Source organism: Lynx rufus, unplaced genomic scaffold (assembly GCF_022079265.1).
Source record: "Lynx rufus isolate CCGP_SWC_20201006 ecotype Redwood Valley unplaced genomic scaffold, mLynRuf1.p SCAF_5, whole genome shotgun sequence".
Classification (NCBI taxonomy): Eukaryota; Metazoa; Chordata; class Mammalia; order Carnivora; family Felidae; genus Lynx; species Lynx rufus.
Window position 1 is genome coordinate 146,648,701 of NW_025814867.1, and position 144,179 is coordinate 146,792,879.

The 144,179-nt window shown below is 43.8% G+C and overlaps 2 protein-coding genes, 1 long non-coding RNA gene and 1 other non-coding gene across 8 annotated transcripts; 1 reads left to right on the forward strand and 3 right to left on the reverse strand.

Moving 5' to 3' along the window:
- Nucleotides 1–512: 512 nt before the first annotated feature.
- PAXBP1 (PAX3 and PAX7 binding protein 1) lies at nucleotides 513–34,892 on the reverse strand. The gene is made up of 18 exons (XM_047098648.1): nucleotides 34,426–34,892; nucleotides 32,837–32,965; nucleotides 28,425–28,601; nucleotides 26,787–27,008; nucleotides 26,138–26,241; nucleotides 24,941–25,158; nucleotides 24,239–24,428; nucleotides 20,187–20,310; nucleotides 16,817–16,916; nucleotides 16,614–16,729; nucleotides 14,349–14,548; nucleotides 13,131–13,275; nucleotides 12,314–12,435; nucleotides 11,444–11,520; nucleotides 10,891–10,957; nucleotides 6,397–6,543; nucleotides 4,269–4,423; nucleotides 513–1,692 (listed from the first exon to the last, which is right to left on the reverse strand). Exons 1-18 carry the CDS (start codon nucleotides 34,769–34,771, stop codon nucleotides 1,575–1,577), a joined length of 2,757 nt encoding a protein of 918 aa, XP_046954604.1. The 5' UTR covers nucleotides 34,772–34,892; the 3' UTR covers nucleotides 513–1,574.
- Nucleotides 34,893–34,973: 81 nt separating this feature from the next.
- Nucleotides 34,974–65,897, forward strand: LOC124525980 (uncharacterized). Of its 3 annotated transcripts, none has more exons than XR_006965593.1 (5): nucleotides 34,979–35,076; nucleotides 54,953–54,994; nucleotides 57,755–58,050; nucleotides 60,418–61,750; nucleotides 65,811–65,897. It is a non-coding gene; the product is annotated as an uncharacterized LOC124525980 (long non-coding RNA). The 3 variants fall into 3 exon arrangements; XR_006965595.1 differs by having other exon boundaries at nucleotides 34,982–35,076; nucleotides 61,435–61,750; XR_006965594.1 differs by lacking the exon at nucleotides 54,953–54,994 and having other exon boundaries at nucleotides 34,974–35,076.
- Nucleotides 49,908–69,137, reverse strand: CUNH21orf62 (chromosome unknown C21orf62 homolog). 3 transcript variants are annotated; one of them, XM_047098650.1, is made up of 3 exons: nucleotides 62,247–62,263; nucleotides 59,415–59,469; nucleotides 49,908–52,270 (listed from the first exon to the last, which is right to left on the reverse strand). In XM_047098650.1, the coding sequence occupies exon 3, from the start codon at nucleotides 52,203–52,205 to the stop codon at nucleotides 51,546–51,548; it is 660 nt and encodes a 219-aa protein (XP_046954606.1). In that variant the 5' UTR covers nucleotides 52,206–52,270; nucleotides 59,415–59,469; nucleotides 62,247–62,263; the 3' UTR covers nucleotides 49,908–51,545. The 3 variants fall into 3 exon arrangements, with proteins under 3 accessions (XP_046954606.1, XP_046954605.1, XP_046954607.1); XM_047098649.1 differs by lacking the exon at nucleotides 62,247–62,263 and adding an exon at nucleotides 60,536–60,622; XM_047098651.1 differs by lacking the exons at nucleotides 59,415–59,469; nucleotides 62,247–62,263 and adding an exon at nucleotides 68,983–69,137.
- A 44,090-nt stretch (nucleotides 69,138–113,227) lies between these two features.
- Nucleotides 113,228–113,336, reverse strand: LOC124527368 (U6 spliceosomal RNA). The gene has a single exon (XR_006965832.1). It is a non-coding gene; the product is annotated as a U6 spliceosomal RNA (small nuclear RNA).
- Between the last annotated feature and the right edge of the window lie 30,843 nt (nucleotides 113,337–144,179).

Below are 144,179 nucleotides of genomic sequence, written 5' to 3' on the forward strand. Positions count from 1 at the left end.
TGTACATGTTTGTATGTTTGATTCCATTGAAGTTCTCATTTCAATTCTACTTAGAATTAATGTTTTCTCATTTCAATTGTTTAGAAGGCCACTATTGTGGAACAGAATGAGTATGCAGGGATAAGTAATGTTCCTACAATAAAGATAAAACTGACAGGGGCGCCTGGGTGGCTCAGTCTGTTGGGCATCTGACTTTGGCTCAGGTCATGATCTCCCAGCTCGTGAGTTTGAGTGCCGCATTGGGCTCTGGGCTGACAGCTCAGAGCCTGGAGCCTGCTTCCGATTCTGTGTCTCCCTCTTTCTCTGCCCCTCTCCCACTCACGCTTTCTCTCAAAACTAAATAAGCTCTAAAAAAGTTAAAAAAAAAAAAAAAAAAAGATAAAACTGAAGTGCATGTTTTCTATTCTAATTATTTGACCTGACCAAGAGCACACATGCTAAGAGTCTCACCGTATCAGAGTCCTATGAAATGTTCTAACTAAAATTAGTCACCAGCAAAATACAACAAAGGATCTATTTAAAAATTAATTTAATGCTTGGCTAAAGCTTAATTACATATATAGTTATCAAACAATAGTCCTTAATTTCCAAAAAGTTCCTCTTGAAAATCACAGAATCAGAAAGCATAAACTTTAAAACAAGTTCTCTGAATATTTACAATGTGGTATAAACATTATAGAAGACCAAGGATCTTAAATTGCCTGGGTGTAGCTCGTCAGCAAGGCGTATTCTTTATTGCATATATAACTCACATATGTGGGATTTTAAATAAAATGACAGACTACGAAAATTCAAATGCATGTATTTTTGTAAGCTGGTCAGGGGGGTAGACTCATGAATGAGACAGGACACTCAGCCCAAAACCATGCAGTTAGGTTTGTGGGGCTGTTATTTCCCAAAGTTAAACTTCTGTGTGTTCTTTTCAAAAACCTATGTTGCATATATTATTCAGAGTTCATATTAAACCCTCATTAGACTGTAATGCTGATTCAAGGAAGAAAGTTTCCATTCACCCAATGACTAAGTCCACACTCCACTCTCAATTTTAAGGCAGCAAAGCTACAGTGATAGCAACTGCTAACCAAAAGGTGACGAACACTTAGTCACTTGCCAGCCCTTTTGTTGCAACAGGGTAGTAATTCCCTAAGACAACTTGCTACTGAGTAATAATCTGCTGTTAAAAGGCTTACTCTGTAGAAAAACACCACAAATTTCCAGTGTGAAAGTAACTCCACGATGGTATAAATATATATATGCATAATTACACAATTTACACTGCACACATCGTTTACAGAGAACAATTAACTGAGAGGTTAATTTGAATAACCATATAAAATATTTCTGTAAACAAAGTATGACAGGCAGTAAGGAAACATTAACAGGCTTCCTAGAAATAATGTGAATTCCTTCCATTCCAAAGAAATTGCATTTAAGGACATAGTCTTGAATATTAATAATGTTCTTTGTATTAAAACAAGAATCAATATTTTACAGTTTAAGAAACTTTACATATATACAACATTTATACACTGGGAATGGTATTAAAGCAAACAGGCTTTTTTAGTCTCACAGATCTATTTTCCTTCAATCAAAGACTTAAATTCTTTCACATTGTGGTCACTTGCAACAGACATAGCATGATCCAGAGCGCGAACACTTGCAAGGAGTTTTACTATCTGTTTTATGTTTTCCCTAAAAAAGAAAAAAAAAAAAATGCAGCAACATTTCATTAATTAGTACAAAAGCCTTCGAAGGAGAATTTGTTTTTGACTTTATGACCATTTTTGAGGTTTGCAATCCATTTTTTCAAGCACACATTTAAAAAAATTTTTTTTCAACGTTTTTTATTTATTTTTGGGACAGAGAGAGACAGAGCATGAACGGGGGAGGGGCAGAGAGAGGGGGAGACACAGAATCGGAAACAGGCTCCAGGCTCCGAGCCATCAGCCCAGAGCCCGACGCGGGGCTCGAACTCACGGACCGCGAGATCATGACCTGGCTGAAGTCGGACGCTTAACCGACTGCACCACCCAGGCGCCCCAAGCACACATTTTTAAAGAAGACAGAAATAAGCAAACTACGGCATATAAAAAAAATTGTCCATATAAAAGCAAAGCTTGTATAGTTTAAAGGACTAGCCCAGAGATCAAGGATCCACTTTCTAAAACAAAAACACCCCCAAATTTCACTCAGATCAATTCTATCATTCACAGCTAGAAAGGAAAGAAAGCGATCTGCTGCCAAACTACTTTCAGAGCCCTGCCGCCCTTTCCCGCCCAAACCAGGGTCCGAGCTCTTTCAGATCATATCTGCAACACAAATCATATTTGTGTCTTCATCCCCAATCCATCCACCAACCCAGCATAATCTCCACTCTATCAAAATTCACTAAGAGGGGCGCCTGGGTGGCGCAGTCGGTTAAGCGTCCGACTTCAGCCAGGTCACGATCTCGCGGTCCGTGAGTTCGAGCCCCGCGTCGGGCTCTGGGCTGATGGCTCAGAGCCTGGAGCCTGTTTCCGATTCTGTGTCTCCCCCTCTCTCTGCCCCTCCCCCGTTCATGCTCTGTCTCTCTCTGTCCCAAAAATAAATAAACGTTAAAAAAAAAAAAAAATTCACTAAGAAAGCAGTAAACTGGCTTCCTCTATCACCCCGGCCAGCAGTCATTCTGTGTAGCCCTCAAATTTTAGCATACATCTAAGTTACCTAGAGGGTTGCCGAAACCCAGATCCCCAGGCCCCCTACCCAGAATTCTGATTCAGTAGGTCTGGGGTGGGGCCTGAGAATTCGCATGTCTAACAAAGCTCCCAGGTGAGGCTGATGCTGCGATTCAGGAGCCACTTTCAGAATGACCACTTATTTGAACCAAGTGTGAGAAACAGCACACAATGTGACATTCGCTGTCTCTTTTCCTCTGCAAATTGTAGCAAGCACTCTTTAGGGAAGGATTATAATTTGTAAAACTTTGTAACCCACGTGGAACTTATTTTACGGTGTGTGGCACACAGCAAGTGCTTACAATAGCTGTTGAAGTTCTTTTCTGTAGAAAAATAAACACCGTTTGTTGACATTTAACTTCCTAACAAAAAAGACTATTTTTTAAAAATGTTTTTCTTTATTTTGAGAGAGAGAGGGAGAGAAAATGCACGTGTGCTCAGGGGAGGGGCAGAGAGAGAGAGAGGGAGAGCCCATGCAGGGCTCAATCTCAGGAACCCTGAGATCACGACCTGAGCCAAGATCAACAGTCAGACGCTTAACTGACTGAGCCAACCACCCAGGCGCCCCAAAACACTGTTAAGTATACACACATCAAAGTTTAAAAAGTGAATAGGACTTATCTAGCAAAAAAACACTGGGAAGAAATATTAGTGCCAAGAAATAACAACACCAAAGATGAAATTAAAATATAAATCAAAATCACCTGCTGAAAGAAGTTTACCACTAAAACCTTTACTGCCTACTTGGTTTTTTAATCTTATTGTAAGAGATAGCAAATTTTCTTTTAAGAAAATAAGGTTCTTTTCCATGGAAGGGAAATGAAGGAAGAGAAAAAACGTTTTGTTACAGGGGTATGACTAATGATATGTATTCTGAAAATGAAAACTGTGACATTTGGAAGAATTTATGAAACTTTAAAAAAAATTCTTTCAAATTTACTTGTTATTCTTACTTTTTATGCTAGAGATTTGTCCTAAAATTACACGAACATCCAAGACAAGGTCCCCAGAAAGGTATACAATGGTTCCTTTATTCACTCCTTCTTTGCAACCCCTGGCAAAAAATACGTACAAGCTGCTCCCCCAAAATCATGAGGGATGACCTTCAGTCTATGATATGGATACCAAAAAACTCAACACAGAACACAAATGTCCCCAAATTGGCATATCATCTTTAGTACACTTTAAGTTTCAGTGACTGGCTTTTTGAGGGTTTACGTCTATATAACGAACCCCCAGAGATTAAGATCCAGGACATTCCAACAGCCTGAAATCTCCCCAATTCTTCAAGGGAAGAGGCAGAGAAAATCTCCTTAGGGATGCTAGCTACTTAATGAAGTCTTTCTTAACACCTTCATAAATAACATACTGAAAAAAGCTTAGGTGAAACACAAAAATGAAAAATGATGTGTTTTTGGTAGGTTTGCCAATACAACATCAGTGTACACAATTTAAAGTAAAATACAAACGTGACTCTAAGACATTTTAATAATAAATGTGACAAAAACTAAAGACTCTAGGTCACCGTTTCATTCAACAATCGCAGAAAATTACCTTGCATTTCTTTTTTCCACATCAGAACATCCGATACTGTTTCTGTAGATTGTGTCTGCTAAGTGCACAAGGTATCGACAGAAGTTTTCTAACTGAGAGATAGTTCTTTCTCCTTTCAGATTCATGAACCACTGCTTGGGGAAACAATTGATTACCTATGAAGAAGAAAGATGTAAAATGAAACAGAACAAAATAAAGTGTCTAAAAGCTGATCCCAGACAACGGGTATAATGTACGTAAGTAGCAGGCAGGCTGTTGTACTACACACAGCTAATCACTTGACAGGGGATATCCTCTTAAACCCGACTTCCCACATTAGCTATCCAAATACACCTGAATGTATCTGTATTTTTAGCTTCAACAGATTGGTACTCAAAAAAGATAAATAACCTCCAGTATTTAATTAGGGACATAATACTGACAACACAATTGCTTGACCTTCCTGTCTTCCAGGAATCCCTAAATGAACTGAACTGTCCTTTTATCAGCAGCTTTTGATATAACAACACGTGTGGCATAAACATCATATTGTAAGCCTCCCCATCCGGAACGACTCGGTGAGCAGGCGTCCATGCTGGCCCAGAGGGGGGTCCAGACTGCATCATACCAGAGGCTGGGGGACTGGGGCAGCTTAGGGCAAGAGCCTAAGCAAGGTGAACAGGGCAGTGTCAGTACTAAACTCAAGCAAGGTGAGGCTGATCCCCATAGGGGAGAGGGTAGTGTACTAGCAGAATTCAGTCCAAGTGGGTAGAGAAGGCTCCCCACTAAGGAACCCAGGGATGCTTGGAAAAATGAGTGATTCCAGAGCTGGCACTAAGCAAGGAGAAGATGAGCCTGGAACAGCAAGTGCCAGAAAGCAAGAAAATGCTCCCTGAAAATGAGACGACATGCTATAAGGTCACAGAAGTCAACAAGGGGCTCTAATGAAGTCTGGGAAAGCTTCTGCCAAAAATGCAGAATTTGAATCCAATCATCAGAGAATATCAAACAAAGCCAAACTGAGGGTCACTCTGCAAAATAACTGGCACATCATCTTTAAAAGTGTCGAGGTTTTATAAAGGCCAAGGAAAAACAAGAACTCTTCCAGATTAAAGGAGACTAAGGAAGACATGATAATTAAATGCCAAGGATGATCTGGGAATTTCTTTTGCCGGTGATGTGATACTTTGGACATAACTGACAAAACCTGAAGGGTCTCAAAGATTAGGTGACAGTAACAGATAAAAGATGTTGACAGTGACACTGTAATTATGTATAAGAACATCCCTGTCTATAGGAAATGGACATAAAATTATTTGGGACAGGGGGCTATCATGTCACAAACTGACTGTGACATAGTTGAGGGAAAAAACTTTGTATTGTACTTTCAATTTTAACTTTTGAATTGTTTCAAAAAATATTTTTTAAAAAGATCCCATTGGAGGTACCCGGCTGGCTCAGTCAATAGAGCATGCAACTCTTGATCTTGGGGTGGTTAAGTCTGAGCCCCACATTCGCTGGGTGTAGAGATTACTTAAAAAAAATAAAATCTTTAGGGGCATGTGGGTGGCTCAGTCAGTTGAGCGTCCGACTTCGGCTCAGGTGTTGACCTCAGGGTTTGTAAGTTGGAGCCCCGCGTCAGGCTCACTGCTGTCAGTGTGAAGGGAGCTCCCTTTGGATCCTCTGTCCCCCTCCCCCACTGGTGCTCTCTCCCTCAAAAATAAAAACATTAAAAAAAATCTTGAAAAAATAAATAAATGAAATTGTGTAACCCCCACATATAAAGTAGAAAAAAATATTAAAATGATTTCTTAAACCAGAGAGCCCGTTTCTTTAATAACATTCAAAACAACATTCACCCAACCGTTAAAAATTAATTATCCTGAAATTACAACTTTCATTAACACCTACAAAAATGACATAATAGACGGAAAGAGGAATAAATACAAACATAACTATAGACATTTTTGTGTAAAAAATGTTAAGGGGGTTCAGAACTACTGGGAGGCAAACTGATTGTCAACATTACACCAAGTTCGATAATCAAAGGGGTTTTCTTAAAATTCTAAAATCTCTCTTCAAACAAAGGAAACTTAATTCATTCTCACTTATATGCTTTAAAAACTACAATGTGTGTCATTTAACTCACATTTTGGGCTTTTTTGATGCTGTCATCTCCATATTCTGAATTCTGAAAAGCCATGAGAATGTATCTATTTAATAAACCATCTATTGATAACTCCTGAAGAGTTTTATTCGAGAAAATGCCGTACCACTGAAGAAAATTCCCTAATAGCTAGAGAGAGAGAAAAAAAAAATTATTTTCCTCCAGATCGAAATATAACTGACACGTAACATTGCATAAGGTGTACAACATAACGATTTCACAGAAGTATATACTGTATTGTAAAATGATTACCACAGTAGTATCTTTCACCTAATTGTAAATTTTTTCCCATGTGATGAGAACTTAAAAAAAATTTTTTTTTAAAATGTGTATCTTTATTTTTGAGACAGAGCCTGAGCAGGGGAGAGGCAGAGAGAGGGGTAGACACAGAATCAGAAACAGACTCCAGGCTCCGAGCTGTCAGCACAGAGCCCGACACGGGGCTCGAACTCATCAACTGCGAGATCATGACCTGAGCTGAAGTCAGATGCTCAACTGACTGAGCCACCCAGGCACCCCACCCATGTGATGAGAACTTTTAAGATTTACTCCCTTAGCAACTTTCAAATATACAACACATTATTAACTGTAGTCACCATGTTGTACATTACATACACAGAATTATTTTATCTTACAATTGGAAGTCTGTACTTTTTGACCCCTTTCACCTAATCCCCCCAACCTGGACTCCTCACTTCGGCAATCACAAATCAGATCTCTGTTTCTGTAAGTCTGGATCTTTTTTTTTTTTTTACAAGAAGAGAAACTATTGAGAGGAGTTAAGCAACTACATTAAGTCAAAGAAACTAGAGTAAAACACATCTTATGAAATACAGTGGACCGTGTCTTGCCAAAGTACTAATAAACAGTTTTAAAGGGTCCAAATATTGCCCCGAATGACTGAAGATCTGAATTTTAAGCTTTAATTAAAATTAACGAATTCTAATGTAAATAGCCACATGGAGCTAGTGGCTACTGTACAGGACGGTGCAAAAACAGAACATCTTCCATCATAATAGAAAGTACTACTGGGCAAGTACCGACTCTTAAATGTCCTCCATTCAAAATCATGCTTAAGTGAGTCCTACAACCATCCTCAAAAAGGACAGAATGCATTATTATAAAATGGGAGTCCCCAGCCCATCCCACCATAAAAATTTCCAAGTTTCTCAATACTTCTCATCTCTGTAAATGTTAACGTTATCCAACCACCTGATCAGGCCAGGAGCTTGGATGTCATTATTCCCCTCTCCCTCAAGCTGTCTGACCTCACTTCCATCCGTTCTGCCCATTTCTCTCAATTCCTGTTGCTACCCCCCAATCTAAGCTGCCATAGTCTCTTTCTGGACCCTGCAGTTACTCAAGTGATTATGAGCATATGCTCTGGAGTAGTCTTTCTCAAGCAGGGTTCTGTGAGAGAACTAAAACCTACAGAAAATGATTTGAGTGACCCCTTACTTAATTTTCCCAAGGATGGTACATACCATTCTAGAATCATGGAAAAGAGAATTCATTATGCACAATGGAGGGCTCAGGGCTTTAGTGATTGTTTCATAGAACCCGGTTGAGAAGAGCTGCTCATCAGTCAGACTGGCCTGAGTTAGACCCCATTTCTACAGTGAACAAAGGAATGATCCTGGGCAGGTTATTCTGGGCCTAACTGTCCCATCAGTGGAGTGGAAACAATAGCTCACAGGCTGTTGTGAGGAATCGACAAGATAAACGATACAGGACGTAGCACAGTGCTCCGTACGTGGTACATTCACGATAAACTTTCATTAGTACTATTCTTCCCAGCTTTGACCATTAGCCACACAACAGCCAAAGCAACTTAAAAATGGCAATCTGTCCATGTCACTTCCCTGCTAAAAACCCTTCCACGACCCACACTAATTTCCAACAAAGGTACACAAGCAATTCAATGAGGAATGGACAACCTTAGCATTATTTATAATAGCCGAATCATGGAAGCAGCCCAAGTGTCCACCGATGGATGAGCGGATAAAGAAGATGTGTGTATACACGAGGGAGCATTATCCAGCCATAAAAAAGGATGAAATCTTGCCATTTGCAACAACACGGATGGAGCTAGAGAATATGATGCTAAGCAAAAGAAATCAGTCTGAGAAAGACAAATACCTATGATTTCACTCATAAATGGAATTGAAGAAACAAGCAAAGGGAAAACCAAAACAAAACAAAACAACTGAGAGACACAGACAAACCAAGAAACAGACTCAACTACAGAGAACAGAGTGATGGTTACCGGAGGGGAGGTGGAAGGGAGGGGATTAAGGAGTGCATGTATCATGGTGAGCACCGAGGAACATACAGAATTGCTGAACCACTATATTGCACACCTGAAACCAATATAATGCTGTATTTAATTATACTGGAATTAAAATAATTTTTTTTAATTTAAAAAAGAAAAAGCCTTTGAAAAGCCTTTTCAAACCAACAGTTCTAGAACAAACAAACTTCAATCCAGGCCCCACATCCTATATAAAAATTAACTCAAAATGGATCGGAGGCTTAAATGTAAACCCCGAAACTAAGAACGATCTAGATGAAAAGAATAGGAGAAAAACTTTGTAGTCCTGTGTTAGGTGAACATTTCTTAGATGTGACACCCAAAGCACAACCCACTCAGGAAACGGTCATAACCCGGACTTAATCAAAACAGAATTTCTGTACTTTGAAAAACTGCTAAGAGGGGCGCCTGGGTGGCGCAGTCGGTTAAGCGTCCGACTTCAGCCAGGTCACGATCTCGCGGTCCGTGAGTTCGAGCCCCGCGTCGGGCTCTGGGCTGATGGCTCAGAGCCTGGAGCCTGCTTCCGATTCTGTGTCTCCCTCTCTCTCTGCCCCTCCCCCGTTCATGCTCTGTCTCTCTCTGTCCCAAAAATAAATAAAAAAACATGGAAAAAAAAAATTTTTAAATAAAAAAAATAAATAAAAAAAAAATGAGCAAAAGATTTGAACAGAGGCTTCACCAGAGAACATACACAAATGGCAAATAAACACATGAAAATCTGCTCAACACCATCGGGCATTAGAGAAATACAAATTAAAACTATTAAAAGGACACCACTATACATCTTGTAGAATGACTTCAAAGAAAAACCACCCAAAACTGACATGGTCTGTGGCGGGAGTGAGGGGTAACTGGGTAACGTTAACGTATCGCTGATCTGAAAAAACTGCTTTGCCTAGGTATTTACCCAAGTGAAACATAAACTTACGTATCCAGAAAAAACCTGTATGCAAATGCTTACAGCTTTATTCATCATCACTCCAAACCAGAAATAATCCAGTATTCCTCAACTGGGGAATGGATTTAAAAAAATACAGTGGGGCTCCTGAGTGATTCAGTCAGTTAAGCATCCAATTCTTGGGTTTTGGTTCAGGTCACGATTGCACAGTTTGTGGGTTCGAGCCCTACATCGGGTTCTGCGCTGACAGTGCAGAGCCTGCTTAGGCCTCTCTCTCTCTCCCTCTCTGCCCCTCCCACACACACTCTCTCTCAAAACAGATTAATAAACTTAAAAAAAAAAAAAATACAGCAACTTGTGGCATATTCACCTTACAAAGGAGTACTACTTGGCAAAAAAAAAAGAAAGAATCTGCCAATAACACATGACAACACTGAGAAATTTCAAATGCACTGTTAAGTGAATGAAGCCAGACTCAAAAGTATTCCATAAAGATTCTATTCATAAGACACCCTTACAAAGACAACCAGAGGACAAGAAAAAGGAAGGGGTCGCCATGGTGCAGGGATGGTGTTAACTACAAAGGGGCATGGGAGATTTGGGGCGATGGTAGGAGTGTTACGCATCTTGATCTGGGTGGTGAATACATGTCCATATGTAAATGACAGTGCCTGTATCATCCGGACAGCTCATCTCCTCCCTAAGTCCAGCCCTCTTGGACTTTTCTCAGTTTTCCCAGTGTGTGCTGTCTCTCATCTCAGTGCCAACTCCTATAACCTAAATACCACTTCCTCAGAGTGGTGGTGGAGGATCTTCTGTGACTCACTAGTCAAGGTGCCTCTGGTCATATGCTCCCTTACTTCCTTGAATTTCTCCTTTCACGATTCATCACACCTGAGATAATGCTTATTTACCACCAACTGTGCTAGATAACAAAAGCTCCACGAGCCTCCACTTCTAGCACATTCAGTGCTATTTTTCCCAACTCAGAAAGTAACTGGTGTTCTCCTTGCTGAATAAATTAACTGTGGTTTAGCAAGGCAGTTTGCTGGCTGGCTTGGACCTTGCTTTCGAACTCAGAATGCATCTTCTCGTGTGGAAACATCAAACCCGAATAAACTTTTGGAACAAAACTAATTTAAAATGGAGTTTGGATATAGACATCGATCTAAGTCCATAGAATTACTTAATCAAATACCAAATTACTTTTCAAAGTATAGGAGTCAAACAAAATCTGAAGTCTTCTGGAGAGCCTAGAGGCACATACCTTAACTGAAGACCAAAACTGTCGTTGAAAAAACAAATAAGGCCCAGAATTTTTATTTTCCAAGACACTATGAAAAAAGAAACATGAGCAAACACATCGTAAGCGCTGATTCCTAGAAAAGATTTCTACAAGTAAAACAGGTGAAGAAAAGAATTAACTTTTCAAATTTCCAACTAACTATTCCAGAAGATAGGTTTAAAAGAAAATGGAAATATATTTTGAGGCAGAAAGGGAGAACAAAAAGCATTACTTGCTTTATTCTGCTTAAGGGAACAATTTCTCCACTGAGCTAGTGTCTTTGGGCTACAGGCTTACACCAAATAGGTAAAGTTTATATTTCAAGCTACCTTTAGTTTTTCTAGAATTTAAGAAACCTTCTCTGAAGATAATGGAGAAGATCATCTTTTTAAAACTTTTTTGTTTTTAAAGTAGGCTCCCTGCCCAACGTGGGGCTTAAACTGAGGACCCTGAGATTAAGAGTCACACACTCTAGTCACTAGCCAGCCAGGCACCCCCAATATTATCATCACCCTTAATGTTAAGAGTTACTTACTTTTTGGGATATAAGGGCATGAATACATCATCATCTAAAGTTCTCCTCATTCTTAGTAAAAGTGCTTTTAGGTACACCTAAAGAATTAAAGGCAGATCACACATTTTAAGAAGGGTTATGATAAAAGTTAAATTTTAGGAAATAAAAACAAGCCGTATTCTAAATCATATGATCAAGTATTCAATTTCGAGTAAACCGTCTTCTCCAATTTTCTCCCTTCTCACTGCAAGCGTTAAGGTCTTTAATACTCCCTACTCCTCATTTATCCCTCAACTACCAAGCAACGACGCCACTCAGAAATCTACAAACCCTTCAAGTCTACCATATTACTAAGATTTAAGATCAGACACGTAATCTGGTTCTTCTCAAAATGAAGTCAGTGAAAACAAGATAAAGAGCACCTTTTCCGTGTCTAAACAGCACCTAAGAATGTCCAGAGGGATGGCAGCAATCTGAAGTTCGGAAACTAGTTATATAAACTACTATAAAACCTTGTGGTTTTATACGCTGCTCTATGTTTTAGCATTTTAATCATCAACTGTTACCCATCCTAATAGTTTTACATTTTTCTTTCTCCATAAAAATGCAGTTTTTTTGATTAGTGGGGGGTGGGGCAGTGAGGAGCAGCAGAGAAGAGCACAGGTGGGAAGCTACCTGGACTAATGACATCACCTTGCCAGAGGGATTTAAAAGCTACAAACTGTCATCTCAAATTTTGTACACTTCAGGCCATAAAGGACCAGATGGCCTGAGGGAATCAGATTTTCTGGCAAGGCTTAGAACATAACCACTCACTCCCTCAGCTCTTGCTCATTTTGGAAAGGAGAGGGGAGAAAAAAACCTTCCACTGATAATAAAGAATTAAATTACCTGTGTATTTTTGTTTTCTGCATTCACTACCGAAGGATATCCGTTTATTAATTTTAATGTAATCCCAACCATTCTTGAAGTCTGTGTTGTAGAAAAAGGGTCCCACATATTTTCAGCTATTACTATTAAGAGAAAAGTAAGGTGTTGAGATACAGAAGTAGATTGCAGCCGACTTAAATCTGCTGTCAAGCAGTCTTCAACTTATAAACGCCAACCCTGATTTATTTTTTCTCTCTCTAGAGTATAATAAGCCCCAGTCTTCTTTGTCCTCTTAACTGTGGGAACCCTGAAGATTAAATGGCACATGTGGGGAGGGCATAGATTCATTCTATTTTCTGCTGCTCGGTAATAATAAAGGGGAGGACTTCTAAATCCTAGATGTCCCGGCATCAAGAATTCCTAACCAAACTTGAATCTTATTTTTAGTATTTCAAATAGGTTCCCATACCAATGATTCCTAATCTTTTTTTGAGAAACTGATAGAAGTAATGAAGTTGCTCCCAGGAAAATGCATACCCATTCCCTGCCCTCAAACTGTGTATTCAGGTTTGCTTCATTTTGCTTCTCTAAAATTCATCTATGAATCCATTACTGCCTCCAATGCCAGGCCTACCCCAAAGGGGTCTTCAACTACTCGGTTAAGAGACATCCACCCTTTAGCCTTCTCTGGGCCAGGTGGGTGTAATTATTTGTAATTGTTTATCATTTGTAATTATTTGTAATTATTACTTCTATGAGGAAACACACTCTGGTTAAAATTCTTCAAAACAGATTTGAAAACCCAATGTGTTTAAATGTTCAATTGAGATATCCCTACCTGTTAGTTTAGGAAGAATCACCTTTTCCACAATTGTAGGCAACAGTGCAACATCTACATCATCTTTCTCTTGCTCTCGTTCTTCACAACCATAAAACAGCAAAGATTCAAACCACAGCATGTTTTCAAAGTCACGACATTTTGCCTAGAAAAAAACAATATTAAAAAGCTAAACCCTTAAAATAGTTGCTCTTTCTGCTTCTAGCCATGGTAAGAACAAGAGGAACAGGATTTAAGCTTCAGTCATCAACAACTAAAAACTGAACAAAATCTATGAAACATCTATTTTCAGACACTGGACCACAGGCAGTACAGGACCATGACCCCTGAAAACAGAATCAAATGAGTGAGCCCCTGGTGGGGGGTGCAGAGCAGTCTTGCTCAGTTGCGGAGGCAAGAACGACAGTTCAGGGAGGCGGAGGTGGCCAGAAGCTATGGGGTGGAGGAGGGAGCTACCCAGAAAAGAACACCAGAGCGCACACAAGTCCCCTTGAGCCTTTGCTGTATACCAAGGCACACGTGCACAGGGTGAAACTCCACAAGGTCCGGCGAAGAGCGACCGGGAGCTGGCAGCTGAATGGTTGGTTCCCAGAGCTCACAGTTTTTTCAGTTTCCAGGGTGTCAACCTCAGCCCTCTTTTCCCTACAGTTGACACATTCAACCCAGTCAATCTCATTCATGCCATGCCTCCGTCCCCATGCTGGGAACTTCCAAAACTCTTTCTTAAACAGGACCACTGAACACATATAGGCACTTCTCGTCTCCTCCCTTATGTACATCCCAGGCCAACAGGTCCTACTGATTCCACCTCCTAAATGTATCGGTTTGTCTTATCCTCCCAATTTTCCATTACCACCCAACTTAGTTCAGGTCATTTCACACCCTCCTCACTAATCTTTCCCATGAGGTTCTAAGTTTTTCTAGGATCAAAGGACCAAATTCTTAGTGTTCATTCACGTTCACATCCCAGTATCACTACATGCAACTTTAGTTGACCAAGAAAAGCACTGTATATAACTTGAAAGTAATAAACAGCTCTCTTGAGAAGGAATGGAGATAAAAAACCATGACTCTACACCCAGCTGAATTTGTATTATAGCCCTGTGCCCTATCTCCCCTGAAAAGTATTTTGCTCCAACTTACATCTCTATCTTTTGAGATTAAAATTACCCAGGCATGGTGTTATATTGTTTTCTAACAGTGACACAAGCCACTCACCTCAAGAGGAGTCCAAGTGAGAAGCTGCAGCCGTATGAGGGGGTTGAACAGCTTTGGCAAACAAAGGCCGATATAAGCATCCTTATAGGACAGATAGTATTTTGAACGCCATGCTTCAAATTGGGATTTAATGCAGTCGATTGAATAGAAACTTTCAAGTACGTCTTCAAAAACCTTGCTGGACTCTTTCGAAATGCGATCTAAAGACAACAATAACAACAAACATAAACACCAGAGAGAGCCATAACTTACAATGTGGTAGGAAACTCAGAGTTCAGTATTTTCCACATTTTCTTTGTAGCCTGAGTATCTGTCAGGCTCATTAACAGAGGAATCATTATTAATTGCAATTTAACAGAAGGGAGGAACGCAAGTTTAGGTTTTCAAATGTCTGTTCTGCAAACCAGAGTGCAGGCAGTCTTAGCTTCGCAGTTCCCAGATGTACCATTTCCTGTTCCTAGAGTTTAGTTAAATACCACCAGTCCCCCAACAAGTCAGTCCCCATTTCAGTTACTACAGTAGATTAACCGTGAGTAACTGCGTGAAGTGCAAACTTTGCTCCAAGCTCTTCAGTCCACAATCACCGTATAAATATCAGAAGTGCATCACAATCAGTGAACGATCATTTTCACTTCTTTCAAGGTCTGTGGGTGACTGTGAGAACGGACATGGACAAGTATCAAAATGGATGCTAGATCTTTAGGTGGAAAGTGATTTGATGCTGCTGAAGACTTGGGAAAGGGGAATCTTTTAATGGTGAGACCGAACTGTGACAACCTAATTCTCAAGATGGATCTTAACATCACTAATAGCCGGACAATCTAACATCTGTCATCTCATATTCTGCAATACGCAGCAGCATCCTGTATGAAGTATTCTTGCCAAAACAAAAGCTTAACCTGAATCTAATCAAGTCTTCAGACCTAAGTGCCAGTTTACATAGAAATTCGGTGAATCGAAAAACAAATTAATCCATGAGGAAACAAAATGTCGGAAATTCTGCAAGGTAAGTGACCTGGTCTCTTCAAAAACTTAATGTCTTAGGGGCGCCTGGGTGGCGCAGTCGGTTAAGCGTCCGACTTCAGCCAGGTCACGATCTCGCGGTCCGTGAGTTCGAGCCCCGCGTCGGGCTCTGGGCCGATGGCTCGGAGCCTGGAGCCTGTTTCCGATTCTGTGTCTCCCTCTCTCTCTGCCCCTCCCCCGTTCATGCTCTGTCTCTCTCTGTCCCAAAAATAAATAAACGTTGAAAAAAAAAAAAATTTAAAAAAAAAAAAACTTAATGTCTTAAACAAACAAATAACAGGGGAGTGTATATGTGTAAGGTACTCATGGACATTCATTAATCCTAGGGAAAAAAATGGAACAACCAAATGCAGGGCATGAAATCTCGCGTGGATCCCAGTTTGGAAAAGACACAACCACCCACAAAAACAGTCCCAACAGTTTTATTTCGGGGGAGCTGTTGCTAAATAAACACAATATTAAGAATTTTCAGTTAAACATGCTAAAGTGTTGAAAGGAAAGTATCATGATGTGTAGGCTATTTTCAAATGGTTCAGCAATACACACACACACACACACACACACACACACACACACACACACACACAAAGAATTAAGGCCAACTTGGTTTGGTAAGAATTGTTGAATCCGGGTGATACGCACACGGGATCACTGTGCTATTCTTTCCAGTTTCTCTATGTTTAAACATATTCACTATAAAAAGGTGGGAGAAAAAGAAGCTTCTCTAACTAAATTCCAAATGGCCTGCAGCCAACATAATTCCAAATAACCACAACCAATGGCAGGAAAGGAAGATTCTTCTAGAAATGCCTGGCACATAACAGTACTAACCACTCCCTTTCGGTTGAAATTATTTGGGACTCCCCAAATCAGGAGTTTCTTTCAGGGCTGAGTGTCCTACTGCCCAGCTCTGCCTCTCCAGGACAGGCTGCATTAGGGCTATCCTAGGATCTGACTTTTTTTTTTTTTTTTTTTGGTCACTTAAAATTCTACAATTCTGGAGAGTAATATCGTTTTATTATGCAAGTACTAAATAAACTCCAAGACAAGGTGTCACCACTAATTTTGAGAATTCATCACGATATTCAGTTAATAAAAACGGGTGCCTATTTTTACAATTAAGAAAAAAGCGGCTGATTCTAACGCAGAGGCCACAAAACTTCAAATCATCTCGTGGTAAAAACCACACCTAAGTAGAAACCAAACTGGCAATAAAACGTCATTTCCAAATAAATGTCTAACCTTTTTCCAGATTGAAGTTTGTAATATCTGTGGAAGTTTCTTCATCATCACTGGAAAGGCCTTCGAGGTGATCTGCCATCTTACCGGTCTGCTCTCTGGCTTGTCTACGACGAGTCCTAAATAACAAACAGCAAGTTCCCAAACCACACACAAGAGACTCCTCCCTTTGCAAATGAACCAACAGCAAGCATTCTGAGAGTTACCTCCTGGCCTCCCGTTCTGCAATCCTACGTTTTGCATGCTCTTGATACAGTGCCCGATCTCGCCCGAAGGAATCGAGATTTGGTGCCATCAGAGCTTTATCTGTAAAACAACAACAGTGAAAATTAAAAGCCTTCCTTCAGCAATCTTGAGGAAAGAGTTTGCACAGAATAAGCCATAATGATAGACTGTTTGCTAATCTCAACAGCAGGCTTCCGCAGTAACTGGTAAACCAGACAGTTTTCTAGTTTAGAGCAAATCTCAGTATTATTCTGTGTTCCCATGAAAAGGAGTAGAAAAAATAAACAGAGAGTTCAACAACCCTATGTAAATACGACTGGGTTTAATCACTATTTTTGTATCTAAGTAACAGAACTAGTTGACGCTATCATGATGACCAAATAAATTAAAAACCAAAATTACCTGTGCAAAGAGAAAATTATAGATTACTTTTCTAAGGAAGGAATTAAGCATCACATGTCTAATGATATGACAGAAAAGAAATCCTGGGTAGGAAGGATGAGAAAACAGCTTTGTTTCAGGAGTTTGAGAATTTATTCTATTTATTCTAATTCTGCTGTGTACACATTCTCTACTACAATTTTTAGAACAAGGGCAGGATCAACATGGTAGACTGAAAACCGCATCTGAACAAGACTAACATACTTTCTCGAACACTCTTTCAAAGCAGAATTATTCCTTTTTTTGCCTATTTTCTGTCTCTTTTTTTAACTTTCTAGGGCAATATTCTAGTTTAGCTTCCACCCTTCCAGTTTAAATTTATTGATTTCAGTTACCATATTTTTAATTCCTAAGAGATGGTTCTTACAATATTCCCATCTCTAGGGCACTTCCTACTATCTCTCGAAGGATATCCATTATATTTTAAATTTTCTTCTGATACCTGCATTGTTTTTGTTTCCTTGGTCCCTTTGGTTCTATTGCTTGTGTTACTCTCTCTGTTGATCCTTAACTACCTGATGTGAAAGGAGACTGGAAGTTCTGTGGACAAAGGTGGGAGGTACCTCACAGAGGCATCTCCATCTGAACACCGGGGAGAAAGTCAACTTTCTTGTTGGAGGCTCCCAGATGTTAAGTGTCTCTTTCTCTGGACCCATTCTCTTACTCCAGTGAACAGTCCTCTAATCTTCTGCCTGGGGTAGAAGGAGGAGTGGGGGAAACATCTATCTGCAATAGTTCCCTCAATTCTACGTTTGTTTTACGAAGATACTCTGTAAAACACGGATGGTAACAGAAGCAGACAAGCTAAGGGATAAGATGCGGGGAAAGTCATACATCAAATAAAAGACATCAATTTAAGGCTTTTGAATTTGTTTTCCCCTGATATCAGAGATGTGCCGCCAACAGCAGCAAAAGAAAACACAAACCCCCAAGTTAGCCCTCTGCTTCAGTGTATCCTATCTTAGACCCTACTCTTTTTAAAAGTTGACTTTCTGGGTTACTCATTCATATTTCAAAATAGCTCTGATATTAGGAAGTATGTTCCAGAGTTCAGCAATTGTTAAGAAAGATGAACACGATAAACAAGAAAAGATGCCCCTGTTCTACCTCAATCGTGAATTCACACACCAAAGGGGAATAGCTAAAGTCCCAAACTACAGAAATGATTCCTGTCTCTCTTCAAGAGGTCTCCTTCATTAAAGAAATACCGTCAAGAATATTCACCACTATAACAAATATTTAAAATGTCTCTACATTTGTAGATCGTATAGGACACTAAAGGAGATATGAGAGTAGATGACTCAAGTGATAGCCTCCTTCACTTTTCTAAGAACTATATGCCGTGACTGTGGTTAAGTGTCCACAAATCTCAACAGATGAATTGCAGGGATTTTTGTTTTAGCGTCCTATGTAATTTTCCTCAAACCTTTGACAATTAATGAATACTTGCCTCTAAGGTAGTATTTTTCGCTTTCTCATTACTTTTCAATTTCTTCCCGACTCTCAATCTAATCAACATACATCATTTAATCTTTACTTCTCGTTCTATGTAAGTAAATAGCTCCAAGTTACAAAGAACAGATTATAGGGAGGAAAAGGTATCTGATAAAATGCACAGCTCATACAAACCATTTAACTTAAAAAGGGAATTACTTCCCTTCATAGGTCTAATGGTTACCTGTAATCTGCCCCAGAAATCTGGTTCTGTCTGGATCAAAAGTGATCTGGAAGGGCTGCATTAGTCATCTAGGTGCCCGATATGGCAATAATCCAATTTAAGTTTGTGTGGCAAAAATAGAAAGGTCAAAGCTCTGAGGGCCGTAACACCACCTCTCTCCAGTGCTCTAAAACCCATTCCGCACACAAGATGTTTTCTCAGGGATCCAACATCTAATTTAGAGGACCCCCTGTATGACGAGGTATTGTTTTCAGAAAGAACGACACTAGGGCCCTTCGCACTTGCATCACCTGGAGTGGTTGTTCAACATGAGGATACGGTCACCATCCAAGACCTAGCAAAAACTTCTGGGGATAGGACCAAGAAACCTGCATTCTAAATTAATACCCCGGGTAATTCTGATTCACACTTCCGTTCAGAACTGCTGGCGTAGGGAACAAAGAGATGATAAAAAGAAGCTACAAGAAATCCATGCTAGGACAATTCCTCTTAGAGTACCCAAGAATATGGAGCACAATGGAAATATGGAATTAAAAGCTTTAACACATCTGGTTAAAGAACCTCAGCTAAGCTATTTAATAAGAGCTTTCTGATTAATTTTGGTTTTTCATAACACATATTATAATGAAAGGAATATAAATTGAATTTCTAAACTTTTACATTAAAATTTCAAAAACTGTAGCCATCAAATGACTTACTAAAAAACCCACTATAAGAGGCAAGCTAGAGAATAAAAAATTTTGCTTTTCTCTGAGGCATGAAGTACAAAAATCCCCTAATCTTGGAGTGGTATTATCTGTTATGTAATTAGAACCCCTTCTCTCCTCTTCAGAATCTCCCAGTCCCTGAACCCAGAATCTTTCCAACAGCATTTGTATCAGTGTTGTGACCAGGATGAAATGGGGGAAAGATCAATTAGAGCCAAATGATAGTTGTTTTAAGATAAAATACTGATGTCTTCTCTATACTCTAAAGAATGAAAAAATAGGTTCAAAGAAGAGTAAGATTGATAGAATATCAGTGCATGTTTTTGAGCTCCTTTGTGAAGCTGTATTTTCTTAAACACAATCCAAGTACATGCTGTTAAGTTTTAGAACTACCTGACCAAGAGTAAGGAAATGTGTTTTAAAAAAAAAAAAAAAAAAGCTAATAAGCTCTCTAATTTTCAATTAGGCTGCACTAGGTAAACAAGGTTGTTTAATGAATAATAAAAACCTTCAAGATGGACTGACTTGAATGGCTTGAAAACTCCGAAGATTCATCTTTAATATCATCTTGTCGTCTTTGGACAAGGCGGGAAGCTCGCTGTTTGTACAGCTGATGTATTGCTGATTCAAGTTCATTAATCAGTGGCACCTGTAAAAATACAACACACTCCGTAACACCAAACTCTTCAGTTGCTTACTTATCTGAGGGTTCCATTCTATTTCCGGATTTCTGAAAAAGTACCCTCTATGGACAGAATAATCATGAACTCCCAATGGGACACAAATAGCAATTCAGTATTACGAAGTTTAGGAACCGTCTCTTCTTTTAATCCATACATAGGGCTACAATGTCCGGTGCCTAGTTATTGGAGTAAAAGTTTGGTTAGGAAACTTAACGCTGCAGTATTAGTAAAGAGAGCAAGTAAAGAAATGTCAAAATCGTAGTGCTTTTCTTTCAGAATAAAGTGCTTGCAAGTCTTTTAAAGTCCATTTTTGATTTTCAGCAGCATCATCTACCTCAGAAGTTTTGTAGCTTAAAATAAACCATTATCGCTATGCAATACTGAAAAAACGCCAGGGCTCCACGAGCAGGTAAGAGCGGGGGTCTGCGCACTGCCCAATTCTGGACGCTTAAACTGCTCCGCCACTCATGTGCGCCAAGTACCTTACGGTAATGTCACAACACATCGCAGCCTGACGACACACGTTCTTAAATGCGAACTGCATCCATTTACGTTAGTAAGGCAAATAAAACTTCTAGCCTTCACTAACCTAAAGTCAGTATCTCAAAGTCAGAAAGCTCTTCCTATTAAATGTATTTTCCCATACTTTGTCATAAAATAATAAAATTCCTCACATGAATTATCAGTTTACAAAGTCCATGAATTTTTCCAGGTTCATATCCACAGCTAAGCATTCACTTGGTTCACACATAGTACAAAAAACTTACGGGATGAAACCTAACTTAAAAAAAACAAACAAAACTTTCTCTTTATCAATATCTTACATTATAACCAAACGCTATGAAACTTTCACAAAACACTAATGACCACTACACATACCTGAGGAAACCAGAAATTCTAGTTTCCTGACGGTTAGTGCAAATGGAAAACACATTATTTAGAGTTTGGGAACACTGGCACCAAGTGTGACAGCAGCTTCCTGAACTGAACAGACTGCAAATGGAAAATAAAAAAAAAAGGCAGGTGGAATTCAAAGATGTCTGTAATAAAAGCACTTTTATACACTGGCATGATTCCATTGCAAAAGCAGCAAATGCTCCCATAAAGATCAAACCGATGGAGTTATTTTAATCTCAAATAGGCCACACCACGGACAACAAGGTCCCCAGATCTGCACCGATTATCTTAGACAACTGAGCCCGCGGACTCGATCTTTAAAATTTACGAGGAGTAATTTTTTTAAGGCAGTCAGTGCTGCATTCCTGTGACTTACACTTCCCACCCCCTTACGTCTTCACCCCACACAGGACAGAAGACACAGGTGCCTGTGCACCTAAGGTGTGCGCTTTGTGTCCCGGAGACTGTCGCCACTCCCGTAGCGTGACAGCGACACACCCCAGGTGGCATCCGACAGCATTTAATTATTCAATTTATAGTTAAAATTCCGATAATGCAATTTTTCTGTTTAGGTCATGAAAGTGCTTTTCAACAAAGCCGAGAAAATTCTGAGAATAAAAACTTCAAGACGCGTTTTCAGCTCTTTCAGGTTTCTTAACGACATCGATTTGTCTCAAGAGTATGCACCATGACAATTTCTTTACCCTCTCCAAACTCAAAACTGTTCTTGACTATTATGATTTCAAGACCAAATTTAAGGCGAAGAACACAAGGAAGGGGACTACAGGGAAACAAAACGATGGAAAGTTAAAATGATTTTCAAATAATTAAAAAAACCTAAGTTCAAACTACTTAAACTTTTAGAACGAAACAGAAAAAAACCAAACCGATGTTTATCTTTCTATGGCCTTACCCTGAAACAAACTTTTATAGTATAACTAAAATGAAATTCAAATGTGTCTACTTATTCCTAAACATTTCCAAGGTGACAATTTATGACATTAACTCAGCAGCAACCTCTTAATAAAACTCCACGCATATGAAAATGTCAAAATGAAATAAAATACTCATCCTGCAAAGAAAGGATCATCTGCCTCTGTTTTAATGAAAATGTAGTCACTACAGGGGCACCTGGGTGTCTCAGTCGGTAAAGTGTCCGACTTCGGCTCAGGTCATGATCTCACAGTTCATGGGTTCGAGCCCTGCAGCAGGCTCTGGGCTGACAGCTCAGAGCCTGGAGCCTGCTTTGGATTCCGTGTCTCCCTCTCTTTCTGTCCCTCCCCCGCTCATACAAGACTTAAGTAACATACAAGACTTAAGATCTTCTCCAAAAACATTGATCTAAGTGACTCTGTGACACCATACAAGCACACTCTGAAGTCGACTTCTCTAGGAACATAGTGATTGAAATCAATCAATAAAGTCTCCTGCTAACCATTTTTAAAATAGTAAGCGATTGAAAACTGTATGAACTAGACGTCCTAGTAGTCTCTTTAATGCAAAAATGGGATCATCTAGTTTACCATATTACCGTCAACTTTTCGGAGTTAAGTCTACAGTTACAAGTATGTAAGTTTACTTAAGTAAATTAAATTCTACGGCAAAGGTTCCAATACTTCAAGAACAAACTCCACAGGGACAAGCGTCACTTACAAAGTATGGTGCGTAAGCGTCACTTACAAAGACAATGACCCTTCTTCTAGTCACAGAGGGTTATGACAGCAGCTTCCATTATGCCCGCTGGGCTCAAAAGGCCTTTATCAGTGGGAAGGACACAACCGCCAGCTGACACCTGAGTCCACTTCCTGCCTTGACTCTAGCCCCCTGCAGCGTCAAACCTGTTTCTTTCCCACCCTCGTACTTGTCGCCCTAAGCCAGTGATCTGCCACAAGGGATATCATAGCTCAGACTATAGCTGCTTCTTCAGAAATCAGGTGGTAAGACAAGAACATGACAAATCCTACAGACAAGGCTTGGTGAAGGCTCTTGGGCTGCATCTGACCACAGACTGGCTACAACCCTTAAGATCCATTAGGAAGACAGTCTAGAGCCGTTCTCTGGTGACCTTTGGCTTTCATAGATTGAGGTCATCAACAGAGACAATAAAAACTTAAGATACTCCTTTAAACGTACTATGCTTACGGATTCTATGCTAAACCACACAGCTAAGAAAAAGGGAAAAGTGTGCCCTCTAATCCTGCATCACTTGAAAGCTGAGACACAGGATATTCAAAGACTGTATTTTATTTTTTCAAAGATAAAGTCACAAAGTCTACAAATACTTATAAACCAATGCATCACGTATATTTATCTTAAAAAAAGAAAAGTCAACTAAGAGTTCGTTTGAGAAGGGGATCCTGTGTGCAGTGAATTTTAAAAATGCAAATAAATGGTATACTAAAATGCAAAAAACTATGCCAAGTGACTGGCATACTAAAAAAAAAAAAAAAAAAAAAAGAACTTGGAAGAAATGAGATCTTCAAAGAAATTATGACCAATGAATGGTTTCTGAAATCGATGAAGCACAGGCTTATTTAGATGAAAAGTATCAGCAGCCATGGTGACCAACTTTTAGAGTTAAAAAAAAAAAACTAATAAAATTTTGTAACTTTATACACATTTGGAATTACTTGTGGAAACAGTTTAAAGGTAAGTTTAGACCGGAACCATACCAAAGAAAATTCCATCAGATGAGTCCCTTATATTCTAATAATTCAGGGCAGGCCAATAATATACCACTGTGTTAAAGAGGACTTGCCAAAGTCTTATTTAAATATGCTTTATCTTTTTTGTTGTTGTTTTCAACAAAGCCATTATGCCGCCCCCAAGACAGAATGCCGCTAATGAAGTGAGGAAAATGAAGCATGGCTTTTCATCACTTCTAGAGTTGAACTCAGTGGATACTTTCTGAGAAATACAAGAAATGATCTACACAAGGCCGTCTAGACCTCCCTAATTTTGCCTTAGTCAAAGAGATTAATATTTTTGCATTCTTACCTTTTCACTGAAACACTCAAGCAAGTCTTGGACATACCCTCGCATTTCTTGCAAAAACTTATACCGTTCACCAACACCCCCAGAAGACCCTTCTAATCTCTCAATAGCCCTGGTGGCGTCCACTCGGCTTTGCAGGTGTTTCTCATGCTGCTGTCGATTCGTTTTGTGCAGTTCTTTCACGGAGTCCAACCTTAAGAACACAAAAGGATAAATATAACACATTTACATCCAAAAGTCTACGCCGTCAGGACTCTTGCAATATTATAATAATGCATTTAGTTCCACTATTAAGATACAAAAATGCTTGGAGTGGCATCTTTTCATCTGCACGGCTTTTTTCTCAAAAAAGCAAAAACAAAAAGGCAGTTTACAGACTTCACATCAAGTTATTTGGTGGGCTAACCAAAATCTGTTTCGCTTTTCCCCCCATATCTTGACTACACTTTTTCAGAGTCCAAGAGGTACAAACTCAGAACTGTCTTCAACAAGATCATGGAGTGGCATTTTTATAACTTTTCGAGGCTTCCACAGAAGTAATCCAAGAAGGGAGCAGAACAAAGTATGAAGTCATCTTCTGTTTAGCTTTTGAAGATGGGCCAGTGAATCTTCTTTGCCGACATTCTGCATCTGCTACCCCAGACTACATGTTGCCTGAGGGAACTGAAAGCTAGGACAGGTCTTTAAGAAGTTGATCTGCCCTACCTGTCTTTAAGCTGTTTCTTTACCAAATCAATAGTAACGGGAGTCATCTCATTACTGGGAGTTTTGAAAGGGACTGTATTATCTGTTTTTTGAGATTTGGCATCAGATGATCCATAGGCAGTGTAACTATAAGGAATGCCATAGGATGAACCATAAGGTATCGTCTGGTAAGTGTTCTGGTAGTACATATTCACTTCAGTGGGCTGGCTTGCTTGAACCTAGAAAAGAAATGGGACATATATGAAAACCAGCAGTTAATCATGACTTTGAGATTAAAAAGCACAAACTGCAAAAATATACACCATTTTCCAAACAGTATGTTAATTGAAATAAATAACTGCAAAGTTCTTCAAAATCAAGTAAAAGTAGGGCAGGATGAACATTCTAACTCGTATGGGACTACTGAATTCATTTCTAATAATTTTGGGGAAAAGAGAATATCATAGAAGTTTGGGTAGGAAGGGACATAAAAAAATAATCCAAAGCCATCACGTTATCAGTGGAAGAGAATAAATGACTTGCTACAGTGAGAAAATAAAGACAAGCAGAGACTAGAAACTGCCATCTAAGTACCCTATTTTCTTAACATAACCCAAACGCATGCAAAACACTGGCAACAAAAACAGTTTACATTTATGGATCACTTCCACTGTACTACTTAATAAAACTTGTTTTAACTACTGACGAAGAGATTTTTCATCAAAGTTTTTGAATTAAGTTTTCACATTACGAGAAGAGAAATCCATCTTCCACAAAATAATTTTTAAAGTCAGAAGCAATAAGCTACACAGGAAAGAAAGATTTTATCTCAACAGTGGTTCTCAAAGTCAGCGTGCGCCAGGATGGCCCGAGCGTGGTGGCTGGGCCCCCAACCCAGTTTCTCATTCACTAGGTCTCAAGAGGGTGAACATTTGCCATTTCTAACAAGCCCCCAGCTGATGCTGATGCTGCTGGTTGAAGGATCACTCGGAGAAACACTAGTCTAAGAAACCATCACTCTGTTAAGTTGCAAAGGATAACAACAGTTTCTTTCTTCTAAAAGCTTATCGAATATATGTACCTGCACGTAATTTTCTTCATTGTGTTAGTTGGATGAACGACAAAGATTCAATTCAGTATCTTTGTGATTTCACAAAACAGGCACAAAAGGTTTCTTGTGTACTTTCTATTTTTCAAGTTTAACCTTTTAGTTCTTACCTGAGGGATATTGATTCCTTTTCTTATCTGCTCCTGCTCCCATCGGCTGAGTTCTTCATCTTGTTCTCCAGTTACTAGAGCATCATCATCACTCCCCTCAATGCCTGCAGCCACAGCAGTGGGGAAAATTAAAGACCAGAAAAGCAGGGAGGGAAGAGATGCTATCCTGATACTTCACAAAAATTAAGCAAGACAATCGGTATTAACTCAGTTTTACTAAAATGTTGATTACGATCTCTTCTCCTTTGATACCCCTTGCTTGTCTTAGACACAGCATTCCTTGAAGCAGAAGGCATTACGCAGTAGTTACACCCAAGGAAGGTTTCCTAATCTCTGTGAGCTTGACGTCAAATCAACAAAGGGAAGAGCAGAACGTAAAGGCCTCTAAAGAATGCGAGGCTGATTATATAAATGTATGCATGTAAAGTGCTTAACACGATACTGGCCACACAGGACGTGCTCAATAAACATGAGCCATCATAGTCATGCTACAGTTTTCAAAAAATTCCAATAAGACACTGGTACCCAAGCAGAAAGGGTCCTCAAACACTAGATATTGCTGAGGAAATGTGGGTACTTTTAATCTGAATACAGTATCGAATATTTAATACAATGCAACAGGCTTACTATACTATTTAAATCAAGTTACCTATTTCCTCGGCAATTTTTTGTCTCTGTGACTTTTCTTTCACAGAAAAAACTATGCGACGTTTCTCATCATCATCTTCATCATCACTGGCATCATTCTCATCTTCTCTAACAAGGCGGCCTTTCCCAGGCTCGCTGTCATGAGGAGTGAAATCTCCTAATTCTCGGGCCATTTGACGCTTTTTCCTTGCAGCATGTATAAAAGCTGCATCTGGAATTTCTCCTGGAAACAAGTGGTAAGAATTGTAAAATATGCCGGTATTAGGGTATGAAGTTTCTATTTTTGTGAAAATATAAAGGGTATGGGGCGCCTGGATGGCTCTGTCAGTTAAGCGCTGACTTCAGCTCAGGTCATGATCTCACAGTTTGTGAGTTCAAGCCCCGCATAGGGCTCTGTGCTGACAGCTCGGAACCTGGAGCTAGCTTCTGATTCTGTGTCTCCCTCTCTCTTTCTCTCTCTCCCCCTCCACCACTCATGCTCTGTCTCTCTCAAAAATAAATAAGCATTAAAAAAAAAAAATTAAAAAAATAAAAAGAAAATATGCAGGGTAAAATAACCTCACCAAGAGAGCCATGTCATAGTGATGTTCTAACGTTAGTTGCTGGTATCCCTTTCCCCAACTGTGCCTGTAACCCAACTGCTTTCTTTTTAATTTAGCTTAAACGGAAACCTAAAGTCACTAAATATACATATATATATATATATATAAATCATATACTGGCAATATGCATGGGGGGGAAGATCCACCACCACAGCTTTGTTTTAACTGTAATTTTTTTCATTTTTAAGAAATAGGAAAAGTAATCAAACCCTATTACTAAAATAGAAAGCAGGTAAGTTTAAAAAGTTGCCCACAAGCTCACCTTAAAAAACTATTAGATTTATAGTATATTTCTCTTGCATATAGTTTCCAGGTCACCTGTAAGCATACTGAATATATAATTCTGTACTTAAGTTTTTTTTCATATTAAAACACACTAAGTTTTTTTCCATGTTGTTGTTTGGCAAAGCATAATTTTTAACAGCTTAACAATATTCACTAAACAGATAAAGCATAATCTACTACCTAACTAACCTTTCACCTCCAGTAAAAATTAACGCCTTGCCACATGTCTAATGTTATTTTAATAGCTATGTAACATCCCATCATGTAAATGTACCTTAACTTACTAAGCTGTTCCTCTCCTGCCAGACATTTTTTCTAAGCACTTTTTTACTCAAAAGCCTATTACCCAGGAAACAGATTTGCCAACTATTTCCTACAAAAAAGTAAAAAGGAAGAAAGTGTGGGCATAAAACTAACTGCAATGAGTTTTGCTTTTAGCAGCACTTCTAAAAAAGTTAAAGTCTTAATCTGAAATACTTTAAAAAAAACAAAACAAAACAAACCTTTAGTACCATTTATCCATTTACTTGAAGTCCCACACTGGCTTTGGATAACAAAAGTGCCTGACAATGAGCTTGGAAAAACTGGCAAGTTTCTACTTCTCTCACTTTATTTGCAAAAGGAAACACCTTGGCTGCAAACAGGGATGTCACAAGAAACACCACGTAGCTAACTCCTTCCTTAACCATCTTTACACATGGCCCATTCTTGAGGGCCTCCTTCATTTCTGAGAAGTAGCTGCAAACACACACCTGGGCGGAGAACATTCAAAGAAGATAAAGCATTTGAAAAAGCTCCACCAGCTTTTGGCTTTTCTTCCTCCTTCTCACTTTCCATGTCCATTTCATCTTCACCATGTTCACTGATGATAACTCCGTCTTCTTGACTGGTGTCCTTAATGTGTCCTGTTTTGTCCAAGGGTGGTTCACCTACATTTTTGAGAAAAGTAATTAAAATTTTAAATAAAATGCATAAATTGAGAAGGCACTTTTTATTTGTTTATAGGCTCACTTTGAACTGTTTTAATTGTTTATTAAAAAAACCCACTGATTGTATGAAAATGAAATATCCAACAACAGGCATTAACTGTGAAATAAAAATATAGGGGTCACAAGGATGCATCGAAGGCCCTACTCAATTCTATCTTGAGTTAAATCTCATCAAAATTTTACTAACTTATCAAAATTAACTGTTTCTTCCTCTAACCTCCCATTGGTCACTGCTCAGACCTCTTTAAAACATCATTTCATTAAACCCTAAGCCCATCTGAGGCAGCTTTCTATGAAGAACAAATGCTTAGGGACCAAGTAAACCTCTCTGTAAGGAATACTTTAGGATCATCTTCTTAGTTCATAACCATTTGTCACCCATCACCTGACGGGGTGAGACCCAAAAGTCCTATTTACACAATGTAACTGTGATCCCATTGCCATGACTGAATGTTCAAGATTGGATCTGTGACCGAGGCAGAGACAACCTTATTGTCTTTCTGGGAATCTGGAACTGAGACAGAGAGACAAGTCAGAGACTGGGTAGCACTAAAAACAACCTAAACCAGTAAGGGAGCGGCAGAGTGGCCATATTCTGCCGTATGGACAGAGGAGAGAACTCTAATTCGGTGCTAATGCTCAGGCCATTCGTAAGACCACTTGCAAGACTGCTTCCTGCGACCGCGTTCCAGGAGGCACCACTCACCACGCTTATCTTTACAGAGGTTTACTTTGCTTTTAACTCAATAGTCCCACTGTACCATCAGTCCCAGGCAAAAATCACAGAAATCAGAGTGTTAATCTTTACCTTAAAACACTGAACCTGGCACACAAGAGGCACAATGACTATAATGAAATAGTAAAAGTTTATCCTAAATATTTATTCTAAATATTCTAAATGTTTGTATTGTTTCCCTAGCATGGTCCCCTCCTAAAAACTGTTTCAAAAATTCTATTCTTCTCAAGCCATATCCTACTCCCCTAAATAAGAATCTCAGGAATACCACTCCTTCATACACACACTTTTGACTAAAATTTAGGTCATTGTTTAAGGCTCTTTAGTTGTTTCATTTACCATCCTGCCTCATTAGCCACAGCCTTCCTTCTGAAGTGCATTCTGATGCTCGAGATGAAAAGTCCACTCTATCAGATGGATATGGTTACACGGGAGTCAAACACTACCCAAATTTCGTTCTACTCTAAACCCACACTAAATCAGTGGCTTTTAATAGAACCAAAAGGTCTACTAGATCAGATACATTCAGAATGATTTCTGCAGATTCTAAAAGACAGAGCAAACACAAATTATGACTGAACACATACAAGCGCAAAACATGGTGACAGTGGGATTGTTGTTAGTGGTCGCACATTATCCTTCCAGATGTCTTTGTAAAAAGAGATACCAAATAACCTTCTAGGCTCCTCTTGTACTCTCAATTTCTTCTACTACCATCAGGAAACTTGCTCTCACAAACATCCTCTTTACCTTGAACTTGACGAGGCTCCCTCTCTCCTTTCTTCTACCTAGACACAGGTTTCTTGCTATCAAAAGAACTTTTCCTTGATCACAACGGTCTCTCCAGCTACTGTCCTCTACTTCTTTCTCTGCCAAGCTTTCCCAAAGCAGTGTGGACCTGCTGCCTCCTACTTCGTCACCAACTTGGGTGCATCAGCCTAGGCGAACGGCCTTTACCTTCTCTCGTTCCCAGCTCCCGTACCAGCTATCCAACGGCTGCAGCTACAGCTAATTCATACAATATTGTTGAGCAAGTTAGCAAAAGATGTCTCTTCAGCCGAACAGACACAAAGCTTGGCTAATGGACTTGCCCCTTCTGCCAGGTACCCTCCTCCAGAAAACAACAGCAACCCTGTCAATGGCCACTCCTTGGTCCTTTCTTTTCCTGACCTTTCTGGCACTATTTCATACAACTGAACATCTTCATCTGGAAATTTTCCTGTCCCTTCTCCTTTGACCTTTATGATTCTCTTTGGTAAATCCTCTTGTCTGTGTGTACACTTATTACAGATAGAAGTCTTCGGTCCCCAGAAATGTTTCCTTTTTGCTGCTCCCTCATCAGTTCCATTTACTTTTGGTTTTAATAAACACCTCAAGAAGCACCAGGCCTAAACCTATTATGTCCCACTGTTCACTGGCTATTTTCGCTCAAAGTCAAGTTTAAAGGCAAACTCACTATTCTAGGAATACCCATTTTTGTGGTAGGTATTTTGTTGATAGGACCTTGATTTGGAGATTAACGTACCTCTCTGGCTGTCTAAGGAGAGTTGCACTAGGAAGAGTTCAGGATTGTGAGCTGATTCTTGAAAGAGCTCCATAACACCATTAGTTCAAGGGTAATGTTGACCACCTATAACACACAGGCTCTACCTTAAGGGAGGACATTAATGAAGTTATCTGGCAAGTGTATCAGTTATGCAAAAGTGGGAGACAGGTCACAGGAGATGGCCTCATAAATCTCAGACTTGCTTCAATTACTAAATCCAACGGTAAATGGTCCTTTCTTTCTTCTCCTGACCTTACTTGCACTATTTCACTGCACACGGTTGGTTCTCAAGAGATTTGGGGAAAAAAGAGTTTCCTAGACTCCAAAATAATTGGTTCCCCTAAAAATATCCTCCTCCCACCTGCCTTCCCTTTTCCCTTATAGAATATGGAACTGTTCTCTCAGCCACCACGGCATAAAAGCTCGAATTTAACTATTTCTTTTAAATCCGATATCTAAAGCAAAAATCAAGGCTACCAAGTCTTCCCTTGGAACATTTCTGAAATAATCCTTTCTTTCCATTTCTTCTCCCACACCCATAGCAAACATTTTTAACTCATCCACATTTTTCCACTGAGTCAGGAAAAGCCTCAGTCTCGCTCAACTGAGACCTTTTTAAACCCACTATTAATGGATCAAAGCTGGCCCTTGAGTTTAAACTGCTTCAGGCCTCCAATCTCTCCTTGTGCTGATCCATTCTGCATGCTAATACCAGGCTGAGGTTTCAAAAAACATTTATCATGTCACCATCTTGGCAAGGCACCAAACCCAGCAACTCTAAACCCCTTACTGGACACTAAACATCCTTCACAATCTGTCAACAATGCACCTTTCCCCCTAAACCTCTACTTCCTCTACAAAATCACCTCCTGACAGTTGTACTTGCCCTTGCCTTAACTCACTTTAACCTTTGATAACAGACCCACATTTTCTCTCTCCTGTCTTTTGGAATTTAAATTATTTAAAAAAAAAAAAAAAACAGCTTCATATTCCACTGTACCCATGAAGCATTCCTTCCCCTGCCTCTAAAAAGAAAGTGCAGTTACCCTTTAAACCATTCATTGAACATTCTGCTAAACGTTGGGTCCAACTATACATTTAAGTGATGCTGTCTCCAAAATCAGACCGTACATTTTACATATAATGACGTACTTCTTCACATTAAGCCTGAGGCTGAAAACCCGTGAACTAATAATTCTATCTTTAATTTCACAGAATAAAAAGATTTCCCTAAGGCTTTGCATCAGAATAACTCAGACTGCAGCAAATGGTAACGGATCTACTTTCCTCAAGACAAATTAACTGCTTAAAAATTTCAAGCTTCTGTTGTAAAAGGATGTGAGAGGTGCCTATACGGTGTAGGCAGGGGCCTCGCAGTGAGAAGTCTTCATCCATGTATCTGATAAAGTTGCTACATGAGATTAAAGTATTACCAACATTGCAATGAAGGCATTCCTAAGAGTTCTCCAAGAATTAAACCAACAGTGGAAACGTCACCAAAGAAAATGAGCACCTGTTTCTATAAAATGAGAATACAGGAATGTGCGCAGTAATACCTCAAACGGGAATAAACCTGTGCCTCGGGTTTATAGGGGAAATTTCCTTTCTCTGGTCAACCACAGTCTGAACACCAGCAGAAAAATTGGGGGAGAATTTAGACACTGTAGCTGAAACATTCCAGTGGCAATGATTGGGTCTTTTTAAAAAATGCATTGACAGTGCAACTGTTGTTAGAATTAAATAACAGAACTGTATCGATATCCACTTTGGACCCTTGACAACAGAGTCAACTGAACAAGTTCACGATGTATACAGCAAGTCCACTCAATCCCCGCGAGAAAGTTTTCGCTTTGTTGTTTCAAAAGAATCCAGTACTATCAGTTTGGTACTTACTGTCGGCTGAGGAGTTGAGTTCTGTTTTAATCTTTGATTTTTCAAGATCTTCTTTGTATTCTTTCTTAAGTAATTTTACTATCTTTTTGCTGTAACTTGATTTCTTCACTTTGAAAACTTCTTCGTTTTCTTAAAAAAGAAATTAAATAAAGTCTGTAGCGATCATTTTCAGACAGTATCTTCCAACTTCCACATGATCTTATGTACTTTTCTCATTCATCCAGACAGATACTCATACACCCCAAATCATTACATAATGTGAAGTTATTCCAAATCTGTCCCTGGTTCTCAAGAATTGAAGTCAGCTTCATAAATGAACCTCATATAATGCAAACATGAGACTTCTAAAAACGTGTAACACACGCAGCTGCACGAAATTTTCGTATATCCTGTTGCCTTTTTTAAGTCCTCTATCCCAAGAGGAAAATAAAATCATTGAAAAAGCACTTAGTTACTGCATTACTTAGGTATCTGAAACAAAACATCCAAAATCAAAAGGTTCTGGGTAACAGAGCTGTCAAATCTGAGTAAATCTAGATTCACCACAAAATGACATTATTCCAAGACTAAACTGAGAGCAAAGCACTTTTCAAAAATAAGTTTTGGTAGGTAACCACGTCTTTGATTTGAAGAGTTTAAAGTCAAATGCAAACACTTTGCCAAACAGTTTCTGCATTTAAAAAAAAAAAATTCTGGCTGTAGTCCCCTCAAACAAAATAAGAATTAACAGGCCAAAGACCAACTGCCTACCTTACTGGAAAGATGAAAGCATCTTGCATGGAGATGAAGATATCTACAAGCCAAGTCTTTTTTTATAACCTGCCCTTAAAACTGACTTTCATAAACACATACTCAACTGGCTGGGAAGTTAGATTTTAGACTCATTTATAAACAGAAATCTAAATCCACTGCAGCTTGGTTTCTCACTCCCCAATGGATACATGGCCTTAAATTACTATTACACCGTCTCTCTTCGTTGTCCAAAACTCAATGCGAGGAGAAAAAACCGGACATCTGTACCCCTACTTAGTTTCACGGGGAAACTGAGGCTCGGCGATTGCAAGGAACTGGCCCAAGGTCACTCAGAACCAGAGCTTCAACTCCGGGATTCTGTTCCCAGACGTAGGACTCCATACTAACCCAGCCTTCCTAGTCAACGGTATCAGATCCCCCAAGAGACGTGGGCATAGTGACCTGCAGAAGACTCAGACCGTGCGCAGAGTAGACAGGGGACCAAATCCAAGTTCTCCCTGAAACACACCCGCCAGGAAAGAAGCAGGACAGGGGACACTGAATTTCCACTTGAAAACCTCAGAATGACTGAACTGCGCTCCCGCCCCGCAGAGGAGGAAATGCACAAGAGGACGGTGAGGAGGAGGCGGTTGTTAAGAAAAGGCTGGTGGCGGCGCGGGAACACGTCCTCCGCCGGGAGCAGAAGGCCGGAGGCGGAGAAGGATGTGCAGCAGGTCGGGCGCGAAGGGGCTCCGTTCCGGGCTGCGGGGGCTGGACGTCCGGGGAATGCGGGGACTAAAGGCGGGGGCCTAGGACAGGGATGCTAGTCTGGGGCGCGAAGCGCGGCGGTTACTTACCTTCCTCCTCGTCCTGGAAGCTGAGCAGGCTGGCCCGAGGCACCTCTTTGTTCTCTCGCGGCCTCTTGCGCGGCTTCAGCCCGTTGCCGGGCTCCGCGCCGCCCGGGAAGCAGCCCCCAGCCTCAGCCCCGGAGCCCGGGGTCAGCGCGGAAGGCGGCGGCAGCCCCGGGCCCTGCAGCGACTCCCCCCCAGGGGCCCTGTCGCCGCCGCCGCCAGAGCCCGGTTCTTCGCCGGTGCCCGGCGGCTGCAACAGCGGTGGCGGCTCCTGCTCCTCATCGCGCTCTCGCTCCTCCTCCTCCGAGTCATTCCGCTTGCGCACGTTCACTCGCCGGGCCTTTCGGAACATTCCCGCGGCTCGCAAGGCAGTCTCACACCCGCTCCCACACGGTGCCCCGGCAGCTCCAAGCTCGCGACGGCGCACGCGCGCTTCCCGGAGCTCCAGCCGGGTCCTGTCTTCCCTCGTTCTACCGCGCACCACCGAGCGCGCATGCGCTCGCGCTCTCGCTACGTGGAGAGATCTCCGCGTCTATCGCGAGAACGTCAGCTTTTTGCACCGTCCTCTGTCGGCGTGGAGGACTGCTGGCACGGAACTCTGGGGCTGGGGCCCTACCCGATGGGTCACAAAGAGGATCATAGAGACGAGAAGACAGAGTAAGCGCTGGCGACGGTGCTGCAGTGCGTCTTCCGCACTTACGCAGAGTAGTCACGAGAGGAAACCTCCCGCCAAGCGGTGGGAGGGGCAAATGGAGGAGACGAGGCTAGGTGGGGGAGGGGCGGGGGCGGGGGAAGGGGCGGGGGGGGAGGGGGGAGGAGCCAGAAAGAGAAACCAGGTTTAGGGAGGGAAAGTAGGGTGGGATTGTCTTCCGCAACCCAGGAATTGAGCTGTGATATGGTAATTATTACTTACTCTATTGAGTCACACTTGGTATTTCTACAGCTTTGTAGCTACAGAGCCCTTCCAAAAGCATTGAATTTCGTTGATGATAAATTGTTTCCCGGCCTGGTATTTTAGCCCCTTTCCACCGAAGGCAAACGTGTTTTAGTGCTTTCGAGAGAAAGCCAAGTGTACGAGGCGTTCTGAAACGTAGCTGATTTCAGAAACGGAAGGCAAGTCGATTTGCCGGAGTGGGGATGGTTGTGACACATTTCAGGCTTGCGTCACAAAGGTAACCGTCTCTACTGGCAAGGCCCAAGCAGGGTCCTGACTGTGAGGCCGAACTCACGGGCTTTCCCGTCGAGTCAGCCGACTTTGAGGCCTTTTCCTTCACGGGGGCGCATATATGCGAATTCCTTTTCATGTCTCACAATTCGAAAGGCAACAAAGGGCATTCGCACGGTGCAAAAAAACCCACCCATCGCTGGAAGCTTTCCGGTTTGGCAGCGGTTAAAAGTTTCTCATGATCCTGAGATTTCTGTGAACAGAGAAGTAAATTATGGATTTTTTTTGCGAATTATCCTTTTTACACAGTGTGTAAACTGTGTTTAGTTTAACATAAATTGGAGATTGGTTGTGTCTGTACGTAAGGTGTTGGCTTTCCTTTTACCCAGCTGCATGCCGATCTACTGTTGGAATGTACCATGATGTATTAAACCAGGACCATAATAATTGATATTAAGGTTATTTCCAGTCTTGCTGTAGTAATCAAAGCCACAATGTAAAGCGTGAAAAAAATGGTCTCATCTGGAGAATGAACTAGATTTGGAATCGCTAGATCCAAAGGTGTGCATTTGTAATTTTGCTAATTCTAAATTGCTCCTTATAGAGTCTGTGCCAGATTGTACTCTTACCAGCAAATATGAGAGGGCCGATTTTGCCTGCCACATCCTGCCAAAATTTCACTGGAGATTTAAGTTCCAAGTTGAAGCAGAAGATCCCAAGCCCACCGAGAATTTCTATGTCAGGCACATCTGCCTCTTTTCTCTGGTTTTCTTTGATTGGATTTGAGATCTGCCCAGTGGGACCCACTTTTGGAAACTGGAAAGATGATTTAGGCTAAAAGCATCCTCTGTAACGTTTTCTTCCAGTTAATAGGAAAAGTTAGTAATGGCTGGCTCCCTTTCTGCTTGCATTTCTCTAAGTTCTTATATTCTGGCTGTTCAGCATTGATTTATGTTCTGATTCCAACAGAGTGTTTCATTGGTGAAATTGAACCCCAGTTCCCATCACAGAAGATTCAAATTGTGCCTGATCAGCCTCCAGACACCTGAGCCAAGAGACAGATTTGCAGTAATATGATTAGGGTCGAGGTAGCGAACATGGAGTTCAGAGCAGAATATGTTAATACCTTGGCTTAAAACTTCAAAAAGATCTTCCACTGTAAAAGTGGTGGTTGAATATGGAGAACCATAGGCAAGAACATGTGTGATTTTAACATGAGCCAAGATAGTAGACAAAGAATGTATTTATAACTTTGACAGTCTACCTATTCAGATAATTAAAGGGCAAAGTTAAACACTTACAAGTTATTTTCCCGCACAAGCAAGCCAAAGATCCTTCTATAGAGGTTGTAGACCTTGTGGGAATTAAATTCCTGACACTGAGTACCTGCTCTGGTTGCCTGTCAACCAGTATATTATCCAAAATTAATGATTTTATAAACTGCTTCTGTGTTTTAAGTATAATAAACTGATTTGTGTATTGAACATACTATGTCATCACCATTCAACATTGGAATGTCTTTAAGTATTCTGGGGAAACAAAGGCAGTTTACCTAGAATTGTTGCATCCGTCATTTCGTTTGAATCAGTAAGTTAGTTCAGTTCTTTTTTAAAAAGTCATCTTTCTAAGCAACAATTCTGTTTGGGTTCTCTCCCCCCCCCCCCCACTGAATTATGACTTTGCATGGATTAATTGAACCATAAATTCAGATAAAATAGGCAGACCAGTTTTGTGTTGTTTGCTGACTCAGTATTAGACTCCGTATTCTAGAACAATGGTTACGAAATGCAGGTCTGTGAACCTGTGAAAAGTTTTCCTGAGTCAGCTGCCAAATGAGAAGAGGAAAAACAGTCTGTCTGTGTAGAGGAGCCAGATGTCCTTTCTTGGGAGAAAAAAATGGTCCTTTATTCTGAGACTGTCTTACTTTTTCCATGTTAAGATTCTAAAATCTCTGGGCACCTGGGTGGCTCAGTTGGTTAAGCGTCAGACTTCGGCTCAGGTCATGATCTCCCAGTTCGTGGGTTCGAGCCCTATGTCAGGTTCTGTACTGACAGCTCAGAGCTTGGAGCCTGCTTTGGATTCTGTGTCTCCCTCTCTCCCTGCCCCTCCCCTGCTCCTGCTCTGTCTCTAAAAATGAATAAACATTAAAAATGTTTTTTTAAACAGTAAATCTCTTCTATGAAACTATGATGGTATATAATAGTGTATGTTTGTTTTTGCATTTTTTATTTGGCAAACTAAAAAGTAGTGAAAGCTATGAATCCTCCTAAATTTTTTGTTTTATCTAAAAATCTTATTTCGCAGGTGAAATCTTATAGTCTAGGAATGCTTGATCTAGGAATTTTTCTTTTCTTTCTAAAACTATAACTCAATAATTCTATTCTGGAAAAAAATCACTTAATAATTTAAATATCCTTAGAGCTTGCATTGCTGAGGGCAGTTCTTCATTAACTAAAGTAAAATGTAAGCTTTGCAAGAGAAGAGAGTTTCTGTTTTGTTCACTACTATCTTCACAGGACCTATAGTAGCACTGGCACACGATAGGCATTAAATATTTGTTGACTGAATGGTACTAAACATTATCTGTTTATTTAATTAGTGATAAATGTTTTATCCTATGTTGATACAAATTAAAATTTTCTAGGGGCGCCTGGGTGGCGCAGTCGGTTAAGCGTCCGACTTCAGCCAGGTCACGATCTCGCGGTCTGTGAGTTCGAGCCCCGCGTCGGGCTCTGGGCTGATGGCTCAGAGCCTGGAGCCTGTTTCCGATTCTGTGTCTCCCTCTCTCTCTGCCCCTCGCCCGTTCATGCTCTGTCTCTCTCTGTCCCAAAAATAAATAAACGTTGAAAAAAAAATTTTTTTTCTATAGCTTATATACCTTTATTCTCAAAACAAGATCACAATACGTTTGTTACAAATTAATGAGTAGATGAGTTCTTAAAGCGGTAAGTTCCCATCAGCCTTTGAGAACTGCCTCCTGTAGGGAGAAAGGCACTCCCCACCCAGCAAAGGCTGGAAGCCTGGGCACCGATGGGCACCTGATCCAAGGTGGGCCAATCAGATTCTCCCAAGATTTTGCCCTTGAAACCCAGACAATGAGTCCCCGCCTGTGGCTGGAATTGCAATGAACTTAAGAGCCCAAGAAAGCCATAAATTACCATGTCAATTCAAAAGCTGAGAAAACTAGTGTGTGTAGTGGGAGAGAAGAATGAAGCAGATGTGCTAGAAAGTAGAAGACAAAACAGCAAGTGGGATTCTCACGTCTTCCCTAGTTCTTGTTCTCAATGCTTCTTGAAGCAGGACAGCACTCCTGGCTGTCACAGCTGGCTCCCTGAGATGCCCCCAGAATCCTTAGAGTAAATTTCTTTTTGGTTTTGTTGCTGTTGAGTATGTTTTATTGTGTGTGTGTGTGTGTGTGCGTGTGCTTAAAATAATTCATGTTTGTTTCCATTGGTTAGAATCAAAGAACATTTAGGACCAAAGAATTCTAATAAAGTAACTAACAGTTTAATTTTGTAGCAGTGTTAATTTTAGCTGGCAATTTATACAAGTGTGTTTTTTTAATGTTTACCGGCTTAATAATTCTTTAGCTTTACTGTAGTTTTTTAGAGAGTTTTATTTCTTTTTTTTCCTTTTGTCAAGATATCCATAGAGATATGTTCATTAGCATTTAAGTCACAAGCAAATGTGAAGAAAGCTCTTTATCTTGCAAGTATATAGTTACTACAAGTACAGAGAAATAGTACTCCATCCAGAGCATGTGAATGATCCTATTAAAAATGTTAGATAATTTCTCAATTCTTTGTCTCAAACTTCTGTTGAAATGTAGTCATTATATCTACTTCCTTAAGATTATCTTTCCTTTCAAACCATTATTATTGATGGATTCAGATTAAAAGATTCAGCAATTTTTTTTTTTTGGCCACATTAGAATTTTCCGTGGAGAGACACTCAACTTTTTAGAATGTTTTGACAATTCAACTATAATGGTTTATTCCTTCGTTTTCTGAAATGACAGTTTCTTCAACAAAAAGAAAGTGAAATTTCTTTTCATCCATATTTAGAGTGTCATAATAAAAGTAAACAATGTTTTATTTCCTTGCATGGAAATATTGCGCTTATTCAGTATTTTAAAAATACATCTGCTATTTAGACCAAATAATTCTATTATTATCCATTTATTCAGCACAACTTATTGAACATATGCTTTGTTCTAGGCATTGTGTGAGGCAGTAGAAACACAACAGTGAACAAGACAGATATGTTCCTTTTTCCTTCCAGACCTGTATTCAGGTGCTGGAGACAAACAAGTAAATAAAATGTAATTACTAACTGCAGTTAATATTATGAATAAATCAATAGGATACTACATCTTAAGAAGCACAAATATAAAATGATAGAAACTTTAATTTGATTCATTTCTACTATGTGTCAAAGGCCATTTAAATATCTTCATCATCAGTAAATATTTAAGAATTTCTAGAATTGAAGCAAAACATTTTTGTTCAAGATTGCAATTACTAGCCCCAGGATATCTCCTTGAGTAAACTTTTCTTAGAATATTTCATGTAAAATGAGGAGCAGTTAAAATAATTTTCAGCAGTTCAGTATTTTGCATTTCTTTTTTCTTCTTTCTTTTTCCTTTCTTTCTTTCTTTCCTCCTTTTTTTTTTTTTTTTTGAGTAACCTCTACACCCAGCATGGGGCTTGACTTCACAACCCTGAGATCAAGAGTCACATGCTCTACTGACTGAGCCAGCCAGATGCCCCAGTATTTTACATTTCTAGTGTTACTCTGAAAAAGTGTAATTTTGTAGTTATAGGTACAGATATGATATTTATATTACATTCATAGTGGACACTTTATAAATGCATCTAAGAGCTATATTACCAATGCAAAAGCAAAAATAGTAATGCAGCCTCTCTGAAAGAACTCACTCATTTCTGTGAGCTCTATATCATTCATGGATTGCTGTCTGGCCTTCTCCAGGAACAAGTGAAAAGAAGATACATTATTAAAAACAGAAGCGTTATAAGTATCTTCTCTAGGTATAAAACACAATGTTTCTTCTGTGTTATTGAGTGTAACTAGAGGGCAACAAGGTGTATAATAAACAGGTTACCTTGCCGTATAATTACATAGGGAAGAATCAACTCAAGATTCCAAGTCCTTAAAAATTAAGTAGACTTTTAAAAATAACCTTTCTCTAATTAAAAAGTACTCCTCCCATTTAGAAATTCAGGAAATGCAGAACAAAAGAAAGAAAACAATCACTTATAATCTTAACACTTAATTTTTAATGCATTTCCTGCCAGAATTGTTTTATGAACATTCATTCATTTGTTCCTAGTGGCTTCATCATTCCCATACATCATCTACTCAGAGTTAGTTCTCTAACACCCTCAGCTCTAATAATCGTATCCGCCACTCTACTTTGGCTTGCTACCATAATGATTGCACCTTGGACCTTCTCCAAGTCACTGGGAAGTTACTCGGTGTCTTCCAGAACCGTATCACTTCCGTCCTTCCAGTCTGCTTACTCTACCTCCGGTTCAGTGGACCTATCACTGTTCACTGCCCATTCTCTTCCTCCTGCCTTTGTTTCCCTCCTTATTGAGGTTGGATTTCATGGGACAAGATTATCTTCACTCCCTTGCCACAACTTCAACTCTCCTCCCCTCTCCCCTTTGTTACACTCAACCAGCAAAACTCTAGCCATAGTTGAGGCAGAACTTTCTGTATCTGTTCCTGATTAGCAACATTCCTGATTTTAAGTGGACTATAGACTTCAAATGGACAGTGAATACATTATTTTTTCTTTATGATACATTGTTGTAATATGCCTTTCTGTCTGAATCAGACATGTGAAGTAGCCAAATCATATGTAAGATTATATAAGATTTTAATAATGTAATCCGTGAGCTCAAATGTATGGATAAGCTGATGGATTTACATACTCTACAGATACTATTTAGTCATCTGTTTCATCTGTGAAACATTTATAAATAGCAATCATTAACCTGGCTAGATTTTTTTTTTTTTGAAGGCAACCTGAACGAATTCTTCAGAATAGAGATTTTACATGGCACATTCTCCAACCAGAGAAAAATTTACATGACAAACCAATTTCAAAAGGGCAAGCAGTTCTTACTAATTTAAAATTTTTTTTTCTTCCTAATTTAAATTTTTATAAAAGCCTTGACTACTTGGGAATTAATGAGCAGCCACCTAAATCTCTGAATCAAAGAGGAAACACAATATAAGTTGACTGAAAACTCTAAAAATTAAAATGCTGATAGTTCCATATAAAAATATATGGTACACAGCTAAAGGTGTACTCAGAGAATAGTGTATAACTTTAAACTGTTTGTAACCAGCAAAAATTTGATCGGAATAAATGATCCAAACTCAGAAATGACAAAGCAAAGCCAAATCCTCACAAAACAATTTGAGGAATATGGAGAGTGGACGTATTGAAAGAGAAAACTGTAATTAACAAATTAGAAATAAAAACCAAAATGTAGTTATTATAAAGGAAATCCAGCCCAATTCTAAAAAGCAATACGAAACACACACACACACCACCCACAACTTTAGATACAGCCAGAGATAAGGAAGAGCCAAATTAATGATGTGAAAATGTTATGTGGAACCCAGCGATAATACATATGAAATTCTACAGGAAATGTATTTTCTAGCAAAATATATGTTTCACAAAACCGACTTGAGAAGAGCCTAATGACTCTTAAACCAATAAGCAAAAAGAAGCAGGAAAAATATTAAAGGAAGAGGTAGAGTCTGGGTTAAAGATGTGGGAATAACCATAGAGTTGTTACCCATCACCATCAGTCTTTTCTCCCATCACCCCAATGAAACCATGACAAAGACCTTAAAAGATATAAATGCATGGCGTTGAGATCATGAAAGAGCCTTCTGCACTTGAGAGATTTCAGTAAATTTATCCAGTATTTTTAATATGTGTCCTTGGTCAAGTTTACTCTCCCAGAGCATGAGATTAGTAGAACACCTCTTCTCAAAGCCCTTCTTATGTCCCCAACTAGTAACTACATAACCCTTTACTGAAAAGATAGGACCATCAGAGGGAACCACATCTACAAACCTGCTTGTGTCTCTACTCCTCTCCCTTGCCTTCATTCATGTCGATCAAAAAAGAATCCTTCCTATCTAAAATTAATCTATCAAGGTATGTACTGTATTCTCTTTCTTTAAGGACTTCACTCTATTGGCCATCCCGTCTGTCTGCGCTTCCCATCAGCACACGCACCTACTTTAGTGTGTTCCATCCCAGAACTGCCTTGGGTGTCTCACCCCAGCTCCCTTTCTCTGGTCCCCTTCACAGCTGAACTTCACCCATTGGTCTCTACTCACTGCCTGCACTTCCTCCTCTCCCAGTCCGACTTCTGTCTCCACAACTTTGCTAGCACTCCTCTTTCAGGGTCACCAATGACTTGCCTCTTGCAAATCCAGAGGTTACTTCTATGTCCATCTTATTTGGCCTATCAACAGGCTTCAACCCCAACTGACCCCACTCTCCTGCTTGAAACACTGTCCTCTCAATAGCGTGCAGGAGCTGGCTCATGTGGGCTTACAAGAGCTGATTATACAATCTCTTCTCAACTTCATGTTCAGTGATGTCACGTTGTGGCTTCAAATTGGCCATGATGGGAGGATTTCTACCATGGAAATCAGCATATGCCTCAAACCAGATCTCTTTTTCCTGGAGAGCTGGTTATTAAACATTTACCAGAACACCACTGCTTCAAAAACACCCCAGGCTCATGTTATTTCCCTTTTCACTAACCTTGCCAGCCCTTTAGGGGCTCTCCTTCAAATAATCACCAATATATTCAAGTGTTTTGTTGTTTGATCCTGGGGTCCCCTGCCCCTTTTTTACCTCTCTTGTTAGGTGATTGAATTAAATCATATGGCTTTAATTATTAACATAAAAGGGATGACCTTAGGCCTGTGACCAATACGGACCAGGCAGTTGGATTGAATTAAGTGGTAAAGTTGAATTCAGTTAAGTAGCAGCTAAGTAGTCTCCTTTGAGGAATTCCTCCTGGCTTGCCCTAAGCCCAAATGGACACTGAATGCCTGACCGTGGGATACCGAGGAAGCATGTGATCTGGCTGCCCCGATGAACTAAAGTTATCTGATCTACTAAAATATAAAGTTGGGCATGCAAAACAGCCCTCTGAAAATGAGTGGAACTGATGCATATGTGATTGGATGCCAGCAGATCTTGAAGACACAGGTAAATTGGAGAGCACTTGCTCCCCAGGCTTTGTCTCTTGTACTGTCGATGCACTGCTACCCGTCCTTCGAAGCTACCTATAGCCTCTTGAGGTATTTCCAATGACCGATTGATTAGGGAAGAAAATGTTCAAGTCTAGTTCACATATGGTTCCACGTGATATGCTGGTTCCACCTGAAGTGTGCTTTGTAGCATCATATAGCCCCAGTCAGGGGTCGACCTGAAGGAAGCCGCGAAGGGAAATCCTCCCCGCTCCTCTGGTTGCCTGCTTTGCCTGGGAAGAGCATGGCTAGAACAGATCAATTCTGAACTCAATTAACAGTCACTAATGGTTTGGTTGGATTACCAATTCTCAAGAGAATTAGTGTCAATGCCCTGAGGCATCCATTTTATGAAGTAAATTAGCTTATCTTTTATGCATCTAGAATTAACTTAGCTTGTATGCATCTAGGTATGTTCCATCTTGGGCGAATTAGGAAAATAGTCACTCAGATCATTTTCTATATGGTTAATTCTCTTGCAGAAGCCAGACTAAGAAAGACTGGGGTGAATGGTCAGGGACTTGGAAGAAATGTGGGGATGAGTGTGATATGGATAGGTTCAGAATAAGCACATGTAGGGAGGTATTTGTGTCTGTGTGAATACTCTCGAACCCCCCCTACCAAAAGGGATGCTCTCAGTGATTGGGTGGGTAAGGTGACTCGTTCTGTGGATACCAGTTTACCTCTTTCTCTAGCCACTTCAGTGTTTACACAGTGAGCTACTGAACAAAGTAGTCATGGTGTCAGGGATGAAAGTTTTGCATGGACTCAACAACATGGACTTCCTCCCACCGAAACCGATCTTTTTGGTGCTCAGCCTGTCAACAGCAGAGACCAGTGTTGATCCCCTAATAGGAAACATTCCCTGGAGGACCAGCCACTTTCATTCTAGCAGACCCTTCCCATCATTTTGGGGAAGCAATTTGTCCTCACTGGATAAACTGGGTGCTTATACTATGGATTCCTTTCCCTGTCTGTGATGGTTAATTTTATGCATCGACCTGACTAGGGTAAGGGAGGCCCAGAGAGCTGGTAAAACGTTATTTCTGGGTGCATCTTTGAGGGTATCTCCCCTAGAGATAAGATCACCCTCACCAATGTGGGTGGGCACCATCCAACCTGTGGAGAGCCTGAATAGAACAAAAAGGAGGGGAAAGGATGGATGCACTCTCTCAGCTTGAGCTGGGACATCCGTTTTCTCCAAACTTTTAGAACTGTTGTTTTTCCCCAGTCTGGGATTCAGTAAAGATTTTATATTACATTTAGTTGTCATAGCTATTTAGTCTCCTTCATTCTAGAACAGCCCATCTCTCTCTCTCTCTCTCTCTCTCTCTCTCTCAAAAATAAGCAACCATTTAAAAAAATGACGAGTTTATGATACATTAAGGTCCAAGCCCAAGGTGCTGCTTCACCTCCCCTTGGCTCCTATTTCCTACAGTTAGAACTCGGGGCCCCCAAAACCTTCAATATATTTCCTCTTTTACACAATCCTATAATACACACCAGATAGTTTTAAAATTATGCCAATACTACTACCAACAAGCCTAAGTCAAGTTCATAATTTCTCTGCAGTTTTTAAAACTAATGTTTTATATCTTTTGTGTAAAAAAATTTTAGGGGCGCCTGGGTGGCTCAGTCGGTTAAGTGTCCGACTTCGGCTCACGTCATGGTCTCGCGGTTTGTGAGTTTGAGCCCCGCGTCCGGCTCTGTGCTGACAGCTTGGAGCCTGGAACCTGCTTCAGATTCTGTGTCCCCCTCTCTCGCTGCCCCTCCCCTACTCACTCTCTCTCAATAATAAATAAATGTTAAAAAAATTTTTTTAATTTTAAATAAATGTGACAAAATGTTTATATTTGTCAATTCTGGATGACAATTACATGACTGTTAGTTATATTATTCATTTTTTCTTTTTAAAGCTCTTTATTGAAGTAGAGTGTGATCAAGAAAAGTAAATTTTTTCTAGGTGAACGACTAGATGAATTTCTACTAGTTGACATATGTGTATTTGTGGGGGAAGGTGTTTCTCTATGGCAGACATAAAAAAGTAGAATTGGCTTCTAGCTCGTATGTATTTTAAGACGCATTCCTAAATTGTACGTTAAAGTGGCTGTACCACTTTATTCTCCCACCAACATTATATGAGAATATCTATTTGCCTACAAGTAAGACCAAACTTGATATTAAGTAAGGTCTTTTTTTTTGCCAATCAAATAGGTGAAATATCAGTGTCCCATTGCGTTTCCCTTAGTAGAGGTAGTTTTTTATTCCGTCATTGGCTGTTTGTCATCTCATGTGAATTGCATGTTTATTTATTTCCCTGGTTTTTAATACATTGTTGATCTTTTTTTCTTTTTCTTTCCCATACTTTAAAGTTGTTTTGTAGTTTCATTTTAATATTATCCAACTTAACATCACGATGTTGGTTATGAGATCAGGCTGTAAATTTAAACAGTAAGCACTTACTCCAGCACTCGTTTATCTAAAAAATACTCTTTAAAAAAAGTTTATCTACTTTGAGAGAGAGAGCAAGCAGGGGAGGGACCGAGAGAGGAAGAAAGAGAATCCCAAGCAGGCTCCCTGCTGTCAGCACAGAGCCCACCCCATGCAGGGATCAATCTCATGAACTGTGAAATTGTGACCTGAGCCAAAATCAGACAGTTAACTGACTGAGTCACCCAGGCACCCCGTATAAAAATACTCTTACTGAGTTTTTCCCATTGCAAAAGTGATATATGTTTATGCAAAGAAATTTAGGAAATCAAGATACCCAGGAAGGAGAAAATGATAACCCCTTTAATATCATCACCCAGATACAATAATGTTAATATTTTAGTGTGTATACTTCTAATCTGGTTTTTTTTTTTTTTTTTTAATTTTTTTTTCAACGTTTATTTATTTTTGGGACAGAGAGAGACAGAGCATGAACGGGGGAGGGGCAGACAGAGAGGGAGACACAGAATCGGAAACAGGCTCCAGGCTCTGAGCCATCAGCCCAGAGCCCGACGCGGGGCTCGAACTCACGGACCGCGAGATCGTGACCTGGCTGAAGTCGGACGCTTAACCTACTGCGCCACCCAGGCGCCCCTAATCTGGTTTTTTTTTGCCCTGCACACCATTTATTAAATTTCTTCCCCTTTTCCCATGGATTTGTGATTTTATTCTTAATATGTACTGAGTTTTCAAAATGTGGGATCTGTTTTGAGCTGTCCTTAGCACTTTATTTATTTGTGTGGATTGTACCTTTACTACTTAAATAGGTGAGGCTTGATGATGCACTGTGCTCTCTGCACAGCTCTCCGTCGTTGCTTTCCTGGAGGCTATCTACGTCAGGTAGCCTGATGACACTTGTGTGTCATTCAGAGTTCTGTCTCTGGACTCTGCTGAAATTAAAATGCATTAAAAACTTGGGGGTGCCTGGGTGGCTCAGTCAGTTGAGCATCTGACTCTTGATTCGGCTTAGGTCATGATCCCAGTGTGTGGGATTGAGCCCCACGTCGGGTTCTGTGCTGAGTGCGGAGCCTGCTTGAGATTCTCTCTCTCTCTCTCTCTCTCTCTCTCTCTCTCTCTCTCTCCCCCCCCCTTCCTCTCTCCCTCTGCCCCTCTCCCCTGCTCTCTCTCTCTCTCTCTCTCTCTAAAATAAAAAAAAAGATTTTAATAGCAAAAAGGCTCAGCATAAAACAAGGCCTCTTTGCATCATTTTTTGATTTAACAAATCAAATCAGATTTATAAACATCCTCCTGTAGATTCTGGAGAAAGAGATCCAGTAGTTATTAGAGATCATCTCTGGGAAACTGATTGCCCAGCTCCCTTTTTTTTTTTTAATTAAAAAAAATTTTTTTTAAATATTTATTTTAGACAGAGAGACAGAGCATGAGCAGGGGAGGGGCAGAGAGAGAGAGGAAGACACAGAATCAGAAGCAGGCTCCAGGCTCTGAGCTGTCAGCACAGAGCCTGATGCGGGGCTCGAACTCACAGTCCATGAGATCATGACCTGAACTGAAGTCGGACGCTCAACCGACTGAGCCACCCAGGTGCCCCACTTAGCTCCCATTTTTAATTTAATGTGTGTAAAATGCTGTTAATAACTTTTCTTGATGCTTTTGTTCCTTTCTTCCTTTCAGGCGCCCTTCATGAGTTCACTCAAGAGTTTTAACCCCTAACTCTTTTCTCTCATAAGGCCTTAGATTCCTCACCCCTTTCCCCCCCACCTCCCACCTAAGGGCTTTTAGGATCATGATTCTAGATGTTGAAGAGTGGGCTACTACATAGAAGAGGAGTGCAAGTGTCCTAAATTTCTCCCCTGTAGCTCTGAAAAATGAGGAATTTAGACCCACCAATACTGCAAGTGACCTTCTGCAACCCTGAAGTCACTGTCTTCACCCCATTTCTTCTATATATCTTTCTACCAGTCACTGGGGCACTGGGGCACTCTCGCACTGGCTCACCGGAGCTGACTTGTTAACTTTTCAGGAATTTTGCAAGCTGGTTGTTTAATACAGTCATTACTAAAAATTAAATTATATGAACTTATTGTTAATTAACTTATAAAAAAAAACCCAAAGATTATCCTCAAAACTCATCACCTCTTCGTTATTCTACCACATTTTACTATTATATTTCCTCTTGAGATTCTTAGTGCCTACTGCACTGTGGGCAGGAATGCTATATAATCACATCCTACTGTGCCTCTTTGCTCACCTCTGTGTCCCATGATGTGCCTCGGAGCTTGAAATTGGTTATGAGGTCAGTAGTTGCACCACTGAAATTGGAAAACACTACATAGCGGGGTTTGATTTGTTCTGTTGAGCGTGCTGGAGCAAATGTTAACAATGCAGACTAAACTTAAACGTGTAGCATGTCAGTAGCCTTAACATTCTGAATAGTCCTCCAAATTAAGGAAATACTCCTCCAGTAGTTGAAAAATATTATTCAATTCAGCAAAGAAGTTGCTTACATCATTGGCTGACAAATGACATTCCCACAAAAATCTGTGTTAACTTTCCTCTTACTCCTCGTGTAAAGAAAACTTATCAACCAACATTCATGCCAGAACTATACGCACTCATCAGTCACAACCCTCGGTTGGCTTCGGATACAAGAGTTTGGCAAAAATCACCTACAACATTCTTTGGGGATTGATTATGTACATAGAATTTACAATAAAGAATACTATATATTTTATTGTCATTTATAAATTGTGTGCTACACATCCTTTGTATCAGCAAAATTTATAGTAAACGTGTGCGTACATATCTATGTACTTTTGTTTTGTTTTGTGTTTCAGAGAGCTAGCTGTTCAGCTCTTACTGGCACACCACTGATCAGAGGTGACAAATGGCTAGCCCCAAGCTGAAGGGGACCACCGACATTGTTGGTTTGACCACACAGTGTTACCTAAAGTAACCAGCAAACAAAAAGGTGACATGGTGTGCCAACATTTACAAATTGTGAGATTTCACATAAAAACCTGGAGTTCTTAATTTTCCCGAAGGACGGAAACTGGCCCCTTTGTATTCTCCCACGGCGACAGTCGGCTGGAGCTGAGCTGCTGTGGACCATTCAGGTGGGGTGTGGACTCTTAGTCTGCCACGATCCCCACCGCTCCCTGCTGTCCTTCCAACCCGCACCCTCCACTGAGCACTGAGTGCCATCTCTCCCTATGTACGCACCGTGCGTTCTCTCAGTTTCTGACTTATCCTCTCTCGCTGAGACCTGAACCCCATTTTCAGGCCAGAAATCTGGCAACTTCAAGCTTGATTGATTACTGTATTAATTTTCCTCATCTGTTGATCGAAGTCCCATTGATCTACAATGATTTCTTACAAGAATCACTTACAACATCTGTGAAAGGGCTTTGAAGTGATTCAAAGCCACCAAATAGAAGCAATGCATATCAAGATGCTCATAATTTCTAACACTTAATTTTACCCTTTGTTGATAAAAACTGATTAAAATTCAGGCATTTTTACATTTTTGGTTACCCATGTCAGTAAATATATTTATTACTCATCCTTTCACTTGTATCCTTCTTGCCTTCCTTTTTTCTCCTGTTTTCTCCTTGTCTTTTTCTGTCACTTTAATCTTACGTCTCAAATACAATGTCAGTAATGAGGTCATTGCATTATCCTATTAAGATTCATACTTTGGTCGTCGTTTTGGCCTAATTTAAATACTGACATTATGGACTCGTGCTAATTAGCCCAAATGGCCAAATCCCCCACCAATTAAGCAAATGTAGACATTTCAGGTTATTTTGGTCACCCTATGTTTAAAGTTAAGAGAAAAATGTGGTGAATGTGATCTGAAATCTTCAACCTCAAGATATCCTGTTATTTGATAATAAAACTCTTTCTTACCATTATCACATTATGAATGCGATTATGTCTCTGCTTCCTCCTGCATTTGACTTGGACATTTGTAGCATCATCGTCATGGATTCTTTACATTCTGTCTCAATGGTAAATTGAGTATATGAGGAAAAGTTTTCTTTGTACCTTGAGGTCAGTTCACTTTTTAAAAATTTTTAAATATGTTGCTTCAGTTCTTGTCACCACACCTAAGACCCTTTTATGTCAACCATGTCAGAGAAAGTTCTTAACTTCCCAGAATTAAACATCCAGATGGACTAAACATTCTTTTGTTGCTTATATTTTAGTAGTATGAGCATTTGTGCCCATAAGAACCACATTCTAAATGATTATTAGGTTCCCAGACTAGCCCCTAGTGATGTTAAATGTAGTTCTTATTTCTGGAGTGGAGGGAGGAGGGGGAGGGGGAGAAAAAGCCAAAGTGTTACACCGGGGACCAAGACGGAGGAAGGCAAAGACAGAAAGAATGAAAGCAAAAGGTCCACAAGAGAAACTCCCTGGGTTTAGGTCTTGCTGTAAGCAAAATGTTGAGATCTATGCCATCGGTTTTTGTGTCCCCTGACTTTTCGTTTCTGTATCACACTCCTCAAATCCCAGTGCTCTCCTTTGGTCCTAAGGTCCCACCCTCACCGGGCCTGTTCCACTCTCAAAACTCCCCTTTCTCAGTGCAGACGTGTCTAGCAAGGTCTTTGGAAAACATCAGTCTAAAGAGAACCGAATCATTTTGTGGAACGCATAGTCCTGAAGCATCTGAAATCTAGCGTTCTCTTCTTAGGGGAATTCCAGTCCAGTGTAACAAAACGAAGCAAGAGAAAAGAAACTAAGGCAGTGTTTTGAAGGAAGATATCTTCCTTGGGGCGTCATCCCCTGTGCGGAGTCCCGCTAAGCAGTCCTTGACGTGACCTGCTTTCTCCATTCCCCATCTGATGTTTCTGCCCAGACCCCCGGGAGCCCGGGCCTGGCCTCTAGCTGGCTCACAAGATGTTCTGGACTGAAGTAGGTTTTTTTTTTTTTTGTTTTGTTTTTTGCTTTGTGTTTTGGGGTTTGTTTTTTGTTTGTTTCTTTCTATTTATTTTGTTTTTCTGAACAGCTCCCATGGTTGGGCTCGGAGCAGAGCAGAGAGGGCTGGCTGTGTATATGGGCTGTGTATATGTGAATGGGGGCTGGGCGGACAGGTGAAGTTGAAGGTAAGGATACCCATGGCCTGGTTCCCAGATTCCTTTTCAAGTTCTCCACAGTTTGCCAAAGTTCCTGGCAGTTGGAACCTTTGACGACGTTAGTAAATGAACGTGACAACATAGCTTTGGTTGCTCAAAATTGGGAAGGTTTCAAAGTAAGAAAAGTGGGGGAAATGATTGGTGGTGTTGGCAACGTTTTCTATACTGTATGCTTTTAAGGATGAATTCCCGTTGAAAAGCGCCACATCTAAGAATGAGATACACATACACGTGTGCCGGCCTCCGGGTAACCGCGCGGGCTTCTCTCCGGGTTCACTTTCCCTGCCGTCGTGGATGAGTAAGCTCTGCTCTGGCAACGGCCGCCTGGCCTCGGTGTTGACCCGAAGCCTCTCCAGACCGCAGATAGCCAGGTATTCGGCGGGGAGAGTGTTGGGGCTGCACAGAGAGAGCTTCAGGTCCCGGACCAACGTGAAGTTCAGCAGAAGGCCCAGTGCAGATGCATCTGTGAACCAGACGGTCAGTCGGTCGTCGTAGCTGGTTTGCTCTATTGCGGAAGGCAGGACGGTGTGGCAGCTGCACATCAAGTTGGCCAAAGTGTAGTCACAGTCCCGGACGTCCGCGGAGCAAGTGCAGTTCCGAATGGTGTTTTCCTTGGTGAAGATCAGAGTGCTGTTCCTCTGACCTCCTGTGAAGCAACCCAGGACAAGGATGCCCAGGGCGCTGGTCAGCAGGAGGCTGTGCCCAGAAGGTGGGGCCATTCTTGTCTCAGCGTGGGCCCGCAAGGTTGTGTCTCCCCTTCGTGAGCCAGTTCATTGCAACTCAACTGAAAGACAAATACGCAGCTGTGTTATCGCAGGCTCTCATTAGAAATATGCGGGTCATGGGGCGCCCGGCTGGCTCGGTTGGTAGAGCATGTGACTCTTAATCTCAGGGTCGTGAGTCTGAGCCCCATGTTGGGTGTAGAGGTTGCTTAAAAAAGTAGGAAGGTTAGGGGAATGGAGCGCCCTAAATAATCCATCGCAAACGTTTCTCTCTTGTGGTTCTATCAAAGGCAGGCAACGCAAATGCCTGAGTGGAGCCCAAGTGCAGAAATGATCTTTTCTCAGAGCCTTGTGAGAGGCAGTGGCCAGCCTACCCGTGTGAGGCATAAAACTCCCTGTGATGTCTGCTGGGAGACTGACACACCAGCGGCAACAAGATGGGGTGCCAGAGATGAGACCCAGTGCGCCTGTCTGGGTGCACCAGGGATCTGTGGTGCTTTGAGCGTGCACACTCTCCAAACATCGTGTTACTTGTATTGAGTACTCGACAACCCCTTAAACGTGCACATTCCCTCCTCCCCTCAATATCTGACTTCCTGGAATTCAGGAGACCAGCAGCTCTGTGATGGACTCAGCCATCCAAGTGCTACCTGTGAAACAACATAGCATGCATACCAGCGAAACATTTAGTTAATGGTAACCTTTAATTTCTAACTAGACAAACATTCCCCCCCCATCATATTAATCTGTTTATAGATCCGTTGATACTTTCCTGGTCTCCTAGAAATATGAGTATTAGAGTAGATTTTACCGTGTTAATAGACCATGAAAACACTAATCACATGCCAGTTAATTGCAATGAACTTTTCATCGCCTCCTTTCCCAGAACACCTGTTATAAATTGATTTTATCAAGTAACTTAGTGTAAGGCTCCAAAACTAAGCAATATATCAGCACTGTTAAATGATCTAAATAAGATAAGTGCATGCATAGTTTAAGGAGCAACATCAATGTCCAATTTGGAGGAAAATGGCCTAAGTACTTGATGTATAATAGATGCGTGGTATTCTTTTCTGGTGAGGTTGGAATGAGACACACGTTATGAAATAGGGTTCCAGGTTCCAGTCTTGCAAGAATAATTACATTTCCTGGGGCTCCTGGGTGGCTCAGTTGGTTGGTTAAGCATCTGACTCTTGATCTCAACTCAGGTCATGATCTTGCAGTTTGTGGGATAGAGCCCCATGTAGGACTCTGTTCTGACAAGCAGAGCCTGCTTGAGATTCTCTCTCTCCCTCTCTCTCTGCCCCCCACTCCCACTCGCCCGTTCTCTCCCAAAATAAATAAACACTAAAAAAAAAAATAATTAAAATAAGAATAATTACACTTCCCCTGAGTTAGCTGATGGCTGACCAAAAGATACAAGACCAAAGATACAATTCAATTAATCCGAATTGACCAAAGATACGATTCAGTCCGTCTGCATGTACAAATCACCATGCATCTGGAAAAATACTTGGAATGAGACCTCTGGCTCAGAGAGTCCAGGGCTGGTGACGGGGCCCCCATAGGAAGGCTGCGGAGGGACAGACGAGTCAGTCCGAGGAGCTGAACGTGTGTCCAAAGAGGGTGGTGGTGACAGCAGGATAGAGGTGAGGCAGACGTGCAACACTTAGGGTGCAAGATGAGGCCCCGAGGTGGCAAAGCAAGGCAAAGAGAAATCCAAGGGAGGCAACGCTAAAAATGCCGGGGTCAGGTGGGCAGGGAGGAAGCACACGTTCGTCAGCAGGTGGCCGGAGACTCAAAATAAGCTCAGCTAAGTAAACTTGAACAGAAAGTAAGACACTGGTTCACAGGAATCATAATATCATTCATTCATTCATTCGCTCATTCATTCATTCATTCATTCACTCAGCAAATGTTTACTGAGAGTTCACTAGCTGGCAGGCACTTTGCTGGCTCTGGGGACACAGCCCAGAAGACAGCGAGGTTATGGAAGTTGGGTTCTAAGCGACTTGATTCTGCTTCCAGAGCCCAAGGCGGGCCAGGTCTGCGTGTGAGGACCAAGGGCCTGCAGCAGCGGGGAGGAGAGGGAGGCAAAGGCAGGAGTAGGGTGGGGCTCAGCACGGGCCATGTGCCCAGGCCGAGCAGAAGACACAAAGAGGAACAAAACCTGTACCCTGCCCTCCAAGGGCTCATAAGCGGAAGAGGAAGACAAATAGGGCAGGACTGAGAAAGGCCCTATTGAATGTACGTGTGGTTATAGGAACGCAGCAGAGAGATAGGTTAAAGTCCATTTGGGGGACTGAATAAGGTGCTTTATATAGTGCTTTGTGTTGACTTTGAAGTTGTTACAGGGTTTTCTTAAAGGATGTATTCGTTAGTGCATTTTGTCATAAAAGAAAGGGCTTTGAGAAATGCTCCCATAGAGCCAGCATTCTTCCTGAACACGAGGTTTAAGGGTTTTAAATAGTTTTAGGATGTGGTGGTGACTACCCCACTTAGTAAGGAGCAGTGACTAACTTATTAATTACAAGATAATTTTAGAGGATCGGTTGTCCTCGATTCCGCTGGAGGTTTGTTTCTAGGACTTCATGCCCCAGTAACGCTTTCATATCAGAACTGAGAAAGCTGTCATCGACACCACTGGCTTGCTCTGATCTCAGCCTGGAGGGGAAAGGGAGGTGAAAAAGGGTCTATCCACAAGCCTGGAACCTGGTGAGAAAAGTGTCTGCTTCATTTTCCAGGTGCTGATACCATTCAGAGGCATGCATGGAAGAAGGAAAGAGGTAGGAAGGGAAACAGACATTGGTTTCCTGAAACAAGGGGAGACTAGAGATCATAAAAGATTCGTGAGCAGCACCTCTTCCCTGCCCTGCAGTCAAGTCCCTGGCTAGGTCTCAGGGTGGCCCCTGCCTTCTGGGTATCAGGGAGTTCAAAGGCTGGAACATGGAGGCCGGATGCATGAGGCCTGGTGTTGGCTTACAAAGTAGGACAAATATTCCTGGTAACAAGCCTATGGGGTTTCCAAAAAGATGCTAGTTGGACATTTTTCTCCTTCGGTTTTACCCTGGACTTCTCTCTTTAGATTTGTTGAATGTGGATTGTGATCACCCTGGTTTTACTGTGTATTTATTCATTTGTGGGCAGATTCTGGCATGGCATCAGCAGAATGGGCACAGATACATCACACTGTCCCTGCTCCTTCCTGTGCCCCTGACCATAATGGGCGTGGTGCCGTGGGGAAAGGAACTGTTGTTTTTCTCTGTGGGTTGCTCAGCTTGTTAGAAGGGAAATCTTGATCTACTGGTGACTGTCTTGTCTCCAGAAGTGGGGAGATTGCCCTACAATGGAGCCAACACAGAAGAGAACAGACAAGAAACGCAGAGACATTTCTAACAACTTTTTCGAGCACCGGGATCAAGCCATGCCTGACATCCTTCTTTGATTTCTGAAATAAGTGAGCCAAAAAATTTTTCCCCTTACTCAAATCAGTCTGAATTGGATTTCTGTAACAAGCAGTGAGAAGAGTATGCTGACATTGGGCAAACTATCTTTTGTCCCCCCTTCTTTTAATATACCTTTGTTGCGTCCTTGCTGTGTGCTGGGCATGGTGTGTGATAATCACTATAATAGCATTTTGTATGGGGTGTTGAGTCTACACCTAACTTCGCCTGGAAATGGAAGATGTCATAACAAGCTTCACAGAAGAGGTAGTATCTGAGGAGGGGAATAGTTCCTGAGTAAGAAAAAGAAAAGAAAAAGTTATCTATGTAGTTAGCACAGGGCGATCAGAATTTGAAACATCCAAAAGTAGGACAGAGGGGGGCGCCTGGGTGGCTCAGTCAGTTGAGCATCCGACTTCGGCTCAGGTCATGATTTCGTGGCCTGTGGGTTCGAGCCCTGCAAGGCTCAGTGCCTGGAGCCTGCTTCCGGTTCTGTGTCTCCCTCTCTTTCTGCCCCTCCCTCCCCCCCCCAACGCTCTGTTTCTCTCTGTCTCTCAAAAATGAATAAACATTAAAAAAAATTAATAAAAAAGAAACCAAACAAAAGTAGGACAGAGAGACTGATGGGCTATGGGGATGCTGGTGGGAGAGGTGAGTGGACGAGTCCTGTTGGGGGAGCCTTCTGACTTGCTCTGCCTCATCGTTTTCTTAGTACCCCAGCTTGTTGTGTACCCATCATCAGGACTTGCCTCCTGTGTCCTAAGAGGAGTCCCCTCCCCGATCCCGTCCCCCACCACTGTGGGCGGGGGCTTAGTAAGGGGCAGGGGCAATGTGACGTATCTGTGCCATTTTGTTTATGTTATGGTGGATTCTGCCCACAGATGAATAAATACGTAGTGAAACTAGAGCAAAAGTTGATTCCTCCCTATGTTATAGTCTGAGGCCACTGAGGAGGTGGGGGGGTGGGGAGGGTGTGCTTTGCTCCACGTGGTCATGTAGGGGCTCAAGCTTTCATCCACGGCTCTATCATCTCCCAGGCCTTTGGATCCTCTGTGGGCTTTTCGTTCACATTTCACTGACCAGAACTCAGCCACACGGCACCCCCTCTCTGCAAGCAGCTTGGAAACAAGGTCCGGCACTGTGCCAAGGGAGGAGAGGACGACGTGGGTATCGGTGGGCACTAGGAATTTCTGGCAAGCATAATACGTGGCTTTATGCAACCATCACAAACACCGAGGTGGTCTCAATCCACCTACATTTTTTCAGGCAAGATGTGAAACACCATGTACGATCATTAAATCTTGGAGCCTTTAAATCACCGAACATGTCGAAAAACTGGAGCTGCTATTCAGATCGGTTCAAATATTAGTTTTATGTCACAGCTGAAGAAATCTCGGTAGTAATTAATGCCAGCAATTAGCTGCACGAAAGCAAAGACTTCTGAAGTGAACAGATACAGACATCAGTTACTTCAAAACAAATTCCACACAGATTCCTTCTCTGTCTAGGATTACACCCAACATTTAGATAATGTTTATACTTGGCTCCAAGAGGAATGTTTCAAACTGGACTAGTTCTGTTTATAAGAAGATATTACTAGTAAGAAGATCGTGTGTCGGTGGGAGGAGAGCCTTTGGACCGTTTGCCCAAAACAGATTTGAAATGTCTTGAATAATGATGGTTTGAACTCTATAGTCTCAACACAAAGGAGAAAAAATACAATTGTGGAAAACCGTGATGGTATTCCCCAAATTCTAACAGCACCTAGCAATTCAGCGTGATTTCCCATTTTTATTTTTTTTTTTAATTTTTTTTTTCAACGTTTATTTATTTTTGGGACAGAGAGAGACAGAGCATGAACGGGGGAGGGGCAGAGAGAGAGGGAGACACAGAATCGGAAACAGGCTCCAGGCTCTGACCCATCAGCCCAGAGCCCGACGCGGGGCTCGAACTCATGGACCGTGAGATCGTGACCTGGCTGAAGTCGGACGCTTAACCGACTGCGCCACCCAGGCGCCCCGATTTCCCATTTTTAATTCAGAAGTGAGTTTAATTTGAAATTAAAAGTGGTTTTTTTGTTTGTTTGTTTGTTTGTTTTGACAGGGAAAAGGCACTTGGGGAAAAGTCTCGGTTGAAGCAACTGGGGCCAATAAGGACCAGAAACGGATGAGATGTTCCAGCAAGAAGCAGACGGCCTGAAAGAGAAATGTGGACCCCAGACACAGGAAGAAAGGCAGAAGACAGCCAGCGTCCAGGCACTTCAAAGAAACCCACTTGGAAGCCAGGGCTTGGGGAGCTAGGCAAGGATGTCTCACAAACGCAGTTCCCCAAGTGTGTTTCTGCAAAACTCCTTGAAGGTCCTGAGGGGGGCGAACAGGAGAGAACTTCCAGACAAGGAGGTAATTTGGAATTCTGGGTGTATCCCACCTGGCAAAACATAGACCTTACTCTTGAAGTGTATCTGATCACAAAGGTACCCAGTGTTGCTAACATCGAGACCAGCTGAGATGGCCTCGCTCACCCCAGGGGTCGAATGGGTTGCCCAAGGAGTTAACCGCCCAAGTAGGCAGTTAATTAAAAGGCAATGCGATTGGTGAGTGCTTATTAATGACATGGAGCCAGTGTTGGGCACAAGGACAGGGAAAGACTCGCAACGGGGTGCTTTAGGGCCAGCAGAGAAGGGCTTGGGGGAAGGGAAAGGGAAGGGCTGCAACTAGAAGGGTCCCTCGAGCAAAACCTCAGAAACTGAGCACTTGGTGTATCTGGGGCTCATGAGCTGAAGCACAGGCAAGGCAGGGTTAGGACAAACCCCGAGATCAGGGGTTTAGTCTTCAAACCCTTATAACTCTCACCCCGTTAATAAAAACTTAAAAAAAAAAAAAAAACCTCTCCCCAGTGGGGCGCCTGGGTGGCTCAATCGGTTAAGTGTCCAATTCTTGGTTTCGGCTCAGGTCATGATCTCACGGTCTGTGAGTTCGGGCCCCACGTTGGGCTCTGTGCTGACACCACAGAGCCTGCTTGGGATTCTCTCTCTCCCTCTCTCTCTCTCTTCCCCTGCCCCGATTACTCTCTCTGTCTCTCTCAAAAATAAATAAACTTAAAAAAACAAAAAGCCCTCTCCCAAAGATGTAACTTTTTATTTATGAAGGCATTACAACTACCCTATTGATATATTATCTACATTGTGAGTCATACACAGAGAGTAGAATTTTTTTAATTTGAGACAAAAAAATAAAAATGAGACTTGAGTACCTTCAACTCAACCCACTGGCTTGGCTTGGGCACTCCCTTGGCCGCAAACACCCCCTTTGGAGGCCCCAGAGAGAGGCAAAAAGGAGGCGCTGAAGGTTTGTGAGCAGGAGATACCTATTTAGTTCTGTGCGTCAGGAAGGTCATTCAGGCAGAGATGAATTGGAAGACAGAGACAGAGAGAGCACAGTGGGTTCTAAGTAAGAGAACACTTCCGTATTTTCTTTGAGGGTTTACCTCTGTCCGTTTGCTGACTCCTGGCTCCAGCCTCCCTGGATAAATCTGTGTCTGTGTCTCCAATCCTGGGGTGGGTGGGGCGGCCAAAGAGGGGAGGATGAGGGAGGCAAGGGTGAGGACAAAGGTCCTCATGCGCAGGAAGCAGGAGATCCCGAGGGAACAACACGGCGAAAGCGGTCCCTGTTTCCTTCTTAGCATCCCGACATGGCTTGCCTGGGGCTCTGCTCTTTGAGATGCCCACCCTGCCCCTGCCCCTCGCCGGAAAGGCACAGCTCACCTTCTGAGCCAGGGGCCTCTGGGTGGTTTCCTTAGACCGGCAGCGAGAGCAGCTCCTGGCAAGACAAGGTACAGGCGAGATTACGGAGTCGGCACGGTATCTTTCCTGTCCCCAGGGGCTCCTTGCTGTGCCTTCATCTCAATTCCTTGGTCAAGGCTTATCCACTCTTTCCAGATGCCTGCTGCTAAAATCCTGCTCTCACATAGGGATCTAAGGGCACTTGGGTAAGCCTTAATCTGGATTTACATAAACATATTCTTGCCCGAGCGTATTTGCCCTTTAGGCTTTATCCCTACTTGTGCCTTGTTAAAGGGATGGCAAGGATTAAATAGGAAGTCTGGGAGTCTGTGGGGCAGGGACTCCTCTTGAGGACACCAGAGCTGAGGGATCACCTGTTCCCGGGTCCAGTTCCCACTGGTCTGTGGCTGTGCAATCACCCTTCCCAGGCAGGCCAAGGAGAACGTCCTGCCTACTCTGCATTCGTGCATGAGATGCTCGCGGGGATACTCTAGGTGTAGGACCTTGAGAAGCTCTTTGAGAAAAAACGGATTTGGGGCATTTTTTTTTTCTTTGGCTCTGTCTCACAAATGCACCGCAGGAGGTAGGTTACAGATACACTCTATGTAATACGATATTCGTTTTTTTAGGTTTACTTTATTTTGAGAGAGAGCCAGGGAGAGGCAGAGGGACAGAGAGAGAGAGAGAGAGAGAGAGAGAGAGAGAATCCCAAGCAGCCTTCGCACTGTCAGCATTGAGCCTGAGGCAGGGCTCAAAGCCACGAATCGTGAAATCAAGACCTGAGCTGAAGTCAAGAGTCAGACGCTTAACTGACTGAGCCACCCAGGCGCCCCCGTGTAAGATGATATTTACAAGAGGAGGGATAGCTTTGTTGTTTAATAGTCCAAAGCTTATAATGTTGAAAGGAACATGAATTTGGGTCTCTCCCCAGCGCTTTCTTACTGTGGTAAGTGTTATTTTTTCTTTCCTCGTATTCCACCCCCAGCCCTGGTGTTATGAGCCACTGCATTTTCACACGCCCTCCCGAGTGTCTGCCTCTGAAGACACTGCCTTGTGCACTCTCTGTTGATGAAGGGCTCTTCCCGCCCCTGGGCCTTACTTACACAGTTCACAGTGAGAGGCGCGACACAGGATTCACCGTGATCCTGGTATGATCCGTATCTCCTTGGGTTTATACAGTGGGCGCAAAACTGTTCGCTATCATCTGACTTATTTCCTCATCTAGAGAAAGAGGAAATAAAGTTCACGTCTCCATAAGTTGGCATTTAGGCAAAATTAACCTCAAGTGTGTGGTTCGGGTCTCAAGAGCACACGCTTTATTTTTGTGATGGTTCGTGTTCAACTCGCTGTATATTGCGGGCCACTCAGAAATGACTTTCGGAGTCGTCTCTGTCAACATGGCGCGGGGATGATGATACCTACTACACTAGGATATAACGTCAGTGTAGCAGGACGCACGTGGAAATGTGGTCTGTCTGTGAGTACTGTTACTACTAGTAAGTATGCTTACATATACATGGTACTTAGTACTCTATTAACTATGATGTTTTATAAGGTCGGAACCATAATGATAATAGGGATATATTAGCATGCTCTGTCAGGGCATCCCAAAAGCCACCCCAAAGAAATATAAAAGTTACTGGTGCATTTAATGCACTACTTATATCAAAAAATTTGAATAAAGAACAGGCTCAACATAAAGCAAAAATGCCTCTTTGCCCCATTTGTCCTGTAACAAACAACAACTCGGATTTACAAATGTCCTTCTGCGATTCTGGGGAACAGGAGGGCTTGCAATCATTAGTGAGCAAAACCGGTAAATTGAAGTAAGTGTCCAATTCCCATTTCTAAATTGTTCAGTGGGGCAGCAGGGTATGGACTGTGATCAAAACACTTGCTTTCTGGTTTCTTCTTGTCCCTGGTAGATACGGTGGGGGCTGAGTAAGGGCCCCTGTAGGTGTCCGTGTCCTAATTCCTAGAACCTGTGAATCTTGTCTTCCAGAGCAAGAGGGACTTTGCAGATGTGATTACGTTAAGGATCTTGGGATGGGGAGACCCTGGATTATCTGGGTGAGCCCAATGTAATCACAAGGGTCCTTCTAAGAGGAAACCGGAGAAGACAGAGGAGAAAAAGGCAATGTGGCAACAGAAACAGAGATCGGAGCGATATGGCTGGAAGCCAAGGAATGCCAGCAAACTCTAGAAGCTGCAAGAGACAAGAAACAGATTCTCCCCTGGAGCCTCCCCAAGGAAGGAGCCCTGTCGACACCTTGACTTTAGCACAGTCAGCCTGCTTTTGGACTTTGACCTCCGGAAATGTAAGAGAATACTTTCTTCTATTTTAAGTCACTGAGTTTGTGGAAATTTGTTAGGTAGTCATAGGAAACTAATATAGAGAATATAAGGTAATTACAAAGCACCCATATCAAACCACCCTTTGGACTAAACACACACACTAGGGGTGCCTGGGTGGCTGTCGGTTGAGCATCTGACTTGGGCTCAGCTCAGGATCTCGTGATGCGTGAGTTCAAGCCCCGCGTCAGTCTCTGTGCTGACAGCTCAGAGCCTGGAGCCTGCTTTGGATTCTGTGTCTCCCTCTCTCTCTGCCTTTCCCCCACTCACACTCTGCCTCTCTCTCTCTCTCTCAAAAATAAACGTTAAAAAAGTTTTTTTTAAACACGCTAGCCACTCTATTTACAGCCCTGCAGTGTTTGCTAATTGTTTCCTGTGTCTTACTACTCTCACTAGACTGGATCGTAAGGAAGCTCTTGGGGTAACTCTATCCCAACCTCCATTACTGGCTTTCTGAAATACCAAGCTCAAAACTGTCCAGAGTAGTCATGCTGCATTGGGTCCAGCCCAGCGTAAATGAGGCATCTGGACACGTCTCATGAATTCCGAGGGGGGCCTGTATCCAGGTGGTGATTTGCATGTGTGGACCTGTCGAGGAAAAAAGAAGGAAGCGTGAAGACGGTGTGTGAAGGCCTGGGGCAGGGCTGAGTGGAGGGACAGGATGGCACTTGTCTCTTCTCAGCCCAGACTAATTAATGCCACGGGCTGAGTCCTGTGGAGCCGCAGGCAGAGGCTGCATGGACAGCTCTCAAGAACCCTGAGATGTGGGGCACGAGTGGCCCCTATCTGGGTGATGACGTGTGACACCGGGCTGGGGACAGAGTCGTTCCCCCCACTTGAGCCCTGAGTGCAGGACAGCTCTGGTATGATGAGGAAGGAGGGACAAGCAGCACCATTTGGCCTTCCCTGGAGGATGGATGGGAGTGCCCCTGGTCACTCCTCTTTGGGCAGTGAATCAGTGGGGAGCCCCATGGCTAAGGCAAGGGACAGTCACCATCCAATGGTGGTTGGGGACAGAATCAAGTGAAGGGATCATTTCTGAGCATATGTAAGACATTTCTGGGGGCTCTATTGTGTAGACACAGAGGTAGGAAGGAGGCAAGGCTTTGTATCAGGGAGGTGGAAACACAAATCGGCAAAATGCAAGCTATTGATGTGCATTTGAACTTATTTGTGCCCAGTGGTTGGTGAAGCCAGGACTCCTTCACGGATCAGTTGATTACTGCTTTTAGATTAAATGTATTCAATAATGGAAATGGACCTGAGAGCCAACTTGAACAAACGAAAGCATTTTGTGTTTTGAAAGCATTGAGCTCAACTGGGTGTTGATTTCACCCATCGTTTGCTAATCGGATCCCGGACCCCTTGGTGTCGGTGTGCTGTGTAAGTCAGGTTTCTGATGTGGCAAAAACCTGGTCTTTTTGTTGACTGTGGTTTCCCCAGTCCTTAGCACAGTGCCTGATGCATAGAGGCACTCCATAAATATTTATACTATCCCTACATTATAAATCCCTATATTAGCTAAGTCAGGGATGCATGTTACTGACCCTTTACTTCCACTTTTACCTTCCACCTCCTGGAATTGTGCAGTGTTATCATGTTACCAAAATCAGCAAGCAAATGCATCCTCTTTAGCAGGAATTTCGGTGTTTGGCCTAGCCATGACAAAGGAAGCGTACTGAGATTTTGTGTATGGGCAAGAGGATGGGAAATTCGAACCCAACATCCTAAGCCTTGCCTGTGAGTCCCCCCTGAAAGCCACTGAATGACATCTGGCAAAAGCCCCGTGAGGCATCCCCATCCTCCGTGGCTTTATCGATCAGTACCGTGTAGGCTTGCAGTGGCCTAGGAATCTTCTCGTAAATCTGATGGAGACACAGGGTGAAACACACTCGCCTGGAACGATGACCACGAGCCCTAAGTCAGGCTCCCAGATCACTGTCCTTCCACTTCACCCTACACATCCATCCAGGGCTCACAGGAAGAATGAGCAGAGTTGGTACATACTGATCTCACAGACAGTGGTGAGCATTAGAAGGCATCACCCTAATTGCTGTCCGTTGAGGGATTATGATAGCCCCCACTACAGACTCCCCCAAGAGCTAACCTTCAAGCGTCCAGTTTTGTAAAACTAACCTGGAACCGCTTTGCTCAAATTACGAGTGTGAGGTTGCCAAGGAAAAATGAGTCAGAGTAATCCCTTTCTAAGAGATGAGAAGAAAAAAAAAAAAGCCTGCAAAGCTTTAATATTTTAATTACCTACTTCCAGAACAATAAAAAAGGGACTAATATCTTCCATGCAGTGAGGTGCATTATGACGGTTTCATAAAGTAGCTTGAGCTATTTCCCCAGGACAGAAGCCTTACGCTTTTTCCTTTCATCTGTATTCAACCATTCCAACGATATTCAATCTTAGAAGCGTTAAGAATTAAATTTTCCTTTAGGGTTTTAGTTCCAAATATTGGAACCATAAGCAAGTTAAACCTTGCCGCTTTCATGAAAGACTTGTAAGGGTCTTTAAATGCCTCCTGGGAACAATGACTAAAGGTAATGTCAGATCCCAGAGCAGAAATAGGACATCAGGTAAAATCTAAGGAAATCCGCATAAAATGTGGACATTAGTTAACAATAATAATGTATCGATATCAGTTCATTGATTGTGACAAGTGCATGTCCCGTTCTGATGTAAGATGTAATAACAGGGGACACTAGGTAGGGGCATATGCGAAGTCTCTGTGCTATCTTCACAATTTTTCTGAGTCTAAAACTATTCTAAAATAAAAAAGTTTTTTTTTTTTTTTTGGAGAAGAATGCCTCCTGATTTCATTGACGACTCCTCGAAGATTATTATTTTTGTGATAACAGCAGAGATCCAGTGGGTCATCTGAGCATCACAATTTGGGCTAAACTGAGAACCCCTGAAATGGTGTCTAGGTGTGACTCCAGATGAATTCTTTAGCCCTTCTGGCCGCGAGAAGATTCTCGCTTTCTTAACGGTCCTGGAAGCCAGGCAATTCAGAGATGCAAGTGGGAAGTGATCCTTTCATGGAAAATGGATCAAAACTGGAAGGGAGAGGCATCAGGAAATATTGTGGGAAGAAGTCCTGAAGGAACGTGTGTGTGTGTGTGTGTGTGTGTGTGTGTGTGTGTGTGATACTTCCCTCACGCGGCTTATGTTGTTCCCTGTGTCTAGGAGAGTTCTGTATTTCTCAACTGCTGAGAAACCAGCCTCATCTCTTAAACTGTCCTTGAATCCCACCTCTTTCATGAAACTTTAGTAGCTAGGGCTATGGATGGTGGTTCTTGCCTGCCTCCAACCTGTTTCTCTCTCTCTCTCTTTTTTATTTGAGAGAGAGAGAGCGCGCACGCATGCGAGCGGGGGAGGGGGCATCAAGAAAGGAAGAAAGAATCTTAAGCACACTCCATGCTCAGCATGGAGTCCTACACAGGGCTCTATCTCACAGCTGAGATCTATCTCAGCTCTATCTCGTTTACTGAGTCACCCAGACGCCCCTCAAACCTGTTTCTCTTATAGGGCTACACCAGTCTACCATATAAAAGAAACTAAAAACAAGCTTTTTATGAGCAAATCTGTAATCATACAGAGAGACTGTGCATGTTTTTGTTAGGTTTTTAAGCCACTCCCATCAGGCTTTTGTTAATATCACTCCATTCAAACCATTCTCATCAACTTCCCAGTGACTCCTCCCTCCAGCGTGCCAAATCCAATGGTCAGTTGCCTGGTTTCATCTTGCTTGACTTCTTACCAGTATTCGACACGGTTGCCTATTCTTTCCTTCTTGAGCAAAGAACTTTCTGTTCTTCCCTGACACCCCATTCTCCAGCTTCTCTCGCTACCAATGGCTGCTCCTTCCCAGTCTCTTTGGCTGGTGTCCCCTCTTCCTCCTTGTTGTTGCCTGCCCCTGGCTCAGTGCTTGGCTCTCTTCTCTGGGTATATCCACTCCTTTGCGTGCTAACCTATGGACTTAAATATTATCTATATGCTGATGATTAACCTGCTTCCAGACTCTTCCCTGAACTCCATGCTCATATATCCAGCACCTTGAAAACTCCACCTGAATATCCAAGACACCTCAAACGTAACTTACCGGATACACGACTCTTGATTCCCGCGAGAGTTAAGACTGCCGGGTAGAGAAGACATTTTACCGGATCAACATTTTTCGGCATCAACACTTACTGCTCCACGGCCTTGGGTTCCCATGACTAAACCGGCTAAATACAGAAAATGGTCATCGATGACGGACAACGTACTTCCCAATAAGAAATGTGGGAGATATGTGGTGTCAAAAGTTCATTGAAATTGGGAACCATACATATGTTCAATTGATCAATAGTAACGTTCAATGACTGCTGCTTTCATGCCAGGTACTGTTCAAAGTACTTTTATGTATTTTATATCATTTAATCCTTAGTAAAATCATAGTAAAAGTAGACCTGATGGCCCCATTTTCGTATCAGAAGATGGAGACGCATAGAGGCTAAGTAGCTTACTCAGAAGGTCACAGAGCTGGTAAGAAAAAGTTAAAATTTGAACCCAGACAGCCAAACATGTTCTAGAGAATTGTGGTGGAAATTGCAGTGTTATTTCCCATTCTAGGGTCACGTTTCTATACAACTGCCTCGTATTCTATCACTAGACTCTGTGCCCTTTAACATAAAGCGTGTATAGGAACCTCATGCTAGGGGAATAGGAAACAAAATGAATGAAGTGAGTTCCAGTAGGCGTAAGCATTTCAGAAACACTTTTTTATTTTTTATTATTTTTTTCACTCATATGTGGAACTTGAGAAACTTAACAGAAGACCATGGGGGAAGGGAAAAGGAAAAAATAGTTTCAGACAGAGAGGAAGGCAAACCATAAGAGACCCTTAAATACAGAGACCAAACTGACGGCTGATGGGGGGAGGGCGAGGGAGAGGGGGAAATGGGTGATGGGCACTGAGGAGGGCACTTGTTGGGATGAGCACCGGGTGTTGTACGTAAGCGATGAATCACGGGAATCTGCCCCCGAAACCAAGAGCACACTGTATACGCTTTGTGTCAGCCAACTTGATGATAAATTATATTAAAAAAAAAGAAACACTTTTTGAAAAGAACATTTATAAATTCGCTTTAAAAATAAGGACATTAGTTGAGTGCTGCTTCTGCATATGGGGGCAGGCTACCTCCGAGAGCGAGCCAATGGGAAGTCTTAACTAAAATATGTAGCTACTGTACCTCTCCTTGACACAGGACCTTCTGAGAACTAGTTAACCAATGACTGCAAACCCCTTTCCATCTAATGACTTGGTCTATGCCCGGCTAATCCGATCACTGGGGTTCAACTCCCACCCAGGTTGGCACATAGGCCCATGTCTGTGCCCTTAATCGTACACTCATGGAGCCCTGTGGTTTGTCTGTTACTGGACACTGAAATAAAAAGTTGGGGCGCCTGGGTGGCGCAGTCGGTTAAGCGGCCGACTTCAGCTCAGGTCACGATCTTGCGGTCCGTGAGTTCGAGCCCCGCGTCAGGCTCTGGGCTGATGGCTCAGAGCCTGGAGCCTGTTTCCGATTCTGTGTCTCCCTCTCTCTCTGCCCCTCCCCCCTTCATGCTCTGTCTCTCTCTGTCTCAAAAATAAATAAACATTAAAAAAAAAAATTAAAAAAAAAAAGTTGATAGTACTCCCCTGCTCATACTCGGTCTCTCTCTCAAAAATAAATACACATAAAAAAGTCTTTTAGAAAGTTGATAGTATAACAGCCTTAAGCAATAAAAATACTAGTATGGAAAAAGAAAATTGGGAAGTCTAAGTCAGCTGTTGAAAAGCACTCATTTCTGTAGATACTTTATTAAAACTGTTATTTTCAGAAATGCCCAATTTCTGTAAAAAAAAAAATTTAATGAGAATCTTTTTTTTTGTTCACACATACTGCATTATTTGGTCTAAAAATAAAGGTTAAAAATTTCCCAAAGATCACTGTTTTCATTAAAGATTTTTTTTCAAACAAATGAGGCCTGATAATTTTGGTAGTTTTTAAAGACAGGTTTTTATATATATTATGCATAATTTCCTCTCCTCAGTATACACCAACACTTTTATTGCTAAAAAACAAACAAACAAAAAAAAAACCTGCCCCAAACATGTTTGTTAAAGAATGAACTATATGAACGAGAACTGTGTAAGAATTACCGGTTTTGGCTAAAAAAAATCCCCATCTTCTTGCCTTGTAGTACAGTATTTAATATGTTTTTTCACTTTTAAATAAAAGGACAAATTTTTTTAAAAAGATAACGAGTCCACATGTTAATACTCATCTAAACTTCGTTTCTTATCTGCGTACGTTTTCCAATGAGCAGTGTATAAAAAAGCAATAAATGTAATCCTGTCACATAAGAACAGAGCAAAGGAACAGTATAAGCTGATGTTTTGAGAGTTCCCAGTTTTCTCTGTTTGGGATCGCGATAAGGAAAAGAGCTATGATAGATCAGCTCTTTAAAAAAAGTTTTTTAACGTTTATTTATTTTTGAGGGACAGAGAGAGACAGAGCGTGAGTCGGGGAGGGGCAGGGAGAGAGAGGGAGACACAGAATCCGAAGCAGGCTCCAGGCCCCGAGCTGTCAGCACAGAGCCCGACGCGGGGCTCGAAGTCACGAACTGTGAGATCATGACCTGAGCCGAAGTCGGACGCTCAACCAACTGAGCCACCCAGGCGCCCCTGATCATCTCTTTTATGTAATTGTTATTTCGCGTTGAAGACCGACAGGGAAGTAGAGCCAAATGTTTTAAATAGAAACCACAGGCCCCGGATATCTGTTATATAATAATATTACCCTAAGTAAATTTATCTGTTTAGACACTAAATGAGAAGACCATTTCATTCTTTGCTGAATGCCCTGGAAACGTTTCCTTTGAAAGGCAGAATCTCCATAAAGAGCAATTCATATGCCTGGAAGCCTGAAAGAAACCAAACCAAACCAAACCAAACCAAACCAAACCAAAAAACACTTTCTTGGTAAAAGCCACCGTCAGTATACATTATGCTCGGGGAAATGTAAATTCTGCCAGAAGACGGGACGCCCACAGTGGCTCTTGAAAGGGTCGCAGAACTTGCCTGCAGTGCAGCCGAAATTCGGAAGCTATGAGTAACTGTCTTACGAGACACACTTTTCGAGAAAGAACGGAGGAGTTACTTACGTCTGGGAGTTGCAACGTGAGGCTTGCTTTTCCACGCTGCGGACCTCCGCCTGGTTCTTCACCCTGGCTTGACAGCTGGTTTAATCTGCAAGGCAGGATGGAATGCACTTGCTGTTGTTTTCCGGTTTCAGAGGGCCAGCGGCCCTGGCCGCTTCCATGGCAACCGGGGGGGTGGGGGGGAAGCTGCCCGCCTACTAGATTCATTAACCACACAGCAGGAGACAACCTGCCTTGGGGACCGCTGGCCACTGTTTAGGGGTTCTACCGTGGAAAGTTTCCAGAAGAAACTAGGGAGACCGCTGCCGTCTGCTGATCCTGAAGGGCTGACAGGAATGGGAGAAATTCGACTTCAGCAGGAAATCGAGTGGGCTAAGTATAGAGCATGATATTCCTAGATGCTTTTACTCTCGTGATTTGGTCCACTTTCTGGTCTGATGAATTGTTATGGATGCAAATGCCTGAACTGGGGGGGGGGGGAACTGTCCTCTTGTGGGTGTTCCAAAGAGAAAAATGGACTCATTTCAACTCCAGAGAGGTTGTCCTGTTCTCACTCTTTTTTTCAGTTCAATTTTTAAAATGTTTAGAGCCGTAAAGCAAATAAATTTGGAAAAAACATTCTGTGTACATTAACTGATGAGGGGCCAGTAAACCCTGGAGAAATCAGATGGATGGTAGTGATGGAGGAACATCTCACTAATTAAAAGCTCTAAAGGAAGCTAAAGCAATTGATTTGTAGTTACCTGGATGTAGATTATCCAGTATTTTCAAGAAGAGAGCACCTTGTCAGGGAAATTCATTCATTTATATATTATTCATCTAGGGAACCCTTACTACATGCATGTGCTGTGCCAAGAGCTTCAAGGGACAACAGGGATAAATATCATAGTTCTTGTCTTCAAGGAAGCTACAATATGGAAGGGGTAATTATATAAGTTGATTGTGAAAAATATTTGGAGGCAGGTACAAAGGAAATACGTGAGAGTTTCAGGGAAGGTGAAAAATATTCGGAGGAAGGTACAAAGGAAATGCGTGAGAGTTTCAGGGAAGGTGGAGCTACCTGTTGGCAAGGAGATTGGCGACATCTTTGTAGAAGGGTAGCATTTGACCTGGGGCTTCAAGGATGGCTGGGATTTGAGTGGTCAGATATAAGGAAAAGGGACAATAATGCCTCATGGAGTGTCTTTGGCCAATGGAGAATGTGAGCCGATGGACGAAAGCTTCCTCTTTTCTCACCCCAGACAGTCCTGACACCCAAGTCATCTGGCTTCGTAGAGGACCATGGACCAAGCAACCCACGCAATCAAGAAAATTTCTAGAGCAAGGGTTTGGAGATGGGAGAGCCCCATGCCTATTCAGCTCTTTGAAAGCCAGTGAATCATAATCAGGAGCAAGGGAACTGAGAATAGAGAGAATCCACTCTTTCCAGTGTTTACTTTTAGCAAGGCAAACATATAAATTCTATCATATGAGAATAGCGGAACACAGACTTTGGTTCAAATCTTGATTCCACTACCTTCTTGAACATTATTGTTTAAACTTCATGAGGTTCAGTTTCCTAATCTGTAAAGGAGATAGTAATACTTCACTGCAAAGTTGAGGTGGGGATTAAATGAGATAATATACGTGGACGGGACCCCTGGGGGTGGAGGAAGGGAAAGCTGGCCAGACGAAAATGAGCCGTCCCAGCTTTCCAGAACTACTGTGGCTCATCCAGCAGTTGGACACACCTCTGTTCCAATGCCTTTCTCTCTTGTCTGCCTCTGCTGTAGAGCCCAGAAAGCTAAGATATTCAACTTGCAGGGTCTTTAGCTACCATGGCAGCTGGGGCTCCAGATATGATTTCAGCTTTACTGATTACTTCTTGATCTGGAACTAAGTCACGTGGAGAGAGGACCATGGGGGCTTTGCTCAGGAACTGAGTTCAGTGGGGAGCGAGAGACTCCTGGGCATCTCTGTTGCTGGCACGGACCTCGCCAGAATCGGCCAGGTCTGGGACCTCGCGCTCCGGGGGCGGCTTTCTGATTGACCTGCTTCCTGGTCGTGGCAGACGTGTCCTGGCTTCCTGTTGGAGAAGGTGGCCTCTTACTTCAACAACTTCGCGACTGTGGAAGAAGCAGCAGCTCCCTCGATGGCCCAATTTCTCGGCGACTTCCTGAGTTCGACCTAGAGTCTGTTCAACCCTCCCCATGACTCAAGAGCTATCTAGTGTCTCAACCCTCCCCATCTAGTGTCTTAAATCTCCTTGCTGTTACACCTGCTGGAGCGGACTCTGTTGGTACCTGCCTCCTCTGTTTCTTCTTCCCGTGTGAACACAGAGGTTGCAGGAGCTGTTCCCGTCACTGAGGAGGGCAGAGCAGGAACGTGGAGCAGCCAGGTGCCTTGGGGACACTGCTGAACCCCTACAGTGGCTCCGCACCGCCCGGTCTGCGGGACAACGACAACATCGCCTGCCCATGGGTGTTTGCTGAGTAAGAGAAACTACATAAAGTATTGGGCATAAGCTGGGCACAAAGGAGCCATCGGATAATGGTGGCTATTGGCATTATTACTCTTTGTTAGGACATCGATGCCTTCCAGGACCTCTTGCTGAGTGGGGGACTGGGACAAAGACATAGAGCGTGTGGAGGCGGGTTCCTCCCTGGAAGCTTGGAGGCCAAACAGACAGCCACTGATGAAATACGGCTGGATCTCTGTGTGTAGCAAGTTAAACATTTACCACACCTTCATATCTCTCCATCTGCCTAAAACTTCACTTCTAAAACATGTGCTCTTTGTGTTAACGGGGTCACACAGTTTAAGTGGATTTAGCAAAAATGAGTGTTGGGAAGACTAATGAACCACCCCCGCCCACCCCCTTAGGATGCCTGCTTCTTTCGGCTGTGGAATCAAAGGCGGTGGACAAGTGTTTGTTCGCCGTGGGCTTGAATTCTACTTTTGTCCTTGACTAAATTTGTTTTCCTTCCTTCCTTCCTCTCTCTCTCCCTCTCTCCCTCTCTCTCCCTTCCTTCCTTTCCTTCTTCCTTTTTTTTCTTTCTTCCCTCTCTCCTTCCTTCCTTCCTTCCTTCCTTCCTTCCTTCCTTCCTTCCTTCCTTTTTCTTTTTCTTTCTTTCTTTCTTTCTTTCTTTCTCTCTCTTTCTTTCTTTCTTTCTTTTTCTTTCCTTCTTCCCAGAAGAGCATTGCAGGCTCCTGATAGCACATTCAAATAATACCCAGTGCACTAAGTAAGAGTGAAATTCTGCACACCTCTCCAACTTCTCCTGCAGAAATAATGCCAGTTACAAGTCTGCTTTGAGGCAAGTCTTGCTTTGTCTTCAAACTCTCGCAACCGCTTTGATTGTTAATTAACATGTTGGTTACCTAAACTCTTTTAAAGCGAGGGCTCAAACTCCAGTCTTGCCAAAAGCCTTTCTCCAAGTATCATCATCTGAAGTCTCTATTACCACCGGCTAGCCACCTCCGAATGGTCGATCTGTATCTTTTATTAACGTTTGCTCCATCCTGGGCAACTTCAGGACGCATCTCAGGTTCTGTCTTTCCTTCCCAGCTCCTTCTGTGGCGACGTGAACATCCCTGTTACTCAGTTTGCTGCAGGATACCGAGGCTCCTGTCCTCACCAGGTAGCACTGATCGTGCTCTAGATCTTGTCATCGGCATGTGGCCTCTGTTCCAACCTCAAGTCGCTGCTGTCCCATTTTTGTTCTTTCTCTCCCCCACTCCCGCTCTGCTTTACCCCCACGGAAGCGTCTGTGTGTGGGGTGCCTTGGCTTCACTTTGTTTCCCCTCTCTTCACTCTGTGATCAGCTGCTTCCACGTGCCCCCGCACCCCCTCGCCGATGACCCCTTGCTGTATGCACCATCGCAGCCCAGCCCTGGATTGCCCCCGTGGTCTGCCTTCTCAGCTCCCACTCGTAGGGTGCAGGCACTCATGGAGAAAATGCAAAGAGCTAGAAGTTCCTAATGTTGAGCTTCAAAGGGACCCCTGCTATTCGGCCATCCTTCCAGCTTGCTCTTGCCCGATGACTTTGATACCTCTCCTCTACTCGTACCGAACACCCCTTCCTACCACAGCGCCCTCATTCTTATAAGCCGTCCTTGCATCTTATTTTCTTGACAGGAGCCAGGCACCTGGTCTGAGTTTTCTTATCTCCCTGATCACAAAAGCACACGTCTTCTTAAACTACAGACATCTCGGATCGGGTACCTGTTGCACACCTCCTCGGATCCTTGTGGCCACACTTGTCTTCTACTCTGGTCACCGCGGTGGTAAGCAGCTCGGGCATGGGTCCAACCAGCTGCACATGAAGGCAGCCTGCGAGCATGTCTTGCCTTCCATGCTAAGGCTTCTCTGTTTTCACCGAGGTTTGGGACATGGCGGACGACCATCGGCATCCTCGCCAATGCTACCTGGAAGTACTGGGGAGTTAATGCCTCATGGAATATTCTCTGACCAACGGAGGATACAAACGGATGGATACACGCTACCTGCTTTCTCGCACCACGTTGGCAGTCCTGAGGTGCGTGTCACATGGGCCTCTCACGTACTTTGTGGGGTCAACCAACTCAGTAAGAGAACCTCTCATTGCTTCACTCTCCTTCACTGCTGCTTCTGGGGATCACAATCCCCAGCAAAGTATTTGCAAGGTAGGTATCTTTCTCTTGTCGTCCTCTCTGGGGAAACCAGACTAAGACACATTCTTTGTTCTTTCCCGATTCCAAAATATTCTTCCTCCTCTGAGCTAAAAACTAACCCTTCCCATTTCCTGAGAGTTTTCTTCTACAATGATATCCTCCCCTCCTCCAGTAAGTAAAATCTTGACAGTTTTAAGGGATGTATCCTGAGAGTTTCAAAAAAGCCTACTTTTTGAGTACCTCTCTTAGATATAATTACCTCCATAAAATAGAGTACCTGAAACATCAAAGTGATGTCTTGAGACTCTTAAATGGTTTTATGAAGTGCTAAAGCAATTTTTCATAGTACATCACCTGCATAGCAACATTATCCATGAGCTTGCCTGGATCTACAAAGAAGTAGAGTTCCTACCATTTCATGAGAGTTCAAGCATATACAGAGATTGGTAGAGAATCACAATGGCGTGGTATGATACCAACGTTGGGCAGCTGGCCGGTGTTGCTCTCCAAATAACTGATCATTCACGTACAGCAGTTTCATGACAGACATGAGTACAACGTGTGCCTTGGCAGAATTGAAAAATTACTACCTACCTTGGACTGTGGGGGTCAATGGCAAATGGTAAGGATCGTGAACATGGAGGCCACAAATGCCAGAGATCTACTTTCTAACTCTAAATCTCTACTATCTGGACTTTGAACTTCAGAGGTGCACAACCTCCTCCCCCTGAAAAAGCAGACCTTCACCCGACTTTATAGTGCCCCTAAGCTACTATTGTATTGTCAACTAGATCCATGGAAACTTCACTCTCCAGGAACTCCCTTGACTTTCTTTTCAAATCTAGTGACTCTTTGTAAGCCTTCATATACTTAACCCTCTGTGTGGTTCTTGACTATTAGCCAACGCTTCCTTGGTCCTCTATTGTCCTCCATGATTCTGTGATTTTTCTCTGGTGTTCACTTATTGATGACATCACCTCTTTCTCTCATCTCTTATGGAAATTCTTTCTCTTTCCTTCGAGTGCTACCTGAAGCTCATTCCTTGTTTCTTATCTTCCTTCACATTTCTTCTTTATGAATCCCAATCCTTATCCTAAGGTTACCTCCACTTGGAGAACAAATTCAATGCAGTGTAACTTAACTCAACATAGGAGGGCTATCTTCTTGATACTTGGTAATCCATCCTCGGCAAGAATGCCTCCAGGAAAGAAGGTTTTACCTTTTCACATGGCAGCTTTTTCATTTCTGGAGCCCTCTGATGTGTAAAGTGGTTCATTACATATGGCTGAATCGGTCTCCTGGTAATTTTGAGACATTGATTGTTATTCTGTCCCCCAAAGTCACATTGAAAAAAAATCTTCCCTCTTCTTGACAGCCCTTAACAATACCCTGTTGTCTTCTACTAAGCTTTTCTTAATCCCTCAGACTCCAAATCCCAGAAAGACTTTTGATTCTTCCTTCTCCTTTAGCCCATACAGCAAACTACAAAAAGTAAAAAGTACTTTAAAACGTACAGAAAGAAAACCTGTAAACAGTCATCAAGCATGGCAAGTCTTGTTTTGAAATTTCTTTGCAGAAATAGCATATTTCAAGGTGAAAGAACTAAATATTTTGAACATCATTTACCTCAAATTAATTTATAAAGACAATGCAATAATGATAAAAATTCCCAATATTTTTTTTCAAGAGTCAGCGTGTGTATTCTGAAGATTCAACTGATATCAATAAAAAATAAACAAAAAAAATTCCAAAAATGAAGAACTATAAGGAGAGATTAGCCATGTGATTTAGCAAAACCAAGTTACAGTTATTAAAATAGTGTGGCACTAGCTTGGACATATAGATAGATCGATCAATGGACTATCATAAACAATGCAGAATCATAGTTTATTAGATATAAAAATGTCAACGAGGAAGTAAAGATTACTTAGCAATGACTCTGGAATCAATTGGTAGGAATTTAGAGGAAAATACAAACTTAGATGAGCACTGCATATTGGATAAAGTCCATATGGAATGGATGAATTTAAAAAATAAAGCCGTAGAGACTCAGGAAAATTGCTTGAATAGTGATTAAATCTCAGAACACAGAGAAACTTTTAAGATAAGACGTATTGATGATGCAGCCACTTTGGAAAAGAATCTGGCCATTCCTTGAAAGATTAAATACTGAGCTACCGTATGACATAGCGATTCCACTGCTAGGTATATACCCAAGAGAAATGAAAACGTGTTCACACAAAAACTTGAACACAAGTGTTCATAGCACTTGGGTGGCATTCATAATGCCCAAGAAGGGAAGACAACCTATGGCCATCGGGGGGAAAATAAAATGTAGTATATTCATGCAGTAGAATATTATTTGGCAATGAAAAGGAATGAAATACTGATACCTGCTGCAGCACGAATAAACTTTGAAAACATCTCAGTGAAAGAAGCCAGTGTGAAAGTACTGCATATTGTAGGATTCCATTGATATGAAATGTCCAAAAGAAGCAAATCCATACAGATTAGTGGTTGCCTAGGGCTGGAGGTTGGGTGAAATAGGGGGTGATTATTAATGGGTGTGGGTTCTTTTGGGGATGATAAAAAAAAGTTCTAAAATTGATGGTGGTGACAGTTGTACAATTCCATGGATGTAAGAAAACCATTGGATTTCTCACTTTAAATGGGTGTATTAGAAAGTACCTGAGTTATATCAATAAAACCGTTTAAAAAAAAAGAATTGAAGTCAGAAAGCGAAGTATCAACTTATTACATTGAAAAATATGACTCTTATCCTAGATCCTTTCTTGACCGATATAGGAATATATACCATTTAAAGGGGAGGGAGATCAAGTAAGGTAAAAATGGAAAAATTTTCTTTGGATTTCTTTTCTTTTCTCTTCTTCTTCTTCTTCTTCTTCTTCTTCTTCTTCTTCTTCTTCTTCTTCTTCTTCTTCCCCTTCTTCTTCTTCTTCCCCTTCTTCTTCTTCTTCCCCTTCTTCTTCTTCCCCTTCTTCTTCTTCTTCTTCTTCTTCTTCTTCTTTTTCTTCTTCTTCTTCTTCTTCTTCTTCTTCTTCTTCTTCTTCTTCCCCTTCTCCTTCTTCTCCTCCTCCTCCTTCTTCTTCTTTTCCTCCTTCTCCTTCCCCTTCTTCTTCTTCTTCTTCTTCTTCTTCTTCTTCTTCTTCTTCCTCTTCTCCTTCTTCTTCTTTTTACTTTTATCACCCATGGTAACACTCATTAAAATGTTCCATAATCGTACTTCACAGTAGCTTACTTCAATTCAATGAATCAAGTCTTTACATTTCTTTATGGAGTCTTCACCTCAGCGTACTATGTAACACACCTTGTCCAGAAATCAGTTCACCAGCACACCCGCTTGAGCTCCGAAGATGAGCCTTTTCATTTCCAAATTGACCCTACTAGATGTTAACAGTGTAGGCAAGGAAGAATGATTCCAACTCAAACTTATTGCAAGAGAAATGAAATTTCTGCAAAGGGCACTTTAAGTGTGCTTTTTTGCTTATGGAAACAAACCAGTGTGTCTTCCAAGAGTAACAGAGAGCATTTTACAATGAAACACATGATTTGAAGAATTCAGATGTTACTGCTTTGCTGGTCCAGGCTGCTAACACTGTACTGGTTCTTCCCGTGGGTCCCCTTCATTAGGAATCACAAAGGTTCATCTGTGGCACAGAGATGCCATACTGCCTACCTTTAGTTGTGGAGTTTGTTCTGTCAGTCTTCGGGTTGACTTCTGGGGTATTTAGAAAGATTTGATAGCTGTCCAGTTGTGTTTGAGGGACTAGACGAGCCTAGGGTCCTCCTTAGCTCCTCCTTAGCCATTTTAGCTCCTCCCGAAGTGAAATGTCATACTTCCAATACAGGGCAATCTTCCTCATTCTCCTTGGCAAATCAATTCAACATTCCTTAGGTTTCCAAAGTAGAAATCCTTTGCTTTTCCAACTTGTCTGTGATTTCAATGCATTGACCTGTTGCATTGATTTGACTTCCCTCCAACCCAGAACTTGTATTAAGAGTTCTTTGTTTCTAAACAGGCCCCAAGGAGCTTCATGTTTGGTTTATTTAGAACTGTAGCAACAAGGGAAGGTGCTCCTGACATATCTTGACTTTGCCTAGCAAACACACTAGGGTCCGAATCTTTGCCATCACACTTTGCATCAAAACGTTTTTTTGGACCACTGAACAAATTATTTTTGTTAGGGGTTTTTAAAAACTTTTTAATTTGAGGGGCACCTGGGTGGCGCAGTCGGTTAAGCGACCGACTTCAGCCAGGTCACGATCTCGCGGTCCGTGAGTTCGAGCCCCACGTCAGGCTCTGGGCTGATGGCTCGAGCCCCACATCAGGCTCTGGGCTGATGGCTCAGAGCCTGGAGCCTGTTTCCGATTCTGTGTCTCCCTCTCTCTCTGCCCCTCCCCCGTTCATGCTCTGTCTCTCTCTGTCTCAAAAATAAATAAAACGTTGAAAAAAAAATTAAAAAAAAAAAAACTCTTTAATTTGAGAGAGAGTGAGTGAGCACACGCAAGAGGGGGAGAGAGAAAGAACCTTAAGCAGGCTCCACGCTCAGCACAGAGCCCAACAAAGGGCTCGATCCCATGACCCTGGGATCATGACCTAAGCTAAAATCAAGAGTCGAACACTCACCCTACTGAGCCACTCAGGTGCCCCAAGCCATGGGACAAATTTTAAAAGACTTGAGAACTTCCTGTCAATGAGTTGTCCACAAAAATTATTTTTAAGTTTATTTATTTTTGAGAGAGAGACAGAGAGAGAACCAGCAGGGAAGGGGCAGAGAGAAAGAGGGGGACAGAGGATCTGGAACAAGCTCTGTACTGACAGCAGAGAGCCCTACATGGGGCTCGAACTTATGAACTGTGAGATCAGGACCTGAGCCCAGGGCAATGTTTAACCTGCTGAGCCACCCAGGTGCTCCTATCCACAAAAATTATTTTGTCAGCCTTCGTTCTCTTAAAACCTACTTGTCATATTTTAAAACTCTGGGTATATTCACGTTCCAGCTTACCTTGGAATTTTCCTTTCTTCAAAACAATGTAACAGCATGTCCATAAATGGACAGTGAGCAGCCTCCAAGCCCAACAGTTCAATCTTTGTCAGGGCCAAGTACAGAGGCTCATTCATTCAAGCCAATATCACCTCTTCTTACTGGAAGCAGGCTCAGAATTGGAATATAAAAAATGGAAGGGCACCCATGTTTTAGAGATGCACGGGAGTGGGTGACTGGTCGGTTGGAAGATCATCATCGTTCAGGGTCTAATCTAACTGTGAGGCACCAGAAAGTAATTTTTTTTTTCAGTGAACTTGGACCTGATCATGTTCTGAGGAACAGGCTTATGCTACTCAAAGTCTTAGGAGACTGATATATAAACCTGGTGGGGTGGGATACAATTAATGTGGGGCAGGGGGAAGAAGGGAGAAGGAAATGGACAGCTATTAGTTAACTTTGGGCAAAGAGCCCAGCTTGCAAAACACGTGTCCGAGAGGGAGGGGGCTTCTTAGGATATCTGGGAGATGAACCACCAAGGTACGTAAACAACCAGTGTAAGGGAATGTGTAGCTTTATGTAACCAGATGGGGAACCAGCGATTAGAGGACTCAGTGGCCTTGGGGTGCAGTCTGTTAAGTGTCCGGCTTTGGCTCAGGTCATGATCTCGCGGTCTGTGGGTTCGAGCCCCACGTCGGGCTCTGTGCGAACAGCTCAGAGCCTGGAACCTGCTTCGGATTCTGTGTCTCCCACTCTCCTGTCCCTCCTCCACTTTCACTCTGTCTCTCAAAAATAAACACTTAAAAAAAAAAAAAAGAGGACTCACTGGCCTTACTTCCTGAGTCTCACCAAGCCCATGCGTTCTCCTGGCTGCCTGCCGAAGTGCTGGTGGCTGGTGTCCACAGTTCCACACTATGGTGTGCTCTGGGGTGTCCACCAGCCAGATGGAGAAGGCCCTGGCTCAGAGGACCATGAGGGCGTGCGGTAAAGATTGGGTCCATCGTCCAAGAGAGGGTACCTGTAGAACTCACCGGCGAGGGTTGCCCCTAGCTTAGTGGCACCATTCTTCACTCTGTTAGTCTTGTGTTTCATCTAGTTAAATACCCGCTTCCTGATATTTGCTGAACTATCTGGGCCATGACATGCCCTGACCTGCTTGGACCGCTAAGCTGGCAGCCTTCTCCATCTTCCACATCCCCCGATAGCCGCCATGAATTTCCGGCCAAGTGCTCCACCTACTGGTAGCACTTGATTCTTCCAGACTCAGACCTCCAACCTGCCCGTCCCAATACTTGACTGACACCTTGAAAGACTGTTATTTTAGAGGGGTTGTCCACACTCCCTTTCTCCCTAGAAGTTTCAAACCATTAACAAAAAATTGATGTCTGTTAGAGGCACTGCCCACGAAGCAAGAGGAGATTAATTTAATTTCTAAGCCAGACATTGATAGGTGAAACCAGAAAAAAACAAAACAAAAACAAACCCAGCATCTCATCTTGGTAAGAGGGGAGCTCAACTAGACAGAGGGTGGCAAGAAGGGCCACCTGCACTCCTTATTCAACCTTGTCCTAATTCTGACTGACCGCTCCCCTGCCCCTAATTTGTAGCCTTCGAATCTGTGATTTGATTGTCTGTTATAAATCCTTAAAGTTTATTGGGGAGGAAATACCAAGCTCAAATCATTAAACCCCCACCTGTGTGACTTGTCCAAAATAACATTTTTACAAACTCCTGGAACCCGACTAACTTTAGATGACAAGGCAACGTTGCTAGTTGGTTAGTCAGAAATGAAATTCAGGGTCAGGGTTCACAGGATTTTTTTTTTTTTTTAATTTGGCGCTTTAAATACCACCTTGCAAAAGCAGGAAATGCTGCAAATGTGTTAAACTGGCTGATACAGTTAGAATGACAGTAATACATTCTTTTTTGTTTATTTTTATTTTGAGAGAGAGAGAGAGAGTGCACGAGCCAGAGGAGGGGCAGAGAGAGAGGGAGCGGGGGAATCCCAAGCAGGCTTCACGCAGTCAGCACAGAGCCTGACATGGGGCTCGATCCCACAAAGTGTGGGATCCTGACCTGAGCCGAAATCAAGAGTCGGACGTTTAACCGACTGAGCCACCCAGGTGCCCTGACAAGAATACATTTTCTAATGAGAAGGGGGGTGTAACAGCAAAAGAACAGCATGAAAGAAAGTCTGGCAAAGTCTGCCGGACCTCCGAGAAGACTTGCTTTCACTGTTTCTGATTTCTGTGGCATCTTACTGGAAAATGTGCCTGCAAATAGAGGAAGAACACGTCATCTGAGCCATATTTGCAGCATCAAGGTTGCAGATTTTGTTCCTTGATCAACTGATTTTTACTGGACACCCATGGGGCATGCACATTTCAGGATGTAAATGTAGTGTAAATGGAAATGGAAGTGTAGCAGGGGGAAAGAAGGCAGAAACACACCTTGCGCAGCTGATGCTTGGTGGGGGGGGCAGTTTGGCAGTGGGACCCAGATGAAATGATCGAATGAAGTGATTGATCGAGCAATTCAATTCATTGACCCTTGTTTGGTTTTTGATGAGCAGACTGCGAACTCTTGTCCTTTCTTTAGTGTGTTTTTCTGTTGCTGTTTTCCTTCTTTGCTACCCTCCAGGATTCAACATCCTTTCTTCCCTTAATTACTAACATTTCTGAGTTTTTTAAGCTTATCTATTTATTTATTTATTTTAATTTTTTAATGTTTATTTATTTTTCAGAGAGAGGGAGAGAGAGAGGGAGAGATTGAGTGGGGGAGGGGCAGAGAGACAGAGAATCGGAAACAGGCTCCAGGCTCTGAGCTGTCAGCCCAGAGCCCGACGCGGGGCTTGAACCCATGAACTGTGAGATCGTGACCTGAGCTGAAGCCCAGAGTTGGACACTTAACTGACTAAGCCACCCAGGTGCCCCCTGGCTTTTGTTAGGCTTAGATTTGCCAAATTAAGAGTGCCTATCTCTTGTAACCAGGTGTCGTTCCTCTACAGCAACAACCAATAACAACAAAAACCCGTAAAGCACTTAAGTGTCAGGTGGTTTTAAACACTTTATACATATTACTCATGTAATCCCCCCAACAACCCTGTGAGGTAGTTTCTATTATGAGTCTCTAAAAAAACCCCTGCCTGTTTGGATACAGATGATCTAAACTTCCTACACCTGTCCTCCTCTCCTTTCTCTTTCATTTAGGATGCTCAAAAGTAGTTAAATCTCTGTGGCAGCTTGGCTCATACAATCTTATGGCCACCTGCCTCCTCAACTCTGTTCAGGGTCCTGCCTTCTTTAGAAAACTCCCGGTGCCTCCCAAGCCAAGAATATCAGCATCAGTGAGGATCTATGAGAACACGCTTAGGTTAGAAGCATGCTTGTTTTGAACTGAACTTCATGTGATTTAAAATGTATCGACTATATTTGGCAAGATGGTCACCGCTAAGGTTACAGCCCTCTTTGCTGCTGCTGCCTTTTGAGGTCAGGATCAGCCTGACTGATGTGTACGGCAGAGCATTCTTTAGATCAGTTTTTAACTTTTGTGACTTTCGGGGGAGAAGTTGAGACACATGGGATTACAACCAAATGTGGTAAAAGTTCTCCATCTTGTCCACTGGATTCATTTGGATTCCTTCTTTGCTGCCATGACCTACAAACAAAATGGGGGAGAGTTCTGGAAGAGATTCCATAAAATCCTTTATTATGCTGACTTTTCACGTGTGGAAACTAGAGAACAGGGAGTAACTTGCCCAGGTTCTTTATAGCTTGTGAGTCCTGGAGCTCAGATTGGATCCCAGGCAGCCTGGTCCCAGAGGCCTTCCTCATCTGAAGTTATAAGGATTTTTTTAATATCTTCTTCTGAACATTTTAAAGTTTTGCTTTTCACATTTGAGTTTTTAATATATCTATAATTACTTTTGAGCACCATATGATATAGGTATCTGTTTTTTAAAATTGATGTATAATTGACCTACGACATTATATTGGTTTCAGGTGCACAACAATGATTCAGTACTTGTATATATTACAAAATGATCTCCACAGTATGTGTAGTTAATACGCATTAACATGCAAACAAAATTTTTTTCTTATGATAAGAACTTTGAAGATTTACTTTCTTACATGGGGTGCCTGGGCGGCTCAGTACGTTAAGCGACAGACTGTTGGTTTGGGTTCAGGTCATGATCTCACGGTTTAATGAGTTCGAGCCCCGCATCAGGCTCTGTGCTGATAGCTTGGAGCCTGCTTGGTATTCTCTCTCTCTCTCTCTCTCTCTCTCTCTCTCTTTCTCTCTCTCTGCTCCTCCCCCATTCATCCTGTCTGTCTTTCTCAAAAATGAAGAAACTTAAGGGGCGCCTGAGTGGCTCAGTCGGTTAAGTATCCGACTTCGGCTCAGGTCATGATCTCATGGTTCGAGGGTTCGTGAGTTCGAGCCCCGCATCAGGCTCTGTGGTGACAGCTCAGAGCCTGGAGCCTGCTTCAGATTCTGTATCTCCCTCTCTCTCTGCCCCTCCTCTGCTCATGCTCTCTCTCTCTCTCAAAAATAAATAAATGTTAAAAAATAAAAATAAAAAAATAAACTTAAAAAAAAGCTCTACTTTCTTACAAAGTTTAAAATGTGCAGAACTGTATTATTAACTATAGTCACCATGCTGCACATTACATCCCCATGGCTTATTTATTTTATAACTGAAAATTTGTACCTTTTGATCCCTTTTACCCATTCCCCACTCCCACCTCAGTCAACTACCAATTTATTCAATGAGCTCAGTTTTGTGTTTGCTTTTTTGGATCCTATGTTTAAGTGGGAGATCAAATGATACTTGTCTTTCTCTGATTTATTTCACTTAGTATAATGCCTTCAGGGTCCATCCATGTCATTGCAAATGGCAACATTTTATTCTTTCCTATGGCTGAATAATATTCCATTGTACGTATATATCACAACTTCTTTATCCATTCATCCATTGGTGGATACTTAGGTTATTTTGTATCTTGACTGTTTTAAATAATGCTGCAATAAACATGGGGGTTCATACTTCTTTTTGTGTTAGCGTTTCATTTTCTTTGGATAAATACCTAGAAGTGGAATTTCTGGATCGTATGGTAGTTCTATTTTTAATTTGTGTAGCAAAGTCTATATTATTGCCCTAGTGGCTGCACCAATTGACATTCCCACCGACAACACACAAGGGTTCCTTTTTTTCCACATCTTTGTCAACGTTTACTATTTCGTGTCTCTTTGATAACAGTCATTATAGTCGTATGAGGAGATATCTCATTGTGATTTTCATTTGCATTTCTCTGATGATCAGTGCTGTTGAGCACCTTTTCGTGTAACTGTTGGCCATTCGTGTGTCTTCTTTGGAAAAATACCGAATTAGATCTTCTGCCCATTTATAAATTTTTTAAAATTTTATTTGAGAGAGAGAGAGGGGGGGTGAGCAAGGGAGAGGGAAAGAGAGAGAATCTTTACCAGGCTTCACACTCATTATGGAACCATCATGTGGGCTCAATCCCACAACCCTGGGATCACGACCTGAGCTGAAATCAAGACTTGGATGCTCAACTGACTGAGTCACCCAAGTGCCCCTACTACCCATTTTAAAATTGGATTGTTTTTGTTTTCAGCTACCGAGTTGTGTTAGTTCTTCATATGTTCTGAATATTAACTTCTTATCAGGTACATAATTTAGAAATATCTTCTCCCATCCAGTACCTTGACTTTTCATTTTATTTTGATGACTACAGCTTTGTAATGTAGTTTGAAGTCAGGGAGCGTGGTGTCTCTAGCCTTGTTCTTCTTTCTCCAGGTATCCATTTTTATAGGCATACCTCACGTTTTTGTGCTTTACTTTACTGTGCTTTGCACATATTGCATTTTTCACAAATTGGATGTTTGTGGCGACCCTGCGTTTAGTAAGTCTATTGGGGCCATGTCCCCAGCAGCATTCACTCGCTTCACGTCTCTCTGTGTCACATTTTGGTCATTCTCAATGCATTTGGCGATTTGTTATGGTGATCTCCATGATTTGGGGCACCCTGGTGGGTCAGTCGGTTGAGCATCTGACTCTTGGTTTTGGCTCAGGTCATGATCTCATGGTTCGTGGCTTCAAGTCCCACAGGGGGCTCTGCGTTGAGGCTGCCATCTCAGGACAATACTTGACCGTATGTGGCGTCACTTCTTACGGATGAGCTGGGAAGTGGTTTCTTGAGATGGGATCCGCGCCTGGTGAGGATGCTGCGAAGACCGTCGAGATGACAACAAAAGCTTCCAAGGACGACATAAACTCAGTTGATGAAGCAGTGGCAGGGTTGGAAAAAAAATTGACTCCACTTTTGGAAGAAGCTCTGTGGCTAGAATGCTTTTTCAAACAGCGTCACATGCTACAGAGTAATTAAATTGTCCGTGAAAGGAGGAGTCAATGGACATGGCAAACCTCACTGTGCTCTTGTGGGAAGAAATTGTTGCGACCACCACCCTGATCAGCCGGCAGCCATCAACATCAGGGAAAGACCTCCAGCAAAAAGATTATGATTCGCTGAACGCTCAGATGATGGTTAGCATCTTTTGCCAATGAAGTAGTTTTAAATGAAAGTACGTACACTATTTTTTGAGACATGATGCTATTGTACTTGGTAGATGCCAGTACAGTGTAAACATAGCTTTTACAGACACTGAGAAACCAAGATACTCATGTGACTGACTTTATTGTGACATTAACCTTACTGTGGTGGTCTGGAACTGAACCCGCAGTATCTCTGAGGCGTGCCTACATTCAGGAACGGGGCCATTTGAGTGGAAGGAAGTGAAGAAAGTGTTACCATCTCGTGTTACCAACATACCAAGTAAGAGAGCCTCGTACCACTTTATCATTTGTGTGTGTGTGTGTGTGTGTGTGTGTGTGTGTGTGTGTGTTTGCCATCAAGGGAAAACTTCTAACTGCGTTCAATTTAGAAACATCTAAACAGCAAACAAAAGTTTAAAAAAGTTTAAAAAAAACAGAGAAAAAAGTTAAAAAAAAAAGCCCCACAAAATCTAAAAATTGGTTGCAAAATTTAAACTTTCCTAAACTCATCTATGAATTTCGGGCTAATCTACTAAAAATATGATGAAGTTTGCATGGGGTGTTGTTTAGGGTTTTTTTTTTAATGTTTTTAAAAAAATAGTCAAAATTTATCCAGGTAAATATTAAGTTACTTCTACAGACTTTTAATACCTGCTTTAATACACGTTTCAAAATGGCACACAAAAATTCTCATGCCGTACAGAAATGGCCTTTTTTACTGCAACTGTCTGCATCCAGGCCAGATTTCAGTGACGGTTACAGTAATAGTGGCCCTTTCATTTAAGTCAAAATGCAATCGTTATATATGATCTAATTCTCGAAGCCCTCTGTGCTGTGAGCTGAGTCAAACCTGCAGGAGACCTTGGATCCCCGAGTCCTCACGGTGTGATCTTCCTCGTTCCTGGGGGGCCCGTCGACCCAGGGGGCCCCCTGACACTTCCGGGCTCTATGGGCGGCAGAGGGAGCAGCAGGAACAGAAGGGCCACTTGGGAAAGGCTGGCAGTTGGACCTGATGTTGGCCAGCAGGTGCCTGTTGCAATCACCGTATTTCCTTAGCTCCTCCAGCTTTCTCTTGGTCAGCACAGTGCCACCCCGCCTTCCCGAGCTCTCTTCTCACGGAAGAGGATGCCCTGGACGCGGCAGCAGGTGTTTCTCTCCAACTCTTTGCAGACGTCTTTGGCCATCTTCTCGCAGAGGCCGCGAATCTGCCAGGAGGCGCGCCCATTCTGCGCAGGCTGGACAGTTTCTTCTCGATTGCCACGCCGTGCGTCTCCTCCCCAAACAGCGTTCTCGGAGGCGGCAGGATGTGTTCTTGATATAACTCATGCAAAACTTGAAGCTTTGGCTTCAGCCGCTGAATCTCCCTTTCGAGCTGTGAGTTTTAACGCCACAAAGATGCCTCCTCTATTTGGAGACTCGTTATTTACCTTGCAAGCTCTTCGTTCGTTTGCTTTTCTTCCCACACTTGTCTGGCGACTTCTTGATGTTCCCGGTCGGAACTCTGAAGGGGCGCGTTGAGGCCAAAATCACCAGCGACAGCCTTCAGGTCACTTGGGATGGATGGACGGATGGACGGGGTGATCGCCCTTTCCTGCTCCCTCCTCGCTTCAGCCTCCTCCCAGTTCCCGCCATTTCTCGCGTAATCTCGGAGGAGAGGCGGCAAAGGGCTGGCCTGCTCCAGGCTTTCTTCCCCCCTCCTCTTGTCCTCTCTGCTTCTATCTTGAAATGTCCTGGTCGAGTAGCTCTGGGCTTTGTGGAAAATGAGTGTTATCAAGAAGATCGTCAGTTATTTTCTTCCTAACTTGCCCTCCACCCTTCTCCGATGCTCTTAGGATGGGGCTCCCCCCCCCCCCCCATGACTTGGAAACGTTGAGGAGGCTGGCTCTTCTGTGCCTGTTTCAGGAACTTGACAGTGTCCCGAAGGGACGACCTGCTCAGGTTTGTATCCGTTGCCGACAAGCACCAGATTTGTAACGTGGGGGGACAGGCCTCCACCCCGCGCAGCCTGAGCGCGTCATCGGCCTGTGTCATCGGTCCAAGGTTCTCCCTGCCTTCTCCACAGACCCCACCGTGGGCGGGACACCTTTGGCCTAGTGCCTTCACGCTTCCTGTCGTGTGTCGTCTCTTGGCGACCAAAGCCGGCACCGCAGTTCGTACCGGGATCGCCCGGGGAAACACGGGGTGTCTGAAGCTCCCAGAAATCCCCAGCAGCGCACCCACGGCTGCTCCAGGATTAGCTGGAAAGTGGGTCCGGTGGTGGGCATCCGGCCCTCCAGGGCTGCGTGGGGCTCCACGGCTCTGCCTCTGAGTGCCAGCGTCCCACGGGCCACAGCTGACCGCTCAGAACGCTGCGGGGAGTTCCATCCGTAAGGTAAACAGGTGCCCGGCAACCGGGGCAGATCAGTTGGGCTGGGGGAGGGGAGGCCAGCCAGGTTCTGGAAAACGGTTCTCTCTTAACTTGGCTCTGAAGTAGACGGTGATCTCACTTCCACAGGCACTGCGGGAGTGGGAAGGGCTGATCCCAGCCCGAAGCTCGGCCACTACAGACCCACCTGGCCCTACAGCAAACCTTGAGCATCAAAGCAGGGCCAGGCCATGTCCCTCTCTGTGCACAAGAACAAGTCAGGGCAGAATAGGGGTGGGGGTGGGGGCTCTTCCTGGATGAGGCTCATTCTCCTGGTTTAAATTTTCCTTCTGCTTTAGGAACTTGCGGTGCCATCCACAAAGGTCTCAGGATCGTCCTCCTCCGAGTCTCCTTCTCTCCTTGTGCGTAGTCACTGGGGGCAGGCAGGGACCCACGACTGAAAGGTGTCCCCAACGGTATTAACTAAGAGACCAAGATTCCAATCCTAATAACTCACGAGAAAGCAATTGGAATTGACAGACTCTTTCAATTTCATGGGTTTTCTGTGGAGAGAGCCTGTCTCTGTTCAATCCACGTGTTCCCGGAAGGGGGTGACCCTGCTCCAGGATGACATAGTGATCTGGGCTCCTTCCCTCATGTGGTCCTCCCTCTTCAGCCCACACCTCCCTTTATTTTTACTCAAAATTTTCTAAGGCTTGCTTTGCCAAGGCCTATGGGACACAGCTGATGGTGCTTGTCACCCCAATGTGATTGTCATAAATCTTAAGCCTTTCTTCTGGATTTGGGGTCATCGACTCACCTCTATTTTGACAATAATTTCTTGATAGCATATTTCCAAAACGAGATCACTAATCCAGAATACCAGGAAGGTTGGCTAATATGAGCACCTATGTATTCTGAGCCCATGGGGCCAGGCTAAGTAAGTTTCGACAGATCATAGTATGTACATAGACAAGGAAAAAGTACCAGTCAAGATGGGGGAGAGAGCAAACTGATCATGAAGTGAAGACACCTTTCTTCTCTCCTCATTTCATTTCCTCTCTAGCTCAGATTTCTGGTCATTTCCACAGGAAAGTAGTTGTCAATAACACTTCCTTTGGTTCACTGAAGTACAACATTCAACGTGGAAACAAGACGATCAGAACTTTTTCTAGGAAAGTTTAAGTGTGATTCAGCTTAAAAGTGAGATGGGGTTATAAACGTTCAATCCCTAGTCACCCTCTTAGCTCCAGAAAAGAGATGGGAATATTGCTTTTTCTTGCACTAGATGGCAATGTTTCTCTGCAAACCAAACCACATTTGCTGGCTCTCTGAGAGGCTGGCCGACTCCCCTAGGGGGTGCCCGAGGGCTCCCAGTAGCGTTCCTGACTCCAGGAGACAAATTAGAAGTGGTACAAGCTTGTTTGGGGCCAGAGACAGGAGTGCTACCCTGGTCTCCAGAGGCTAAGTTAGAAGCAAGGAAGGGAAGACAGCGACGGAGGGAAGAGAAGAAAGGGAGATTCGATGACAGCAAACATCACAGTGAAAACACAATGGGGAACCAGGTGTTTTTCTGAGCAAGTATCTTTGGACCTAACTTTGGATTTGAGAATGGAGCTTGCTTTCTTTCTCTTGGATGTACTGCATTCCTGGGCTTTCTTCACTCGATTGTGTTGGCCAGAATCTTAAATGATAGGCATTGGGTCTTAGAAGGACTCAGCTAGGGGTCCGCTCACCATAAAATATGCTCACTTTATCATGCCACTGTGCCTTCTAATTCAAAAAACTTTCTTCTAGCACATTTCTGGTAGCATTGCCACTTAAAAAAAAATTTTTTTTAATGTTTTTATTTGTTTTTGAGACAGAGAGAGAGCATGAGCAGGGGAGGGGCAGACACAGCATCCGAAGCAGGCTCCAGGCTGTGAGCTGTCAGCACAGAGCCTGACGTGGGGCTCGAACTCAGACTGTGAGATCATGACCTGAGCTGAAGTCAGACGCTTAACCGACTGAGCCACCCAGGCGCCCTGTAGCATTACCGCTTTTATCAATGGATATTTATGGAGATAATCCCACATTCCAAACATTGTGCTAGCACTTTGGTAGGTACAAAGAGGTACTTGGTAGGTGGTGAAGAAGTACTATTATTTTACTGCATCAACACGTGGGATCAGAAGTAATGCAGTCAACCCCCCATCTATGAAGGGGCTATATTTAAAAATTTTTGGAACTCCAAATACATTTTCTAATTAACATTTTACATGGCGGTTCGTTTTCCAAATTAACCCTTAATATTGCTTCATATTTTATCATTTCCCCCCATCAGGATATTATCAGGGTAATCTATGGTTGTTACCAACAATATAAATACAAAGAAAAATATTGTCATCTTCCTCAAGTCCATCTCCAGAGATAATCCCCGTGACCGATATTTTTCTCTGTGTATTATAAAAAAATTGTCATCCTTTTTAATTATCAGAAGCATCTCCTTTCGTCAGTAAAAATTCTTTAAACCTGTGAACTCTAGAGAGGGGGTGCCTCATTTGATTTCTTTTTTTTTCTTTTAAGTTTTAAAAATGTGTTTATTTCCTTTTGAGAGAGAGAGAGAGAGAGAGAGAGAGAGAGAGAGAGGGTGAGCGGGGGAGGGGCAGAGAGAGAGGGAGACACAGAATCCGAAGCAGGCTCCAGGCTTCAAGCTGTCAGTACAGAGCCCGATGTGGGGCTCAAACTCACGAACCACGGGATCATGACCTGAGCCGAAGTCGGATGCTTAATAGACTGAGCCAACTGGGCACCCCATGCCTCATTTGATTTCTGACCTCAGTTTCTTTCTCTGCAAAGGGGAGGTAAGAAGAATCCCTAAGACACAAGATTATCCATAAAGGAGGTAACACAGGTCACGTGCTTGCCATAGGGACAGGCGCATAGGAAATGCCCAATAAATAGTAGCTTTAATGTTGTTATTACCATTATTATGTAAACCTTTCTCGTATTACAAAATGAATATTAAAAGTTTGAAAAATTCAGAGGTATAAATAGCATACAAATCACATGTCATCCCGCTACACAGAGATAATCATTGCTAACCTTTCACATTTGTTTTTAAAGATTTTTATTTTTTTAAGTAATCTATACCCAAAGTGGGGCTCAAACTTAGAACCCCGAGATCAAGAGTTGCATACTCTACTGACTGAGCAAACCATAATGTTCACATTTTTAATGCTTATTTAAAAAAAAAAAGTCCTTGGGGCTTCTGGGTGGCTCAGTCAGTTGAGCGTCCGACTTCGGCTCAGGTCATGATCTCGCAGACTGTGGGTTTGAGCCCTGCGTCGGGCTCTGTGCTGACAGCTCAGAGCCTGGAGCCTGTTTCAGATTCTGTGTCTCCCTCTCTCTCTGCCCTCCCCCGCTCATGCTCTGTCTCTCTTTCTCTGTCAAAAATAAACATTAAAAAAAAAAGTCCAAATGGGGATCATACTGAATGGTTTTTTTGCTGCTTTTTGACTTACAATCTAATAAAAAAATCCTGATTTTATTGGCTGCAAAATACATTATTGTACAGATGTATCGCAAATAACTATTTCCCTGTTACTCGATATTCAAATGCCTTCTGATTTTTTGCTCTTATAAATATGATGTGATAAATATCCTGGATATAAATTTTCATCTGCATGTGGCATATTTCTCTAGATCAGTGTCATAGAAATGGAATTACTGAGTCGACGTGTATGAACTATTTTTAAATTCTTGATGTACATTGGCCAGATTCTCTTTTGAGGGTTTAAACTGATTTATGTTTCCACCAGCCTCGGTGAGAGTGCCTGTCACTTTAAGTATCCCCTAATTTTCAACTTTTGGCTACTTTGGAAAGTAAAACATACAATCTCATTTCACTTGGCATTACTTTGATGGACGATGGGGTAAGACTTCTTTTTGTATTGTTCCTATTACCGTCCATCCGCCCTGTGAAATATCTTTTTCCTTTGTCCATTTCCTATTGTCTTATTTTTTAAAAAGGCAACTTGTGTTAGGCTTTTATATAATACATATACTGACTCACTCTCATGTTCATAGTAGTTATCTTTCATAATTTGTAATTTATCTTTTGTTGGACTTAGAGTAGAATTTTTTAAAGCTTAATTTATTTATTTTGAGAGAGAGTGAGTGTGTGTGTGCGTGCACACGGGAGAGGGGCAGAGAGAGAGAGAGAGAAAGAGGGAGGGAGGGAGAGAGGGAGAATCCCAAGCAGGCTCCCTACTGTCAGCAGGGAGCCTGAGGTGGGCTCGAACTCACAAACGGGGAGCCAAAATCAAAGGTCAGATGCTTAACCAACTGAGCCACCCAGGCGCCCCTGAGGGGGAATTTTCTTATGGAAAAGAAAATCTGAATTTGTGTGAGCCATACCTGTCTTATGTGTGTATGGAGTGGGGGTGAGTGTCTCTTTTTGCTTTTATGCTTGAACACATTCTCCCTCACCCAGACATCAGGTTAAATTTTCTTCTGCAATTAAAAAGTAATCTGTGGGGTGATGCTTTGAGACTGTGTGATCCTCCTGTTCCCCCAGCAAACTTGAACCATTGGCTTTAGTATTGAAAAAGTAATACATGTGATACAAAAGCAAATAGTAAAAAAGGAAATACGATAAAAATAAGTTCTCTTCTTCCCCCGGTCTTTCAGTTCCCCTGTACGTGAACGTGTACGTGTATATACATGTATTGAGTCAGCTAATGCTTCCTGTTTCTTGTGTAACTTTCCAGAATTATTCTAATATACAAGAGCACGTGTGTGTGTGTGTGTGTGTGTGTGTGTGTGTGTGTGTTTTACATAAGGGAAACATACTATGCATATACATTTGCATACATGCATCTGCACATGCATTTGCATACACATAAGGGAAACATACTATGCATATGTATTTGCATATACATTTGCATATATGCATATATGCATTTACATAAGGGAAACGTACTTTTACATAAGGGAACCATACTATGCATCCTGTTAATAAACCGGGTTCCTTTCTTAACTTTCCTGAAGTCGATTTCTTATCATCAAGGGTACCTCAGGGTTTTTGGTGTTTTGTTTGTTTGCTTGTTTTTGTTTGTGATGACTGCGCAAAGTTATGCTGTAGGAAAGATGTACGTTTATTCGGTCCATTTCTAACTTAAAAATTTTTTTTTTCAACGTTTATTTATTTTTGGGACAGAGAGAGACAGAGCATGAACGGGCGAGGGGCAGAGAGAGAGGGAGACACAGAATCGGAAACAGGCTCCAGGCTCCGAGCCATCAGCACAGAGCCCGACGCGGGGCTCGAACTCCCGGACCGCGAGATCGTGACCTGGCTGAAGTCGGACGCTTAACCGACTGCGCCACCCAGGCGCCCCCATTTCTAACTTTAAAGTAGACTTTTGCAAGCTAGCCTGGGGATGGGCCGTGGATTCTCTTTACTTTTCTGTGGAAATAGATGTGTTGTTACCGGGAGCCTCTGGAGCATTTCCAACCCCCCATGACTCGGTAAGCTTGCGGAGGCCATTGTTTTTCTTCTCTGCTGTATTCCCAAATGTCTATCACCGGGATATAAATTAGCCTCTCGTGCCCCCTAAACTTCTCTTTTTCAGCCCCCGTCTTCAACTGGTAGCCCTGAATAGATGAGCCCTTTGACAAATCTCCTCTCCCTTGCCTGGCTGGAAGCTTCTGTGTCCTGGGCAGGGAGTGTGGTAACTTGGAGGTGCCCGGACAAGTGGAACCATTAGAGAATTGTTAACAGCTACCTCTGAGGGGACTGAGCATAAATGCAATTCGATAAGTGCTGGTTGATGGGCACACCGCCGGGCACGACGCCCGGTCATTTCCAGTAACTGCAGTCCCTTGCTCAGCCCGATCTCCACCTGCCACCTATCCTAGGAACGCTCGACGCCCATGACTTGTGACCCAGCCTAGACCCAGGGTCTCTCCTTGCTGCCGATTTGTCACGGCTTCTCATCACCGTCACACCCTCACTTCTCTGCCTGCTCGGCTTGCAGGGCTCCGTCATGACATCCAGAGGAAGCGGGGACAGGGGGGACAAGAGCAGTCAGCAAATGGAGGACTTGAGCTGAGCCCCCCGTGGACAGACAACACTGGTGACTTAGTCGGGGGGCTTCACAGAAAGTATTTTCTCACTCTTCTGGAGGCTAGAAATCCAAGATCAAGGTGTCGGCAGAACGGATGTCTTCTGAGGCCTCTCTCCATGGCCTGTAGGTGGCCGCCTTCTCCCTGTGTCCTCACGTGGTCTTCTGTGTGTGTGTCTGTGTCCTAATCTCCTCTTAGAGGGACACAGAGTCCTACTGGATTTGGACCCACGCTAATGACTTCACTTGAACTTAATGAACCCTTTAAAGACACTCTCTCCAAAGACAGCCACACTTTGAGGTTCTGGGGGCTAAGACTTCAACCTATGATATTCAGGGGGACACAACTAAGATGGAAACCTTTGGGAAGGTGTGGGGAACAAGAAGGATTTGCCAGGAAGAGAAATTGTGCCAGTGAACCGCCTGGCGGAGCGAGCAGGGTGTGGCGAGCTCAGAACCGGAGGAAGGATTGATTGGATTTGGGGAGTGCTCACCCTGGACAGGCGAGCAGGGGTGGGGGTGGAGGTGGGGGCGGTACAGCGGGGAGGGATGCGGCTGGGGGCCAGAGAATGGTGGGATGCCAGGACTTTTTAGGCAGGGTAAGCTGGTCTCATATTAACGGTCCTAAGAGAGGACCAGAGGAGGTGGGGGAGGAGACAGAACGCGTGTGGAAAGAATGGTAACTGGACGGAGAAGCTAAAGACTGGAGAAACGGTTTGAAGAAGGAAATAATAACACTCGGAGACAAAGGGCGAAAGTGCTGGAGAAGGAAAAGGGCAGGCATTTTCTAGCTGAGAGACTGGAGTGTGGCTGGTGCCAGGGGGCAGGAAGCCAGATGGGGGTTCTCTATTTAAAAGCAATCTTGGAGCGCCCGGGTGGCTCAGTTGGTTAAGCGTCTGACTTCGGCTCAGGTCATGATCTCACAGTTTGTGAGTTCGAGACCCGAGTCGGGCTCTGTGCTGACAGCTCGGAGCCTGGAGCCTGCTTCGGATTCTCTCTCTCTCCCTCTCTCGCTGCCCCTCCCCCATTTGTGCTCTGTCTCTCTCTATCAAAAATAAATAAAATGTAAAAAAACATTAAAAAAAAAAGCAATCTTTACCCTGTTAAACTCTTGCTTGTCAGAACCACAGAACTGGAGAGTTGAGAGGCGCTGAGAGGTCATTTAATCCACTCTCTCCATTCTGTCCACACGGGCTAGGCCTGTTCTATTACAACTTGCGTGCGGCCATCTCGTATTTTACTGTTTCTTCAGAATGGGAGGTCACCAAGCCCGTGGGAAGAGTATTCCTGGTTAGCTCGCTACACGGAGGGGCTCCCTCCACCAGGAGAGGCGGCCTGGGGCCTGGCGCTCTCCCAACAGGTACCGACCGAGCTGGGAAGAAGAAAGGGTACCCCGGATGAGAAAGGAGGAGGCCACAGGCATTCAAGACAAGCAGGTGCATTTCCCTCCAGGGCCCAAGGCTGGCGTGAACCTAGGTGCTCACCTGGTGTGCCCGTCACCCGTGGGCTTCCGCCCCCTCTCTTCCCCATTCGGGAGCTGAACTGGGAAAGGTGGGGAAAGCCACATCACTCCTTGGCAGACGAGTGGAAGGGGCCCCGAGCCACGGTGTCCTAATGAACTTGGCAGAGACGGGACCGCAGAGAGACGTGGCCCTTCCCCAGGCTCTGAATTCTCCCCAGGAGATTGCACAGCTCTCCTGTATTTTATTTTTGTCACCAGCACTGTGCTCCAATGCAGTCAGTACAGTTACAGGTAGCAAACAATCGCAGATCCTACAGGCTTCCTCGTTTTCCTTCAGAGCCTTGGCCATCCGCCAGACTCCCCCACTGCGAACTGAACCCAGCCGGCAAAAACCGACGGGACATTTTCAACACATGTGTTCGTGCAAAACCGCACTTCTTTGCAAAATGTTGCTATTGTTTTCTGTGTAATTTGATAGCTGTTGAAATATGGTGGAAAAGTTTCTGAAACTCAAGGAAGCAGCCGTTTCGATTATTTAAAATATTCCTGTGCTTGTTCAAGTGGATTTGGCTAGGGCACTAAATAAATCCCACAAAGGGTCACCATTGGATGTTCCAGAGGCCACAGGTCTATTCTCTGTGATCCATGAATGTCCTTTCCTGCCTGCAGCTGAAAATGCAGGAAATTTGTTTTCAAGTTGTGCCACAATGTAATTTTCCCAGGGCAAATTTACTTCTGTGACTTGTTATCTACCAAGTTCCATAGAAGCCAATCACCCACAGATTAAGACTAAAATTAAAATGTGTCTTGTAACTTGCTCTGTTAATGAAGCAACTCATGAAGCAAATTCTTGTTTCAGTTTATTTCAAAACCATCTCTGGTTTTAACAGTACTTTATTTTATTTGTTTTATTTTATTTTATTTTATTTTATTTTATTTTATTTTATTTTTTTGCATAAGATTCAAGTAATAATTGACATGGAGAAATAGCACTATTTTAAAAAGCCACTAAATTGTAAAGAAAATGAAAACTGGTAATAGAAACAGCTCAAATTAATTTGGGGATAATATATTAATTTAGTATACCTTCTTTTTTTTTCAATGTTTTATCTTATTTTCTTTTTTTTTAATTTTTTTAAAATTTTTTTAAATTTTTTTTAACATTTATTTATTTTTGAGACAGAGAGAGACACAGCATGAACGGGGGAGGGGCAGAGAGAGAGGGAGACACAGAATCGGAAACAGGCTCCAGGCTCTGAGCCATCAGCCCAGAGCCCGACACGGGGCTCGAACTCGCGGACCGCGAGATCGTGACCTGAGCTGAAGTCGGACGCTCAACCGACTGAGCCACGCAGGCGCCCCTGTTTTATCTTATTTTCGAGAGAGACAGAGACAGAACACGAGCAGGGGAGGGCAGAGAGGAAGACACAGAATCCGAAGCAGGTTCCAGGCTCCAGGCTGTCAGCACAGAGCCCGACTTAGGGCTTGAACCCACAAACCGAGAGATCATGACCTGAGCTCAAGCTGGACGTTTAAATGACCGAGCCACCCAGGCACCCTATTATTTTTGAATTTTTAAAAATTAAATAAAAAAAAATTTTTTTAGTGCTTATTTTTGACAAAGAGAGAGAGAGCTCGTGCTTGTGTGCAAGCATGTGTCAGGGAGGGGCAGAGAGAGAGGGAGACACAGAATCCGAAGCAGGTTCGAGACTCCAGGCTGTCAGCACAGAGCCCGACGCGGGGCTCGAACTCATAAGCCACGAGATCACGACCTGAACCAAGGTCGGACGCTTAACTGACTGCGTCACCCAGACGCCCCTATAAACTGTACATTTTTAAAAGCAGAACCCTAAACCTGAAGAATAAAATTTATGTATTTAAAGAAGTGAGGATATTTTTATTTTTACCTGAACACTTTTTACTTGGTTAATTGTTACCTTACTTTGTTAGAGTTTTACAAAGTACACCGGAATCAGAAGGCAAAAGACAAAGAAATAAAAACTTGCATTAAACCTGTTTGTCAAAAGCTAATAAATGGTCGTGCATCGTTTGTGTGTGTGTTTCAAGGTTTAGAAAAAGAAATAGATTCGTTACCTGGAGCAAATAATCTGTTTTCACTGATTAGCTTAAATGGCCAACCATGTTTGGGTCACGATTCATTTTTCTTGCCCCCCCCCCCGCCCCAAATGAAGTGATTAGTGGCAGGATTTGAGCTTATTTTTCGCTGATGGGCCATATAGCTGGGAACACACATTTCAGAACCAAACTGTCGCTTGGATCGAACTACAGCCGAATGCCGTTGGCCTCTGTGGTCTCCAGCCCGCTCTTTCTGCCGAGAGCGAGAGAGCTCCTCCCTCAGGTGGGTCCAGCAGCCTACAGACTCTCCCCACACAGGCCCTGCCCATGAACATCACCCGTCTAAGATGTGGACCCATCATCTCCCGCGGAGGCTGGTTGTGTTGTGAAATGAGCGTAGGCTTTGGAGTCAGAGGGACCCGAGCTCTGCCATCAACTTACCTGGGTGCTTGTCTCTCCCCGAACCTCAGTGTCATTCTATAAACCAGCGCTGGGCAGTACTGAGTTCCTACCTAGAGAGGCGGGAGGGTTGCCTGAGATAACCTAAGAAACACGGCCAACGCGATGCTTGGCACACACTTCGTAGCTACAAAATAAAATACCATTTTACATAGACGCATAGGCTTCAGATGGGTTTACCATGGCTCCCACGACCTTGGGCAAGACGCAGTACTTCCCCGAACCTCGGTGTTTTAATCCGTAAAATTAGTCCCTAAAGTTCAACCAAGACGGGACGGTGGGCGTGCTTTGGAAACGGGACTGCATTAAATAAGATATGCAAACATATCTTTCAACGCACATTTTTCTTACGTCAGCCTGGCAGGCAAGGAAGTACCATTCCTTGCCAAATTCCTAGCAAATGAAGAAACAGGTTCAAGTACATCGCAGTGAAGTCACACAGCTAGGATGCAACCCAAATGTCATAATTATAATGCTCTCCTTAAATATTATACTCAGATACTAATGCTCAAATGTGATAATATTAATACCATACTCAAGTAGTTCGTGATAGCAATGATGCCCACTTCTCATAACGCCATACTCAACTCTTATGAAAAACACTAATACTCGGCTGTTACCATTGTAACACCATACTCAAATATTAGACCGTTATACTACCACTCACGTCTTGTAATCATAACACCGTCGTCAGGGCTTTCTCGTAGTTGTCTCTTTATTCTGTGATTGGCGTTTATTTCCACCTCCTGTCTCTGTCAACCTCCACCTCCTGTGGACTGAAGTCCCTCACGGACAGGGGCAGCTGAGCACAGAGGCCAGGCACTAAAGGCTTAGCCGGACCAGCTCTCACATCTGCTCTGCCGTCATTGATCGAAGGCGGGACAACGCGTGCCTCCTCTCTGAAGACTTTCCTGCTCGCTCCAGGCTGCCTGGCCTCCCCAATTCCTGATGTCCTGTGTTCAGGGTTCCACGATGGTTTCCCCATCACTAAGTTTGGGCTTATTGTTTCCTTTGGGAGTAGGCACCACGTTCTAACGAGCTCTCAAAAACACTTAATCCATTCGTTGAAGTGTGCCCCCCCCCCCCCGCCGCCCCAGGTCTCAGCTTCTCACAGGTACAACGTTAGACCCTATGTTAGCCGTTTGCCTTCATTACAAGGTTAACACGCACCCCACAGGAAAGGACCAACGATGCAGGGGCAGGCATCAGCTCTGGATAAACCATTGCGGAGGGATCCCTGTCCGGGAAGCAGCTGAAACTTAGACCTCGGTTTTGAGAGGTCACTGGCTGCAGAGCCTTGCAAACATTTTTAGACATGAGTGACATCTTAAAGCTCAAGTTGATTTCTCTACGTGATATAGTCTCTTCCTACCTTGGGGAACTTAAATCTTTTAAGAATGGACTTCATGCCGTATTAAAGCTCACTTACTGACAGATGGCTGGGCAGTCACGCGCAGGAGGAATTCTTTCTCATGAGGGAACTCAGGAAAAAGGTGCAGACTTCACTTGTAGGCAAACAGCGGACCTGGGGGCAGCTTCCATCGCTAGCCAACGTGTTTGAAAATGAAAATTTGCGGGGCGCCTGGGTGGCTTGGTCGGTTAAGCGTCCGACTTCGGCTCAGGTCACGATCTCACGGTCCGTGAGTTCGAGCCCCGCTTCGGGCTCTGTGCTGACGGCTCAGAGCCTGGAGCCCGTTTCGGATTCTGTGTCTGCCTCTCTCTCTGTCCCTCCCCTGTTCATGCTCTGTCTCTCTCTGTCTCAAAAATAAATAAACGTTAAAAAAAAAATTAAAACAAAAAAAAAAAAGAAAATGAAAATTTGCTGCGCAGGTGAGGCCTTGGCCAAACGCTGCACGCAGAGGTAGCCCGTTACGGTGGAAGTTGGTTCAACTCTTTTGAAGTTCAGGTAGCAATTCGGAGCCGAGCTCTCGCACCATAAAAACGTTCGTCACTTTTGGTGCGGTAATCAGACTTCTTGGCATCTCTCCGACGCAAAGAATTCGAAAGAAGTTGAACACTCTGTGTTTGAAAATGTTCGCTGGAGTCCTTATGGTCGGTGTCCGACATTTGGAAACGCGCTAATAAAAAACTAGAGACACAGCAATAATAAAAAATACTTGGCTGAACCTCCCCTCCCCCAGAGTACAAAACTCGCATCGTTGCTGTGGTTATCATACAGTTAGATAGGCACTCTAATTAAGGACTAGAAGGGGAAGGAAGAAATATAAGTCACTGAGAGACGTCCTTGGATTTTAGTAACGCTGTGTTTATAACTTCCTATCTCTATGAGCCAGGGGTACCCTTTAGCTCCTCAGAGGAATCCAGGTTTTCTGAGGAAAAACTGATAGAGAGAGAGAGAAAAGGGTTCCACTAGGCCGCACTCCCTTCGAAAACTCTCAACTATAAACGTGCCTGGACGTTAAGGCACAGCTTTCATGGAATTATGGGTCCACAGAGTTACAAAGGCTGTGAAGGACAGGCCAGCGCTGGTCGCAGAGGCTGGGCCCGGCCGTCGCCAGGCCCCACGTACTGGCCGTTTCATCTCAATGACACTTGTGAAGCGGATCTCGTGTGGAGCCTGGCGAGGTGGGGCCTCCTTGCGCGGCCCACAAAAGAGGGCTGGGCTTGCCAAATGGAATCAGGCTCTTGGGAGGCCGGAGGAGCCTCCATTGTCCTTGGTTCCAGCGATTAAATGCCGGATTAAAGAGGAAACATTCCTTCCCAGTCCCTGCCCCCCAGCCTCGGCTCATCAGGCCCCTTCACGACGCTCCTTCCAAAAAATATTGAGGGAGGCGCCTTCGATTCCTGGCCCTCACAGCTGACACTGCAGCCCGCACAAAGGGGCTTCAGGAGGTTAATTAAAACCGGGTAATAGAAGGAATCCAAGACCGACACTTCAAAAATGTCGCGGGGGCTCTGGGACAGGGGGAAGACATGTGGTGTGAAAGCACCTCCCAGACACTGCCCCACTCACGCTCGGCCTCGAGCTGGCGCTTGGCTGCTTGATGGACACGAGGAACCACTGTCTCCCCAATTTTTAGCCTTCTCCTGATCAAGCAGCTGTGCCTTGTTGCGCGTCTTCATCTAGCGAGTTCTAGGTTTTCCAGACGGGGCATCGTGTGTCTGACAGCGTCCTTTGCAGCCTCTCCATCAAACTGACGTGGATATTTCGTTCTCCTTCATAACTGCGGGCATGCTCTCTGGGAGCACCCACACACACAGCATCTTCCAGGATGCCATCAGACTAAGCTGGTCTCTCGGACCCTCAGTCTGACACCTGGGGTTAAGGAAGACGGAAGTGTCGGAAGATTGCAGAGCAAGTTGTTTTAGAAATACTGCCTGGGTGAAAGGGATACAAACAGGAGACCCGTGATTTAATTTTTTTAACGTTTATTTGTTTTTGAGACAGAGACAGAGCATGAACGGGGGAGGGTCAGAGAGAGAGGGAGACACAGAATCCGAAGCAGGCTCCAGGCCCTGAGCTGTCGGCACGGAGCCCGACGCGGGGCTCGAACTCACGGACCGTGAGATCATGACCTGAGCCGAAGTCGGACGCTTCACCGACTGACCCACCCAGGAGCCCCGAGGAGACCCATGATTTAGGTCTAAATATCCATCACGGTACTCACTTGCTTCTGGAAAGGGAAGTGTATTGTGTAGTGCCCTCGAAGCAGGAGTCACTCCGTAAATACACGCTGCGGGGAATCGAAGCATGCACTCTCATGCCCAGTTGCCTGGACTTTGTCGCTTACCACCTGTGTGACCTTAAATAAGTTAGTCAAGGTCAGTTTCTTCATCTGAAAAACAGACGTGGGGACGATGACAATGAGGAGAGCAGTGTTTCCCCCCAGGACTGCTCTGAGGACTAAAAAGATCAATATATGCACAGCGGTTAGACTATCTTCTGTCACAGAATACAGGCTATGTCTGTGTGAGCTACAAAGATTATTATTATTTCTTGTTTTCAGCAAATAAATTCTAAAGGTATTCATAGCATCCCTTTCTCCTACAGTGCCAAAAAGAATAGAGGGTCAGTATGGATGGGGATCATGCTATTTATTTATATTATTGTGTATCCTTAGGTATAATTCTGGAAAGAAAATATTAGCATATAAATTCAGGAGTTTATTAAAGCACAAAAAGCATAGGAATGCAAGGATAGTTTGATATTGATAAGTTATGGGACAACAACCCATGGTTGTATTCTTGGTGGCCAAAAGAGCTTTTTATCAATATTTAACGGCCATTTATGGGGCGCCTGGGTGGCTCAATCGGTTGGGCATCCAACTTCAGCTCAGGTCGTGATGTCACCGTTTGTGAGTTTGAACCCCACGTTGGGCTCTGTGCTGACAGCTCAGGGCCTGGAGCCTGCTTCGGATTCTGTGTCTCCCTCTCTCTCTGCCCCTCCTCTGTTCACCCTCTGTCTCTCTCTCTCTCTCAAAAATAAATAAACATTAAAAAAAATTTATCAGACTTTTTTTACTTGAAAAAGCTTTAATTAGGAATAGATCCTGAACACAATAAATTCACATGTGAACTTATTAATTGAACATATTAATTGAAAAACTATCCCAACGCTTAATGGTAAAATGTTAAAAGCATTAAGAGCACTTTCCTATCATTACCAAGGGTAAGGCAATACTGATCACTATGGAAACTATTATTTACTATTATTCTGGAAGTACTAGCCAATGCAATTCGATAAGAGAAACAAACAAACAAAAAGTCTATAAATATGGGGATTTGCAGATGATATGATTCTCTATTTCTAAAATTCATGGCCATCAATTAAAAAGCTGTCGGAAGCAATGAGATCCCTAAGTAAGGTGCCTGGTAACAAAGTTAGTTGTACAAGAACTGACAGGTTTTCTCAGAGTAAATACAGTGGGATGAAATCGATCACCGTCAAAAGCGTTCTGATAGGCTAGACTGATTTCTTTGCTTCTGCAAACTGGCTGCCTTTGGCCTCTGAGCAGTGGGCCGTGACAGGGTGGATTTCTGCTGGAGGAACTGCAGTGGAGGCTTGGACAACAAGGCGATTCTTCATCAGGAGACACCTTTTTATTGCTCCTGGTCACCTGCTGGCAGGAGCTAAGTTTGTCTGTTATATGTGGACCGTGTGGGTCAAATCAGAGTCTTTGAAGTTGTTCAAATGAAGAGGATTAGTCATCGTTCTAGGGAGACATAAAGACTAAGCCAAAAGAAACAGGGTTCATATGGTTTCATGCATCTGTTAACCTGGCTTAGATACATTTCCTTGTTGTCGTATGGGTATTTTATGCACTGTTTGCCTTGAAAAAGTCACAGATTTAATCAATTCTTTATGGTACCAGACGTCTTGTGTCCACAAAGAAAGATGTTCCATCATTATGTTAACGGCGCATCTAACACACAGCGTCAGGACCATCCAATCAGAAAGCTCTTTCTCGGACCGTTACATGTGTACACGAACTCCAAACCCCATGTATTACTTTTAAGCTGATTTTCTGATCTCCTGCCACCAAACCTGACATGTTGCTTTATTATGATTAACTCTGTATAATAGTTTACTTTTTCGTCTCAAATGTGCGGTAAGGGCCGAGGCTATTTTCACAACATTTTTTGAAGCTATGTGGTTTATTCGTATTTATCCCCCCCTGTCAGATATACATTATTCAGAGATGTATTGCCGTTTCTGAGCGCTAACAGAGAACATAGAACTTGGTAAGTGATAGGAAGCTTTACCCATAAATCCCCAACCCCTAATGCTCCATACCCACTCTATCTGTCGTATCAGAGGAATCCTGAATATAACACATATGCTAGAAAATCAGAAGTACTCGTTTATGTTGGTAGAAATTATTTTTAGGTTTATTTATTTATTTTAAGAGAGACAGGCAGCATGAGTGGGGGGAGGGGCAAAGTGAGCAGGAGAAAGAGAGAATCCCAAGCGGGCTCCATGCTGTCAGCGCAGAGCCCAATACGGGGCTTGAACCCACGAAGCCACAAGATCATGACCTGAGCCGAAACCGAGTTGGACGCTTAACCGACTGAGCCACCCAGGCGCCCCTGTTTGTAATTTTTAATTAAAATAATGCTAATCATTTGGAAAGGACCTACAGATTTATTTGAAAAAAAGTGGCTTGGACAGCTCTGATTGTTTAATGTTGTTTTGACACCAGATACTTGATAAATATGTAAGAGGCAAAAATAATGATAAAATATAATAGCATTCAGTTTGGTGCTCCCTAATGTATGTCACCACATAAACAAAGGGAAGTGAGATTGAACTTAACCGTTAAAAAATCCTTCACTGGAAGCAAATCCAACATGAACCCTTAAGTTTTTTAGAAAATCAACTTATGGTCATTATTCCCTTTCTGAAAAAATTCTTTGTTTTATGACAGGAGCCCTCCCCCCCCCCCCCCCCCACACACTCACACTGCTTCCTTTAACTAGCAGGCTCTTTTAGTGTAACTAAAAGCATTTAATTTACAGCAGTTAAAGTCACATACATCTATTTAAGATCCCATTCAATAATTTTCCTTAGTTAAAATTTTTATGGCAAATGTATCTTAACCTCCTCCCTATTGGGTTTGTGATCAACTTTGAAGTACGTTATAAAATAAAAATACATAATAAAATTGCTTAACATTCTTGTGTCGTTGTTTAAATTTCATTCATTCATTCATTCATTCAACAAATATGAAGTGAGGCCCTACTATGTGCCAGGCATATTTGCCCTGGGGTTATAGCAGTGAACAAAATTCCTGTCCTCATGAAGTTAATATTCTGATTCTGATGGAGACAAAAAATTGGTGATTTTAACACTGTAAAAAGTCTATCAGATGATGGGTTTGTCACAAAGACAAAAAGGAAATGAAAGTTCTGGTCGATATGTGTATCTTGCTAATCTACATCCTTCTTGGAAGCAGGCAGTATTTAATGTATAATCCCTCAATTATCCATCATTTGGGTATTTTGTGACGATTGTGTTACCTCTGTAACTGCACTGCTCAACCAGAAAATAATCCTTTTCCAGCTGGCGTTCCCATTTGGTGAATCATCTGGTGGGAGCTACGGGCTATTGGAAGTTACCCACAGTTTCGTATCCGTCTGTCATTCTGGGAGGAATGTCCACCTTGATGTCAGAGGAACTCACCTTCAAATCTCACCTCTTACTGTGACTTTAGGCAAGTTACTCGATTTCTCTGAACCCATTTTCCCCCTGTTCAACAGGCAGGTTAATCCTCCCTCAAAGGACTGTCATTCAGATTAATGAAATTGTCAGTGGGAGGTGGTTGGCAGGTGGGGAGGACCTTACCCAAGGTTCCTATCTTGGCAGAGCCAAGATTAGAACCCCCATCACCTCACTCGGTGACCAGTTCTTTGTCTTGCCCTTAGTAATCTCTGTTGACTTTGCCCATATGATAATAGATATATTCATCATTTATCAAGAAGACCTGAGCCCTATGTTGTGCTGCCTCATGGACCCCTCTGGGCCTCAGTTTCCTCTTATGCAAGATGGCAGAGTTGGACGAGATGGTCTTTAGGGTCCCTCTCAACCATGCATGGCTGTGACTCCAGGTAGAGTGACCAACCGGCCTGGTCTGCGGACGGAAGGGTTTCCCCTAACACCTGACTTCCAGCGCTGAAACTCAGAGTTCACGCAAAGCGGGTGCGTCCACTCCCAACGACTCCGGGCTTCCTCTCTGCTTGGTTTCTACCGCCCCCTTGCCTGATATACCCCTCAACACCTGAACCTGAACACAGTCCTGGAGCAGAATTCGAGCATAAAGTTAGCGGACAAAACCACAGCCACATGGCCTTCCCCTCTTCATCCTTTCTTCGCGCTTAGCGGTTTCCTACCCGAGAGCTGTTTTGCAAACCTGTTTTTAAACAGCCACCACTGTGGTTTTTGGTTTTTGTTTTGGTAGCGAGGTATAAAAGCAGGGGCGCCTGGGGGGCTCCGTCGGTTGAGCGCCCACCTCTTGGTTTCCGCTCAGATCATGATCTCACAGCTCGTCAGATCGAGCCTGACATCGGGCTCCGTGCTGACAGCGTGGAGCCGGCTTGGGATTCTCTTTCTCCCTCTCTCTCTGCCCCACCCCTGCTCACTCTGTCTCTCTCTCAAAAACTAACTAACTAAATAAATAAATGAAGCAGCTGACCAGCCACCTTAGCTAACTAAGGAACAATCACAGACTTTCTTCTCTGCGAGCCTTGACCTCTCTGTTCACCCCGGTGGGAAGGAACCGGTATTTCCATAGGTCTCCCACCCGGCCTTGTCAGAAACATACCCTAGCAAGGGTAAGTGCAAGTCTGTTCTGCTCTCCCTCCTCTTTTTATTTTTGTTCCCCTTCTCATTATTTGCTGGCGTGACCCCCAAAAGGCGGTCACCTCTACGGGAGCAGCGACAGAAAGGGAGCTCTCGGAGCACGATGTTTTGATTCTGAACGGAGGCCGCACCCTTTTTGGCTGATCCCCGGTGGGGACTCCGGCTCTGCCAGCCCCAGTTGAGATATCACTTAACGGCGCGGGGCCTTCGGGGGCAGGGCCAGTCCAACATGTTTACAAGATGTGTAGCTATTAGCAACATCTTACGGCTCCTGCTAATTAATGGGGAGAACGGCTGATGACGGCCAGCTCCAAAGAGGGCCACATTGCATCAGAGTTTGGGCTTTCAATTGATACCGAAAAATAACTCGTCACAGGGGTGTTTTGGGGAACATGGTCCCCCAGCAGGTTGGTTGTTTGCTACGCTTCAGCGGCAGCGAGGTCCCAAAGTGACCAAAACCCTAGGGTTACTAGTTGATTAAGGTCACTTAAATTGGCGACGCATTTCCATTCTTTTCGCTGAGTGACAAAGAGAGCACGCGTGTGCCAGTGCCCGTGAATACTATACCAGGAGCAACGTGGTCGTGGGGTCCTGCCCCTGCCGCAGTTAGGGGCACAGATTTGTGTTATATTCTCAGCCTGGTGACAGAGGGGACACGCTCCACCATAAGAGACACATCCGCTGTGGTTCCAGCAGAAATGGGATGCTTCTCTCCTGTTTATAATATCTCTCCACGCTGAATTTTCTTAATCAGATTAGTAGACGTGTTCTTTTTTCTTTTTCTTTTTCTTTTTCTTTTCTTTTCTTTTTTCTTTTCTTTTTTTCTTCTTCTTTTTTTTTTTTTTTTTTTTTACTAAAAACCCCTTCTCCTTTATTAATAGCTTCTTTGGCAGATAATGACCTTAACTATCATTTTTCAACTTCTGCTTATTTGAAGTTTTAAAGGTTCCAATCAGTCGAGGAAAACAGCTTAGAATTTTGAGGTCGCTAAAATTGCCACTCTCCTGGATTTTATTGTCCTGCATTCCTAAATATTTAGGGCTTTTTTTTACCCCCTGGTGGGAAGGTGATGCGTTTTATCATGTCCCTTTTATGAAGGGTAAAACAGCACCCCTATGATACTGCAAAATCCTCCCAGAGTTAAAAATAAATAAATTAAGGGGCGCCTGGGTGGCTCCGTTGGTTGAGTGTCGGACTTCGGTGCAGGTCGTGATCTCACAGTTCATGAGTTCGAGCCCCGCGTCGGGCTCTGTGCTGACAGCTTGGAGCCTGGAGCCTGCTTCGGATTCTGCGTCTCCCTCGCTCTCTGCCCCTCCCTGGCTCACGCTATCTCTCACTCTCTCTCAAAAATAAACATTAAAACATTTTAAAAAATAAATAAATGAATAAATCGGGACGAAAACCAAACCTCTGAATTTCTGAGGTACCAAGCAACGTTGTTTGTGAGATATTCCCCCCACGGTGAAGTCGCAGGGACATTCTGGCTTGTTCTCAGCATCATAGAGGAGATTCCAAGATCTCCTGGGACACTGAGGAAGCACCATCTAAAACCCCTTTCAGAATACATAACACACCGGTTACAGTGGTTACCCTTGGGCAGAGGGAGAAGAGAAGGTAAGACTTCCAATTTTCATTTTCTCCTCTTCGCTATATTCCGAAAAATTTAAAAAACGAGCGTGTCTTTTTTTTCAATAATACAAAAAACTTTTTTTTTTTTTTTTTTTTTGGGAGCTGTGATCCAGTGATTCCCTCCCTGCTTGGCTGTGTCTGCCACAGAAGGGGCTACAGACTCAGGGCTGCCCCCTAGGGCTGGTGACAAAGAGCTGCATACAAACCAGGAGGTAGGGGGGTCCCCCCCCACCCCGTCATCTTTGATTTTCCCCAGTTTTATTGGGATACGATTGAAATACAGCCCTGTGCGAGTTTAAGGTGCATAGCAGAATGACTCAACGTACCCTATGGCAATCTTTATGTAACCCCTGCACCCAGGTTGGCCAAACCCTCTTGTCTTGGGGGCGCTTCGAGGGGAGGGTGGCAGAAAGAATTGCCGTAGGCAGAGGAAGGGGGCTAACTACCTTTGACCCCCCTGCATACCGAGCTGGCAGGGGCGCCGTGAGGATTGCTGCTCGCTAATTACACTTCGGTGAGAGCTCTGCTCCTTGGAGGAAAGGCCAGCCGCATAAAGGCAAAATAACAACCAAACACTGCCGTTAATGTTGGCTAATGACTTTTCTCTTGAAATTCAGTCCCGGGCTGGTCTCACCTTTCAGGGGCACGTGCAGGCCACGACCCACGAGGGTTCTGCCGAGGCCGTCTTGAGGCTGGCTTCCCACAAAAAGGTGATCTTCCGTATCTCCCGATCCTTAAAGAAAATCTCTCTTTCAGCCAGTCTTTTAACCACATGTAATTGTTTCTGCCTTGATTCCCAAACCAATCCCCAATAATAACAGGGGGTGAAAGGTAGATTTCACAGAGCTCAGGAGCCATCTGAGTGGCAGCGGTGAGAACAGGTACCGCCTAGACACCTCCCCTTTCCTCCTAGGAAAAGGTGGACAGTTGATTTCCCCCTCCTAACCTGATTCCGCTGCTCCTTCCCACCTCACCCGTCCTGGCCGTGCTTCCGACAACAGCAAGCCCGCAATTAAAAGCAACCACTTTTATGAGACGTTGTTTTGCCAAAGCAAATACCCTCAATGTGTTGATGTCGAAGTTTTCGGGAGAGCCAGGATGAGGCCGCTTGTGCAATGCCAGGCTAACTACTTCTGAAAGAGGACCATATGCTGCCTTTACAACATCCCTTTGGTGTTTAATTTGATGAAACAATGTGCCATAATCAGCCGTGAGGACAGCAGTCGTGATTGATGGAGAGGGACTCACGTGGTACAACCCTGATTTCAACATCACCACGCTAATCCCATTATTCGCTTGAGTTGGCTTGTTTTGGGCTACCTTCAAAAAAGTTATTTCTTTAATGGTCAAATTGCCGTGAGGTCTAGAAGATTTAATGTATCATAAAACTCATTAAATAACCAGCCTGATGACCTTCGCCGCTGAGTAGTGTTCTGGCAAACGGGGGATCCTAGCCAAAGACTCTACCATTCATTTAGACGCCCCTCCCAGCGCCGCACCCCCCCCCCCCCCGCCAAGCCTCGAGGGGTGAGTGTGGAATGTAGAAAGAAGTGAATGCTAAGTAGTCAGCATTCCTCAACATTTAATGTATGTATGTTATTGAAACAGATTCTGATTCAGCAGGTCTGGGATGGGGCCTGGGATTCTGCATTGTTGGCTGCTGGTCCAAGGACCACACTTTGAAGGGCAAGACACTGGAGAACTTGAGAATATCCAGTGATAGCCGCTAACGTTTATTAACGCTATAGTCTGCGTGTGTTATGTACGTCCATTTAATCCTTACTTTTTTTTTTTAATGTTTACTTACTTATTTTTGAGAGAGAGAGAGGGAGAGCAAGCCGGGGAGGGGCAGAGAGAGAGGAAGCAGGCTCCAGGCTCTGAGCTGTCAACACAGAGCCTGATGCGTGGCTCGAACTCACAAACGGTGAGACCATGACCTGAGCTGAAGTCGGATGCTTAACTGACTGAGCCACCCAGGCGCCCCTAATCCTTACTCTCAGTCTCATGGTAGATATTCTCACCCCCACCTTATCGATGAAGAAATCAATCCACAACCTAGCTAAATAACTTAAACAAGGTGGCACAGCTCATACACAGCTGCACTAAAATTCAAAGCCGAGTCCTGTGCATAGCCTTTTTTTTTTTTTTTGGTTTATTTTTTATTTCCAACCCCTACATTATATTCCTTTTGACTTAGGATTTAATTCCCCGGCCCCATCTTTAAAGAGCGGTGGCTGTCACAGAGCTCTTCCATGGTACGAGACGAATGATAAAATTTGTCCCGGGGGTTCTAGCTTTCTCTTTCTGTATCCCTTTCTCTAAAAGAAAACCTCTGCCAATCTGGGATGCTTCTGATACTTGCATTTTAGAAGAAATCTGTTGACTCAAGGCAATATGTAGCCCGAGCAATGAGCCGCTGACATGCTACCCTGAGCCCTGAGTGGTGGCTCTTTTGGCCTCTGTCCCTTCATGCTGAATTCGTGCTTCTAGTGAAGCTGGGCTGGCAGCCTTCCCAGAGGGGGAGTGTTAGAGAAGGAAACCAAAAGCTTTATAGGTTTCTGGGGGAACTTAGGGTCTTGGAAAACCTGTGTAAGGGAAAGCAAGTGCATTTCTCATACAACCTGTTTTAATTGGCATTCTTCTTCACCATTCATTTTACCCTTGGGCCTTGATCAGGTACTGTTTTCTCAAGCCAATACGTTTTTTGTGTTTGAGAAATGTATTTTTGATGTTACACTTTTAAAAGGTTTTAAAAAAGATTTGTTTTATTCACTTGGCTTCGCAAGTAACAGAGCAATAACCACCACCTTAGCATTTGAGTAGGAAAAAACAGATGCCGTAATTAATTTCTAAAAATAGTTCTCACAGATCCACAAACACACCTAAAAGGCAAAAAGCCACCGAAGAGTGTTGATTCAGAAAACTCACTGAACTCACCCAAACGTTCCATTTTATACAAATGAAGTAGGAATCCTGTAGTCCAAAAGATAAATCAGGGTACAACATTGACAGCATTTCTTCATATATATACACATACATATATATACATTTAATGCTTATTCAGTTTTTGAGAGAGAGAGAGAGAGACAGAGACAGAGTGTGAGTGGGGGGAGGGGCAGAGAGAGAGAGGGAGACACAGAATCCGAACCAGGCTCTAGGCTCCAAGCTGTCAGCACAGAGCCCCGTGCAGGGCTTGAACCCATGAACTACGAGATCATGACCTGAGCCGAAGTCGGAGGCTTAAACGACTGAGCCACCCAGGAGCCCCTACAGCATTTTTTTATTTGTTTATTTTTCAAATGTTTATTTATTTACTTTGAGAGCGAGCCAGCAGGGCAGGGGCAAAGAGAGAGGAATACAGAATCCCAAGCAGGCTCTGCCCCGTCAGCACAGAGCTGGAGGCGGGGCTCGAACCCACACACCCTGAGATCACTACCTGAGACGAAATCAAGAGTCGGACGCTTAACGGACTGAGCCACCCAGGTGCTTCGGCATTTTCTTTTTAAATTTTTAAAAAGTATTTATTTATTTTTGAGAGAGAGAGAGAGAGACAGAGAGAGAGCTAGCAGGGGAGGGGCCGAGAGAGAGGGAAACACAGAATCTGAAACAGGCTCCAGGCTCCAAGCTGTCAGCACAGAGCCTGACTCGGGGTTTGAACTCAGGAACCGTGAGATCATGACCTGAGCTGAAGTCAGATGCTCAACCAACCAAGCCACCCAGGCGCCCCTCGGAATTTTCTTTTTAAATAAATATTTATGAAGAACATTATTAGATTGGTGGTCAGGATGCTGGGTTTTGTGAATTTGAACTTCGGTTTCCTCATTTGTGAAATGAAGGATGTATAGACATCCAGGACTGGTATTTGATGGATTAAGTCTTACCCGGCAATACAGCATTGGAGGGAGGGCTACCTGTCAGGTTGGCTTATTAAGTTTCCATGGGCTCTTCTGGGTGCCTCACAGGACCCTAGTATTTTTCTACTTCAGCCATTGGGATTGCTCAGAAACCTCAACAAATGTGTATAGATATGTAATATATATTTTATTAATATTTAAAAAAAATTTTAATGTTTATTTTATTTTTGAGACAGAGAGAGACAGAGCATGAGCGGGGGAGGGGCAGAAAGAGAGGCAGACACAGAATCCGAAGCAGACTCCAGGCTCCGAGGTGTCAGCACAGAGCCCGACATGGGGCTGGAACTTATCAACCGCGAGATCATGACCTGAGCCGAAATCGGACACTCAACCGACTGAGCCCCCCGGGCGCCCCTATTGATATTTTTTGATTGCTGGACCAGGCCACCAAGACTGTGCCACCCATACAACTCAACGACAGTATGAGATAACATTCTTTCCATTTCACGGTGGGGCAGGGAAGCCCCTGGAGGAGTCACTTCGCTGAAGATTGTACATACTGGTCAACCGCCTTACCTTCAGCGGAGACCTACGTGCAACACCCCTCCCTCCCTGCTAATTACGCAGATTTGTTTTTAGCACTGGGTCTCCTTTTGAGAGCAGAAAGGCTTTATATTTTAGCTTACCGTTAGCTATTTAAAAATATTTCTGCTCGTATCTTTTGTTTCATCAGGAGTAAGACAAAAGGAGCCCTTTTGTATTTATTGGTATAAATAAATATTTTGTGTAAGTATTTATTCATGTTTCTTCAATCTTTGCATGGCACTTGGGTCAACTTTGACCTCACTCATCCTGGGGTTCCAGGGGATTGTTAAGAAGCCTGCCCCAACAGGTGACCGATGACTGCAACTCCTGCATTTGCTGAAAGCTTTGCCCTGAAGGCAGTCGCCGCCTTACAGAATTCAAGGAGAAATGCCATGTTTCTCGAAAAATATTTCACTCAACGTATGTATTACCTTAGTCCAACGTTCTTTGCAAGTCATGGCCTCTGTCTTTGAAATGTCCTAAAATGTCGTGATGAGGTAGGAAAAAAAAAATCTTAGGATGGATGTTATTACAGGAAAGTGTTTGCCAAGTTCGGGGAGTAGGTGGGAGAGACGGAAACCCAGAAAAGGGCACTGGCTCTACTCTGTGCACATAGTGTAGTTTGTTGTGGTTGTTGAGTTATTTGTAACTTTTTCTTCCACTCCTGTCTCCAGATTTCAAATGTGACCGATTTTGGCTTAAGGGCTCACATGTGCAGTATATTCTGGAGGCTTGGATGAATTCGTACACGATGATTGCACCATATCCGGGGTGGAGGCAGACCCGCGTTTGTCTCCAACGCTTTTGCTTTATTCAGATTTCCAACAGCCAACCGTCACTGACTTTGCGCAGTTATGAGTTACGATTATGCTTTCTGTCTGGGAACTCTTAATGCTTCAGATTCTCAGTGTGAGATTTAGGCACTGACAAGGGAATAGGTTTTAAGGGATGTTTGAATTAGCTCGTAACTGCTGCTTGCAAAGTTGCCAAAAAGTCTGATTGTTACAAATTGCCTTTACAGTACATGGAAACATGTGATAATGAACTTACTGAAATATGAAAGAATAACCCCTCGTGCTGTAAGGAGGTTGAACATCCTGGGGCTGTATCTGATCAAGGAGAGAGTCTTTAATTCAAAGATGTTAGGTCAAGCTGAAATCTGAAAAAATTCTTTTTGTTACCTTTTATTTATTTATTTATTTTTTTAACGTGGAACGCTTCCGGAATTTGCGTGTGTCATCCTTGCACAGGGGACATGCTAAGCTTTTCTGGATCTTTCCAATTTTAGTATACATGCTGTCGAAGCGAGCACAGTCTGTTACTTTTCTTTGTTTCTCCTCTAAAGTGATGGAAACATCTACTACTCTCATCAACTGTCCTGCTGTAGCTATAATAAACCAAAGAGTGTTTAAACTCAATCCAGACTAAAAAGTATCACCAAACTGATGATAAATCACATGATAAAACTATTCACCTGACTTCCTATGCAGCATTCTCTCTCAAAGATTTGGCAAGAATTTAACCAACTCACCACACAATTCAAACTGCCATAGGAAAAAAAAAAACGGGTTTTAGCTAATTTACACATAATTGCCTATGAAAAGATTCAGAAACCTAAATGACCCATTTTAAAAGATCAATGCGGTTAGAAGGAGGGAGGGAGGTATTATAACCAGTTGTAAGCAACAGGTACTGAAATGAATAGAAATGAAAAGTTTTTGATCTCCCCCCCCACTCTCTCTGCTCTATCTTTTAAAATCACACGTCTTAAATTAATTCCCTTAGATTTTCAGCTGCCTTCCGAGAAGCAGGGTGCCCCAGCAGAACAAAATGTTTTCTGCCAAACAATGGTCCTGCTTAATTTGATGCCTTAAGCAAAAACGCCACAATATTCCCTGAGGACCTGCTACATACTATTTTAGCCTTTCCTTCTCTCTCTCTCTCTCTCTCTTTTTAAATGTTTCCCTTGCAAGAGCGGGGAGGGGAGGGGGAAAAGGCTAAAACAAACTAATTTTTGGTCATTTTATTCCTTTCGCAAACAGTTTGAAGACCAACCAATTTGTACTTACAAATCTGGGGCATTAGCAGGCGGGGACCCTAAATCCACATGCACACAAGCAGTAACTGTTTGTGTGCCAAGCTGTTTGTAAGCCTGATGTGACAGGAGAGACCTATTCATTCTTTTGTAAACTGTCAAGTCTAAAAACGTTAACCTGCCCGGGGCCCGGGGTATGGGAGCGCTAAATCTTCCGTCCCACAACTGTATAATGAACAGACTGTTTCATTAGTGGAACAATTCACTCGACAAATCCAGCCCAAACAACTTATTTCACAATTTGTGAGCAGAATTAAATTTAGGGGGAGCCGCAAGAGGAGGGGGGTGGGTAGGTGAGCCGCACACAATATACCGAGGGATCAATGTGTTGGGACAAGTGTTCCAGGCGATTTTACCGGCAGTTGCGGGCCGAGGCTCGCGAGACCACGGCATGCAGATCAGCGGATTAGGGGGGCCGCAGCATTAGGTCAAGTGTCTCGAGGGGGGCTGATAAACACCCCAAACCTGACAACAGATTTTCCTTTCTTCCTGCACCACTTGTTAAGTGTCAGAGCAAATCTTTTGAATGGCAGTCGAGTTTACTTAGAGGCCCTTTCTTCAAGAAGACACTCTATCCATTTTCTGAAGCTCATTCCAGGCTGCCCGGGGAATAAATTTGCCCCGCATCTCGCACACAAAAAAACGTCTTTTTCCTCCACATCTTGACTATGAGCCTTTGTCTCAAGGTGTGTGAACCAGAACAAAAATCCACATCGAGAGCCCCTAAGGTTTCAGAGCCTCTGGATTTAGCTTTAATACAAATTAAACACTTTGAAGATTACACAAATACTTTTTTTTTTTTTCGGTCACAAAAAACCCCTCTCATTTTTAACATTAGCAATGTATAGAATCTGCTGAATGGGAAAATTTCAAGCAGCGAATGGTCAGAGGATAACTTGATCTTCGTAATATTCTATATATACATCGCTATTAATTCAAACCAAGTAAATGCCCAGCATGCTATGTTTCTTATGTTTTAAGAATCCCAAATGGGAGAAACCATGCTTATTGCATTAAGTTGCATCTCTGTGTTAACTCAAAGTGCATGATAGAAAATCTGTGCTGTAACATCAAACATTTTCTAACTAGGTTTGAGCAGAGATGGCTGCTTTTCACTGAGATGTTCTAAAATGTCTAAATGGACCCAATGTTTGAGGATCCTTTGTGGCAGCTTGTTTCTGCTGTATGGTTTTACTTTTCATTTCTTTTGGCAGTTAAATTTTAAAACGATCAAACAGGAAAGCCCTCTGGAAAGGAGGATGTCACTTCCCTAGACGTTTAACTTGGAACTCTTCAGGGTAATAATTGCGCAGATCGTTTCCTTTTAATAAGCATGTTGCTAATATTTTCAGAGTACCTTTTTTTAAAAAAAAATTTAGGTACTAGAAACTGTGTTATTGAAGTATTGAAAATTCTTTCCAAAGTGAATAGTTCTGATTTCTGTCTCTAGCTCCAGCTACTCTGTAAAGAAGAATATTCAAGCAGGCAAACTAGTAATTAGGCCCCTAAATCTTCTCATTTACCACCCAGAACCTTTTAGACCATTAAGCCAGTCTACTTTCTAACAGATAACTACCCACATCTTTGGTTGACGAGGACTTCGAAGCTGAGTACAATGGTCACAGGGATGGTCACCTGTTTTTTAGGAAAGAAACACTTACAATATCTCATAGGGCCAAACACACCGCATTCTAGATAGTTTCCAGCCTCCCGTGGGCCACGATGAGTTAGTATGTTGCATGGAACAATTTCTGTCCCGCCTCCACAGGCTGTGCGTTATTTCTTGAGAAAGTTAGCTTGGTATTTTCTTTCCCTGCACAGGCCCCCCACGCTAACTGAAAAAAAAAAAAAAAAATTCCAGTTAGCCCGGCTGTTCCAATGGCCCACTGAGTTCTACGATGGCAGGAATTCTATGAATAATAATAGAACACACAATCCCGTGCAGCCTCCCAGAGAATTCAGTCTAATCACCCGGAAATTCTGCTTCGTCACCGTTCTTTCTCTTGCCATAAACCACTTTGGCTCCCTCTTGGCTTCCACATCGTTTGAGCCTTTCTGCCACCCTCAGATCCATCCACGGGGCCTCCAGTGGTCATTATCCTGGAGTTTCCCAGGACTTCCCAGCGGCTCTGTCCCCGAGGCCTCCTTCCAGTGCCACACCTACTCTTCTAGAATGTTCAGGCTACACAGGACGGGAGAAGGAACAAAGTAAACATCTTGCTAAATTCTCCACCCAGAGACATCCACTGCCAATAGACTGGAGACCATTCTTCCAGATGTCTTCCTATCGTTTGTACAATTGATTAAACGAAAATGACACCACACCACATACCCCATTTTATAAACGGCTTGTTTTTGCTCGATAATATATCACGGAGATTCTTTTTGATATCACTTCCTTTTTCTTTTTATTTGTTTATTTATTTTGACGTTGGCGGGGGAGAGAGAGAGAGAGAGAGAGAGAATCCCAAGCGGGATCCGCATCCGGCACAGAGCCCAGCGTGGTGCTCAATCCCATGAACCTCGACATCACGACCCGAGTCGAAATCAAGAGTCAGACGCTTAACTGACTGAGCCACCCAGGCGCCCCTGCACATTCCTTTTTAAAGGTAGTGTAAGAGTCCCATCATCCAGATACTCTTGAATTATCTCACTAAGCTTTTTTTTGGTGGGCCAATTAGGGTGCGTCCATTTTGTTCCTATTTTAAGAACAACGAAATGAGCGTCTTCGTACAAACATTTTTGTGTACTTCTCCGATTAAAGAGGAATTCTTGGGTCAAAGGGTATACGAGTTTTTACACATGTAGTCAAGCTGTCCTCTGGGAATTGATGGCCTAATACAAATCCTGCCAGTTGACTTTTTGTGGGCAGGAAGGACGCAGTGGCCGGGAAGCTATATTGACCTGTATCAATTCTCTCTAGGTTCTCGTTCTCATCAGTGATTTACAAAATCACTCTACTGCCTGCTCCCTCTTTCTTTTCTTACCAAAATAGCAGATGACATTTTGGGGACCAACTTCCTCATGCTTACAAAAGTCTCGAATTATCTGAACGGCTCGGTGACGTAAGAGAGACACCTTATTCTGTACCTTTCATATATCTTGTGATTTAGCTGGCCCCACTGCTTTTTCCAGATTTGTCACCTTCCTTGGTCATTTTATGTGAAAGGTTGTACCTAGACCCACGCCACTCACTCTAGCTGTAGTAGAGATTCACTCTATTTTATTTTTAGTAAACAGTTTTTTGAAATTATAAAACCGACACAAATTCCGTAAACATAAGAAAAGAGAAAACAAACCCATATCACCATTTCTCTAAGCTGTGGCATAATCTTCACTGATCTCTGTGTCTATATTTTTAGCCAGTACCATACCGTTTTGAGTAACAAAACAGTAATCTTCTTATTTATTTATTTATTTATTTATTCATATGAAATTTATTGTCAAATTGGTTTCCATAGAACACCCAGTGCTCATCCCAACAGGTGCCCCCCTCAATGCCCATCACCCACCCTCCCCTCCTTCCCACCCCCCATCAACCCTCAGTTTATTCTCAGTTTTTAAGAGTCTCTTATGGTTTGGCTCTCTCCCTCTCTTTTTTTTTTTCCTTCCTTCTTAATCTTCAAACCGTCTTCTAGAAAGTTAAGTAAATGTTGGCCCCATTTGTGAGGCCGCCGTGCTCTTATGGCTGGAACGTGGTGTTTCATCTTAAACCAAAGAACTACTGGGATCTACGCACTTTCGGAACATTGGCTTCTCAAAATAAACCACGTTTCATTTTAATTAGTTCATTTAATTCGTTTCGGGTGAATTGAGGGTTAAAAATAACTATTTCTACGGGTGCAGTACACATGAGAGTTTGGCTGAAAAAGAAACAACAGGAAAAAGGGACCCCTGCCTGAGTTTTCACGATTTCGTCATGGAGTAAAGGACACACCGTTTGCAGAATGAAGTTAACGGCAGCAGGCTTTGGGTCCTCGCCAGTGGATTTCTGAACGTCGGGGACCATTTTCCATGGTGGTACAGCAGGCATGAACACAGCCGAGGTTGTAGACGCGATATCAAGATTGGTTGGTCTTCTGTGTTGCCCGGCACCTCCCTTCCTGCCTCCCTTCTGGTGCTCCCGCCATCATCCGCTTCGACGCTGGGTGTCCCCCAGAGCTTCGCTTCTTTGATGTGTGTGCATGGATTCTTGCTTTTGGGTATTTTGACATTCTTCATTTCCAACAGCTGTGGGCTAAACATTTGCAGGCAGTGCGTGGTTCCATTCTGCTGGCTGCCAGGATGCTTGCCAAAAGTTTAATGTCTTCTTATCTTGGCTGGAAAGCCTTTAAAAATGCTTAGTTTTCTTTTCTTTTCTTTCCTTTCCTTTCCTTTCCTTTCCTTTCTTTTCTTTTCTTTTCTTTTCTTTTCTTTTCTTTCTTTTCTTTTCTTTCTTTTCTTTCCTTTCCTTTCCTTTCCTTTCCTTTCTTTCTTTCTTTTCTTTTCTTTCTTTTCTTTTCTTTCTTTTCTTTTCTTTTCTTTTCTTTTCTTTCTTTTCTCTTTTCTTTTCTTTTCTTTTCTTTCTTTTCTTTTCCTTTCTTTTCTTTCTTTTCTTTTCTTTCTTCTTTTCTTTTCTTTTCTTTTCTTTCCAACAGTCCTGCCCTGTGTTTTAGGAGATGTGGCTGGTGAATCGGATGTCATGTGGAACATCGTCTATTATGTTTTAATGGGGTTTAATTTCTCTCTAAAAAAGTTGTATGTGCTCTGCCTCCTCTTTGTAATCAATAGAGTTGACTCATATTTGTAATTCCTACACTCACCAAGTTGTGTCAGTAGAGAATTCGTTCAGCATCTCTGATTCTAATGAGGTGGCTCCCGAAAATTGTTAAAACAGCAACCTCGGCATGGAAAATAGAACGAGGAATTTAAATTATACTGACGCCCTGGGACGTGCACCCCACGAATGTACGGTGTTTTGTCTGTTTGTTCGCTGCTGTATCTTCAGCAGTGCCCAGAACATACGAGGCACTCAGTAAATATGTGTGGGATGAATGAATGAATGAGGAAGCTCAACGGAAAAGAATGATATACTTTGAATAATTCGATGTAGTACTGATTCAAATCCCTTTTCTCACTCTGTCATCCATTTTTTAAGTGGATAAAGGCTCTGTGACTTTGTCAAGCGCTTGGAACTCCCTGAATTCTGACTTTCTCGCCTATAAAATAAACCCTTGATAACTTTTTAAGTTCTTTGCAGGCCTAAACCTTTATCGTGACATGACATGACATGCCCATGCATCAAATATTTGGGTGTGGAGGTACTGAAGAATGAATGCGTGATTTCAGGGTAATGCTATTGAAGGGTAACATTGATCCGGATGCAAAGTTTCTTTACCCCCATTTCTCTCTCCTTCCGTTCTTCTTTCTCCCTTCCTGTCTTCGTTCTCATTGCTTCCTCAGGTGACTCTTTGATGGGTTGGTACTCTAATAAAATGAATTTGAAAATGTCTCAAACAAAGGGTGCCCGTGTGGCTCAGTCGGTTAAGCATCGCTTTTGGCTCTAGTCATGATCTCATGGTTCGTGGGTTTGAGCCCCATGTAGAGCTCTGTGCTGACAGCTCAAAGCCTAGAACCTGCTTCAAATTCTATGTCTCCTTCTCTCTTTGCCTTTCCTCCCACCTCTCAAAAATAAGGCATTCTCCAGTTTTTCCATACTTGAAGCACAATCCTTTGTACCTTCAAACCTGGGAAACAACATATGACGTAAGTGGTGTGGCTAGCATTTTCTTGGTCAATTACATCTTAGTTATAATAACGCAAACTCTGAAAAATAAATTTTAAAACAATAGATTGAGTATAATCACATAATCATATTTTGTAAGTAGTTGGACATGTCCTGGAATGAATTCATTTTGTCTATTTTTAAAAAAAAAAATTTAACATTTATTTATTTTTGAGAGGCAGAGCATGAGCAGGGGAGGGGGAGAGAGAGAGGGAGATACAGAATCTGAAGCAGGTTCCAGGCTCGGAGCTGTTTGTTAGCACAGAGCCCGGCGTGGGGCTCGAACTCGTGAACTGTGAGACCATGACCCGAGCTGAGGTCGGACGCTCAACCCACTGAGCCACCCAGGTGCCCCTACTTTGTCTATTTTTAAATGAGTTAAAGTGCTAGAAATTCTACTAATAATATGTTCACAAGTTATTCTATGTTTTGGTGGCTCTCACCTTTAAATATTTTCTGTTTGCTTGGATATTTTTGTGTCGTTACGTTTTTCTCACTAGTTGTTTCTTAATTCATTAAAGGGAAGTGAGCAGCAAATCTCTTGACCTTATGATATAATTTGATATCAATTTATAATTTTTATAGCCACTTAACCCTATAAAAGTGAAAAATCCATCTATTTGTCTAGTTGCTTTTCCTAAAGTTATATTCCTAGTTCCAATATATTACTTTGGTTGGTATGATTGTCCCGAAATACGGAGGGGATTGTAAAGAGTCGTCCACTTGATATAAACTGGTAGAGCTGGGAGAAGGGACAGAGGATATAAGAAGGAAGAGCTCCACTGCTCTCTGCAAAACAGTGGTAAAAATATCCTGTGGGCCAAACACACAGGCTTCACTTTAAAATTTATGGATGAATTTTAAATGCTGGTCTTTTACTTTTGTTTTAGGGAGTTTTTGTTTTTTTTTTTTTTTGAAAAAGGAAAATAGGTATAGAAAGAAAGAGAGAGGGCAGAAGTAAGGAGGGAATGAAGGAAGTTGAAAGAAGGAAGGAAGGAAGGAGGGAAGGAAGGGAAGAAGGAAGGAGGGAAGGAAGGAGGGAGGGAAGGAAGGACAGAGGAAAGGAAGGAAGGAGGGAAAGGAGGAAAGAAGGAAGGAGGGAAGGGAGGGAAGGAGGAAAGGAAGGAGGGAAGTAAGGAAGGAGGGAAGGAAAGAAGGAGGGAAGGGAGGGAAGGAAGAGGGAGGGAAGAAAGGAGGGAAGGAAGGAAGGTGGGAAAGAAGGAAGGAAGGAAGGAGGGAGGGAGGGAAGGAAGGAAGGAAGAAAGGAGGGAAGGAGGAAAGGAAAGAAGGAAGGAGGGAGGGAAGGAAATAAGGAAAGGAAAAAGGAAAGAAAGAAGGAAAGAAGGAAGGAAGGAGGGAGGGAAGGAAAGAAGGAAAGGAGGAAAGGAGGGAAGGAAGGAGGAAAGGAAAAAGGGAAGGAAGGAAGGAAAGAAGGAAGGAAGGAGGGAAGGAGGGAAGGAGGGAAAGAAAGGAGGGACAGAGGGAAGAAGGAAACAAGCCAGCTATTGCCAAGGCCATGCCCTTTGCTTACCCAGGGGGGAAGGAACGTTACTGTGGTAAAAGCTTTCAAATGCTTGGCAACTCACGGAGCCTCACAGTCTCTTCCTTCCTGACCATAGTCTCTCAATTTCCCTTCCCTTCCTTCCAGTTTTTTCTTTCCTTCTCAACTTCTTTTCTGCCTCCTCTCCTTGAACATTTCCCCACTCTTGCCGCAATGTGACCGTCACTCGGGATACTGTAGAGACAACAGGGCATGACGGTCTCCTGGGGGAGGACAGAGACAAAGCAGAAAATCACACACACTCATGCAACTATGAATTCTGAGAAGTGCCACCCAGGTGACGGGGAGGGTACGACGGTGGGACAAATCGGACCGAAGGGCAGCGGAGAGATCTCTAAGGAAGTAAACTATTTCAACGGACCCTTGAAGGATGAGTGGAAGTTCTCCAGGGGACGGGTGTGTGCGCGCCTGTGTGGATGCGTCTGTCTGTCTGTCCGGTCAGGTGTTGAACCCCGGGCAGAATGAAGAGCAGGTGTGAAAGCCCGGAGGCAAAGAAGGCTGAATGTGTTAAAGGAGCTGAACGTGGCCAGAGTGGCCAGTGGGAGGGAAGCCAGTGGAGTGGGGACCAACACAGACTCGAGCCTTGTTTCGGATGCTCTCTAGAACGTCCGCGGGGACCCACCGGAGGGCATCGAGTTGGAGGGTAACGTGATCTGAGTTTTAAGGAGATTTTAAGAGTTTTAAGGTTTTGACGGCAGGGAATGGACTGCCGTTGTCTGAACTGAAGAAAGCCGCGCGCACCGAAACAATTCATCACCATGGAGCCTAAGGATAGGAGCCAACTCCTCAGGTTCGAATCCCAGCCCCCGCGCATTATTAGCTGTGCGGCCTTGGGCAGGTGAATGAAGCTTTCTGTGCCTCGGTTTCTTTATCCGCGAAAGGAGGGGGATGACAGAATCAATCTGAGGATTAACTGACCCTAACGTCTGGCGCATAAAAATGCTCAACGAGCACGAGCCGTTCGTGATGACCCCCTTCCTGAAGTTTGCTCCTGTAAGGCACGGGTCTGTCAAGAGGTATAATTCAATGAAACTTTGACAATGGAATGACGTTTTACACGCTCTCTAGAAAAAGCAGCCCATGGAAGATCTGTGACGAAAACAAGTAAGCAAAAACACCCTGTTATCTTTCTCGTTGGAAAAACCATTTCACGAGTGAGGTTGCCTGGATGGGGACAGATGTCACACGGCCTGAGGAGTCCTCTAAGGGCAGTGAACCAGCCCGGTCTTCCTACTCGAATTGAATCCACCAAATATCAGCATATCTCCTACCTGCAAGGTACTGGGATCGGTTAAGGCTGTTTCGGCGGCCAGAACAGAACACTCCCGCTCAATCGGCTTAAACCAGGAAGCGCTCTATTTTCGACAAGGCAAGAGACCCAGAGGTAGGCTGGCTCTGGCTCCGGCTCTGCCTTTCTAGATTGTTCTGTCTTTGCCACCTGCGGCTGCCGCCTTAATCAGGCTGCTGTCAAGATGACCACCTGTGTTCCACGTGTCTCGCCCAGACAATCTCCCTTGTAAACAGAGGAACATTCTCTTCCCGTGTCTCTTTTTAAAGGCAAGGAAACCTTTCCCCGAAGCCTTCCAGCAGAACTCCCTGAGACCTCATTGACCATGGAATGGAGCCATCGCAACGGATTTAGTCTCCTGATGGTTCATGTCCTAGGGTTGTGGCCTCCTCTGACGCATAAGGGCAAAGGTGAGAAGGAGAGACACCTGAACAAAATCAGGACTGTGTCAGGATGGGGGAGAGAAGTGTCTGAAGCTTAGGTCCATCACTGAAGGGCAAACACCAGCCTCAAAGCCTCCTAGGGAAATGGAAACACACATGGAATTTGAACATTGATCAGAATGCTATAATTGTTGGAATGGGGGGGGGTTGGGGTTTTCTTTTTTCTCTAAAGTTTATTTATTTTGAGAGAGAGAAAGAGAGTGCATGAGTGGGGGAGGGGCAGAGAGAGGGGGAGAGAGAGAATCCCAAGCAGGCTCCCCGCTGTCAGCACAGAGCCAACTGTGAGATCACGACCTGAGCCGAAATCGAGAGGCAGACGCTCAACCGACTGAGCCACCCAGGCGCCCCTGGAATGGGGTTTTGATCAAAGGACGTGGGAGCACGGAAGAAAAATTGATTTATTTTTTCCTGGCTGGTGTCCAGGAAATCCGATCAACTCACTGAAGAATTGAAGGTGAATCTGCTGAAATACAGGTTGCTTGGTAGAAGTAAACCTTTTTTCACGATGTCCCTAAAACCAAGAATGATTTTTTTCCCCCAATGTATTGTGAAAAAAAAAAATTAAATTGTGGTAAAAAACACATAAGTTTTGCCATCTTAACCATTTTTTTTTTAATTTTTTTTTTCAACGTTTATTTATTTTTGGGACAGAGCGAGACAGAGCATGAACGGGGGAGGGGCAGAGAGAGAGGGAGACACAGAATCGGAAACAGGCTCCAGGCTCTGAGCCATCAGCCCAGAGCCGGACGCGGGGCTCGAACCCACGGACACCATCTTAACCATTTTTAAGCGCATGGTTCAGTAGTGTTACATACATTCACATCGTCACGCGATCAGCTTCCGGAACGTTTTCATCTTTCAAAATTGAAACTCTATACCTGTTAAGCAGCTCCCGATCCCCTCTTCCCTCCAACCCTCCCTCCACCATTTTACTTCTGTTTCTGTGCATTTGGCTAGATAACTTCCAGGAAGTGGAATCATGCGGCATTTATTCTTGTGCGACTGGCTTCCTTCCCGTAACATAATGTCCTCATCCATGTTGTGGTGTGTGTTAGCATTTCCTTTCTTTTTATTTATTTATTTAAAAAAAATTTTTTTTAATGTTTATTTTATTTATTTTTGAGACAGAGAGAGACAGAGCATGAGCGGGGGAGGGGCAGAGAGAGAGGGAGACACAGAACCGGAAGCAGGCTCCAAGCTCCGAGCCGTCAGACCAGAGCCGGACGCGGGGCTCGAACTCACGGACCTCGAGATCGTGACCTGAGCCGAAGTCGGACACTTAACCGACTGAGCCACCCAGGCGCCCCCATAGTCCCTTTGTTTTAGAGTGTTCTCGCATCTGGGAGGTGATCAGACACGTCCTGTCTCAGCCCCGGCCTTACTTAGCGAGCCAGCATCCACAAGCCATAGGGAACCCCCAAGTGATTCAAAGGCGCGTTCAAGTTTGAGAAGCCCCGCTCTCCAGAACCACTTGTTTGCCTTCTAGGAGTTTCCAGTCAGATGCATCTTGCTCTCTTGGGTGTTACCCACATTCAGAAATTTTCTCTTCTTTCCCTTTTGTGCTACATGCAAAACATGTCCTTTCAGAGACTTGATATTTAACACTCCAGCTGCAGAGATCATTTTTTTTTCTTTCTTTTTCCCATTTGCAGTTTCCTCTGCCTCTAAAAGATGCAGGAATGAGATCAGCAGGAATCAGAAAAGAAGGCCCACATAGAGGTGGCTGCTACTTTCGTCCCATCTTGCAGATTGTTAGTTTAGTACAGCGACAACACGCAAACAGACGAAAAAGAGCATATCTGAGTTTGGGTCGAGAAGGATAGGACAGGGGAAACAGAAGTATGTGAAAAGAATTGCTAAGTGATTGGTAAATAGGCTTAAGTTATTTAAACTGGCACCGAGCACAGCTGAAACAGTATGTTCCGCATCATCTAAATTTCCAAATACCTGGAGTATATTTGTAAACATGGCAATCTAACATGTTATTGAACAGCACATTCATATTCAAATCAGCATAAACGAGGATTTAACAGCTGATTGCACAGCGTGAATGATAGTAACTAATTATCAAGTCGGAAAGTTGCAGAGATAATGGGTACTAATGCGCTCAGCACGCAGCCGCAGCGATATGACTTACAGTAGCAAATCCGTGAATTTTAAGCGCGCTGCCCAAGTCCCCGCACAAAAAGGACGGTTCTGGATTAGGGCGACATGGGCGAAGTGGGCAGTCAGAAGGGAAAAGGAAGGCGAGAAGGAAGAATCGGGGCTAGGTTTGAGGGGCGGTGTGAGGGTTTTCTTCCCCTCCACCGCAGGCCTTCACCTCTTTCATAGCGGCCATCAATGGGGCTCCCCGGCCATTCAGCGCTGTCCCTCGTGGAGGAAGCAATTGTTCAGAGGTGTGGTTCATTCCAGGCATTAATCTCCACTGAATGGCGGCTGTGTTACCCATTTTGTCTTTGCCCGGAGCCTGCAGGCAGCTGGTCAGTGGAAAGTAACAATGACCACAGGAGGAGAATGGGGCAGAGGCTTTGCCGCAGATGCTGCGTCCCCAACATTGACCTTGGTCATTTCCCTCCCGGGGTGGCTCGGCCCCTCGCAGCGGGAGCCGGGCTTTCCTAGGCTGCCATTGTGGGCCAGGTGGCAGCTACCTGCGGGATCTGTCCCTTCCTGAGAACGTTCAGGCCCAAAAGGCAGTCACAGCGAGGGCTGGACGCTGAGGCCAATGTGGACAAGGCTGCTGGGGGCAAAACGCAAAAACGAGCCCCCTGATTTCCAGGGAGGGACCTTTTCCGTGGTGATTAGCAGCTACTTCGGTAGCAGGTCCGGTCAGGCGATCTGACGCCTGGTGGCAGGTGGCGGAGGGGGAAGCGGCTGTTTCGACCAGGTGCTTGCTTCCTGCCTCCTCTGGCCACCAGCCACGGCCACCAGTCCCCAGCCCAGCCCTGAGCTGCGACAGCAGGGAACAGAGGACTCTTTTCCCTGAGGCGATCGCAGAACATTTGCAACAAGGAATCCTGCTTCTGCGCACCCCCTCCTCCTACACCTCCACCCCCCCCAGGGGAAAAGATACATTCCCCTTATCCCTGTCCCTGTCCCCACCCCATGTCTATGTCAACCCCAGCTCCTTCTCCTTTGCCCCCCTCCCTCACCTCTCCACCTCTCTATCTATCTACTTATCTAATTCTATCTTTGTTCTATCTATCTATCATCTATCTATCTATATTTCTATCTATCCATCCATCCTTCTATCTATCATCTCTCTCAATCACCTCTATTTATCTAATACGGAAACAGATTTGGTCAAATACCGCTTATCACCTCCCTGACGAAACCATTAATGACACCCCATTGACAACAGAAAGCCCAAACCTTTTACTAGAACCCTGTCTTCCATAACCAGGCCCACCTTGGTTTTTTAACCCTTTCTGCCTCCCTCCCCTCCCTCCTGTGAGGCGACAGGACACCCTGCCCCTCCCTCCCACCCACTGCCCCCTGACCCCCTCCATCAGCCCGCCACTGCCCCTCCCCCCCAGCCATCCCACAAGGGACTGGTCTCGGAGCCACGCCAGACCTCTTATCTCCCCCCACCGCCCCCCAAGGGCCCGGGCTCCTTCCCCCTCTCAGGCTCTGTCTTTGGGGTGTACTCTCTGGAACGCCTGTGCCTGTGAACCCACTTCCTGTGGCATGAACGGCTCCTTCTTTAGAGCACCCGCTCGTCAAGACCCCACATGGCTGCATCCCTCACTGGACTCGAGGGGTCCTTTCTCATCGTGTCCCAGTGCCGAGCAGGATTCCAGCTGAATAGTCTGTGCATGTGAGGACGAGGGGAAATAAGCCTGGGTTGCCAGGTCTCTCCAGATGGAAGTCAAGGCCTCGGGCCCTGGAACAAGGCTGCCTGCTGGGTCGTACCTGGGCCGCTGGCCGGCTGTGTGTCCTTTGGCCGGTTTCCTCCTCTCTCTGGGCCGCGGGTCAACAACTGCTCAGTGCAGCACATAGCGGTGCCTGCCTCCCAGGGCTGCTCCGAAGATTGAAGGGGTGAAGGCAGTGAGGAATTTTGAAGAGAGTCCCACAGAGGCTCCATACGGGGGACGTGAACTCCTGGAGGGCGGGGATGTTGGGTCCCCTCACTGCCAGTCTTCGGCACCTAACGCTCCCCCTGGGGCGGGAATGAATGGGGGGCAGTGAGGGCCACAAGCACAGGTGAAGAGTGGAGTCGTTGGCGGGGTTCGCACCAGCCTGGGCTCACAAGTGGGCCCATCACTTCCCAGCCACACTGCATGGGTTGTGTTTACAAGGGCGCCCTCGCCCAGCTCGGGACTCTGAAGATGTTCCCCTGCTCCTGCACAAGCTTGGGCCAGCTGGTGGCAAGGTCTTGACTGCATCCCTTGTTTACGTTTGGCACCCCCTACCCCCTCCTCGGCCTGGCTTCGCGCAGGGCACAGCAACGCTTCTGTTTGTCCTACTTTTGTAGGCGGCTGGTGTCCCCCGACCCAGGCAAGGTTATTTTGGTGGCAAGGGGTCCCAAACCGGCTCAAGGGACCGTAAGGAAGACGAATAGGGGTATGTGTGGTGGCGTGGTTGATTGCGAGGGATCAGGAGTGATCTCTCAGAACCCACGGTCAGGAATGGCCGTCGGAACCCGCAACAGAGGTGGTCAGGCACAGAGGCTATCCTCCCCACCGCACAGGGCCTGCGGGCAGGCACGGCCAGAGGGCTTGGCCGGATGCGTGTGGGGATCGGGTTTTGGCTATGGGGGAGCTGAGAGCAGGTGCCACCCGAGGACAGGCTGGAGGAGAGGTTTTAGCTGTGGAGTCGAGGCCTCCTGATTCCCGGTTGGGAGGGTGGGCCTCTCGACAGTCAGTTTAGGAAGGGTTCGTCTCCTGAGGCCGGTTGCTTTGGGGATCTGCGAAGAGAGATCGCTCAGTTCCCTTCCGTGGCAAACCTGGGGGAAAGGCATGCTGGGAAAAGAAGCTCTAGGGAGACCGCTGTTAGGGCCTCGTGCGGCTGGGGTCCCCCCACGGGACGTGGAATCCCACTTTAGTGCAGGAAGAGGGCCTGGGCTGGGTCCCCTTCACACAGAGCAGATCCCTGGGTTGACTCAGAGGCCAAAGGACTTGGGTGGGGCCGGAAGCGGGGCGGGAGCTGGGGGTGAGGAGACACGGGTGACGGGAGACAGGGTTTCTCAGGGATCCTTCCTCCTCCACTTCGCAAACTCAGGTTACGCATTTCACGGATGATGTTGGTTCCTGGGTTATACAAGGATGATTCTTAACTTCAGGGTAAAAGTGTGCCTTTCAGGATTTTTGTATTGATGGTCAGCTGTTGAAGATAAGCATTGCCGTGGGGATGGAGAGCCCAGTTCCTCAAGAGTCACCCAGTTGTAGTGATGACAGGAGTTATTTTGAGTCTCGCTTTTAAAAATTATTATTACTGGGGAGCCTGGGTGGCTCCGTGGATTGAGTTTCCGACTTCGTCTCAGGTCTCGATCTCACGGTCCGTGAGTTCGAGCCCCGCCTCGGGCTCTGTGCTGATGGCTCAGAGCCTGGAGCCTGCTTCGGATCCTGTGTCTCCCTCGCCCTCTGCCCTGCCCCCACTCGTGCTCTGTCTCTCTTTCTCTCTGTTAAAAATAAGACATTTTTATTAAAATGTAATGTAAATTCCATTAAAAAATGTAAATGTAAACATTAAAAAAAGGAAAACAATTAAAATTATTATTAATTTTTCAATGTATATTTATTTATTTTGAGAGAGAGAGAGAGAGAGTGCCGACTAGCGGGGTAGGGGCAGAGAGTGAGGGAGAAAGAGAATCCCAAGCAGGCTCCGTGTTGTCTGGGCAGAGCCGGACGTGGGGCCTGATCCGAGAACGTGGGGTCATGACCTGAGCCAAAATCAAGAGTCTGATGATGCTCAACTGACTGAGCCACCCAGGCGCCCTTCACTTTTTTATTTCAAATAAAACCTTTGCTGTTTGTTTCTGACATTCCTCTTTTCTTAAGAGTTAATAAACTTTTTGTTTGCTTGTTTGTTTGTTTTTTAATTTACATCCAAATTGGTTAGCATCTGGTGCAACAGTGATTTCAGGAGTAGATCCCTTAGCGCCCCTTACCCATTTAGCCCACCCCCCCCACAATCCCTCCCATAACCCTCAGTTTGTTCTCTATATTTAAGAATCTCTTCTGTTTTGTCCCCCTCCCTGTTTTTATATTATTTTTGCTTCCCTTCCCTATGTCAAGCTACAGATTGGGAGGAAATATTTAAGGAATATACATCCGTAAAGTGCATTCTCTGGGATGTATAAAGAATTCTTATAAATCAATTTTAAAAATCCATAAAAATGGACAAAAATCTTTCATAAGCTCTTTGCAAAGGAAAGCAAAGGAAACCTGAATGGCCAAGAAATACACGGAGGGGTGTTCTACATCATTGGACAACAAGGAATGCAGTAAAACCACAATGAGATACTATAACATGCTCATCAGAACATGTAAGATGATAAGACCGACAAGATCGAGGGTGGCCGCCATACATTGTTGGTGACAATATAAAATAGTACAATGTTAATTAAACACATATCTACTTTATGATCCAGAAAATCTACTTCTGGATATATACCCAACAGAAATAAACACGTGTTTCAATGAAAGGTATGTCCAAAAATGTTCATGGCAGCTCTATTTATCATAAATGGAATCACTCACAAGAAAATGGATAAGCAAATTATGGTATGCTTTTGCAATGCAATTCTATTCGGCAATCAAAAGGAATAAATTACTGATGCAGGCGATCACGGATGAATCTGGAAAACATTCCGTTGAGCACAAGAAGCCAACACAAAAGGATACATATTTGACAATTCTATTCGTACAAGGTCCAACAACACGCAAAAACCAATCTGTGGTAGTAGAGATTAGAATAGTTCTAGTTGGTTGAAAAAAGGCACAGGGGAATTTTCTGGGAGGATGGAAATGTTGTAGACCTTGTGTCAGGTGATAGTTACAGGGGTTCCCATTTGTCAAAATTCAAAGAGTGGTAGACTTAAGATGTGGGCATTCTACATTGCAAAGCAGTGCTGTCCGCCTAGAAGAAAGAGAGAGAGAGACGAAGAGAAAGAGACAGAATTGTATTCCAAGAGGATTGGCTCTTGCGTTAATTAACAGAAAAAAAGCTCTCCCCCTCCCTTCGGAGTATAAGCATAAACGATAAACTTCGAAGTCTCTATCCTCTGATTTGGGTTCCTAGATGACTTCAACTTTCTTTTCAAAAGTAAACTAGGGAATAACGATTCTCACTGGGTTAAAAAAACAAACAAACAAACAAACTCCATTGAACTTGAGTCTAAATTCAAGTCAGTGCAGGAGTTTGCAGCGTTTGGGACAGCCTCCCCAAGCTTCAGGTCCCTGGAGCAGCTCTAATAAGTTGGTTTCTGCAAAGGAGTCACTTGGCTACAATCAGCTTCCTTAACTTGAAAGCCCAAATGGCTGGAAGATAATCGTGTCTGCACCCCCTCAGCCTCTCCGCCTTTGATGAGTTTCTCTTCTGTTCCAGCTATGCCACAAGAGACATTTCACCAGGCCTTTCCCAGCAAGGAACAAAATTGCAAACATATTGGATACATCCTTTTGTTTTGTTTGGTTTTTAAAGAAGGACCGCTTAAGGCTGAACCCTGCGATAACCATGATTATTAAATTGTAGTTGCTGCCGCAGTGGCTTCGAGGGGAAGCAAATGGGCTGGGTAATCTCTTCAGAGAAATTGACATCCGATCTGGGGGAAAATGTTGGGTGGCTCTAGGCAATGTGTCAATCAACAGCTCTTACGTTTAATCCTGGAAGCCTGGTACTTCTTTAAAAAGCAGGGGCGAAAAAGCAAAACTGCACTTCTCAGCTGCTCTCTGGGCCCACCTCGGTAGAGACAAAGTCTTTACTAATCCGTGTAGACAAAATCGGTGATTCTGAAACATTCAAGGGCTGGGCAGCAGGCACGCACATCCCTGCAGGGCCTCGGGCATCTTGTGCCCCAAGGAGGAAGGCCATGACAAGGATGTTTGATCAGGATGACAGAAAAGCCGGTCCCCAGTTTGCAGCTTAGGGCCCACCCAAGTGCCCCAGCCTGAAGCTGAGAGCCACGCAGCAGAGCCCAGCCTAGAACAGCCAGATGTCAATCTACACGCCATGAGCATGAGAATTACTGTTCGGGATAAGCCGCTGAGCTGGGAGAGGTTTTGTTTGGTGATATCGTGGGAGATCAGGCTAATATTAAACCTACACCGTTGCAGCCTGGTCTTTCAGGTAGCAATATAGTGTAAACATCAATATAGTTCTACAACTTGACTTTTAAAGGCTGCATGGTATTCCGTGGTATGGAATATCCTAATTCTTTAACTCAGTTCCCTATAGTTGGACAGTCAGGTGTTTCCAGTGTTTTTGCTAATGGAAATCAAGCTGCCGGGAACATCCCTGTATATGTCTCTATGCATGTTCTTATGCTCCCTAGAACAAATCTTTTTATTCATTTTTTATTGTTTTTCATGTTTATTTTTGAGACCGAGACAGACAGAGCACGAGTGGGAGAGGGCGGAGAGCGAGGGAGACACAGAACCCAGAGCAGGCTCCAGGCTCCGAGCCGTCCGCACGGAGCCCAATGCGGGGCTCCAACGCACGAACCGTGAGATCATGACCTGAGCCGAAGTCGGACGTTTAACCGACTGAGCCACCCAGGTGCCCCGAACAAATCTTTAAAGAAGGAATTCCTAGAAGCGGTCTTGCTAAGTCAGAGCATATGCACACGTTAAGGCTTTTCATACATATTACCAAATGACCCTTCACAAAGTTTGGAACAATTCACATGTCTACGAGCAAGGAATGAAGGCACTCGTTCTCCCCAGTCTTTCCGGGATTAGAGATTTCATGCTTATTATTTTGTGTCAAGTCTTGATCGTTGGATGATAGAGCCTCTCTTTTTTTTTTTTTAGTGTCTTTTTTTTATTATAAAGGAAATGCAGGTTAAATATGGACATATAGGGATGTGAATAGAATAAAATACAAATCATCTATAAGGCCATTTCCAAATGGTATCCAATGCTAATATTTTATATAAATCGTCTGAGAGTTTGTATAATCATGCTTAGATACAAGATACATACATTCATATTTACATATTATTGCCAGGCCCAGGTTTTATAGGTCACACACTCAGACGTGAATAGAGAAATTTAGCTATTATGGAAATAAACTTGCTCTTAAGCCCTTACTCTAATTTGCTAGAAGAAAACACCGAAAAATTTGGTCCCTGTTATGGACTGAAAGCTTCTTTTTCCCCAAATTCGAATATCAAAGCCCTAACCCCCCAGTAGGGCTGTTTGGGGAGTAAGAAAATATTAAGTTAAATGAGAAAGTTAAATATGACGGTCATAAGGGTGGGACCTCATCTGATTGGACTGGTGTCCTTAGACACCCGAGGGTTTTTTTCCTCTCTCCCACATGCAGAAAGAAGTCACGTGAGCATACAGAGAGGCGGTGGCCTTCTGCAAGCCAAGAGAAAGAGGCCTCAGGATGAAATCTACCTTACTGGCACCCTGATCCTGAACTTGCAGCCTCCAGTTTAAGCCGCCCAGTCTGTGCTTATCCGTTACGGCAGCCTTCGATGACTGGTGCGCTACCTAACATCGCCATATGATTATTTCAGGTTACAGGTAAAACCTCACCAACATCTATGGAGGAGAGCTTATCTTTAACACCTTCCTGATCCTCAGTTTGGCCTCTGTCCCCAACTTCCTGAGGCTCCCAGGAGGCTCTTATTTATTTATTTATTTATTTATTTTAATCTTTATTTATTTTTGAGAGAGAGACAGAGTGTGAGCAGGGGAGGAGCAGAGACCGAGGGAGACACAGAATCTGAAGCAGGCTCCAGTCCCCGAGCTGTCAGCACGGAGCCCGACGCGGGGCTCGAACCCACGAACCGTGAGATCATGACCTGAGCCGAAGTCGGACGCTCAACCGACTGAGCCCCCCAGGCGCCCCCCAGGAGGCTCTTAGATTAGCCCTTGGGGATCCTATGGTCCTTGTGGCAACATGCTCTCTGACGTGCCCTTTGCTTGCCCCAACCCTTCCCTTGGATCTTCTAAGCCTTCCCCTTCGGACACATTTTCTTTAAAATGCTGTTCTTTGCCGGGGGACCATAGCTGAGGCACGGATGACTTCTACTTGGTATATAGTTTCCTAGAGCTGATGTAACAGAGTCCCACAAATTGAGTGATGGAAATGACAGACATTTCATCGTCTCAGTTCCAGAGGCTGGAAGCCTGAGATCCAGGAGTGGGTACGGTTGGTTGCTTCTGATGGCCATGAGGGAGAGTCTACTCTCGTAGACTTGGTGTTTGGCCATCAGTCTTTGGCGTTCCTTGGCTTGTAGATCCATCAGTGGAAACTTGTGCCTTCACATGGCATTCTGCCTACGTCTCCTCACGTGGTCTTCCCTCTGCACGTCTGTCTCCGTGTCCTTGTTTCCCTTTTTTTTGTAAGGATACTGGTCATTTTGGATTAGAGCCCACCCCGATGACCCCATCTTCACTTGATTACCACTGTAAGGACGCTGTTTCTAGAGAAGGGCACATTCTGAGGTATTGGGGATTGGGCTCTCAGCACGGTTTCATTTTAACATAGCCTTCCGGAGATCCACCGTGACTCTGGTAGGAGAATCTGAATGTGGGAGAGAGCCCGTCCTCCCCTCCCCTCCCCTCCCCTGGCCCAGGATACCTGATCCTCAGTCACCATTCATGAGGGCTGTTTTCTCTGTGTATCACAGAGTGGGGCCAGTCCTCAAAGCTTTATTGAAATTTTCCATCTCTGCAGAAACCTCGTGGAAACAGCACCGAATGATTTTATTTATTTATTTATTTATTTATTTAAATATGAAATTTATTGTCAAATTGGTTTCCATACAACACCCAGTGCTCATCCCAACAGGTGCCCTCCTCAATGCCCATCACCCACCCTCCCCTCCCTCCCACCCCCCACCAACCCCCAGTTTGTTCTGTTTTTAAGAGTCTCTTACATTTTGGCTCCCTCCCTCTCTAACTTCTTTTTTTTTTTTTTTTTTTTTTTTAAGAAATACAGCACAGACGCAGGTCGAGTATGCCTGCAGAAAGGCTGTGGACCTGAAGCCAGTGACTGGCAATTTTTTTTTTTTTTTTCCAACCAGAGAGGAAGCTGATGATAAATGTTAACAACAGAAAATGTTCTGGAAATCAGGCCAGCAAAACTTAAGCAGGAGTGTCATGTGTAGCTTCTTATAAATGCTTCTTGTTGTCGTTAATCCCGGTTTTAATTTCTAGCCTTATTAAAGACTTAAGGCTTTATCTCCATTTCTTCCCCCTGGAAAACCAGATGCGTGTAATGATCTTGATTTCTGTCATTTTCTCAGTGGTCACAGTGTCTGTGCTGTTTAATCTTTTTTATTTCCACGTGGATTAATGAGCGCTGGGTGGCTCTGGCTTTGTCCCCCCGATGCGTCCCAGAGACAAGCATCTGTGGGCTTCAGCGTCATTTCTGAGAGCTAGATTTTCACCACGCAGACAAGTGCCACAGAGGAGGGGACAAATACCCCAGCTTTGCCGAAATGGGGCGGAACAGAATTGGCTTCACCAGTTGTATGTCTCCCCAGGATTGTGCTCATGTGTGCTTTATTGCAAGTGCCAGCCCCCCAAATAACACAGAATGAAAGGGGAAGTACAACAATCGCAAGAGTGGAATCCAGCCTGCCTTAAACGAAACGGAACAGAACAGAGCAAAGCATCAGAGAGGTTGTATGATTTTCTAAACAACATACAATGAGCCAGGGAGAGAAGATCTAGTCTTCATCTAATGCTCCACTGACTGTAGCTTAATGATCTATTTGCAACCAAGAGGGAATATTTGTTTTTCAGCTGCTTCGAGTATATGGGAGGATGAAATTTTCGGTTATCCACCATGGGCATGTCTTAACGCTATCAACAGTCACAATCTTGACGAATACATACCTTATGGCGGGGCGGGGTGGGGGGAGGGAAGGCTTAACACCAGTATGATTTTTCTTCTCCATCAAAAAAAAAAAAAAAAATGAGTTGAGGACATTCCAAGAGCGTAAATAGTATATGACCAATTTTTAAAGTAGACTTCAAGCGTTTGACCAGAGAAACAGCAAAAGAACTAGAGTTGATCCTTGAATAACACAGGAGCTAACAGCACCGACCCCCCACACAGTTGAAAATCCAACAAAAGTTGAATAACTGTTGACTTCCCCAACACTTAACTACTTATAGCCCCACTGACTGGAAGCCTCACTGATAATACAAACAGTGAATCAACATATATTTTGTGTGTTAAATGCATCATATACTGTATTCTTATAATAAAGTAAGTTAGAGAAAAGAAAATGTGATTGAAAAACTACATTTACAATACCGGTATTTACAAAAAAAGTACGCATATAAGTAGACCCATGCCCCATGCAGTTTAAACCCATGTTGTCTGAGAGTCTACCGTAATTTTAAAGTATGCCATCAGTAAGAGGCAGGGTATGTTCATGCTTTTGGAATTAAGAGAAGTAAGAATGCTTTTAAGAACTTTGTTCTGATTATTCATGATGCATTGGCCACAGTTAAAAGCATCCAGAATTTGGATGAGTCCTCTACCCTTCTTCCTCCCCTGAACCACTGAGGGTTGTGTTCGTCCTTGGGAGTGTTGTCGTGGCCGAGTGGGCACTGTGGAATTTCTAGGAGAAAGGTGGTGTTCACCCGTGCCTAGAACTGATGGAGAATTTGCAAATGGAAATACAGGGAATTTCTCTGTGGACAAAGGGATGGTAGTGATAAGAAAGTTGGGATTTTACAAATGGAAAGAGAGTGATCCACAAAACACAAATCAGGATATGGAATGACAAATAGAAAGTTTGACAAACAGGAAGAGTTTGGTTCAGCAAAGACCACTCAGAGGCCGCTCCTTCATTTGTTGGCTGGTCTTTCTTGAGTCCAAGCAAGAAGGCTGAGAGCCCGTGTCAGAAGGAAGGGCAGAAATGAGAGGGTGGGGCCTGGCCGTGGAAGGGGGTGGGAGCCGCAGGCCCGTGGAAATAATTGCCTCTGTCCTTGCCTCTTACCTAACCTACCACCATGCCTCCCCTTCTGGAAACCCAAGCCCCTCTGTGTGAGTTTTCTAGGGCTACCATTACCAAGCACCCCAAGGGCGCCTGGGCGGCTCAGTAGGTCAAGCGCCCAACTCTTGGTTTTGGCTCAGATCATGATCTCATGGTTGGTGAGTTCGAGTCTTGTGTCGGGCTCTGTGCTGACAGTGTGGAGCCCGCTTGGGATTCTCTCTCTCCCTCTCTCTCTGCTCCTCCCCTGCTTGTACTCTCTCTCTCTCTCAAAATAAATAAGTAAACACACACACACACAAAAAACCCACCAAGTACCACGAACTTGGTGGCTGAAGAGAACAGAAATTTCTTGTCTTATAGTTCTGGAGGCCAGAAGCCTGAAATCAGTTGCTGGCAGGGCCATACCCCCTCCAAAGGCTCTGGGGAGAATTCTTTCTTGCTTTTTCCAGTTTCTGGTGGTCTCAACATTCCTCTGCCTCCCTCTTCACGAGACTTTGTGTCTTCTCCTCTTCTTATAAGGACAACAGTCGCTGGATTTAAGGTCCGCCCGAAACCCAATATAATATCAAGGTCCTTACTTAATTATACACACAAAGACCCTATTTCCAAATAAAGTCACCTTCTGAGGTTCTGGATGGACCTGAATTTTTGGAAGCCACTATTCAACCCACTCCACCCTCCCTTTCCCTTTAGTCAGAACCACCCGCTAGAGGATGTTGCCGCTTTCTTTCCTGGAAATTTGTCAGAAACATGTGGTCACATGTGAACAACCCCCTCTACTTGAAAGATTCCCTTTGAATTTGAATCCAATCTGGGGAGACGGCAGAAGGCTGCAGGTGTGGGTCTTTCTTGAGCTCGCCTCAGGAAGAGGTGGAGCCATAGGAGGGTCAGACCGAGCTCTTGGTGACAGGCCGGGTCGGCGTAATGCCTAGGCATGTCCTTGAACATGCTGTACACGGGGCCTGGCTGGGCCAGCTTCTTCCAAATGGCAGGGCCCAGGACATGCTCACAGTCATGTCGCTACTCTGCTTTATCAGTGGGAATTTCCAGTCAGAGGAAATGCATTTCTCCGTTCAGTTTATACGTACAAATAACTGAAGACTTCCTCTGTGTATAGAGGCTGAAGGTGGCTTCTTTGGGTCCCCCCCCCTTTTTTTTCCTAAAGGATAATAGTTGCACCTAAAACTGCAGATACACCGCTGCTAGAGTTTCTGCAGCAAGGAGTAACATTAAAAAAAAAAAAATGCTTTCCTCCAGTTTTATTGAGATCTAATCGACGGATAACGTTGTATTAGTTTCAGGTATATAACATAATGATCTGATAGATATACCAAATGATCCCCACAATACATTCCAGCATCTCATGTAGTTTCTTTCCTAAGATGAGAACTTTTAATTTTTCTTTTTTTTTCAACGTTTATTTATTTTTGGGACAGAGAGAGACAGAGCATGAACGGGGGAGGGGCAGAGAGAGAGGGAGACACAGAATCGGAAACAGGCTCCAGGCTCTGGGCCATCAGCCCAGAGCCCGACACGGGGCTCGAACTCACGGACCGCGAGATGGTGATCGTGACCTGGCTGAAGTCGGACGCTCAACCGACTGCGCCACCCAGGCGCCCCAAGATGAGAACTTTTAAAACTACTCTCTTGGGACACCTGGGTGACTCAGCTGACCAAGGAACTGACTCTTGGTTTTGGCTCAGGTCATGATCTCACAGTTCATGGGACCGAGCCTTGTGTCGGGCTCTGTGCTGGCAGCGTGGAGCCTGCTCGGGATTCTCTCTCTCTCTCCCTCTCTCTCTGCTCCTCCCCTGCTCTCTCTCTCATAAATAGATTAACTTAAAAAAAAATAAAACTGCTTTCTTAGCAACTTTCAAATAGACAATCCAGTATTGTTAACTATAATCACTCTGGTATACACCACACTCCCCGGAACTTACTTATTTTATAGCTAGAAGCTTGTACCTTTTGATGCCTTCATTCATTTCCCTTACCCCACCCCCTCCCTGCCTCTGGCAACCACCAATTCTCTGTTCTCTGTATCTCTGAGTTTGGTGTTTTTAGATTCTATTTCTCTCTCTCTCTCTGACTTATTTTACTTCATATAATGCCTAATGCCCTTGAGTTCTGTCTGTGTTGTTGCAAATGGCAGGATTTCCTTCTTTATTATAGCTGAATAATATTCTGTTATGTGGTTGTGTGTTCGTCTCTGTGTGTGTGTGTGTGTGTGTGTGTGTGTGTTGTGTCACATTTTCTTTATCCACTCATCTGTCAGTGGACACTTAGGCTGTTTCAATCAGCTATTATGGACGTGCAGACACTTCTTTGAGATAGTTATTTCATTCTTCAGATACTTCTGGAAGTGGAATTACTGGGTCGTGTGGTAGGCCTATTTTTATTTTATTTTATTTTTAATCTGAGAAAGAGTGGGGAGGGGCGGGGGGGGAGTGAGAGAGTCTCAAGTAGGCCCCGCGCTCAAGGCAGAGCCTAAAACGGGGCTCGATCCCGCGATCCTTGGATCATGACCTGAACCGAAATCAAGAGTCAGATGCTCAACCGACTGAGCCACCCGGGTGCCCCTCGAGCTCTAATTTTTTGAGGAAACTCCATACTGTTTTCCATTGTGGCTGTACCATGAGTAACATTTTTAAAAGGTGATCTAATTTCATAGCTTCTTAAAAGATGCTCCGTTGTTTCTGACTTTAGGATAGGTCTTTTTTTTTTTTTTCTGTAAAGAACCAAATGGTAAATATCTTATGGTTTGGGGGGCTCTGTCACGCCTACTCAATTCCACCATCTTAGCACAAAAGCAACCACAGCAAATGAGTGTGGTTTCCAATAAAACCTTATTTGGATTTCATATAATTTCCACAAAATATTTTATCTTCAACCATTTAAGACACGTAAATTCTTAGCTTGCAGGTCATTCAAAAAGAGGCGGTGGACTGTGTGAGGGCTCACGTAATCTAAGGAACCCTTGCCCAGTCGAGAGGCAGACAGGAAGGACAGAGCTTGGCTTCAGGAACAACTGCCTCCGGAGACCCCACCGGCGCCATTGAATCTCCCTCTGCCTCTTGTCTCTACTTCTTCCTTCTCTCTAGCTGCAAGCTGGAGTTTTCTTCGTGTAGGAAACACGATCACTGATGGTGCTGGAGCCTCACGTCCCCTAGCCGTGGCCATGAAGACCATCCCAGGAACAGACATCTGAGGCAGGCAGATAGGGGGAGGCGGGAACATGGAGGGTCCCTTGGGACTCCTAACGGTGTGTGAGACAATCCCAGAGAAGGAGGAATTTGGGGTGGACCATGCAATAGCTATCTCCCTCAGGGGCTTACAACACAGGATGTGCGTGGAAGGAGGGCACACACATGTGTGCGGGGGGGATTGGGGGGGTGAGACAAGACATCCGTACATGATTACAAATTCCCATAGGAGCTTTAGAATACATACGGCTGAGCAATTGCACACATCACCTTTTAAGGACCCCTAGGAGTGATTAACAACACTAGCAGAAAAAAAAAAAAAAAGCTGTTTGAGGCACGCTGTTGAGGAAGATATGTTAATCTAAGTATTTTTCATTTGCAAATTCTAACGTTCCTCAGGATTTGCTAAGCATCTTTCATAGAGGAACTTTTCCATCTCCGTCCCCAGCATTTGCCCTCATTTCAGAGAGAAAGTTTTAACGACTTCTGTTCATCTCACAGGGAGGCTGCTGTTCTTTTTACAGGAGTTTCACTAATGGCTTCTCAGCAAGATCAGAGCAGACAGGTCACCCCAAACACCCAAGGGCCTCACTCTCTGATGGAGCCAAAGAGATGAGAAGACGGGAGGCTGAACTGGGGGCAGGCGGCCAGCCGGCCATGTGCCTGTTTTCAGCCTGTTGGCTTGTTAGTCTTTGGAAAAGCATGGGATCTCGCAGTCTGAGCAGAGGAACAAACCCATGTGGACCAAACGCCCTGCAACAAAAAGGCCGATGGTGGGAGTTTATGCCAACCGGCCCTTCTAAACGTGCACTTTTCCTCTTCCTCCTTAACGGTAAATGGAAAGCTGCCCGGATTCCTTGGTTGACCAGCACTCCGGACACGGGAACATAAGGTGCCCGTGGACCCATCGCGGCGTGGTGGGTCTACAAAATCATCTACGCACAGCTCCCTAAAAATCATCCGCAGCCACTGGGAGTAGGCCTTGTGGGCAAAAACTAAAATAATACCCAACTAACTCATTCCAAAGCTGGTAGGAGCCGGGGGAAGTGAGTCGGGCCCCACACGAGGAGGGAGCAAATTGCCTTTATGTCTACGTGGTCCAGAGGCACATGAAACACACGCTCGGAAACTGAGGAACATTTATTTGTCTTCTGGGCTTCCTTCATCCTCCTCTTGGTATCTCCTCTCATTGTTAACACCCTCCTTCATTCACCAAACATTAATTGAGGACCAAAGGCATGTCAAAGACCCTCTCGGAGGGGCTGGGCTGGGTAGAAAGAATAACGTGATTACGGGGAGCTTACAGTCTAGGGAGATAATCACACATGTGAGCCAATAATTAGGATATCATTCGATACGTATTAAAAGAAGGAAAGCCAATCAGGGTGGGCTTTAGAGAGCAGGTGACATTTGACAGACGTCCCGAGGGATCACTGAGCTTTGCTAGGTGCAGAAAAAGAAAGGCTGCTTTTGACAAATTTAGGGAAGAGTGGTGAGTTCTAGTGGGTAGAGAATTGGCGAGTATTCAGTGACATGAGACCTGAGGGCACCTGGCAGGTGGTGACCGGAGGAAAGTCTGGATGGTCGGATGGGGGTGAGGCTATACAGGGTCCTTGGCATATATGAGGTGCTCAATTAACATGTGCTCAAAGAGGAATAGGAAGCATATAATGGTAAAAATGATAAAGGAACAGCTGTTACTGATGGCTTCCCCATTGTTTCACAAGATTTACAAGGTATTGAGAGAGGAATAAAGAATCACACAAATTCAGCTATTACTACATTGCATTACATATTGTCCGTCTATCCATCCACCGTCTATCCATCCACCATCGATCATCGTCAATCATCGGCCAATCCTCTATCTATCGTCTATCTATGGAAGAGACAGTAAAGATTAAAAGCTACTAAAAGGGAATTTTGGGTTTCTCAGATCTTGAGTCCTTCTGTGATGGGATGACCATGGGGAAGGGGGGCAAGGTCAGACCATCTGCCCTTGCGTCCCAGCATCTGTTCTGGGGAGTGGCCACTCTGGAGATGGGACAAGGCTCCTGTGCGATGCCGAGGGCAGGATCTCAGGGGGAAATTTCCTCCCTGATGCCCATTCTTGGAAGCCTTCCTGCACAGTGAGGGCATGACCTCAGACAGAGTTCACCGAGCTGGCCGGGTCTGAGCCTTGACCCATGTGTGAAAAGGGCATCGAGTTACCTGGCGGAGCATGATGCCTTTTTCAGAACAAGGGGGGAGTTAAGAATACATATGTTAACACGGAGATCCTTAAAGATTTTCGGGGACGAGCAGCAGCGTGGGGACGTCTATATGGATTTTCTAAGATGATCTTTTCACCTGTTCTGAGGGTCAGGTCACCGCCCGAGGCACTGTCATCTGGCGGGTCGGTGGGAGGGAGCTGCTTTCGACAGTGCAGGGAGAGTACGTAACAGATTCTCTGTGTTGCAGAAACTCTCTCTCTAGACTGGAGTAATTGGAAAGAAGATAGAGGGACTCAGCAGTAAGGAAGGAGGGCCCTACTCACATGCCTGGGGTAGGAAATGGTTAGCCCACACAGCAAACAGCATGCCTGTCCTGCTCAGCGAACTTTCTGGTAGGCAGTCATCCTGGGAAGCTCCACATGCGCTTCGACCCCCTCCCCATCCCCCGCCCCCGCACTGCCACCGTGCAGACTTTGTTTGGTGCTCCCCAAACTACCTTGAGAGCCTATTTGAGTCATAAATTTGTCTCACTATAGTCATGTCTCATTTGGGACCCAAAATAACATAGCTCTGATTGGTCCCTCGGAGAGAGCACGCACAAGCAGGGGAGGGGCGGGGGGGGGGCACAGAGGGTCAGAACTGGGCTCCGCGCTGACACCGGAGAGCCCCATGCGGGGCTCGAACCCACACACCCTGAGATTATGACCTGAGCCGACACACCGACTGAGCCACCCGGCACCCTTCCCTATGAGACACTTTGATGAGCAGCTTTTCTCGTAAACTAGCTAGACTCCGTTCTGCGGGAGCTGTTATTAAGAACCCCTCCTAGATCTCTGGGATCCGACCTCCCTGCCTGCCTTGACTTCCCTCATGTGCAAAACCGGGTCTGAAGTCGCACTCCCTTCGCGGTATTGTCGCGAGGATTGTTACGAGGGTCTTTAAGGAAAGATCACTTTGCAAACCCTGAGTGGTCGCACACACATCTGTTATTTGAATTTCAGTTATCGGAAGCAATACGATGTAGCCGCTGTAGAAAATCGTCGAGCAGTTTCTCAGAAGAGCAAACCTAGGTTACCACCTGACCCGCGAATTCCACTTCGAAAGACTCGAAAGCAGAGACTCGGGCAGGTATTTGCACAATGTTTACAGCAGCATTATTCACGATAGCTGAAAGGTGTTTGGGGACAACCCAATGTCCACTGGCAGATGAGTGGATAAGCCAAATGCGTTAACATCCGTACCCACGGACGGTTGCTCAGCTTTGATAAGGAATGAAATCCTGACACCTGCTACGACACTACGGAGCCTTAAAAAAAAATGTGCCGAGTGAAAAAGCCAGACACAAACACACAAATGCACAACTCCTGTATGATTTCACTTACGTGAAGTCCCTAAGATAGGCGAAGTCACAGAGAAGGAAAGTAGACGAGGGGCTACAAGGGGTGGGAGGAGCGGGGCGCGGAGTTAATGTTTCAGTCTGGGAAGATGAAAACGTTCCGGAGATGGGCGGTGGTGGTGGTGACACAGCAACGCGAATGCCCTTCATGCCGCTGAATTTTACACTCAAAAGCAATTAAAACGGTAACTTTTACGCGATGTGTGTTTTATCACAGTAAAACAACAACAACAAAAAAAATACAAGAAAAGAGAAGGAGAACTATCCCGTCGACACACTAAGCTTTCCGGGAACTTTGGTATCAACTGTTTTTCATGTAGCAGACTGAAAAAAAATCCCTGAATTTTGCTTGACAGGCTGGGAGAAAACAAGGCATTCCCAGGTAAGGCTGGGGGAAATGCCAATGGGTATAATCCCTAGAGGGCGGTCGGGCAACTAGCTACCAAAAGAACAAGTGGAGGGGCGCCTGGGTGGCTCAGTCAGCTCAGCGTCGGGCTGTTGATCTCGGCTCAGGTCATGATCTCACGGTTTGTGAGTTCAAGCCCTGCATCAGGCTCTGTGCTGACAGCGCAGGGCCTACTTGGGATTCTCTCTTTCCCTCTTTCTTTGCCCCCTCCCTGTTCTCTCTCTCTCTCTCTCAAAATAAATAAATCCCTAGAATAAAAATAAAATAAAATAGCAAGTGTATAGACCTCTTGAGCCAGCAGCTTGCGTAACTGAGCCTGACTGATGCACCTGTTACCACCCCCACCCGGCTCATATCTGGTTCCTCCATTCTCAACACTGCCTCTGGTTTTTGGTGGGAAAGAGATCTCAGAGGGTGGGAACGGTTGCGTATGTGAAAGCTGACATTTCTTCTTTCTTTATAGCCGAACGTCGGCGAGATCATGTTTACTTAGAAAAGTTTTCACAAATCTTTTGTCATGAGGATTTCTGGGCAAGGTGATGGTGACCTTGTTAAGGTAACTTTCTATACACCAATTAAATTCCTGATTCAAGGGTTGCAGGGCGCGAGGAGAAGTGACAGACAGCCTTGCGTGTTCTGATCTGAGCATCTCATCAGTGCCCG

What these genes read in the sequence shown, in the direction of transcription:
- PAXBP1 (XM_047098648.1), bottom strand. Translation starts at nt 34,771, where the DNA reads ATGTTCCGAAAGGCCCGGCGAGTGAACGTGCGCAAGCGGAATGACTCG. An exon ending in AAAAATTGCCGAGGAAATAG is followed by an intron (nt 26,242 to 26,786) that starts GTAACTTGATTT and finishes CTGTGGCTGCAG; the next exon opens with GCATTGAGGGGAGTGATGAT. An exon ending in TCACTTGGACTCCTCTTGAG is followed by an intron (nt 13,276 to 14,348) that starts GTGAGTGGCTTG and finishes GTTTTTTTCTAG; the next exon opens with GCAAAATGTCGTGACTTTGA.
- CUNH21orf62 (XM_047098651.1), bottom strand. Translation starts at nt 52,205, where the DNA reads ATGGCCCCACCTTCTGGGCACAGCCTCCTGCTGACCAGCGCCCTGGGC.